Source organism: Arachis stenosperma, chromosome 6 (genome assembly GCF_014773155.1).
Source record: "Arachis stenosperma cultivar V10309 chromosome 6, arast.V10309.gnm1.PFL2, whole genome shotgun sequence".
Taxonomy (NCBI): Eukaryota; Viridiplantae; Streptophyta; class Magnoliopsida; order Fabales; family Fabaceae; genus Arachis; species Arachis stenosperma.
Window position 1 is genome coordinate 106,449,333 of NC_080382.1, and position 144,179 is coordinate 106,593,511.

Consider the following 144,179-nt stretch of genomic DNA (forward strand, 5'->3'; position numbering starts at 1 on the left):
GATGGAAATGACAAGGAGAAGTAGACGAGGGGAGGACGCTGACAGAGTAGTGGTTGCAGCGGCTATTGCGGTAGCAGTAGTTCGGTGATGAGGAACAAAGATGAAGGTACGCGGCTCTTTAGCTGAGAAGAGAAAATGGGTGAGGAAGATGTGGCGGCGCTGGGTAAAGGCTGGAGGTGATGGTGGTGGCGATGGAGATGCTGGAAGCTGCGATAGGGCTAGGGTTCGGTGCGTGGAAGAGGGTGATGAAGATGGCAGATTGGCGGCGATAGTAAGCTCGAGCCCGGCAGAAGTGGTTCACCAGAAAAAAAGCTCGACGACTCTGGACCTGATGGTTCAGCCTTAGGCCAATGGAAAGAGCTATAATGCTTGAGGAAGGGAAAAAGGGAAAGGAAAATTGGAAGAAGAGAGAAGGGTAATGGCTCCAATTGGAGGAACAATGGTGATGGTGGAAGGTGATGAAGCCCACGTGGAGGTGGTGGAACTGCCAGCTCAGCGCTCCGGCTGCTGAGTTACGCCGGAATTGGGTGGAGGGACCGGGATTTCGCACGGAGCTCAATCTGAAGGGTGCAATTAGAGCATTTCGAAACTCAGGGGTAACATTAGTGCACGGGCTCAATCTGAGGGACCATTATGGGGTTTTACTCTGAAACTGACATCATTTAATTTTAATGGTCATATATTTTTTGTGTGGCATAAAATATTTTGTAGTTCATTGACTTAAATGACGTAGTTTTATCAAACATTAGCGTCAAAACTAAAGCAACACTGTTTCATTTATGCTTGATTTGGTAAAGTTTTTATTTTTTAAAGTAGTTTATAAAAATTAGTTTTTAAAAAATAATTTTTAAAAGTTGTAACATCTATATTTGGTAAATTAAATTAAAAATAGTTTCGATAAACATAAACAACAATAAGTACTTTTGGTAAAATAGTTTTTAAAATTTTAAAATACTATAATTAATATTAATGTAAGAATTAAATTTAGATATTAATTAATATACGAGATTATATTAAACTTTTTAATTTTGATAAGCACAAATTATTTTTGAAAAACTTCATCTTAGATACTTTCAAAAGGACCCCTATTTTTAAAAGCTATAGTCAGTAGTCACAAGTACATGGTCTTTTTTATTTATAAAATGCAAAATGAAAAATACTTTTAAAAAGTTCAAGTATCTTTTTAAAAAAATTTACCAAACTAAGTATTAATTTAGCATAAAAAAATATGTATCAAGTCACTCCTAACATCACAAACAATTTGTAGAAAAGAGAGTAAAAATTAATATGGTGCAATTTTTTTAATTTTAAAAACTTTTATGATGTAATTAAAGTTTTAAAGATCTTTTTAATACAAACAGTTAATTTTAAATATTATTTTGGGACTTAACTCCTATGCGAGCCGGAGCCACAATAATCAAACAAATATTTATATCATCATATCAAATATTCTCAAAAAAATAAAAATAAAACAAAAAACCCAACAAAAAACCCTTGCTACAGCATATAATTGCAACTATAAAGCGAAAGAGCTAGAAAAATAATATAGTAACTTATTAAAATAGTATTTAAAATTCTATATTATTAATAAAAATAATTCTAAAAAATATTAATAATAAATAAATTTTTGAAAATTTTAAAAATACAAAAAAATTAAATATTAAATATATCTTTAAAAAATAACTTAAAGATTAGATTTTTATACAACTTTTTATAAATATTATTTTAAAAAAAAGATTTTTTATTTTTAAATTTTGGTATTTCTATGTTAAGTAATTTTTTTTTAAAAAAAATTATTGTGAATGACCACATTGTTTTGAAAAGTGAAGAGAAAAATCTAGAGAATATTTTTTTTTTCTAAATTTTTTTGTCCACCTTCAAAATATTTATTCAAATATTGCTAAAAATTTAGATCAAATAGATAAGTTGTTTGCTAAATATAAAAAAAATTTATTAGTTATTTTTGTCGTAATTTTAAATAATTTAGAGTTTGTTTTGTCGATAATGTCTTTTAAGAATATTTTTGTTAGCAATTGAATTTTTTGGATACCGAATTAATAGTTAACTCTAAAATAATAAAATGGACAGTTAATCATTCTTAAATTAAAATAATAAAATTCACATATAATGAAAGTTATCAATTCAATTATAATTAACCTCTTATTTTATTATTTTACCAATGTTATCACTTTAAAAGATCTAAATTCAACTTAAAAAAGTCTTAAATTTAGACTTAATTTAGTACAAAAGTAGCTTATAAAAATTAATTTTTAAAAGATGACTTTTTAAAAGTTATAATATTTATGTATCAAGTCACTCCTAACATGACGAACAACTTGAAAAAAAGAGGATAAAAATTAATATAGTGTAATTTTTTTAATCTCAAAAACTTTTATGATGTAATTAAAATTTTAAAGATCTTTTTAATACAAACAGTTAATTTTAAATATTATTTTGGGACTTAACTCCTATGCGAGCCGGAGCCACAAAAATCAAACAAATATTTATATCATCATATTAAATATTCTCAAAAAAAAAAAACCCAACTAAAAAACATTGCTACAACATATAATTGCAACTATAGTCCTAAGTTTTATTATCAATAGGGCTTAGAGGTTTCTTAACTTACATAACTCTGTTATGATAGCATCAATTTAAATAGATCAAATTCTTATAAAGTGAAAGAGTTAGACAAATAATAGAGTAACTTATTAAAATAGTATTTAAAATTTTATATTATTGACAAAAATAAATCTAAAAAATATGAATAACAAATAAATTTTTAAAAATTTTAAAAATACGAAAAAATTATTAAATATATATTCTAAAAAATAACTTAAAGATTAGATATTTATACAATTTTTTATAAATATTATTAAAAAAATAAGATTTTTTTATTTTTAAATTTTGGTATTTTTATATTAAGTAAATTTTAAAAAAAAATTATTGTAAATGACTACATTGTTTTGAAAAGTAAAGAGAAAAATCTAGAAAATATTTTTTTTTCAAATTTTTTTGTCCATCTTTTAAATATTTATTTAAATATTGCTAAAAATTTAGATAAGTTGTTTGCTAAATATAAAAGTTTTTGTCAATTACAAAAAAAAATATTTATTAGTTATTTTGTCACAATTTTAAATCATTTAGAGTTTGTTTTATCGATAATATTTTTCAAGAATACTTTTGTTAGCAATTGAATTTTTTGGATACCGAATTAATAGTTAACTCTAAAATAATAAAATGGACAGTTAATCATTCTTAAATTAAAATAATAAAATTCACATATAATAAAAGTTATAAATTCAATTATAATTAACCTCTTATTTTATTATTTTACTAATGTTATCATTTTAAAATATCTAAATTCAACTTAAAAAACGTCTTAAATTTAGGCTTAATTTATTAAAGTTTTTATTTTTCAAAAATCGCTTATAAAAACTAATTTTTAAAAGATGGCTTTTCAAAAGTTATAACATTTATGTTTGGTAAATTAAATTAAAAATAGCTTTCAATAAGCATAAGCAACAATAATTGTGTTTGATAAAATAATTTTTAAAATTTAAAAATATTATAATAGATATAAATGTAAACATTAAATTTAAAAATTAGTTAAGATATGAGGTTATATTAAATTTTTAAATTTTGAAAAGTACAATCAACTTTAAAAAACTCTATTTTAAATGCTTTCAAACGTACTCCAATTTTTTAAAAACTATAAGCACAAGTACGTGGTCTTTTTAATTTACCAAAAAAATTTAAATTTTAAAAAAGTACAAACACCTTTTCAAAAAGCTTTACTAAAATCAGCCTTAGTTAATTATAATCTTTAGTTTTTCTAAATAATTAAATCTTTATTTAAATTTTAGTGCCTTTACCGCAAATACTAATCTAAATACCTCTGGCGACAAACACAACTATTTTGAAATTAAACATTTTAACATTACTAATATATTTTATTTTTCTTAAAAAAATCTTATAACAAACTTACAAGTTACAACTCATTTTATTTAAAAAACTTTTTCTTCCAACATACATAAGTGAATTATAATTTATAGCATCATTTATCATTGTTCTCTTTTAAATCATTCAATTTATAAAACTTGTTGCATTAAATAAAAATAAGCTGAGTTATAATTTTATTAATAATAAAATTAAATAATTTAAATACAGACAATGTTAATGAATTATATATATATATATATATATATATATATATATATGAAAAAATTACAAAGTTAATAAATCATAAATACTAACCTATAAAACCTTAGTTAAAAATAAAATTCTTGATAAAAAAGTAATTTAGAATAAAATATTGATTTTACACAAAATCAGAAAAAAAGTCTAAAGTAACTATTATTTATAAATATCTAGTTTGCTATTTTTAAATTATTTCATTATTAAAAATACTGAAACCATTTTGTTATTTCAATTTAACCTCTTAAATTTTATTTGTTTAAATTTTAGATATTTGTTTCATTACGAGTTCAAGTTTTTCTTTAAATACAAATATAGCTAAACTATTAACAAAAATGCTAAAGCTAAATATCCAAAAAAGAAAGAAAAAGCAAAAATGGTAAAACATTTCAAAATTAGTAAATTAGTGTTAAAACCCCAAAATACCCTTACTACTACGTACCACGCCCCCACTCTCTATTCACTTACCTGCCAATACCCACCCACTCGCTCCTCCGAATCCCTAATCTTCTCCCAGTCTCTCCTCTGTCAAGTGTCAAACGCCATAACCGCAGTCCACTCCTTTCTCCAGCATCACTCCCATCTTTTCACTGCGGCTGCTGCTATGTCTTCTCTTTCCACCGTCGCTGTTGCTATGTAATGTCGTTGTGACCTGTGACCTCGTCGCCGATCTGTTCTCCTCTGTTGTTACCGCTGTTGTGCTCTCTGCTTCCCCATTATCGGTAACTTCCTCTGTACTCCCTCTTGCCGCCGGTCGGTCGGATCTCTTTACCGGTCCGCGCTCTTCTAGTTTTGTGTGCCTCTCTCAATGCCTTATCTTCTGATTAATTGATTGTTGAATATTGATGCTTTTATCTGTTAAGAATATGGATTAGTTCAATTTTTAAATTTCGGTTTTATTGGATTAGTTCTGGTTTGCCTCTTTATGAGGTGAAAATACAGTGTGTCATTGAATTCAGCGGGAGCTCTTTGATCTTTGTGATCAGTTCTCCCCACATAGAGACTTAATTTGCTTAATTTGCTTGTGTATGGCTAAAGCTTGTTACTTTGTGAAATAATGAACTAATTAACATTCTGGAGCCTTAATTTGCTTCAGTTTTGCTTATCATTTAAATTTAATTAAAGACAAATGGATGGAGATAGGCCTTAGTTTGCTTTTGTTTTACTTGCCATTTAAGTTCACTAATCCATCTTCATTAAACACAATTAATAAGTGCCTCACTGCCTTGCATGTAACTGTTTGCAGTTCATGATTTATCTTTTGTTCCTTTTTTGGCCGTGTTTGGTTAATGGGTGGAAGTAGATAAGACATATACACAGATACATAAAAATATAACCCTTCACTCCTCATCTCTTCAACAGCAGAACCACCACCACCACCACCACCTCTACCTTTTTCACACTCCCTTCAAAGTTAGCACAAACCACTGCCAACACCTTCAGCACCCCAAATAAGCAACAAAAACCCAAATCTAAATTCTTATAAAAAAAATTTAAAAAAGGAAAACAGAGGAAAAGAGGAAAGTTTTGTAAGCGGCGGTGTCTCTTCTGCGAGGAATGGCGGCGGCGACGTCTTCATCCCTGCGGCGGCAAACCATGGAGAACGATGGTGGAGGAGGCTGAGGCATGAGGAGGAGGAGGCAGCAATAGGAGGAATGAGAAGAGAAGCAAGTGGCAACTTATTGGTGTCGGTGAGGATAAAGGTGGACTTTTAAAAATTGTGGGGGATAAAATTGTAATAAACAACATTGTCTCATGTCTAATTTTGTGACTCAACTATTTGGAAAAACACTGAATTCTTGTAATTTATGTCAACTTGTGTACCAGTGTGCCTACTGAAAATGTGTCTCAATAACCAAACAATAAAATGTACCACTGTTGTATGTCTGAAGTAGACACACACTCAAACACAGCATTTTGGATCTTGGACATATGACATTTCAAATGCCTAACAACTTGTAATATATGCACTGTGTAAAAGGATTTGCTGCATCTATTATTTCCCTTGAAATTGCTTGCTTTCCTTTGATCAGCTGTTGTACTAAATTTGGACCTTAACTATAATTCAGAATTGTCAATATTTGAGAAAATTGTCTGGACAATACAATCAACATAAACATAATACGTAAGAGGAATATGGATCGATTTGTTTGGCCCTTGATTTGTTATTGTTATGTGCTCTGGTGATTTGATGAATTCCACGATCTGTCATTTTTGCTTTTAAACCTTGATTTGCAATTGTTGCATCTGATTCAATACCAAAATTCTTACTTGATTATCTAGCAATGATACAAAGGAAAAAACTACTTGGATTTCTTTCATACTCTTCCAACAAAGGTCACACCATATGCACTATTAAGAAAAAAGTTTCTCCTTTTTCAGCTTGAAGGACTCTCCTTTTATAGTGAAAAATTTGCATACTTGAACGAATGACATATCTTTGTTTTTGGTAATGCTAGTGATTAAGAAAGAAAGTTTCTCCTTTTTTGGCACCCTTCTTCCTTTCAAGTAGGAAACGTGTAATGAAAGAATTTGAAATAATTAGTATATTGAGAAGAAAGTGAGAATTGTTAGAGTTGCTCAATTCTACTTCCTTTATATAGGAACACTACTAATCCATGGTTCGCTATTGTTATGTGATCTGATGTTGCTGATTATTATTGCATTTGAACGTAATGGTATTCTGACTGTTAGCTGCTTCCTTCAACTTTAGTGCATCAAAATATAACTCAGTTTATAGTCAAATATAATTCACTAACAACTACTTGTTTGTGGTTCTCAAAGGACCTGTACAATGCTTTAGGTAGAACTGTAGAAGTATTAATGAGAAGTCTTTTTTCAATGTTAAATTGCAATGACTAACACTACCTACTGCTACTATGAATTCAAACCAAAAAATGAATTAGAGTAATTACAGGCCGTACATGAAATCATGGATTAGGGAACATGGAATTAATGTGAGTTGGATTTGATAATGAGAACGAATGAGGGTTTCCAACATAGAGAGGGAGAGCAAGAGGGAGAAAGGGGAGAGAGCGGAACGGTGGCTCCTTGAAGACTTGCCACCACCATGGTATGGTCACGTAGGTCTTTTGGCCTCACACCAACGACGGAAGATAGCAACCTCATGTCCAGCAGCGGCTCAGATGAAATAGACAAAGTCACAGATGTTGGTGGCAATGGAAGCCGTTAGTGAAGTTGTGCTCCCTTTTCTTCCCTTCTCTTTGTTCCTATTCTCTTTTTCCACTGTTTTGTCTCACAGAATCTGTTTTCAGTTCTCTCATATTGTATTTATTTTCTGTAATGTTTGTGAATTGAAACTTGTATCAGAGACAACTTTTGACGGATACCCAATATATGTTGTGACTGTGTGAATGACAATGAAGTGTTTGTGCGTGATTATGGTGATGCTTGGGTAAATGAAAGTGTTTGAATGGCACTGAAGTGTTTGAGTGTGATAATGATGATGCTTGGGTAAATGAAAAAATATTTGATGCAAAAAAGATAGGTGATACACAAGAAGGGGTGAATTGGATTCATTTCCTCAAAAAAATTTTGCCCTTATGTTGAGTGATCATTGCATTTTATAGATAAAGTTTAAGACAATGATGCATATTAGGGGAGAAAATTGTCAACAATAGATTGTCCAAATTGCAAACATACTTCTTTCATTCTTTGAATTTACATTTATTTCCTTTGAACTAACAGGTGCTTTAATTAGCTTCTGAAATTTCCATCTGTGACCAGTCCAGTGGTAAGACTTTGGGGACTTCCAGCTTTCATCACATTTGGTGACTTTTGAATGCCAATATTTATAGCACATGCTGACAAATGAGGCCAATTCCTATAGCTACTGGAAAGCAAACAAAAGCATCAGGAAGAAGGATATAGTGACACGTGTAGCTCCATTTCTGGATTTTAAGGAGATAATAAAAAAGAAAAAGATTTGTTGGATGAGGCACAAGTAGAACCAGGGGTTTGATCTGGTGGTTGTTCTGAAAATTAAAAATTAAGAAATATATATGTAGAAAGAGTGAGTGAGGCGAAGATTTGAAAGCTTAACTGTAACCAACTTATTACTCAAAAGAAAATGCAAGGTATGTTCAACACTATTTTTTTTTAATTAAATGTTCTTCATATGGTGAACCATAAAGTCTCTTTATTTTTACTCAATTTCACTTCTACTGTGCTTATATTTACTCTGCTTGTTTCACATTATTTTCTGCTGGTTACCTCTTTTTTTCATTAAAAAAATATTCTGCAAAGTTTATATTTTGTGAATTTCGGGTCTTCAGTTTCTGTAGATTTGTTAGAGTTTTCGTTGCGTTTGCATTATATGAATTCAATTCTGTGATAGTGGGCGCTGAATCTGCTTTTGAAAATTGTGGTGGGGAGTTCTGGTTTGAGAATTCAATGATGAGTTGAACCCTTGTGTGCTTCAACCGCAAGCAAAATGAAAGCTTAGGAGTTTGGGGTTTTATGAGCTCTTGTATGTGAGAGAGAGAGAGAAAACTTGTCTGTTTTTTCCCCTTGAGGATCGTGGTGGTTGAAATTGTGGGTATGGTTATCATTTCAGACCTTATTCGTGAATCTATGGGAAGCTTGTTGGTGTAAGTGGAGTTGGGTGCTTCTGTTCTTTTTACTTAATCAGCTAGTAGCATTAATGCGTAATTAGTCACTTTTTTTTAGATCATCTCAGTCTCACTGACTCACTGATTCCAACCGTCAAAACCCCTCACTCGGATCCATTCCATACGGCATGGCTTCTGGTAGTCACCTCCTCCTCCACCATCAGTGCCTCGCAATCATCTTCTTCTGTCACTTGATCTTTCGTTTATTCAAGGAGGGAATCCAATTCCTAATTTTTCTACTCTGTAATTATTGAATGTGTGTTTGTTTTTTTTTTTTTTTTTTTTTTTTGGGGGGGGGGGGGGGGGATGTTTAATTGATTACTGTGCTGGATTTTTTCAGTGTGTCTGTGAGAACAGTTTCTGTGAATGTCGAAATTCACAAAAAATTCATGAAGCTGAGTAATGCCTATCACATGTGGATTTTCACAATTACTGTTTATGTAATGCAATAGCATTGTTGCTTATGTGATATAGTTGTTCATTTAGACCTCATCTGTGTTCAGGGAATGCTTTTAAGCCTTTTAAAGTAGTCCCAAGCTAGGTGACATAAATTTTTTTTTTTTTGAATATTTGTGGTATGGGTTAATCCCAAATCTTATGGTTTGAAATTCCCAACTGTAGAAGTAATGGCAGTTCAAATGTTAGTTATTATTTTCTCCTTTCTCGTCTTGTAAAATTGACAGTTTGGGCAACTTTTTCTTCCCCCATTTATTTTAATAGACTAACTTCAAAATTTAAAAGTTCAACCAATATATAACTACACACTGACAGGACATTATCCATTTCTTGAATAACATACCAGAGAAGGAAAATCTTTTCATAGTTGATTTGTTAAAATGTTTTATTGTATATGTACTTGTACATGGCTAATTCTACCAAACATGTACATTTTATTTTGTTGAAATGGACATTGGAAAAGTATTGACGGATGATATGCATCAAGAATGCTCCATGTGTTTTGAAATGGACTCCGAAAGGTGTATCATTTGTCCATATCTTGCTATTTTAAGAATATGGTGCATTTCATATCCATTTTGTGTCAAGCATCAACTAATGTGCGATTGTATACCAATATATGGAGATAAGGATTATGTTGTGCTCTTAAATTACTCAACTGTCCTTCATAGTTCTTATCTTAACTGGATAAAATTACATTTGCGTAATGGGAGGCCCACATGAAGGGAAGTGAATCAGATATTCAATTTCATTTTTGGTAATAAAACACTTTATCACAGGGATAAATGAATTGCCATTTTTTTCCATTTCATAAACAAGGCCTGCCTGTTTAATTTATAATTCTCATATTGCTGTAGTGCAGTGGTGCTGGAACATCAATGTGTAAGGTTGTAATGTTTAAAAGTATTTTACTTTGTTTAACATAGAAATCTGTGTGCAACCGTTACGTATTCTGAATTAAATGTCACTTTTGAAGTATTTTTCTGACTGTAATAGGCTTTGACAACTTAAAACTCAATGAGCATAGAGGCCGAGTAGTTATTGAAACCTGAATTAGTCTTGCCTTTGATTTATTATTTATCTTTTAGTCAACATTGAAGGAATGAACTTTTTTGGATTAATATTTTTGTTGTCATTTTCTGTTGCATCAATCAGTGAAACTATTAGATTATATAAGAACTATTTCTATTTTGCAACTTAAAATATTTTTGCTATAATGAAGAACTGTTTTGGTGATCTTAAGACTTGGATAATTGTTTACAGGTAGATCCCCAGACCAGGAATCTGTAGGGTCTGGGACAAAGAGGTCTAGTGTGTCATCCGGAAGTAGGCCTCGGAGTCAAAAGGAGTTCTTCTACAAATTTGTTGAAAGTGATGGCTTGACTGCTAAACTTGTAGACTGGTTTGAATCGCTTACAGAAAAGTGTGCATTGAAAAGGGAAGCATTTGACGTTCCATTTGAATTGATTGACCTTCAAAAATTTGATTATGCGTTGGAAGGGATTTCATTTCAGCAGATGATTCGCATGCCTAATGCTGTTCATGCTTCCACATCTGATGCTGTTGAAGCTACAGCTTACCTTGCTATTGAAGATTTTCTACATGCAAGTGTAAAGGGCTTGTGGGAGGCATTTTGGAGTCAGGATGAGCCCATGCCTTTTTCTGTAGCATGCCTGTATAATTCTAACTTGAAGTTTTATCAGGCAGAAAAAGCTATTGCTAGTGGGAGGCTTGGAAGTCTCTCCGCCACTGGTATATTGCTCAATAATCCGAGACATCCTCATGGAAAATGGGATCATGTTCTTGAATTGGCACTTCTAAGGTCTGATATCAGAGGTCTCACTGTTGGCAGTGATCGACGGCCTTCGCCATCAGTTTTAGGAGATGCTTTGTTTTATGCTCTTCGAATGCTATTGGCAAGGAGTTTGAGTGGACTTTCTTTCTTTCCAGATCCTAGCATGGTCTTTGTTCTTCTGGTTGATTCTCAATATGGGGGAGTGGTTAAGGTTGAAGGAGATGTAAATAAGCTCAATTTTGATGTGAATAATGTTTATGAATGTGCTGCTGAATGGGTGAAAAATCATTCAAGAATTTCTGTTTCTCCAATTGATAGGATATGGAACAAACTTGGAAATGCTAACTGGGGGGATATAGGTGCTTTACAGGTACTGTTTGCAACCTTCCACTGCATTATGCAGTACGCTGGAATGCCCAAGCACTCGATTGAGGATTTGGCTGCTGATCATAGTTCACGCCTCCAAACCAGAAGGGTTGAGAGGCAATTAGGAGAAAATAATGTGAATGGAAATGGTCTATTCCGATACCAGCAACGTAGTGTTTCCCCTGAAATTGTTGAAGTTCAGGAGGATTCTGTCAAAGTCAATTCCAGAGAGCCAATGAAATTAGAAGCTGGATCCATGTTATGGCTGGAGGACTCAGATTGGCAGAAGGGTTACCAAATAAAAGAGGTAATAAGTACTGGTGAATTGACATACTACATTGCATCATATGTTGAAGACCCAGGAAAAAATCTGTTCCTATACGTGGGCTCTCATCCCTCCCAGCTGGAACCAGCATGGGAAGATATGAATTTATGGTATCAGGTTCAGAGGCAGACCAAAGTAATGACAATAATGAAGCAGAAAGGTCTTTCAAGTAAATATTTACCTGAGCTTAGTGCCTCTGGCAGGATCATACACCCAGGCCAGTGTCAAAGGCCCAGCTCGGGTGGAAATTGTGACCACCCTTGGTGTGGGACCCCTATTCTTGTGACAAGTCCAGTTGGCGAAACAGTAGCTGAGATGGTACACACAGGCCAGTTTGGTTCAGATGAGGCTATCAAATGTTGTCATGATTGCTTATCAGCACTTTCAGCTGCTGCCTCTGCTGGAATTCGGCATGGAGACATCCGGCCTGAGAATGTCATTTGTGTAAAATCTGGTGCTAGACATCCTTATTTTGTGCTGATTGGATGGGGCCATGCTATTCTTGAAGATAGGGATCGTCCTGCTATGAATCTTCATTTCTCATCTACTTATGCACTTCAGGAAGGAAAGCTATGCTCTGCTTCCGACGCAGAAAGCCTTGTTTATATGCTTTATTATTCTTGTGGTGGGGTTTTTCCCGAGTTAGATTCAGTTGAGGGAGCACTCCAATGGAGAGAGACATCTTGGTCAAGGAGATTAATTCAACAGAAACTTGGCGATATCTCTACTGTGCTAAAAGCTTTTGCCGATTATGTCGACAGCCTATGTGGTACACCATATCCCATGGACTATGACATATGGCTGAGAAGGTTGAGGCGAAATATTCACCAAGAAGATCATGGAAAGGAAATTGATGCAACAGGCTAGACCTCTAAAACTAAGTTCTATTCCAGAAAGAGAAAACTCTAGATCATCCATCTTAAAGGTGTTTCTTGTCTGGGGCAAATAAAGCATGGAATGGTACACTCTCTGGTGCTCACAATTTATATTGGTTCTGGGAAATGGTTAGTTTGTGGTCCATGAAAGGAGCATGCTAATGATTCTTCCTGTTGCTATCGGTTCCGCTGGTCTAGCTTATGTAAATCTGTAGACTACTTGATTGGTGGTGTCTTTGGGTATATGAAGAATAGTCATTCCTTCATTTTGAGGAGTCAAAACACCACTTTTAACAGTTTTCTTTTCCTGCCATTTTTGTTGTGGGGAGTTTAGTTTCTCATCAAAGTAAGTTGTATTGATAACATCAATCATTCGTTTGTAAAGATAATAGGTATTGTGGAGTTCGCTGCTCTTCTGATTACATTTTTATAAGGCATATAATGATATCTTGTAAATCAGTGTTCTAGTTGGGACATTCACTTTCATTTTTTGAAACTTTCCTGCTGTTGATGGCAAAAGGGTACATTTATATTCTAGCTTGATAGATACAGTTGATGTGCTACCAGTTTATCCATCTTTTTGCGTGCCATTACGTCAATGTAGAAATTCTTTGACTCCATTTAAAGTTGTCTTATAGAGGTTGCGTGGATTCTCTTATTATCCAATAACAAAAGGCAATCAAGAATTTTGTGACGGATTTATGTTAGCAAAAAAATATTAAGTGTTGTAATAAGATCAACGTGGATGTCTATTCTCAAGAGAAAAGAAACAATGGTAATCAATAATAATATTCTCTCTCTTTTATAATCTTCTCTCTTTTTTACATACCATACTACTTATATATATATATATATATATATATATATATATATATATATATATAAATTACTTTTATCAAGATAATTATATTGGTGAACATTAATATTAGAGTTTTATATATATATTTCTCTATCTTATATTTATATCTTCCTTATTTATTTCACAACACGTTATCAGCACGAGTCTCTGATCAAATTTTTAGGAAGACTCAGGTAACAAATTTTCATTATGTCGAAACTCTCTCATCTTGAATTCAATGTTCTTGATATATCTGGAAACAATTATTTATCATGGATACTAGATGCTGAAATTCATCTTGATTCAATGGATCTTGGAGATACCATTAAGGCTGAAAATAATGCATCCCAGAAGGATAAAGTCAAAACCATAATTTTTCTTCGTTGTCAGCTTGACGAAGGATTGAAAAATGAATATCTCACATTAAAAGATCCTGCAGATCTTTGGAAAGACCTTGAAGAAATGTACAATCATAAAAAAACGGTGATACTTCCTCAAGCTCGATATGAATGGACGCACTTGCGTCTACAAGATTTTAAATCTATAAATGAATATAATTCTGCAATGTTTCGAATCACCTCACGAATAAAATTATGTGGGGAAAAGATAACTGATCATGATATGTTGGAGAAAACTTTCTCAACCTTCCATGCCTCGAATGTGCTCCTGTAGCAGCAGTATCGAAAAAAAGAGTTTAAAAAATATTCTGAGTTAATTTCTTGCCTTCTTGTTGCTGAACGCAACAATGAGTTGTTCTTGAAAAATCATGAAGCGCGCCCAACTGGCGCCGTCCCATTTCCTGAAATAAATGTGGCAAATTACCCCAGAAGAGGTAAATGGCAAGGTTTTAATAACAAGAAAAACTATGGAAGGAAAAGAAATTATATTCAAAAGAGAGGATCTTACTAGAAGTGGAATAAAGAAAGAAATATTGGGCAAAATAAATCAACAGATGATAAGTGTTTCGGTTGTGGTGGAAAAGGCCATTGGTCACGTACCTGCCGTACCCCAAGACACCTAGTCGATCTTTACCTGGCATCTTTGAAAAAGGACGACAAGGAAAAAGAATCGAATTTCGTTTCAAATGATGCTGAAAATTCTACCACTCATTATGATGTATCTGATTTCTTTGAGGATCCTGAAGGAATATTGGTCATTTGATCAATGATTGAATAGTTTAATGTGTGAGATTGTTTAAGTATTCATGTAAATAAATAATGTAAAGAACTTATTGTTAAGTTTTATTTTCTATGTATTTAAGTTTCAAATATGATGAAGTATTAATGTTTATGAATTTTGAAATCATTAAATATGTTATGTTTTAAAATAAAATTTTAGTATATGACATTATTTTTATGTGCAGTATTTCTTAGAAAAATAATTCCGATCAAGTATTCAATTTAACTGTGCATACTACTCATTTTATTATTATTTGTCTTTGAAGAGAATGACAAGGATATGTAATGAAGATGTATGCGTTGCAGATAGTGCAAGTTCACACACCATTCTCAAAAGTGATATATATTTTACCCATCTTGTGCCAAAAGAAGAATGTGTTAATACTATTATTGGCTCAAGTAATGTGATTGAAGGCTCCGGAAGAGCTATAATTTTGTTTCTTGGAGGAACAAAATTCATAATAAATAATGCACTGTTGTCTACCAAGTCTCAAAGAAACTTGTTGAGCTTTAAAGATATTCGCCGAAATGGATATCATATTGAGACTATGAATGAGAAAAATCATGAGTATTTATGTATCACAACTCATGATTCAAATAAGAAAGTTATATTAGAAAAATTACCCTCACTTTCATCTGGGTTATATTATACCAAGATTAGTGCAATTGAATCACATACCACTGTAAACCAGAAGTTTACTAGTCCAAATGAATTCATAACTTGGCACGACCGATTGGGTCATCCGGGAACAACCATGATAAGGAGAATTATTGAAAACTCTCATGGACATTCACTAAAGAACTAGAAGATTCTTAAAACTAGTGAATTTTGTTGTGCTGCATGTTCTCAAGAAAAGTTAATTTTAAGGCCATCACCAGTAAAGATTGGATTTGAGTCCCCTGAATTCCTAGAAAGGATTCAAGGTGATATATGTGGACCTATTCATCCACCATGTGGATCTTTCAGATATTTTATGGTCCTAATAGACACATCTTCGAGATGGTCACATGTGTGCTTATTATCTTCTCGCAATCTGGCGTTTGCGAGATTACTGGCTCAAATTATTCGATTAAAAGCACAATTTTCAGAAAATTCAATCAAAGCAATTCGTCTTGATAATGCTGGTAAATTTACTTCCCAAGCTTTTGATGCATATTGTATGGCTAATGGAATAAGTGTTGAACATCCAGTAGCTTATGTTCACACACAAAATGGGTTAGCAGAATCACTTATTAAACGCCTCCAATTAATTGCTAGACCCTTGCTTATGAGAACAAATCTCCCAACCTCGGTTTGGGGTCATGATATTTTACATGCCGCAGCACTTATTCGTTTGAGGCCAATGAGTTACCATCAGTTCTCTCCTATGCAATTAGCATTTGGCCAGCAGCCAAATGTTTCCCATTTAAGAATATTCGAGTGTGCGATATATGTTCCCATTGCACCACCTAATCGCACCAAAATGGGACCCTAAAGAAAATTGGGAACATATGTTGGATATGATTCTCCCTCTATAGTGAGGTATCTTGAAATACAAACTGGAGATGTATTTTAAAGCCCGGTTTGCGGATTGTCATTTTGATGAATCAAAATTTCCAACATTAGGGGGAGAGAATAAGCTTCCTGAATAGGAACTTAATTGGAATGCATCATCGTTAATGCATTTAGATCCTCGATCAGGGTAATGTGAACTAGAAGTTCAAAAGATTATACATTTGCAAAGAATAGCAAATGAATTGCCTGATGCATTTTTTGATACAAAGAGGATAACGAAGTCGTATATACCAGTGGAAAATGCCCTAATTCGAATTGATGTCCCAGTAGGACAAGTAGCCACGGAAGCAAATTCACGCTAGAAGCGTGACAGGCCTGTCGGTTCCAAAGACAAAAATCCTCGAAAGTGAAAAGAGGTGAATACTATTCCTGTTGAAAAAGACATAGTAAAGACACCTGTAGTTATCCAAAATTCTGATATAACGCCAGAAGATGTTCAGGTACCTGAAAATTGTGAAAATGACGAGATCTTGATAAATTATGTCTTTACAGGAGGAAAATGGGATTGAAATAAGACAATTGTCAATGAAATATTTGCATATAACGTGGCATTAAATATCATGCATGAAAGTAAGGATCTTGAGCCAAGATCAGTCGAAGAATATCGACAAAGGGATGATTGGCCAAAATGGAAAGAAGCTATGAAGGCTGAGTTAGACTCACTTGCAAAATGTGAAGTCTTTGGAACTGTAGTCCGTACACCAGAAGATGTAAAACCTGTTGGATACCGATGGGTATTTGTGAGAAAATGAAATGAGAAAAATGAAGTTGTGCGCTACAAAGTCCGACTTGTGGCATAAGGTTTTTCACAAAGGCCTAGTATAGATTATGAAGAAACGTATTCTCCTGTAGTGGATGCGATAACATTGCGTTATTTGGTTAGTTTATCTGCATATCATAAACTGCATATGCATTTAATGGATGTGGTAACAACCTATTTATATAGCTCATTAGATCGGGATATCTATATGATAGTCCCTGAAGAACTAAAGATATCTAAACCATCCAATGAATAATCACAAGGGTTATACTTAGTCAAATTGCAAAGATCTTTATATGGTCTGAAACAATATAGACGAATGTGGTATAATCGTCTTACTGAGTAAGTGAGTATCTGGCCAAAAATGGATTCAAGAATGATGATATTTGCCCATGTGTTTTCATAAAGAAATCCACATATGGATTCATTATAATTGTTGTGTACGTTGATGATTTAAATATCATTGGGACTCCTGAAGAGATTCCAACAATTATAAAAATTCTAAAAGAAGAGTTTGAGATGAAAGATCTTGGAAAGACTAAATTTTGTCTCGGCCTGCAGATCGAGCATACAAAAAATGGGATCTTTATTCATCAAACAACATACACAGAAAAGATCTTGAAAAGATTTTATATGGTCATATGGATAAGTCATATCCCTTGAGTAACCCAATGATCGTAAGATCTTTGGATGTGGGAAAAGATTGATTCCGCCCTAAAGAAGAGAATGGAGATATTCTTAGTCATGAAGTACTATATCTTAGTGCCATTGGAGCACTAATGTATCTTGCTAATAATACATGACCCGATATATCATTTGCTGTAAATTTACTAGCAAGATATAGTTCCTCTCCAATCAGAAGACATTGGAGTGGAGTCAAACAAATCTTTCGATATCTTCATGGAACGGTTGATATGGGATTGTTTTATCGCTATGGATCCAAGTCACAATTAGTTGGCTATGCAGATGCTGGCTACTTGTCTGATCCACATAAAGGGAGATCTCAAATAGGATACCTGTTTACATATGGTGGAACAGCTATATCATGGAGGTCCACGAAACAGACGATTACTGCAACATCCTCTAATCATGCCGAAATATTAGCTATTCATGAAGCAAGTCGAGAGTGTTTTTGGCTCCGGAATTTGATCCAATATATTCTGTCATCATGTGGGCTGATTGATCATAATATAGCTCCAACTATCCTGTTTGAAGATAATACATCATGCATTGCTTAACTTAAAGGCTTCCACATTAAAGGTGATAGAACAAAGAATATTTCTCCCAAATTCTTCTTCACTCATGATCTTCAAAATCAAGGGACAATTGATGTCCAACAGATCCGCTCAAGTGACAATCTGGCAGATTTATTCACAAATTCACTCCCAAAATCCTGCTTTGAAAGATTGGTACATGAGATTGGGATGCACCGATTTCAAGACATTAAATGATGTCGACAAGAGGGGGAGACTGTACTCTTTTTTCCTTGGTCAGGTTTTTCCCATTTGATTTTTCTTGATAAAGTTTTTAATGAGGTAGTCCCCATTACAAAGGATATTGTACTCTTTTTCCTTCACTGAAGTTTTTTTTTTCCCATTGGCTTTTTCTTTAGTAAGGTTTTAACGAGGCAATAATCCTAAATGGACATCCAAGGAAGAGTGTTGTGATAAGGATCAATGTGGATGTCCATTCTCAAGAGAAAATGGACTTAAATGCATGTTGAAAATAAAGACCCCATGCATGTATAAATAGGGGTACATACCTGAGCCTTTATACACACAGCAATAGTAATCAATAACAATATTCTCTCTCTCTCTCTCTCTTATAATCTTCTCTCTCTTTTACATACGATACTACTTATATATATATTCAAATTACTTTTATCAAGATAATTATATTGGTGAACATTAATACTAAGAGTTTCATATTTATATTTCTCTATCTTATATTTATATCTTCTTTATTTATTTCACAACATTAAGAAAGTTTTTAGGAAATTTTACATTGGATTTGCACGTATGAGAGAAAGGACTAACAGGTTCTTAAAAAATTTTAACCATATTTATTCACAAACGTATTTATTCGATTACTCCTTGTTATAGGTGGTATGCTATTGAAATTAGATAAGCTCAAAAACTTTTGATCTCATACAATTCTACTCTAAAATGATCAACTTAATAAATTTAAAATTTGGGCAATTTAGTCAACTAAATTGTTTTTCCAAAAACGTTATCAAATTACAACTTTTCAAAGCATTAGACGTAAATGCAACTTTCCCTTACATCCTGTAGTGGTTTATGAGTGAATTGATTCCTGAGGAAACTGCGGCACCCTTTAGCGATTTCTTCGAAGTTGGAATGACTATAAAATTCCCTTACATCCTGTAGTGGTTTATGAGTGAATTGGTTCTTGAGAAAACTGCGGCACCCTTTAGCGGTTTCTTCGAAGTTGGAATGACTATAAATTCCGCTTGAGGTTGTAGCGGATTATTCATTTGAAGATTTTGAAAGTGAGATAGAGAAAGAAAGTAGAGAGAAGAAGTTTGGTTTAGTTTGAGTTTCTTAGAGCACTCTTCAATTGGGAACCATGACGGATGAAGGGCGCTTGTACTGACTCAACGGCGTTGCTCACATTGCTGGCGGATTCTATAGTCACACAAATCAACATAATCCGCTACAGATTTACGTGTAACTCTAAATTGTGGTATCCTATCACGGTTTACATATAATTTAAGAAGTTGTATTTGCGTCAGGTGATTTTAAAAGTTGTAATCTGATAACGTTTTTGGAAAAACAATTTAAATGAGTAAATTACCCTTAAAATTTAGTTAATTATAATTTCTAACTCCCCCAAATAATTAAATATTTTTATTTAAAACTTAATTTCTATACCCTAAACACTAATCTAAATATCACAAATATTAATGAATTGTGTATATTCTCTAATAATTAAAAAAAGTGAACCATTTTTATTTATATTTTAAGTTAATAAATATAAAACGTTAGTAAAAAAGCAATGGTCTTGAAAAAGAAAAGTAATTTGATTAAAATATTCATTTTACGAAGGGTCAGGAAAAAGGTTTATAGTGAGTTAGTGACTGAACTTACTAGGGCTGCACACGGATCGGATCGGATCGGATATGGCCTAAAATTCTATCCGATCCGCATTGCATTCATCGGATCGGATCGGATACGATATCCGCAATTTTTTAGGCCGGATCCGATCCGATCCGATCCGCATAATTGCGGATCGGATCGGATCGGATATCGGGTATATCCGCATAATTAAAAAAATTTATTTTAAGATTTTGTTTGGTCTTTTTACAAAAAAAATCCAGAAAATTCATTTTTTATCTGTTTAAGCCTATTTGCTCCTAGAATATTATCAATAATAGTTCTTTTAAATAACAAAAACAAAATAATAACACAAGATTTAAGTTTAATTATTCTAAGTTGAAGTACAACATAAAAAATTAAAAACAAAATATCATAAAATTCATAAAATAACATACTAAAATTCATATCACATTAGGATTTACTGTCTTAAACTATGCTATTTATATGTGATGTGCGGATATGCGGATTTGCGGATCGGATCCGCGGATATCACTGCCGAATCCGCAATCCGATCCGACCATAGTGCGGATCGGATCCAATCCGATCTGATGACTCTGCGGATCGGATAATATCCGCAAAATTCGGATCGGATGCGGATAATTACCGCGGATATGCGGATATTATCCGATCCATGTGCAGCCCTAGAACTTACGATTTATCTTTAAATTATTTCAATTTAATTTCTTAAATTTTGTCAATTTTATTTTTAAATATTAATATCACTAAATTATTAACAAAAATATTAAATATTCAAAATTAGTAAATTAGTGATAAAAATCCCAAAATACCCCTACCAATACGTACAACACCCCACACTCTATTCACTCACTACTCCTAAATCCCTAATCTTCTCCGGCGGAACCCCGTCAGTCGCTCACTCTGTCAAACACCACAACGGCAGCCCATTCCTTTGTCCAGCATCACTCCCATCTCTTCACTGCGGCTGCTGCTACGTCTTCTCTCTCCACCGTCGCTGTTGCTATGTAATGTCTCTCCACCGAGGCTGCAACCTGTGACCTTGTCGCCGATCTACTCTTCTCTGGTGTTATGTGCCTCTCTCCGTCGCTGTTGTGCTCTTTGCTCACCCTATCTCGGTAATTTCCTCTGTACTCTCTCTCGCCGCCGATCAGATCTCTCCACCGGTCTGGTCTCTTCTACTTTTGTGTGCCTCTCTCGATATCTCGTTTTCTGATTAATTGATTGTTGAATATTGATGAGTTTATCTGTTAAGAATATGGATTAGTTCAATTTTTAAATTTCTATTTTATTAGATTACTGCTGGTTTTCCATCTTTATAAGGTGAAAATCCAGTGTGTGATTAAGCTTGATTAAATTCAGCTGGAGCTCATTAATCTTTGTGATCAGTTCTGTCCAAATAGATTGTTAATTTGCTTGTGTATGATTAAACCTTGTTACTTTGTGAAAGAATGAACTAATTAACAGCCTTAATTTGCTTCTGTTTTGCTTGCCATTTAGGTTCACTAATCCATCTTCATTAAACACCATGTAATAAGTGCCTCACTGCCTTGCATGTAATTGTTTGCAGTTCTTGATTTATCTCAGAGTTCCACTGACTCACCGATTCCAACGATCAAAACCCTAACTCGGATCCGTACCCTACAGCATGGCTTCCGGTAATCACCTCCTCCTACTTATTTTTCTAATCTGTTTTTTCAATTTTAATAAGCTTGGATTTTTATTTTTTTATTTGTGCATTGAAAACTCTATCTGAACTAAGCAATGAAGCACTTTCTTGTAATTGTTGAATGTGTATGTGTGTTTTTTCAGCGTGTCTGTGACGATGCTATTGTTTTGACCAGTTTCAGCAAATGTCAAAATTCATGAAAAAATCGTGAATCTGAGTAATGCCTATCAAATGTGGATTTTCACAATCATTGTTTATGTACTATAATAATACTGTTGCTTATGTGATATAATTGTTTATTTAGAACTTCATCTGCATCCAGTGAATGCTTTTAATCCTGTTAAGCTAGTCCCAAGCTAGCTGACTTAAGAAAAAAGAATCCTTTTTGAATCTTTGTGGCATGGTTTAATCACAAATCTCATGGTTTGAAATCCCAAATGTAGAAGGAATGGCAATTCAACAGGGTTGTTAAATACTTAATTTCATGTTATTTGCACTACAAATTTGCCACTTATGCTTCTTTGAAGTATTCATATTTTACAACATTGAATGTCCTACGCTTTTAATGTTGATATAATTATACTAGTTGATTAACTTTTTCTGATTTAGTTACACGCACTAAGTGTTTGCATTATGTTTTTATAATGTAGATGCTGATATGGAGGACTATGGATTTGAGTACTCTGATGAGGAGCAAGAGGAGCAAGATGTTGATATTGAGAATCAATATTATAATTCGAAAGGTATTTATAGCACCTATGCTTACATTCACTTCTTTTCAATGTAATGAGTTTGGATAGGTTAGTTTTATTTTTCGGCTACATACTAGTTTGCTCAAATTTAACTTGGTGTTCAAAAGTATTTTTGCACTTTCTTATGATCATTCATCAATGGCATCATTGTTGGAACTAGAAGTTTGATTCATTAGCTTGTTTTGAATTCAATTATCCTTTTGGAAGAAAGGTATATATTGATTAACTCATACTCCCTCTCGTTCAAACTATCTTTCACGCCAGAAAACTTATTCTTTTTAATTTCTTAATCTTAATTATCTTTTTTTGTACAAGTTGATAGAAGTTAATCATGATTATTTTTTCCTAGTTTCTTATTCTATAAACCTCAGTAACATGGGTAGATTGGATGAATGGTACACAGTACCTATTGGTAAAACCATTAAAAAATAAAAAATATTGAGAGAAATTATAGGTGAAACCATTAAAGAAAGAAAATCATTTAGATTTTTATTGATTGTTTGGTTTGCGTTTCAGACTTTGATAGCACGATAAGTTAGTGTAAAGATTATCTTTTTCATTCTCTTGTGCACTAAATGCAATGAGAGAGATCATTAGTGGAATTATATATAATATTTTAAACTTTTGAGTATTTTAGGGAAGGGTAATATAATTACAATACGTCTTGTGAATAGAAGGCTTGTAGAAGCCTTGATAAGAAAACTAAATTAGATGGAAGCTAGCTCGATAAGTGTAGGTAAAAAAAACCTAGAAAAATTGTAGATAAAGTCATTAAGAAATGCTTATATTCAATTGGCTTCCCTGTAGATATGGTTTATGATACAATATAATAATAGTGTGATTCGTGAAATCAACCATAACTAGTAGGAGAAAAGCTTTGCTGTTGAGTTCTTAGTCATTGTGCAAATGCCTTTAAGGACAGATATTTTGAAAGGGAGGAATCTTCATTTACAACACCATGAGATCTAGGTTCTCATAATTTGTGGTTCTAAATTGATGATTCCATCCTCCACACTAATTTCCTAAGATGCTGCTGTTTGTATGTAGGTTTGGTTGAAACTGATCCAGAAGGTGCACTTTCTGGTTTTGCTGAGGTAGTGCGCATGGAACAAGAAAAGGCTGAATGGTAAAAACCCTATTATCTGAGTGCTGCATAATAATAATAAACATATGGACACTGGACTTAACATACTTTTGTATCTTCTGTTGCAATTTTTTGTATCATTAATAATTCAGTGATCTGATCCTGCTTGTGCTTTTTTTTTTTTAATGTCATTTTATTTTCTTTCTTTTCTTTAATGTTTTGTTTCTAGTTGGCCATTCAGTAAATACAGCTAATATATTTGTTGACTGATTTTTCCCTTCTTTTTGGTATTGATCATGCCTTCTTTTTTGTATTCTTTGATGAATTGGATCATGCATTGTGATATTTGTGTTTATCTTTTGATGGTACTAAGAAACTATTATGTATTTCATGTGATCTTTATTTTACATTTTACCAGGGGATTTAAAGCTCTAAAACAAACTGTCAAGCTCTACTATCGACTTGGGAGGTATAAAGAGATGATGGAAGCCTACAGGGAGATGTTGACTTATATTAAGTCTGCAGTGACTCGTAACTACAGTGAAAAATGCATAAACAGCATTATGGACTATGTCTCAGGTTCAGCTAGCCAGAACTTTGGTCTTCTGCAAGAATTCTACCAGACAACTTTGAAAGCCCTTGAAGAAGCAAAGAATGAGGTTAATCCTGTAGACTTTATCTTGGTTGCAACTCAATGTCATTGCATTTCCCATTAATGCAATCTTATGTTTAATTTTGTATTATTCAATTGGCAGAGATTGTGGTTTAAGACAAATCTGAAGCTTTGTAAGATTTTCTTTGATATTGGTGAATATGGACGAATGAGCAAGGTAAAGGTCTAATTTGCTGTCCGACATAATTTGAATGTGTCTGTATGATTCTATTGGTGTCTAGTGTTTTTCATAGTAAAAATTTAAGGATTTGTTGAATCCTTTCAGATCTTGAAGGAACTTCACAAATCTTGTCAAAGAGAAGATGGCACAGATGACCATAAGAAAGGAACCCAACTGTTGGAGGTTTATGCAATAGAAATCCAGATGTACACAGAGACCAAGAACAACAAAAAACTCAAGGTCAGCATTTGTTTCAGAAAATTACTGTTGTGTACGTAACATCTAACTATCTACCTCACCAATTTATTATTGCTTATTCTGGAATTTGCTTTCAATTGTCTATCAGACTTCACGTACTGTTTGTTGGTTTAGAACGAATTGTCGAATTCTCAAACAATTAATATTTATGTAAGTTTTATTCAATAAGAACTAACTGTATATCTCTGGATGAAAGATGGAGTTGCTTAAACACATTGGCATCTCAGTACCTCGCTTGTTTTGGAATTTTTATAGTCATTTTCGTTATTCTTCACAATTTCCTGTTTTCTTTTTAGTTAACTGTTTTTAGTAATTTAGATCTTGTAATCTGTGGGGAAAAAAAATATTTGATGTATGGGCAGTGACCTGTGGCTGAATACTGATGCTTAAGCAAAGTGGGTATTTGTGGGGGTGTCATCATGGTTGATCATGGATAACTGAGCTATCATAACCTAATGGACTATCTCTAGTAGTAAATTTTGATAGGCTTAAATATCTTTCAATTGTTGTGAATGTTGTGAACTGTGGTTTTGGTCCCTGTATAAAAAAAGTTGTTTCAATTCCAAACACCATCTCAATACCTGGCTTGTAGTTAACCTAATGCTGTTGAGAATCTCTTGAATCTGGCAGCCTCAGAATTATTTTATATTCATTGATTAGTCATTAGGTTTTAGGAAAGTTTGTTTAACAGTGTCTCCTGGTCTTAAATGCAGCAACTTTACCAGAAAGCACTTACTATTAAGTCAGCTATTCCCCATCCAAGAATAATGGGGATAATCCATGAATGTGGGGGTAAAATGCATATGGCAGAGCGCCAGTGGGCAGAAGCAGCTACTGACTTCTTTGAAGCTTTTAAGAATTATGATGAAGCTGGGAATCATAGGCGGATCCAATGCTTGAAGTAAGCAGCATGAAATTCATTTTACTTTTAGTTATTAGTTCGAAACATTTGATTAATGATAGATTGCAGTGTTTATGAAATGAAATTCATCACGAGTCATCAATTTTAGGATGAGATTGATACTTTTAAAATTCATAATCTTTCCCTCAGATACATTTCAGCTTGACTGCTGAGTAAAGAATTTTAGCTTTGTTTTTAATATGTATTGTTATTGTTATTATATGCACCAGGTACCTTGTTCTTGCCAACATGTTGATGGAGTCTGAAGTGAATCCTTTTGATGGACAGGAGGCTAAGCCGTAAGTGATGTGCATTTTATTTGTCTTCTCCACCCATTTTTCATTCCTATTGAGTCCTGGTTGTTTTCCCATTCTGATTTTACATCTCATAAATTATGTATTGCAGATACAAGAATGACCCGGAAATTTTGGCAATGACAAATTTGATAGCAGCCTATCAACGGAATGAAATATTGGAATTTGAGAAAATACTGAAGGTACTTTTAGTTAGTCTCATTTCTCTTCACCTATTATTGGTTCTAAATGGATTCTGGGTATTTTGCTATCCAGAGTAACAGAAGAACCATCATGGATGATCCATTTATCAGAAATTACATTGAGGATCTGCTGAAGAATATCAGAACACAAGTCTTGCTTAAGCTCATCAAACCATATACAAGGATAAGGATACCATTTATATCTCAGGTAATTGTACTCCTAAATTCTGTGGAACTAAAGAAGGAACTAAAGAAGGAACTAAAGAAATTAGTGGAACTAAAGAAGGAAAGTAAATACCAAAATTTATCTCGGCAGCTTATAGATATTATTATTATTATTATTATTATTATTATTATTATTACCTCATAGTTGGTTAACTGGTTTAAGTGAAGGGTTCTGCTGTAATTTTTTTTATTGCTTCCTCTTAATGCAAGTAATACATATTTATTAACTTGAATTATGAGAGGTTAAGGTATGGTTTGGCCAACTTAATTGTAACTCTTTTTTATTTGATAAAACCCACTAATTTATTACAGGAACTGAACGTTCCCGAACATGATGTTGAGCAGCTGCTTGTGTCACTGATTCTGGATAATAGAATTCAAGGACACATTGATCAAGTGAACAGGCTCTTGGAACGTTCTGATAGGTCTGTTTATATATATTATAATTATTTCAATTTTTTTCAACTGTATTCTGTTTATAATCTGCTATTTTATGGTATTAATTGAATATACACGGTTCAGGTCGAAAGGAATGAAAAAGTACACTGCCATAGACAAATGGAACACACAGCTAAAATCTCTCTATCAAACAATCAGCAATAGAGGTTAGACCTTGGTGTGTGGTGGAAAGGGATATCTATATTGTTGCTTCAGCATGCAGTTTAGTCATGTGAATTAACTTAGCTTCTATGCAGAGTTAGGAAAGTGTTACAAATAGTGGGAACCAACGTGAAAATGCAACTTGTGATTCATGTTTTAGTTTATTTGGAAACAATTTTAAAGGTGTTCAATGTTGTGTAGAAGGGTTTGATGCTCCGTGAGCGCTGTTCCAATTTATTCGTCGTTTAGTAAAATATAATGCTGCAACCGGCGTCGATATATAATTATATATTATATGAAAATAAAATGTGGATGGTTTTAGATTTGTTATAGCTTTCTTTTGGCAATCAGCGATAGAGACAAGGAGTTACTATTCTTGTCGTATCGTTTGTTACTTGTGAGGTGAATCTTTAAGAGATTGGTGCCGCTTAAAATATTGTTGAAGGTAAACTCCCATCAATGTTGTACTGGCCATAAACGTAATACACTCCTGATGAGTGATGGCCTTTTTAGGACATTTAAATATTAACTCAGCATTGATTGTTCAGCCATGTATAAATTGACACGAAAGCAAAAGCATGTCAGACATACTATCGTTGATTGGCAAAGAAATTATTAGAAACAAGAGAGCAATCTAAAGAAGGTATTTTTGTATATTATTCGATCTGAGGAAAAGTACAATGTACAAGGAGTATATATAGTTGCTAGTAGAATCAAAATAATAAAATAGAATCTTACAATATACAGATACGCTATATAAATACTAATGATACTAATTGATTTAATTCGATTCTAATTATTCTCTTAACATTCTCCTTCAAACTCAAGTGGGAGCTAAAGATATCATCTTGAGTTTGGGTAACAGTCCGGAAACGAGTCGGATGATGAGCCTTCGTGAAGATATCATCATTCTGTTTCAAAGTTCCAACACCGATGAGACGAATAGCACCAATGAGGATACGTTGCCGAACAAAGTGACAATCATTCTCAATGTGTTTGGTGCGTTCATGAAACACATCATTATGGACAATCTAAATAGCACTGCGGTTGTCACAAAAAACATCAGTTGGGGATGACTGAGGAGCACCCAAGTCTTCGAGAAGCCAACGAATCGAGATAATTTCAGCAGTGGTGTCAGCGAGAGCATGGTATTCAGCTTCTGTGCTTGATCGAGTAGTGAATGTTTGCTTCTTAGCTCGCCAAGAAATAAGAGAGTCGCCAAGAAACAAACAATAACCAGTAGTGGAACGACGATCAATGGGATCACCAGCCCAATTATCATATGAGTACGCCTGAAGGGATAAAAATGAATGGGCAGAAAAATAAAGGCCATGGAATATGGTGCCTTTGATGTAGCGGAAAATGTGTAGAACTGCCGCATAGTGAGTAGTACGAGGAGCTGACAAGAACTGACTAAGAACATGAACCAGATAGGCGATGTCTGGTCAGGTGACAGTTAAGTAGACGAGTCCTCCAACTAGTTGTCGATAAAGAGTAGGATTATCCAAAACAGTGTCATCCATAGGAGTAAATCGAACATTAGACTCAAGAGGAGTAGACTCAGTGCGATTATCTGTAATTCCAGCTCGAGCAAGAAGATCTGAAGCATATTTAGCTTGAGAGAGATAGATGCCATCATCGGTAGATATAACTTCTAGACCAAGAAAATAGCTGAGAGAACCAAGATCTTTCATCTCAAAAGTACGCTGAAGGGATGTCTTGAGATCAGAGGTACCATCAACATCATCTCCAGTAATGATCATGTCATCAACATACAGAAGTAGAAGAACAACTCCACGTTCACTTTTACGAATGAAGAGAGCATTCTCATGAGGGCTGCAAGTGAAACCAAGACTGCATATGGTAGTGCTGAACTTGTCAAACCATTCACGAAGAGCTTGCTTAAGTCTATAGAGTGCCTTGCGAAGAAGACAAACTTTGCTAGAAGGACAAGGAGAACCCGGAGGGGGTTTCATATAGATCTGCTTTTTCAAATCTCCATTAAGAAATGCATTCTTCACATCCATCTGATTGAGAGACCATTTTTTGACTGCAGCAATGGCAAGAAGAGCTCGAACAGATGTGAGACGAGCAACAGGAGCAAAAGTCTCTTCATAGTCAATACCATACTCTTGCGTACAATCCTGAGCACCCAATCATGCCTTATAACGGTCAATAAAACCATCAGAGCGAGTATTGATCTTGTATACCCATCTGCTTCCCACAACTTCCTGATTAGAAGGAGGATCAACCAAATCCCAAGTGTGTGCTTTTTCAAGTGCCTGTATTTCTTTCTGCATTGCTTGTTGCCAATTTGGATTTGAGGAGGCTTTTCTAAATGACTTAGGTTCATGTTGATGAAGAATAGTAGAAAAACAATAATAATGAAGAAGATGAGGATGTGGATTTCTTACCCTAGAAGAACGAGTGGAAGGAAGAGGCATGACGGTAGGAGCAGGAGCGTCGTCCATTCCGAATCATCGGGAGATGGAGAAGGCAGAAGAACGGGAGGCTGTGGAGGGTGACTCGAGATAGAGCCTGTAGAATCATCACTAGGAAAAAGATCAACATTGGGGTTAGTGAAAAAAGGTGACAGAGTAGGAAGAATGGACTCAAAGGAGAAGAACCGAGAAATCATGTGATGCTCCCAGAAGACAACATGACGAGATATACGATTGCGGTTAGAGAGAGGATCTTAACAATGATAACCCTTGTGTTCAGTGTCATAACCAAGAAAACAACACATACGAGCTCGAGGTTCAAGTTTACTATGTTCATGAGGCTGAAGAAGAACAAAACAGACACAATCAAAAACTCGAAGAGAACTATAATCTGGGGAGGTATGATAAAGACGCTCAAAGGGAGTAACATTACCAAGAATAGAAGAAGAGAATCTATTGATAACATGAAAAGCAGCAAGAACAACTTCACCCCAAGTATGCTCAGGACACGAAGAAGAAATAAGTATTGCACGAACAGAGTCAAGACTGTGGCGGTGTTTGCGTTCAGTGCGGCCATTTTGTTGAGATGTACCAGGGCAAAAAAACTCAGACAAGGTACCCTGTTCTGCAAGAAAGGTTAAGAGTTTGGAATCACGGTATTCCATAGCATTATCGCGGCAAAAAACCTTAATGACCTTGAAAAATTGAGTTTTAATCATAGTGGTAAAGTTAATATAAATGTTAGGTAACTCATGGCGATTGATCATCAAATAAACCCAAGTAAAGCGTGAATAATCATCAATGAAAATGATAAAGTATCGAGCTCCTCCCATAAAAGCAATGGGAGCGGAACCCCAAACATTAGATTGGATAAGATCAAAAGGAGAGCAAGCAAAAGAATTATTGTGAAAAGATAAAGCGGGTTGTTTAGTAGTTTGACAAGAAATGCAATCAAAAGACTCATGATTAACTTGACCCAAAACACCTTGAGACACAAGAGGACACATCTTTCCCAAGGAGGTGTGGACAAGATTTTGATGCCATAAGTGAAGGGTAGAAGGGGAAGAAGCAGCACAGAGATTAGGCAGAGGAGAAATATGAAGATTCTCGAGTTCAAACAATCTTCAAACCTTACGTCCAGTCCCGATGATTTGTCCCGTCCGATGATCTTGTACACGACAACCAGAAATAGAAAAAGTGACATCAAAACTGAGATCAACAAATTGACCAACAGAAACAAGATTAAAGTTCAATTTGGGAATATAATAAGTATCAGGAAAATTAAGAGTTGGCTGGAAAATAGAACTAGTGTGTGTCGCGTGCAAAAGGAAACTATTAGCAGTATTGACAAAATGTGCATTTGTAGTGGTAGCCAAAGACGAAAAAAGATGACGCAAATGAGGCATGTGATTAAAGCAACCAAAATCAAAATACCATTTAGATTACTTGGAGGAGTCGAAAAAGCAGCAGGAGTATTACCAGAAAGGGAAAGAAGATGCTTAAGAGACGCAATATTGGATAGAGAGACAGAAGGCAGAGTGAGAGGAGCAGAGGTGGGAGATTCAGTAGTAGTAACAGCAGAAGCAGACCCATGCTTGGGATGAAAAGGATACTTGTGGTGATCAGGACGTGGAGGGCGAGTGGGACAGGTAGTAATCAAATATCCTGAGAGCTTGCAGTAACGACAGAATAGTTGTGGACAATGGTAGCTAATGTGACCTCTCTGTTGGCATGTGCGACATTCAACAAAAGGACAATCTGAGAAGAGGTTCCCAGAACATTGACAGTTGCGACAAAATTTATCTTTTCTGTCTATGGAAGCATAAACATCTATTTTTGCCATAATAGCAGATACAAAGATCAATGAGAGGAGAGAAAAACTGCAAACTTGGAGTCGAAAATGAGAAAACGAAGGACAAAATTGAAAATAGCTCACCAAAAAACCTTAGGGTAGATCCCACCGGCTGCCACTTCATCCAAGGAGAACACGTGGTAGCGTCTGATAGGAGGAAGAAAAACACGTCAGCAACACGTGGCAGCGTCTGGATGGAGGAAGGAAGCACGTGGGTCAGCCAGTCGAAGCGGGTCGGGTCCAGGCGCAGGTCGTTGGGTCAGAACGGAGCAGTGGCTGAGCGACACGTGGATGGCGTTAGGCCTTTGATTGAAGGCCCAATCGGATGGCTCAGGATGAATCTGGAAAGGAGAGAAACCTGATGGCGGCAGCTTATTTCGGCGGCGCGTGGAGGCGCTTCCGGCGGCGGATGGAGGTGATTTCGGTGGCGTTGGAATCACAGCGACAAGGCGAACACGGTGGTAACGAGGGTGATGAACCAAAACATCGAAAAGTGATATAAAAATGAGGCCAAAGAACACTGTCAAAAAAGAGAAACAACGAGCTATGAATTAATTTTCTTGGGAAAAAAACTATACTCTTGATACCATGTTAGAAACAAGAGAGCAATCTAAAGAAGGTGTTTTTGTATATTATTCCGTCTAAGGAAAAGTACAATGTATAAGGGGTATATATAGCTGCTAGTAGAATCAAAGTAATAAAAGCATAGAATCCTATAATTAATATACAGATACGCTATATAAATACCAATGATACTAATTGATCTAATTTGATTCTAATGATTCTCTAAACAGAAATGAAATCAGAATTGAAGAAAGTAAAAAAGAAGCGTTGTAGGCAAATATAGAAGAACTTAAAGGTCAAAATAACAATAATGGGTTAGAAATCACAATACAATTAGAGACACCATTACTATAGGAACTACAAATGGAAGAAAGCTATTGCAATGATAAATCCAGCGTTAATTGGCTCAAGAGTGGTGATCAGAATACACGTTTTCTTTTTCGTACCAAGTTTCAAACGAAAATAGAAAAAATAAAATGAAAATTCCTTTAATAAAGAGTGAATTTTTACTTAATTTGGATAGAATATGTGCATACATATGGTAATTTTTTAACAGGCCCTTTTTTATTTTTTTATTTTTTTTTAAAGTAAAAAGCTCAACACAATAAAAGTGGAGCAAATAGACATAGAAAATCGGACTTAAAAGAAGACACAACAACATGAACAATTTTCCTTGTCATCTCCAGCATAGCCATCAACAACAAAAGGGATTCACACCTTTTCACTCGTTAGCACTGGCCGAGGTCATGTTGATAATTTCTCTAACATCTTTGCTTGTGTTTTGGAAAATTCTCTTGTTCCTTTTCAGCCAAATGTTCCAAACGATCGCACAGAAGCATCTCAACCGTTGTTTACGATCCTCCTTGCTCCTCGGTTCCTCTATCCAACTTAGAAAATGCTCCTTTATCGTACTCGGACAAGTCCATTGTCGGCCAAATACTGAAACCCAAGCAAAAGCACAACCCAGAAACAAGTGATGTACATGTTCCACATTTTTATTACAAAAAACACATATAATATCTCTCTGGCTGATAATTCCAAACTGGCTTAGCCTTTCCTTTGTATACACTCTGTCTATCAGGACAAACCAGGCAAACAGCTCCACTCTTGGTGGAACTAAATCTTTCTAAACAGTCCAAGTGAAGCTTTAGCTGGTTACTTTCTCTGGAAGCATTTCCTCTTGCATCACCTGCACAAATGAGTTAGTTGAAAAAACACCTTGCCTATCATATTTCCACACCACTCTATCCTTCCTATTATTCACTAATCTCACAGGTCTCAAAGTCTCATGTAATTGAGTAAGAAGTTCCAATTTTCATTGAAAGTTCCGAATCCACTCAAACCCATCCCAAAACCCGCAATCTCCTATAACAGATCCACATTGATTTGAAACAGAAAAAAACCTCGGGAACCGATCCTTCAGAGAACCACAGTATAGCCAAAGATCCTCCCAAAACTGAGTCCGTCGTCCATCACCAACCTCCAAGGACAAGCCTGTAATCATCTTATCACTTATATGTTGATTCGGAATCTGTAACTGGCATATATCCTTCTTTCCATGGGCCTCCTCTAGTAGGTAACACTTGAGTTGATAGTAGGTTATTGGGACTTAGATTATTACAAAAACATGCCACCTTCTTCCATAACAGGCACTCTTCCTTTGCAAACCGTCACCACCACTTAAACAATAGGATTGTGTTGTGAACCATATCATCTCCAACTCCCAACCCGCCTAGTTTCTTTGGAGCCTGCACCACTTTCCACCTTACAAATGTCATACCATTGCTACCATCTTCCTTACTGCACAAGAATCTTCTCTGCAAGGAGATCAATCTTTTCGCAACAGCTTTCGGCATATTGAATAAACTCAAATAATACACTGGCAAACTATTTAACACTGATTTAATAAGCACCAACTTTTTCGCTTTTTTTAGCACTTTAGCTTTTCACATACTGATTTTCTCCTCCATCTTGTCTATAATAGGCTTCCAGGTCTTCACTAGCCTCAGATTAGCTCCTAAAGAGATTCCAAGGTATTTAACTGGAAGTGTGTCCCCCTTACAACCTAACAGGTTACACATACTCCGGACCCACTGCTCATCACAATTAATTGGAATCAAGCTGGACTTATCAAAGTTGATACTCAACCCTGACATCAACTCAAAGCATCGCAGAAGCCGCTTGTAATTCTGAATAGTCTCCTTTTCTGGTGGACAAAATAGAATGGTATCATCCGTAAACTGAAGGTAGGACAATTCTATGCTATCTTTCCAAACAAACAAAGATGATATACGTCTATTTCTCACTGCCTCACCAATCATTTGATGTAGCACATCCACAACCAGTACAAACAAGAAAGTCGAGAGCAGATCACCTTGTCTCAGGCCTCTTTCCATTTTGAATGGTTTAGATGGTGAACCGTTTATCAACATCGACATAGATGCAGTTGTGACACACTCCATAACCCACGCTCTCCATTTATTTCCAAATCCCATCTTCTGTAGCACTATGTCCACAAAAATTTACTTAACTCTATCGTATGTTTTTTGGAAATCTAGCTTGATTATTGCAGCCTCCTTTTTCCTCGGTTTAAGCCAGTTAACTATTTTTGCACGCGATAAGTTTCCCATCATGTATTTTTTTCCTTCACAAATGCACTTTGAGTCTCCCCTACTAACGCTGGCATCACTGATCGCATCCTCTTGACTAGCATCTTCGAGATAACCTTATATACAAAGCCCACCATACTAATAGGTCGCAAGTCTTTAATCTTCTTCGCCCCTGTGAACTTAGGTGCTAGCGCCTCCCAAGTGATATTGGAGTCCACCAGTAACTTGGTCGTCTGGAAAAATCTCATCACTGCTACTGTGAAATTAGACCCAATCTCATCCCAACATTTCTTAATGAAATTCATGTTGTACCCGTCACAACCTGGTACCTTAGATGACTCACAGTCCCACACAGCCTCTTTGATCTCCTTAGCCGAAGGCAGCACTTCAAGAGCCACAACATCCTCCTCTTCTATCTTGACCACCAGACCATCTCTGAACCCCACAACAGGAAAGTCTTCCTGACCACTCTTTATTCTAGCTGGATTCCTGACTAGTCTGCCATTGATTACCAGTGTAGCAATCCTATTGTTCCGCCTTCTTGCTGAAGCTATATTGTAGAAGTATCTTGTATTTTTGTCCATATCCTTCGCGTGCCGAGATTGAGACATTTGTTTCCAATGTATCTCTTTTCTCACATACCATCTCTCGCAACAAGTAACCATCACCTTTCTTCTAGCCTCCATCGTTCTATCGTACACCCATCACTGACCATATCATCAATCCTCTTTATTTTTTCCTCAAATTTTGTAATTTTCTTGTCCATCTCACTATAATTGGCCTTATGCCATCTCCCCAGCGGACCTGTCAGAGCCTTCAATTTCTTTGTGAACTGTAACTCCCCCAAGCTTCTCCATTCCTCATTGACCATTTTGAGAAATCCATCATGCATATAAGGCTTCGAAATGGCCTCGGGCCTCACCTCAGCTTTCTATCCTCCACTATTATAGGGCAATGATCTGACAAACCCCTTGACCCACTGATGAGCGGATAATTTATACGCTTTTTGGCATTGTTTTTATATAGTTTTTAGTAAGTTCAAGCTACTTTTAGGGATGTTTTCCTTAGTTTTTATGTTAAATTCACATTTCTGGACTTTACTATGAGTTTGTGTGTTTTTCTGTGATTTTAGGTAAATTCTGACTGAAATTGAGGGATTTGAGCAAAACTCTGAAAAAGGCTGACAAAAGGACTGCTGATGCTGTTGGATTCTGACCTCCCTGCACTCGAAATGGATTTTCTGGAGCTACAGAACTCCAATTGGCGCGCTCCACGGCGTTGGAAAAGTAGACATCCAGGGCTTTCCAGCAATATATAATAGTCCTACTTTATTCGAAGAATGATGACGTAACTTGGCGTTGAACGCCAAGTACACGCTGCTGTCTGGAGTTAAACGCCAGAAAAACGTTATTATCCGGAGTTGAACGCCCAAAACACGTCATAACTCAGAGTTCAACTCCAAGAGAAGCCTCTGCTCGTGTATTGATCAAGCTCAGCCCAAGCACACACCAAGTGGCCCCGGAAGTGGATTATGCATCAATTACTTACTCATGTAACCCTAGGAGCTAGTTTATTATAAATAGGATGAATTATTGATGTATTTGACATCTTTGGTCTCAGTTTTGTTTTATTCTTCATCCTAAGAGACTATGATCACGTTTTAGGGGGCTGGCCATTCGGCCATGCCTGGACCTCTTTCACTTATGTATTTTCAACGGTGGAGTTTCTGCACACCATAGATTAAGGGTGTGGAGCTCTGCTGTACCAAAGATTAATGAAGTTCTATTTTCTTTTATTCAAATCTATCTTATTCTTATTCCAAGATATTCATTCGTACCCAAGAACATGATGAATGTGATGAGTTAGAAACCCTCATCACTATTCTCACTGATGAACGCGCGTGATTGACAACCACTTCCGTTCTACATGCAACAAGGCTTGAATGTGTATCTCTTAGATTCCCAACAGAATCTTCGTGGTATAAGCTAGATAGATGGCGGCATTTTGAGGATCCGTAAAGTCTCACCTTGTCTGTGGTATTCCGAGTAGGATCCTAGGAATCCGGAAAGTCCAACCTTGTCTGTGGTGTTCCGAGTAGGATTTCGGTAATGAATGACTGTGACGTGCTTCAAACCTGTAACCTGCTGGGCGTTGGTGACAGACGCAAAAAAGGGATTCTATTCCAGTAGGGGAGGGAACCAACCGGTGATTGGCCGTACTGTGACAGAGTGCGTGAGCATTAGCTTTCACTGCGAGGATGGGATGTAGCTATCAACCATGGGTGATGCCTCCAGACTGGTTAGCTGTGCGAGTGACAGCGCATAGGATATTTCCCCGTGAGGATGAAAGTAGCCACAGTTGATGGTGAACCCCTATACAAAGCTTGCCATGGAAAGGAGTAAGAAGGATTGAGTAGAAGCAGTAGGAGAGCAGGCGTCCAAGAGCTCTACAGCATCTCCATTCCGCTTATCTGAAATTCCTACCAATGAATCTGCATAAGTATTTCTATCCTTTTTATTATGTATTTTCTTTTTATTTTATTAATCAGATTTAAACCCATAATCCAATTTTAATCTCCCTAACTGAGATCTGCAAGGTGACCATAGCTTGCTTCATACCAACAATCTCTGTGGATTCGACCCTTACTCACGTAAGGTTATTACTTGGACGACCCAGTACACTTGCTGGTTAGATGAACGGAGTTGTGAATTTCAATAAAGAAAATAAACAGTGCCCTAAGGGTATATTCATACTAAAGCTCAACAGATAGAAGAACATAGTGATCACAATTTCGTCCATCAAGTTTTTGGCGCCGTTGCCGGGGATTGTTCGAGTATGGACAACTGACGGTTCATCTTGTTGCTCAGATTAGGTAATTTTCTTTTCAAAAATCTTTTTCAAAATTTTTCTTTTATTTTTCGTTTTTCCTAACATTATTTTCGAAAATAATCCAAAAAAATTAGAAAATAATAAAAATAAAAAATATTTTGTGTTTCTTGTTTGAGTCTTGTGTTAATTTTTAAGTTTGGTGTCAATTGCATGCTTTTAAAATTTTTCTTGCATTTTTTCGAAAATTCATGCATTCTAGTGTTCTTCATGATCTTCAAGTGTTCTTGATAAGTCCTCTTGTTTGATCTTGATGATTTCTTGTTTTGTGTTGTTTCTTGTTTTTCATGTGCATTTTTGCATTCAATTTTCCATGCATTAAAGATTTCTAAGTTTGGTGTCTTGCATATTTTCCTTGCATAAAAAATTTTTCAAATTTATGTTCTTGATGTTCATCATGATCTTCAAAGTGTTCTTGGTGTTCATCTTGACATTCATAGCATTCTTGCATGCATTCATGATTTGATCTAAAAATTTCATGCATTGAGTATTTTTGTTGTTTTTCTCTCTCATAATTAAAAATTTAAAAATAAAAAAAAAAAATCTTTTCCTTATTTCCCTCCAAAATTTTGAAATTTTGGGTTGACTTGGTCAAAAATTTTTAAAATTAGTTGTTTCTTACAAGTCAAATCAAAATTTCAATTTTAAAAATCTTATCTTTTCAAAATCTTTTTCAAAAATCATATCTTTTTCATTTTTTTTCTATTTTTCGAAAATTTCAAAAATATTTTTCAAATTATTTTCAAAATCTTTTTCTTATCTTTATATATAATTTTCGAAAATTAGCTAACAATTAATGTGATTGGTTCAAAAATTTGAAGTTTGTTACTTTGTGAAGAAAGGTTCAATCTTTAAGTTCTAGAATCTTATCTTGTAGGTTAGTTAAGTTATTTTAAAAACTAAATCTTTTTCAAAATATTTTTTTCTTAAAACTTTTATCTTATCTCTTATCTTATTCTTTTAAAATTTTATCTTTTTCAAAATTGATTTTAAAATATCTTATCTAACTTACTATCTTCTTATCTTTTCAAATTTGATTTCAAATCTTTTTCACAATCAACTAACTAACTTTTTGTTTGCCTCTTATCTTTTTCAAAACCACCTAACTAATTCTCCCTCTATTTTCGAAAATATCTCTCTCTTTTCAAAAATTCTTTTAATTATTAATTGTTTCATGTTTTAATTTTAATTACAATTTATCTCTAAATTTTCGAAAATCACTAACTCCTTTTTAAAATTATTTTCGAATTTTCTCTTCTCTTTTCTTCTTCTATTTAATTATTTAATTACTAACACTTCTCTTCACCTCTCTTCATCCATAAATCCGAATCCATCCTTCTTCTTTCTTCTACCCCCTTCTTTTTCTACTAACATAAAGGAATCTCTATACTGTGACATAGAGGATTCCTCTTTCTTTTCTTGTTCTCTTCTCCTTCATATGAGCAGGAACAGGGATAAAGGCACTCTTGTTGAAATTGATCCAGAACCTGAAAGGACTCTGAAGAGAAGATTAAGAGAAGCTAAATTACAACAATCCAAAAACATCTTTAAGAGAAACAACCTTTCAGAAATTTTCGAACAGGAAAAGGACATGGCAGCCGAAAATAATAATAATAAGGCAAGGAGAATGCTTGGTGACTTCACTAAGCCAACGTCCAAGTTTGATGGAAGAAGCATCTCCATTCCTGCCATTGGAGCCAATAACTTTGAGCTTAAGCCTCAACTAGTTGCTTTAATGCAACAAAAACTGCAAGTTTTATGGACTTCCATCTGAAGATCCTTATCAGTTTTTAACTGAGTTCTTGCAGATCTGTGAGACTGTAAAGACAAGAAGCATCTCCATTCCTGCCATTGGAGCCAATAACTTTGAGCTTAAGCCTCAACTAGTTGCTTTAATGCAACAAACTGCAAGTTTTATGGACTTCCATCTGAAGATCCTTATCAGTTTTTAACTGAGTTCTTGCAGATCTGTGAGACTGTAAAGACAAATGGAGTTGATCCTGAAGTCTACAGACTCATGCTTTTCCCTTTTGCTGTAAGAGACAGAGCTAGAGTGTGGTTGGATTCTCAACCCAAGGATAGCCTGGACTCATGGGATAAGCTTGTCACTGCATTCTTAGATAAGTTCTTTCCTCCTCAAAAGCTGAGCAAGCTGAGAGTGGATGTTCAAACCTTCAAACAAAAAGATGGTGAATCCCTCTATGAAGCTTGGGAAAGATACAAGAAGCTGACCAAAAGATGTCCATCTGACATGTTTTCAGAATGGACCATATTAGATATATTCTATTATGGTCTCTCTGAATTTTCGAAAATGTCATTGGATCATTCTGCAGGTGGATCTATTCACCTGAAGAAAATGCCTGGAGAGGCTCAAGAACTCATTGACATGGTTGCAAACAACCAGTTCATGTATACTTCTGAGAGGAATTTCGTGAACAATGGGGTACCTCAGAAGAAGGAGTTCTTGAAATTGATGCTCTGAATGCCATATTGGCTCAGAACAAAGTGTGACTCACAGGTCAACATGATCTCTCAAAATCTGAATGGATTGCAACATGCATCCAACAGTACTAGAGAGGCAGCTTCTGAGAAGCTTATGATCCTGAAAACCTGCCATGGCAGAGGTTAATTACTTAGGTGAACCTTATGGAAACACCTATAACTCATCATGGAGAATCATCCAAATTTCTCCTGGAAGGATCAACAAAAACCTCAACAAGGTTTTAACAATGGTGGACGCAATAGGCTGAACAATAGTAAGCCATATCCATCATCTTCTCAGCAACAGAGAACTCTGAACAAAATAATTCTAATTTAGCCAATATAGTCTCTGATCTGTCAAAGGCCACTTTCAGTTTCATGAATGAAACCAGATCTTCCATTAGAAATCTGGAAGCACAAGTGGGCCAGCTGAGTAAGAAAGTCATTGAGACTCCTCCCAGTACTCTCCCAAGCAATACAGAAGAAAATCCAAAAGGAGAGTGCAAGGCCATTGACATAGTCAAAATGGCCGAATGCACTAGGGAGGAGAAGGACGAAAATCCTAGTGAGGAAGACCTCCTGGGACGTTCCTCAAGCAAGAAGGAGTTTCCTATTAAGGATCCTGAGGAATCTGAGGCTCATCTAGAGACCATAGAGATTCCATTAAATCTCCTTCTGCCATTCATGAGCTCTGAAGAATATTCATCCTCTGAAGAGGATGAAGATGTGATTGGAGAGCAAGCTGCTCTATATTTAGGAGCTATCATGAAGCTGAATGCCAAGCTGTTTGGTAATGAGACTTAGGGAAGTGAACCTCCCTTGCTCATTAGTGAACTAGATACTTGGATTCAGAGAACTCTACCTCAAAAGAGACAAGATCCTGGCAAGTTCTTAATACTTTGCACCATTGGCACCATGAGCTTTGAAAAAGCTCTATGTGATCTGGGGTCAGGGATAAATCTGATGCCACTCTCTGTAATGGAGAAGCTGGGGATCATTGAGGTACAACCAGCCTTGTTCTCATTACAATTGGCAGACAAGTCCATGAGACAAGCTTATGGAATCGTAGAGGACGTGCTAGTAAAGGTTGAAGGCCTCTACATCCCTACTGATTTCATAATCCTAGACACTAGGAGGGAAGATGATGAATGCATCATCCTAGGAAGACCTTTCCTAGCCACAGCAGGAGCTGTGATAGATGTCAACAGAGGTGAGTTAGTCCTTCAATTGAATGGGGACTACCTTGTGTTTAAGGCACATGGCTATCCCTCTGTGACAAAAGAGTAAGCATGAAGAGCTTCTCAGTTCAAGGTCAAGAAGAGCCCACACAGTCAGACTCTAAGTTTGGTGTTGTGAGGCCACAACTAAAACTCTAAGTTTGGTGTTCAAACCCCATATCCAAACTCTAAGTTTGGTGTTGGGAATACCACCTTAAGTTGACCTGATCATCTTGTGGCTCCAAGAGAGCCACTGTCAAGCTATTGACATTAAAGAAGCGCTTGTTGGGAGGCAGCGCTTGTTGGGAGGCAACCCAATTTTATTATCTAATTTTATTTATTTTGTTTCTTGTTATTTTTGTGTTTTATTAGGTACATGATCATGAGGAGTCACGAAAAAAATCAAAAAAATTAAAAACAAAGTCAAAAACAGAAGAAAAAATTTTTCACCCTGGAGGCAGCACAGGCTGGCGTTCAACGCCAGTAAGGTGCATCTATCTGGCGTTCAACGCCAGAACAGAGCACCATTCTGGCGCTGAACGCCCAAAACAAGCAACAACCTGGCGTTAAACGCCAGGATGCGCACACAGAGGACAAACTGGTGCTGAACGCCAGAAACAAGCATGAAACTGGCGTTCAACGCCAGAAACATGCATTACATGGGCGTTTAACGCCCAGAACATGCACCAATGGGCGTTTGAACGCCAGGATGATGCATGAAGGCATGTTACATGCCTATATGGTGAAGGAATGGTATTTCTTTTCACCTCAGGATCTGTGGACCCCACAGGATCCCCACCTCAGGGTCTGTGGACCCCACAGGATCCCCACCTACCTTTTTCTTTTAATCCTAATCACACTCTCCTAATCCAAATCTCAACCTCAATTCCTCTTCCCAATTACCCCATTCACCATTCACATCAACCCCTCTTCCCCATAAACCCCATGGTCGGCGAAATTGTGAACTATACTTTTTCACAACTCTCATAATCCCTGGTAATGGCTCCAAAAACTTGGTGCGCTCAATACCATGGCATTACACAACTTCGCACAACTAACCAGCAAGTGCACTGGGTCGTCCAAGTAATAAACCTTACGTGAGTAAGGGTCGATCCCACGGAGATTGTTAGTATTGAAGCAAGCTATGGTCATCTTGTAAATCTTAGTCAGGCAAACTCAAATGTGTATGATGATGATGAACGAAAATAACATAAAAGATAAAGATAGTGATACTTATGTATATCATTGGTGTAAGAGCTTCAGACAAGTGTATGAAGATGCCTTCCCTTCCGTCTCTCTGCTTTCCTACAGCCTTCATCCAATCCTTTCTTACTCCTTTCCATGGCAAGCTCGTATAGGGTCTCACTGTTGTCAGCAGCTACCTCCCGTCCGCGCAGTGAAAGCTAATGCAAAGCACTCTGTCACAGTGCCGCCAATCACCGGTTTGGTTCCCTCCCACAGGAATAACTCTTTTGCATTGTCACCAACGCCCAGTAGGTTACAGGTTTGAAGCACGTCACAGTCATTCAATCATTGAATCCTACTCAGAATACCACAGACAAGGTTAGACCTTCCGGATTCTCTTGAATGCTGCCATCAGTTCTTGCCTATACCACGAAGACTCTGATCTCACGGAATGGCTGGCTCGTTTGTCAGGCGAGCACTCGGTTGTCAGGCGATCAACCATGCATCGTGCAATCAGGAATCCAAGAGATATTCACTAAAGCCTCGAATGCTTGTAGAACAAGAATGGTTGTCAGTCACCTTGTTCATAGGTTGAAGAACGAGTGATATCTTAGATAAAGAACAAGCGGAATTGAATAGAAGAACAATAGTAATTGCATTAATACTCGAGGTACAGCAGAGCTCCACACCTTAATCTATGGTGTGTAGAAACTCCACCGTTGAAAATACATAAGAACAGGGTCTAGGCATGGCCGAATGGCCAGCCTCCCAGAGGTCTAAGATAGCATAAAACAAAGATAGCTACCAAAGTCTGTGTCCACATCTAATAGTAAAAGGTCCTACTTATAGAAAACTAGTACATAGATGAGTAAAAGACATAAAAATCCACTTCCGGGCCCACTTGGTGTGTGCTTGGGCTGAGCAATCAAGGAAATTCGTGTAGAGACCTTTTCTGGAGTTAAACGCCAGCTCCCATGCCAGTTTGGGCGTTTAACTCCAACTTTTATTCCTGTTCCGGCGTTTAACGCTGGAATTCCTGAGGCCGGATTGCTTCGCGGGTTTGGGCCATCAAATCTTGGACAAAGTATGGACTATTATATATTGCTGGAAAGCCCTGGATGTCTACTTTCCAACGCCGTTGAGAGCGCGCCAATTGGGCTTCTGTAGCTCCAGAAAATCCACTTCGAGTGCAGGGAGGTCAGAATCCAACAGCATCTGCAGTCCTTTTTGGTCTCTGAATCAGATTTTTGCTCAGGTCCCTCAATTTCAGCCAGAAAATACCTGAAATCACAGAAAACACACAAATCATAGTAAAGTCCAGAAAAGTGAATTTTAAATAAAACTACTAAAAATGTACTAAAATCTAACTAAAAGATATCAAAAACATACTAAAAACAATGCCAAAAAGTATACAAATTATCCGCTCATCACAACACCAAACTTAAATTGTTGCTTGTCCTCAAGCAACTGAAAATCAAATAAGATCAAAAAGAGAGAATATGCAATGAATTCCAAAAACATCTGTGAAGATCAGTATTAATAGATGAGCGGGGCTTTTAACCTTCTGTCTCTGAACAGTTTTGGCATCTCAATCTATCCCTGAAATTCAGAATGGTTGGCTTCTTTAGGAACTCAGAGTCCAGATAGTGTTAATGATTCTCCTAGTAAAGTATGATGATTCTTGAACATAGCTATTATTGAGTCTTGGCTGTGGCCCAAAGCACTGTCTTCCAGTATTACCACCGGATACATACATGCCACAGACACATAATTGGGTGAACCTTTCAGATGTGACTCAGCTTTGCTAAAGTCCCCAATTAGAGGTGTCCAGGGTTCTTAAGCACACTCTTATTGCCTTGGATCACAACTTTATTTCTTTTCTTTTTCTTTCTTTCTTTCTTTTTTTTTTTTTTCGATTTTTTTTTTTTTTTCGGTTTTTTTTTTTTTTTTTTTTTTTTTGAATAGCTTTTTCTTGCTTCAAGAATCATTTTATTGATTTTCAGATCCTCAGTAACATGTCTCCTTTTTCATCATTCTTTCAAGAGCCAACATTCATGAACCACAAATTCAAGATACATATGCACTGTTTACACATACATTCAGAGAACAAAAATATTGCCACCATCAAAATAATTAAACTATTATAAAATTCAAAATTCATGCAATTCTTCCTTTTTCAATTAAGCACATTTTTATTCAAGAAAGGTGATGGATTCATAGGACATTCATAACTTTAAGGCATAGACACTAAGACACTAATGATCATAAGACACAAACATGGATAACATAAAGCATAAAATTCGAAAAACAGAAGAATAAATAACAAGGAAATCAAGGAATGGGTCCACCTCAGTGATGGCGGCTCTTCCTTGCTTTGAAGGTCCTATGGAGTGCTTGAGCTCCTCAATGTCTCTTCCTTGCCTTGTTGCTCCTCCTCATGATTCTTTGATCTTCTCTAATCTCATGAAGGATGATGGAGTGTTCTTGGTGCTCCACCCTTAGTTGTCCCATGTTGGAACTTAATTCTCCTAGGGAGGTGTTTAGTGCTCCCAATAGTTTTGTGGAGGAAAGTTCATCCTTGAGGAATCTCAGGGATTTCTTGATGAGAGGGGTCTCTTGTGTATTCCATCCTTTTCTTGGTGATGGGCTTGTCCTCATCAATGGGGATATCTCCTTCTATGTCAACTCACACTGAATAACAGAGGTGACAAATGAGGTGAGGAAAGGCTAATCTTGCCAAAGTGGAGGTCTTGTCTGCCACTTTATAGAGTTCTTGAGCTATAACCTCATGAACCTCTATTTCTCTCCAATCATGATACTATGGATCATGATGGCCCGTCTATGGTAACTTCGGACGGTTGCTAGTGGGAATGATTGAGCGTTGTATGAACTCTAACCATCCTCTAGCCACGGGTTTGAGGTCATGCCTTTCAATGGACCGGCTTTCCTCTTGAGTCTTGCCTCCATTGTGCGCCCTCTTCACATATGACTGTGAGGACTTGGTCCAACCTTTGATCAAAGTTGACCCTTCTAGTGTAAGGATGCTCATCTCCTTGCATCATAGGCAAGTTGAACGCCACCCTCACACTCTCCGGACTAAAATCCAAGTATTTCCCCCGAACCATAGTAAGATAATTCTTGGATTCGGGTTCACACTTTGGTCATGGTTCTTTGTGATCCATGCATGGCATAGAACTCTTGAACCATCAAGATTCCAACTTGTTGAATGGGGTTGGTGAGAACTTCCCAACCTCTTCTTTGGATCTCATGGCGGATCTCCGGATATCACCTTTTTGAGTAAAAAGGGGACTTCGGGGATCACCTTCTTCAAGGCCACAACTTCATAGAAGTGGTCTTGATGCACCTTTGAGAGGAATCTATCCATCTCCCATGACTCGGAGGTGGAAGCTTTTGCTTTCCCTTTCCTCTTTTTAGAGGTTTCTCCGGCCTTTGGTGCCATAATGGTATGGAAAAACGAAAAAAGCACGCTTTTACCACACCAAACTTAAAATGTTGCTCGTCCTCGAGCAAAAGAGGAAAGAAGAGAGTAGAGAAGAAGAAATGAGGAAGAAGGGAGATGGTAGTGTATTCGGTCAAGGAGGGGGAGAAATGGTGTTTAGGTTATGTGAAAATGAAGGGGTAAAGAGGGGTATATATAGGAAAGAGGGGGATGAGGGTTCGGCCATTTGAGGGTGGGTTTGGGAGGGAAAGTGGTGAAGAGAAAGATGGGATTTGATAGGTGAGGGGTTTTTGGGGAAGAGGTGTTGAGGTGATTGGTGAATGGGGGAAGAAGAGAGAGAGTGATGGTAGGTCCTGTGGGTCCACAGATCCTGTGTCAAGGAAAAGTCCATCTTGCACCAAATATTGCTCAAAATCACGTTTTGAGGCATTTCTGGCGTTAAACGCCGGGCTGGTGCCCATTCCTGGCGTTTAACGCCAGGTTCTTGCCCTTTACTGGCGTTTAACGCCAGTCTGGTGCCCCTTTCTGGCGTTAAACGCCCAGAAGGGTGCCAGACTGGGCGTTAAACGCCCAACAGCAAGGCTTACTGGCGTTTAAACGCCAGCAGCTTCTTCCTCCAGGGTGTGCTGTTTTTTTCTTTTTTTATTCTGTTTTGCTTTTTTCATTATTTTTGTGACTTCTATGATCATCAAACCTACAAAAAAGATAAAATAACAAAAGAAAATAATTAATTATAAAACATTGGGTTTGCCTCCCAACAAGCGCTTCTTTAATGTCATTAGCTTGACAGAGGACTCCCATGGAGCTCAGAAACACTCAGAACCTTGTTGAAACCTCCCAACACCAAACTTAGAGTTTGAATGTGGGGTTTCAACACCAAACTTAGAGTTTGGTTGTGGCCTCCCACCCAAACTTAGAGTTTGACTGTGGGGGCTCTGCTTGGCTCTGTTTTGAGAGAGCTCATGCTTCTCTCCATGATGATAGAGGGATATCCTTGGGGCCTTAAACACCATGGATTCTTCATTCACTTGAATGATCAACTCTCCTCTATCAACATCAATCACAGCCTTGCTGTGGCTAGGAATGGTCTGCCAAGGATGATGGATTCATCCATGCAAAGTCCATGGGCTTGTTTTCTTGGAGTTGTCTGCCATTTCTAGTGAGATTCTTGCAGCTTGCACCTCAAGGATCCCTAATTTCTCCATTACAGAGAGGGGCATGAGGTTTACACTTGACCCTAAGTCACACAAGGCCTTCTTGAAGGTCATGGTGCCTATGGTGCAAGGTATAGAAAACTTCCCAGGATCCTGCCTCTTTGAGGCAGTTTATGCCTAGACAAGTCATCCAGTTCTTTGGTGAGCAAGGGAGTTCATCTTCCCAGTCTCATTTCCAAATAACTTGTCATTTAGCTTCATGATTGCTCCAAGGTATTTAGCAACTTGCTCTTCAGTGACATACTCATCCTCTTCAGAGGAAGAATACTCATCAGAGCTCATGAAAGGCAGTAGCAAGTCCAAGGGAATCTCTATGGTCTCAGTCTGAGCCTCAGATTCCCCAGTTCCTCATTGGGGAACTCATTAGAGGCCAGTGGACGTCCAGTGAGGCCTTCCTCAGTGGCGTTCACTGCCTCTTCTTCCTCCCAGAATTCGGCCATGTTTATGGCTTTGCACTCTCCTTTGGATTTTCTTCAGTGTTACTTGGGAGAGTGCTTGGAGGAAGTTCAGTATTTTCTTGCTCAGCTGACCCACTTGTCCTTCCAAATTCCTAATGGAAGATCTAGTTTCAGTCATGAAACTTGAGTGGTTTTGATCAGATCAGAGACCATGGTTGCTAAGTCAGAATTATTCTGCTTAGAGCTCTCTGTCTGTTGCTGAGAAGATGATGGAAAAGGCTTGCCATTGTTAAACCTGTTTCTTCCACCATTGTTATTGAAACCTTGTTGAGGTCTCTCGTGATTCTTCCATGAAGATTTGGGTGATTCTCCATGAAGAATTATAGGTGTTACCATAGGGTTCTCCTAGGTAATTTACCTCTTCCATGGAAGGGTTTCAGGATCATAAGCTCTTCCTCAGATGAAGCTTTCTTAGTACTGTTTGGTGCATTTTGCATTCCAGACAGACTTTGAGAAATCAAATTGACTTGTTGAGTCAATATTTTATTCTGGGCCAAAATGGCATTCAGAGTGTCAATATCAAGAACTCCTTTCTTCTGACTAGTCCCATTGTTCACAGGATTCTTTCAGAAGTGTACATGAATTGGTTATTTGCAACCATTTCAATCAGTTCTTGAGCTTCAGTAGGCGTCTTCTTCAGATGAAGAGATCCTCCTGCAGAGCTATCCAAGGACATCTTAGATAGTTCGAGAGACCATCATAGAAAATACCTATGATGCTCCATTCAGAAAGCATGTCAGAAGGACATTTTCTGATTAATTGTTTGTATCTTTCCCAAGCTTCATAGAGGGATTCTCCATCCTTTTGTCTAAAGGTTTGGACTTCCACTCTAAGCTTACTCCATCTTTGTGGTGGAAAGAATTTTGCCAAGAAGGCATTGACTAGCTTTTCCCATGAGTCCAGGCTTCTTTAGGTTGAGAGTCCAACCATATTTCTAGCTCTGTCTCTTACAGCAAAAGGAATAGCATCAGTCTATAGACTTCAGGGTCGACCCATTAGTCTTGACTGTGTCACAGATTTGCAAGAATTCAGCTAAAAACTGATGAGGATCTTCCATTGGAAGTCCATGGAACTTGCAATTCTGTTGCATTAGAGAAACTAATTGAGGCTTAAGCTCAAAGTTGTTTGCTCCAATGGCAGGGATATAGATGCTTCTCCCATAAAAATCAGGAGTAGGTGCAGTAAAGTCACCCAGCACCTTCCTTGCATTGTTTGCATTGTTGTTGTTTTCTGCTGCCATGTTTTCTTCCTTGAAGAATTCGGTCAGGTCCTCTAAAGAGAGTTGTGTTTTGGCTTCTCTTAGCTTTCTCTTCAAAGTCCTTTCAGGTTCAGGATCAGCTTCAACAGAATGCCTTTGTCCTTGCTCCTGCTCATATGAAAGAGAAGGGAACAAGAAATGTGGAATCCTCTATGTCACAGTATAGAGATTCCTTTAAGTGTCAGAGGAAAAGAGAAATAGAAAGAAGAAGGAGAAGATAAATTCGAACTTTAGTTAGATAAGGTTCAAATTGTGCATTGAGAAGGAGTGGTACTCCATAAATAGAAGGATGTGAGAAGGAGGGAAGAAGATTTTCGAAAATTAATTAAAATACTTTGAAAACATTTTTGAAAAACATCAATTGATTTTCGAAAATCAAAGTGGAAAAGAAACCAAGTGATTTTTGAAAAAGATTTTGAAATTAGAAATTAAAAAGATTTGATTGAAAACTGTTTTGAAAAAGATGTGGTTAAAAAGATATGTCAAAAAAATGTGATTGAGAAGATATGATTTGAAAACTATTTGAAAAGATATGATTTTAAAAACAATTTGAAAAGATATGATTTTAAAAATGAATGACTGCCTAACAAGAAAAGATATGATTTGAAAACATTCAAAACCTTTCTCAACAGAAAAGGTAACAATCTTGTGATGTTCAATCAATCATTAATTGTTAGTAGTATCTTTTAAAAAGGAAAGAAATTGATTTTGAAAACATTTGATGAAAAGATTGATTTGAAAAAGATTTGATTTGAAAAATTTGAAAAAAATTGATTTGAAAACAAAATCTTCCCCCTAGCACCATCTGGCGTTAAACGCCCAGAATGGTATACATTCTGGCGTTTAACGCCCAAAATGCTACTCTTTGGGCGTTAAACGCCCAACCAGGTACCCTGGCTGGCGTTTAAACGCAGTCTGCCTTCTTCACTGGGCATTTTTGAATGCTCAGCTTTTTCTGTATAATTCCTCTGCAGTATGTTGAATCTTCAATTCTTTGTATCATTGACTTGAAAGACCAAATAAAATATTTTTGGATTTTTAATATCAAAATGCAACAAGAATCAAATACAATGCAGCAAGACACCAAACTTAGCAGTTGTGTACTACTGACACTAACCAATATGAGAATGCATATGAGACACACAAAAAAAACTTCAAGTCAATAGAATTCAAAGATTAGAACACAAAATATGCATGGATTCGAAAAATATAACAAAGACATGCATTTGACACCAAACTTAAGATGAGACTCTAGACTCAAACAAATATTTTTGGATTTTTATGGTTTTGTAATTTTTTTTTGTGATTTTCGAAATTAAGTAGGATCAAAATTCTAATGAGAATTCCACCTGCATGCTAGTCTAAGACTCGGTCCAGGAATTTAGACATGCTTCACAGCCAGCCAAGCTTTCAAAGAAAGCTTCGGTCCAAAACACTAGACATGACCAAAGGTCAGCCAAATCTTAGCAGATCACTGCTCCAAGAGTAAAATGATGAGGTCAGCCAAATCTTAGCAGATCACTGCTCCAAGAGTAAAATTGATGAGAAATCAACAAGCTCTTGTGGTGATAAGTTGAAACCTCGTCCAATCAGATTAGACATGGCTTCTCAGCCAGCCAGATTTCAACAAATCATCATGAAACTCTAGAATTCATCTTCAAGAATTTTGAAAAAAATTAATACCTAATCTAAGCAACAGATGAACCGTCAGTTGTCCAGCCTAGAACAATCCCGGGCAATAACACCAAGAACTTGATTGTTGCCGGATCTTGGCACTGATGTTACCAAAAGCTTGCTCAAAACTTGAACAATCCCCGCAACGGCGCCAAAAACTTGGTCGGCGAAATTGTGAACTATACTTTTTCACAACTCTCATATCCCTGTAATGGCTCCAAAAACTTGGTGCGCTCAATACCATGGCATTACACAACTTCGCACAACTAACCAGCAAGTGCACTGGGTCGTCCAAGTAATAAACCTTACGTGAGTAAGGGTCGATCCCACGGAGATTGTTAGTATTGAAGCAAGCTATGGTCATCTTGTAAATCTTAGTCAGGCAAACTCAAATGTGTATGATGATGATGAACGAAAAACATAAAAGATAAAGATAGTGATACTTATGTATATCATTGGTGTAAGAGCTTCAGACAAGTGTATGAAGATGCCTTCCCTTCCGTCTCTCTGCTTTCCTACAGCCTTCATCCAATCCTTTCTTACTCCTTTCCATGGCAAGCTCGTATAGGGTCTCACTGTTGTCAGCAGCTACCTCCCGTCCGCGCAGTGAAAGCTAATGCAAAGCACTCTGTCACAGTGCCGCCAATCACCGGTTTGGTTCCCTCCCCTACCGGAATAACTCTTTTGCATTGTCACCAACGCCCAGTAGGTTACAGGTTTGAAGCACGTCACAGTCATTCAATCATTGAATCCTACTCAGAATACCACAGACAAGGTTAGACCTTCCGGATTCTCTTGAATGCTGCCATCAGTTCTTGCCTATACCACGAAGACTCTGATCTCACGGAATGGCTGGCTCGTTTGTCAGGCGAGCACTCGGTTGTCAGGCGATCAACCATGCATCGTGCAATCAGGAATCCAAGAGATATTCACTAAAGCCTCGAATGCTTGTAGAACAAGAATGGTTGTCAGTCACCTTGTTCATAGGTTGAAGAACGAGTGATATCTTAGATAAAGAACAAGCGGAATTGAATAGAAGAACAATAGTAATTGCATTAATACTCGAGGTACAGCAGAGCTCCACACCTTAATCTATGGTGTGTAGAAACTCCACCGTTGAAAATACATAAGAACAGGGTCTAGGCATGGCCGAATGGCCAGCCTCCCAGAGGTCTAAGATAGCATAAAACAAAGATAGCTACCAAAGTCTGTGTCCACATCTAATAGTAAAAGGTCCTACTTATAGAAAACTAGTACATAGATGAGTAAAAGACATAAAAATCCACTTCCGGGCCCACTTGGTGTGTGCTTGGGCTGAGCAATCAAGGAAATTCGTGTAGAGACCTTTTCTGGAGTTAAACGCCAGCTCCCATGCCAGTTTGGGCGTTTAACTCCAACTTTTATTCCTGTTCCGGCGTTTAACGCTGGAATTCCTGAGGCCGGATTGCTTCGCGGGTTTGGGCCATCAAATCTTGGACAAAGTATGGACTATTATATATTGCTGGAAAGCCCTGGATGTCTACTTTCCAACGCCGTTGAGAGCGCGCCAATTGGGCTTCTGTAGCTCCAGAAAATCCACTTCGAGTGCAGGGAGGTCAGAATCCAACAGCATCTGCAGTCCTTTTTGGTCTCTGAATCAGATTTTTGCTCAGGTCCCTCAATTTCAGCCAGAAAATACCTGAAATCACAGAAAAACACACAAACTCATAGTAAAGTCCAGAAAAGTGAATTTTAAATAAAAACTACTAAAAATGTACTAAAATCTAACTAAAAGATATCAAAAACATACTAAAAACAATGCCAAAAAGTATACAAATTATCCGCTCATCACCCCACCTACCTCCATTACATTCAAATTCAATTGCCCACCCTTTCCCACCCAAAATGGCCGAAACCCAACCCCCCCTCTCCCTATAAATACCTTTCCTTTCTTCTTCATTTTCACACAACACAAACCCCTTTTTCTCTCATATAGCCGAACCCACTCTTCTCCCTCTCTTTCAATATTCTCTTCTTCTTCTTCTACTCTTCTTTTCTTTTTTGCTCGAGGACGAGCAAATTTTAAGTTTGGTGTGGTAAAAAGCCTAAGCTTTTTATTTTTCATTCACCATCAATGGCACCCAAGACCGGAGTTTCCTCAAGAAAAGGAAAAGGGAAGGCAAAAGCTTCCACTTCCGAGTCATGGGAGAAGGAGAGATTCATCTCCAAGAGCCACCAAGACCACTTCTATGATGTTGTGGCAAAGAAGAAGTGATCCATGAGGTCCCTTTCAAACTCAAGAAGAATGAGTATCCGGAAATCCGACATGAATTCAAAGAAGAGGTTGGGAAGTCATAGCCAACCCCATACAACAAGTTGGAATTTTAATGGTTCAAGAGTTCTATGCCAATGCATGGATCACTAGAAACCATGATCAAAGTATGAACCCAAGTCCAAAGAATTATCTCACAATGGTTAGGGGGAAATACTTGGATTTTAGTCCGGAGAATGTGAGGTTGGCGTTTCATTTACCTATGATGCAAGGTGATGAACACCCCTACACTAGAAGGGTCAACTTTGATCAAAGGTTGGACCAAGTCCTAATGGACATTTGTGTGGAAGGTGCCCAATGGAGAGTAGACTCCAAAGGCAAACCAGTCCAACTAAGAAGACTGGACCTCAAGCCTGTAGCTAGAGGATGGTTGGAGTTCATCCAAAGATCCATCATCCCTACAAGCAACCGATCTGAAGTTACTGTGGATCGGGCCATCATGATCCATAGCATCATGATTGGAGAGGAAGTAGAGGTTCATGAAGTCATATCCAATGAACTCTACAAAATAGCTGACAAGCCTTCATACATGGCACGGCTAGCCTTCCCCCACCTCATATGCCATCTATGTTATTCAGCCGGAGTTATCATAGATGGAGATGTCTCCATTGAAGAAGACAAGCCCATCACCAAGAAAAGGATGGAGCAAACAAGGGAAGTTCCTCACGGCCCCCAAGGAGAACATGAGGAAGTTCATCATCAACAAATGCCTCATGGAATGCACTTTCCTCCCAACAACTATTGGGAGCAACTCAGTACCTCTTTAGAGGATTTGAGCCATAACGTGGAACAACTAAGGGTGGAACACCATGAACACACCCTCACTCTCCAAGAAATAAGAGAAGATCAAAGAGCAATGAGGGAGGAGCAACAAAGGCAAGGAAGGGACATAGAAGAGTTGAAGAACATTATTGGTCCTTCAAGAAGAAGATGCCACTAGAGGTGGATTCATTCCTTGTTCTTTATTTTCTGTCTGTTTTCGGTTTTTAATTATTGTGTTTATCTATGTTTTGTGTCTTCATGATCATTAGTATGTAACCATGCCTTAAAGCTATGAATAAAATCCATTAGTCCTTCACCTCTCTTAAAAGAAAAATGTTTTAATTCAAAAGAACAAGAAGTACATAATTTTCGAAATTATTATTGAATTTAGTTTAATTATATTGATGTGGTGACAATGCTTTTGTTTTCTGAATGAATGAATGAACAGTGCATATGTCTTTGGATCTTGTTGTTTATGAGTGTTTAAAATTGTTGGTTCTTGAAAGAATGATGAACAAAGAGAAATGTTATTGATGATCTGAAAAACATCATGAAATTGATTCTTGAAGCAAGAAAAAGCAGGAAAAAAAAAGGGGCGAAAATTTTAAAGCAAGGATCCAAGGCTTTGAGCATCACTGGATAGGAGGGCCCAAGGAAAATAAATCCAGGCCTAAGCGGCTAAATCAAGCTGTCCCTAACCATGTGCTTGTGTCATGAAGGTCCAAGTGAAAAGCTTGAGACTGAATGGTTAAAGTCGTGATCTAAAGCTAAAGAGTGTGCTTAAGAGCTCTGGACACCACTAACTGGGGACTTTAGCAAAGCTAAGTCACAATCTGAAAAGGTTCACCCAGTTATGTGTCTGTGGCATTTGTGTATCCGGTGGTAATACTGGAAGACAAAGTGCTTAGGGCCACAGCCAAGACTCATAAGTAGCTGTGTTCAAGAATCAACATGCTTAACTAAGAAAGTCAATAACACTATCCCAAATTCTAAGTTCCCCCAGAGACGCCAATACCTCTAAACTACAAAGGAAAAAGTGAGATGCCAAAACTGTTCAGAAGCAAAAAGCTACAAGTCCCGCTCATGTAATTAAATTAATATTCATTGATATTTTGGACCTTATAGTATATTCTCTTCTTTTTATCCTATTTGATTTTCAGTTGCTTGGGGACAAGCAACAATTTAAGTTTGGTGTTGTGATGAGCGGATAATTTATACGCTTTTTGGCATTGTTTTTATATAGTTTTTAGTAAGTTCAAGCTACTTTTAGGGATGTTTTCCTTAGTTTTTATGTTAAATTCACATTTCTAGACTTTACTATGAGTTTGTGTGTTTTTCTGTGATTTCAGGTAAATTCTGACTGAAATTGAGGGATTTGAGCAAAACTCTGAAAAAGGCTGACAAAAGGACTGCTGATGCTGTTGGATTCTGACCTCCCTGCACTCGAAATGGATTTTCTGGAGCTACAGAACTCCAATTGGCGCGCTCTCAACGGCGTTGGAAAGTAGACATCCAGGGCTTTCCAGAAATATATAATAGTTCATACTTTATTCGAAGAATGACGACGTAACTTGGCGTTGAACGCCAAGTACACGCTGCTGTCTGGAGTTAAACGCCAGAAAAACGTCATTATCCGGAGTTGAACGCCCAAAACACGTCATAACTCAGAGTTCAACTCCAAGAAAAGCCTCTGCTCGTGTATTGATCAAGCTCAGCCCAAGCACACACCAAGTGGGCCCCGGAAGTGGATTTATGCATCAATTACTTACTCATGTAAACCCTAGGAGCTAGTTTATTATAATAGGATGAATTATTGATGTATTTGACATCTTTGGTCTCAGTTTTGTTTTATTCTTCATCCTAAGAGACTATTGATCACGTTTTAGGGGGCTGGCCATTCGGCCATGCCTGGACCTCTTTCACTTATGTATTTTCAACGGTGGAGTTTCTGCACACCATAGATTAAGGGTGTGGAGCTCTGCTGTACCTCAAAGATTAATGAAGTTCTATTTTCTTTTATTCAAATCTCTATCTTATTCTTATTCCAAGATATTCATTCGTACCCAAGAACATGATGAATGTGATGAGTTAGATAACCCTCATCACTATTCTCACTGATGAACGCGCGTGATTGACAACCACTTCCGTTCTACATGCAACAAGGCTTGAATGTGTATCTCTTAGATTCCCCAACAGAATCTTCGTGGTATAAGCTAGATAGATGGCGGCATTTATGAGGATCCGGAAAGTCTCACCTTGTCTGTGGTATTCCGAGTAGGATCCTGGGAATCCGGAAAGTCCAACCTTGTCTGTGGTGTTCCGAGTAGGATTCCAGTAATGAATGACTGTGACGTGCTTCAAACCTGTAACCTGCTGGGCGTTGGTGACAGACGCAAAAGAGGGATTCTATTCCAGTAGGGGAGGGAACCAACCGGTGATTGGCCGTACTGTGACAGAGTGCGTGAGCATTAGCTTTCACTGCGAGGATGGGATGTAGCTATCAACCATGGGTGATGCCTCCAGACTGGTTAGCTGTGCGAGTGATAGCCGCATAGGATATTTCCCCGTGAGGATGAAAGTAGCCACAGTTGATGGTGAACCCCTATACAAAGCTTGCCATGGAAAGGAGTAAGAAGGATTGAGTAGAAGCAGTAGGAGAGCAGGCGTCCAAGAGCTCTACAGCATCTCCATTCCGCTTATCTGAAATTCCTACCAATGAATCTGCATAAGTATTTCTATCCTTTTTATTATGTATTTTCTTTTTATTTTATTAATCAGATTTAAACCCATAATCCAATTTTAATCTCCCTAACTGAGATCTGCAAGGTGACCATAGCTTGCTTCATACCAACAATCTCTGTGGATTCGACCCTTACTCACGTAAGGTTATTACTTGGACGACCCAGTACACTTGCTGGTTAGATGAACGGAGTTGTGAATTTCAATAAAGAAAATAAACAGTGCCCTAAGGGTATATTCATACTAAAGCTCAAAAGATAGAAGAACATAGTGATCACAATTTCGTCCACCACCCACCTCGTAGGCACGCCTCTAGAAACTCTTCTAGCCATTCCAAGCTAACCAGAGCTCTATCTATGCAAATGTAAGACCGTCCTCTAAACCATGTAAACTTACGGTCAGTAAACGGCAAATCCACTAAGTTCATGTCCTGTATCCAAATCTTGAAAGCTTGCGCTGACCTAGACAACCCAGCAGATCCTTTTCGTTCCTCCACATGTACTATTTCATTCACGTTTCCCATAAAGCAGCAAGGAACCTGGCATAATCCAGCTATATAGCTCAACTCCTCCAAAACATGAATCTTTTCATCTCTATTATGTGCACCATAAACCAAGATAAACGCGCAATTAAAGTTACTCTTCAATATTACTCCTTCAACACACAACCATCTCTCTCCCTTATAGCAGTTATACATTTTAAATATCAATTCATCCCATATTACTAACAGACCACCCGATGCACCATCAGAACCTACATATTCCCAGCCTGGACCAGCTTGCCCCCACATTCTTGCAACTTCAAAGTTCGTCACTACCTGCCTTTTAGTCTTAATCAACCCTATCATATTTAACCTATGTTTATTCTTTAGGTCCTTCACCATTCTCAACTTCCCATCACCACGTAACCCCCTAACATTCCAAGAACTAAAAATTATTTAAAATTGTTTTACACACTTGTTTTGTATGTTTGGGCCTGCATCGTCACATTTTTGCCTTCTGCTTTGCAAGTCTCCTTTTGTGAGCTATCTCTTCGTTCTGAGCTTGGAGAATTGCCATAATGTCATCTTCTTCGTTGTATAATATCGCTCCTGACTCTTTTGTCAACTCCCAGGTCCTTCTATTTTCTATCAACTACTCCTCCACTTTTAAGTTCTAACTGTCACTGTCTTCCGCGACATTTCCAAATTCCTCATGCCCAAGATTATCCCACCCAATGCCATCCTCATCAATTCCGCAGACCATCCTGGTACTGATGAGCGGATAATTTATACGCTTTTTGGCATTGTTTTTAGTATATTTCTAGTAGGATTTAGTTAGTTTTTAGTATATTTTTATTAGTTTTTAGTTAAAATTCACTTTTCTGGACTTTACTATGAGTTTGTGTATTTTTCTGTGATTTCAGGTATTTTCTGGCTGAAATTGAGGGACCTGAGCAAAAATCTGATCCAGAGACTGAAAAGGACTGCAGATGCTGTTGGATTCTGACCTCCCTGCACTCGAAGTGGATTTTCTAGAGCTACAGAAGCCCAATTGGCGCGCTCTCAAAGGCGTTGGAAAGTAGACATCCTGGGCTTTCCAGCAATATATGATAGTCCATACTTTGCCCAAGATTTGATGGCCCAAACCGGCGTGACAAATCAGCCTCAGAAATTCCAGCGTTTAACGCTGGAACTGGCATGAAACTTGGAGTTAAACGCCCAAACTGGCATAAAAGCTGGCGTTTAACTCCAGAAAATGTCTCTACACGAAAATGCTTCATTGCTCAGCCCAAGCACACACCAAGTGGGCCCGGAAGTGGATTTTTATGTCATTTACTCATTTCTGTAAACCTTAGGATACTAGTTTACTATTAATAGGACCTTTTGACATTGTATCGGTACCTCATGACACTTTACACGTTTCTTTGTGTACCTTTCACGGCATGAGTCTCTAAACCCCATGGTTGGGGGTGAGGAGCTCTGCTGTGTCTTGATGGATTAATGCAATTACTACTGTTTCTTATTCAATCATGCTTGCTTCTATTCTAAGATATCACTTGCTCTTAACCCGGATGAATGTGATGATCCGTGACACTCATCACCATTCTCAACTATGAACATGTGCCTGACAACCACCTCTGTTCTACTTTAGATTGAGTAGATATCTCTTGGATTCCTTAACCAGAATCTTCGTGGTATAAGCTAGAACTGATGGCGGCATTCAAGAGAATCCGGAAGGTCTAAACCTTGTCTGTGGTATTCTGAGTAGGATTCAATGACTGAATGACTGTGACGTGCTTCAAACTCCTAGCAGGCGGGGCGTTAGTGACAGACGCAAAAGGATCGATGGATTCTATTCCGGCCTGACCGAGAACCGACAGCTGATTAGCCATGCTGTGACAGAGCATAGGAACATTTTCACTGAGAGGATGGGAGGTAGCCACTGACAACGGTGAAACCCTACATACAGCTTGCCATGGAAGGAGCCTTGCGTGTTTGATGAAGAAGACAGTAGGAAAGCAGAGATTCAGAAGATGGAGCATCTCCAAAGCCTCAACCTATTCTCCATTACTGCAAAACAAGTACCTATTTCATGTTCTTTTGCTTTTCACAATCAATCCTGATAATTTCTGATATCCTGACTAAGATTTACAAGATAACCATAGCTTGCTTCAAGCCGACAATCTCCGTGGGATCGACCCTTGCTCACGCAAGGTATTACTTGGACGACCCAGTGCACTTGCTGGTTAGTTGTGCGGGATTGCAAAAGTGTTATTGCAATTTCGTGCACCAAGTTTTTGGCGCCGTTGCCGGGGATTGTTCGAGTTTGGACAACTGACGGTTTATCTTGTTGCTTAGATTAGGACTGTTTTATTTTTGTTGGTTTAGAGTCTTTTATTTGAGTTTAGTTCTATATTTTAAGTTTGGTGTCTTCTGTGTGTTTTCCTTTAAGTTTTCGAAAATTTGTGTTGGATTTTCTAAAAATTTTAAGTTTGGTGTCTTTTGTGCTTTTATTCACTTAAAAATTTTTCAAAATTTGTTCTTGGTGTTCATCTTGATCTTCAAAGTGTTCTTGGTGTTCATCTTGACATTCAAAGTTTTCTTGTTTGTTATCTTTGCTTTGATCTAAAATTCCTAAGTTTAGTGTCATTCTGTTGTTTTTCTCTTTCCTCATTAAAATTTAAAAATAAAAAAATATATCCTTTCCTTGTTTCACTCATAATTTTCGAAATTTTGCATTAAATTAGTCAAAGATTTTCAAAATCATATCTTTTCAATCATTTTTATTTGCAATCATATCTTCTCAATCATATCTTTTTTTCAAAATAATTATCAATCATATCTTTTTAATTAACTAATTGATTCAGTTTTCAATTTGCCTTGATCTTATTTTCTGTTAATTTTCGAAAATTTATTTTAATCTCTATTTATTTTATTTTATATTTTTTTTTCGGTCACTTAAAAAAAATAAATAAAAAAATAAAAAAATAAAAAAATTTAATAAGTAAATAATCTACTTGCAATTCATATCATTTCCCTTTCTCCATCATGGACCTAAGTGGAATTGAGCAGTCCAGAAGGACTCTGGGGTCATATGCTAACCCCATTACAACTGCATATGGGAGTAGCATCTGTATACCTCCCATTAAAGCAAGCAGATTTGAGCTAAATCCTCAACTCATTATCATAGTGCAGCAAAATTGCCAGTATTCCGGTCTTCCACAGGAAGAACCTACTGAGTTTCTGGCACAATTCTTACAAATTGCTGACACAGTACGTGATAAAGAGGTAGATCAGGATGTCTACAGACTATTACTGTTTCCATTTGCTGTAAAAGATCAAGCTAAGAGGTGGTTGAATAACCAACCTACAGCAAGCATAAAGACATGGAAACAGTTATCAGACAAATTCCTGAATCACTTTTACCCTCCAAAAAGGATGACACAGCTAAGGCTGGACATCCAAGGCTTTAAAAAAGAGGATAATGAATCCCTTTATAATGCCTGGGAGAGGTATAGAGGTATGCTAAGAAAATGCCCCTCTGAAATGTTTTCAGAGTGGGTACAGTTGGACATCTTCTACTATGGGCTTACAGAAAAAGCTCAGATGTCTTTGGACCACTCAGCTGGTGGGTCTATACATATGAGGAAGACGATTGAAGAGGCTCAAGAGCTTATAGATACTGTTGCTAGAAATCAATATTTGTACTCTAGCAATGAGTTCTCTACAAAAGAAGAAGTTATGGCAGTAGCCACTGATCCTAACCTTCAAGAACAGATGGTTGAGCTTAATCAGCAATTACAACTGATGACAAAATAGTTAGCTGAATTTAAAGAAATGCTCCAAGAAACTAAAATTGCTAACAAGAATATGGAAGCACAATTGAATCAGACAAGGCAGTAACTATCTAAACAGATAACAGAAGAATGCCAAGCAGTTCAACTGAGGAGTGGGAAGACATTGAATAACATTGTTCAAAGTGGCAAAAAGCCAAATAAGGAACAATTGACAGAGGATAGCCAAACCACTATCCAAAATCCCTCTGAGGACAGTAAGAGCCCAGAGAGGACTGCTATTGGCGTTCAAACGCCAGAAAGGGAGGGAAAGCTGGCGTTAAACGCCCATTCCCTGCCCAGTTCTGGCGTTCAAATGCCAGAAAAGGGGGAAAAGTTGGCGTTAAACGCCCAATTTCCACCCAATCCTGGCGTTCAAACGCAAAAGGGGATTCAGACACCTGAGAGTGCTGATAGTAACCCCTCTAAAAAGGCTTCTCCAACCACTTCTGTAAGGAATAAACCTGCAGCAACTAAGGTTGAAGAATATAAAGCCAAGATGCCTTATCCTCAGAAACTCCGCCAAGCGGAGCAGGATAAGCAATTTGCCCGCTTTGCAGACTACCTAAGGACTCTTGAAATAAAGATTCCGTTTGCAGAGGCACTTGAGCAAATACCTCCTTATGCTAAGTTCATGAAAGAGATCTTAAGTCATAAGAAGGATTGGAGAGAAACTGAAAAAGTATTTCTCACTGAAGAATGCAGTGCAGTCATCCTGAAAAGCTTACCAGAAAAGCTTCAAGATCCAGGAAGCTTTATGATACCATGCACATTAGAAGGTGCTTGCACCAAGGTAGCCCTGTGTGACCTCGGAGCAAGCATCAATCTAATACCTGCATCCACTATCAGAAAGCTTGGGTTGACTGAAGAAGTCAAACCAACCCGGATATGCCTCCAACTCGCTGATGGCTCCATTAAATATCCATCAGGCATAATTGAGGACATGATTGTCAAGGTTGGGCCATTTGCCTTTCCAACTGACTTTATAGTGCTGGAAATGGAGGAGCACAAGAATACAACTCTCATTCTAGGAAGACCTTTCCTAGCAACTGGACGGACCTAGGGCTGCACATGGATCGGATAATATCCGCATATCCGCGGTAATTATCCGCATCCGATCCGAATTTTGCGGATATTATCCGATCCGCAGAGTTATCGGATCGGATTGGATCCGATCCGCATTATGGTCGGATCGGATTGCGGATTCGGCAGTGATATCCGCGGATCTGATCCGCAAATCCGCATATCCGCACATCACATATAAATAGCATAGTTTAAGACAGTAAACCCTAATGTGATATGAATTTTAGTATGTTATTTTATGAATTTTATGATATTTTGTTTTTAATTTTTTATGTTGTACTTCAACTTAGAATAATTAAACTTAAATCTTGTGTTATTATTTTGTTTTTGTTATTCAAAAGAACTATTATTGATAATATTCTAGGAGTAAATAGGCTTAAACAGATCAAAAATGAATTTTCTGAAAAAAAATTTTTTATAAAAAGGCCAAACAAAATCTTAAAATAATTTTTTTAATTATGCGGATATACCCGATATCCGATCCGATCTGATCTGCAAGTATGCGGATCGGATCGGATCGGATCCGGCCTAAAAAATTGCGGATATCGTATCCGATCCGATCCGATGAATACAGTGCGGATCGGATAGAATTTTAGGCCATATCCGATCCGATCCGATCCGTGTGCAGCCCTAGACGGACCCTCATTGACGTCCAAAAAGGGGAATTAACCCTTAGAGTCAATGAGGATGAGTTCAAGTTGAATGTTGTCAAAACTATGCAGCATCCAGACACATCACATGACTGCATGAGCATTGATATTATTGACTCTTTGGTGGAGGAGGTCAATATGACTGAAAGTCTTGAATCAGAGCTAGATGACATCTTTAAAGATATTCAGCCTGATCTGGAGGAACTAAAGGAAATAAAAGAAATTCTGAAAATTCCTCAAGAAGAAGATAAACCTTCTAGACCAGTAGCAGGAGCATCCCTCCTGATGAGCGGATAATTTATACGCTTTTTGGCATTGTTTTTAGTATGTTTTTAGTAGTTTGAGTTGAGTTTTTAGTATATTTTTATTAGTTTTTAGTTAAAATTCACTTTTCTGGACTTTACTATGAGTTTGTGTGTTTTTCTGTGATTTCAGGTATTTTCTGGCTGAAATTGAGGGATCTGAGCAAAAATCTGATTCAGAGACTGAAAAGGACTGCAGATGCTGTTGGACTCTGACCTCCCTGCATTCGAAGTAGATTTTCTGGAGCTACAGAAGCCCAATTGGCGCGCTTTCAACGGCGTTGGAAAGTAGACATCCTGGGCTTTCCAGCAATATATGATAGTCCATACTTTGCCCAAGATTTGATGGCCCAAATCGGCGTTCAAAGTCACCTCAAGAAATTCCAGCGTTAAACGCCGGAACTGGCACCTAATTGGGAGTTAAACGCCCAAACTGGCATGAAAGCTGGCGTTTAACTCTAGAAAACGTCTCTACACGAAAATGCTTCATTGCTCAGCCCAAGCACACACCAAGTGGGCCCGGAAGTGGATTTTTATGTCATTTACTCATCTCTGTACACCCTAGGCTACTAGTTCTCTATATATAGGACCTTTTACTATTGTATTTTTCATCTTTGGACATCTAGTTCTTAGATCATTGGGAGGCTGGCCTCACGGCCATGCCTAGACCTTGTTCTTATGTATTTTCAACGGTGGAGTTTCTACACACCATAGATTAAGGTGTGGAGCTCTGCTGTACCTCGAGTATTAATGCAATTACTATTGTTCTTCTATTCAATTCCGCTTGTTCTTTGTCCAAGATATCACTTGTTCTTCAACTTGATGAAGGTGATGATTGACACTCATCATCATTCTCACTCATGAACAAGGTGACTGACAACCATTCTTGTTCTACAAGCATATGAGGCTTAGTGAATATCTCTTGGATTCTTTAACCGGAATCTTCGTGGTATAGGCAAGAACTGATGGCGGCATTCAAGAGAATCCGGAAGGTCTAACCTTGTCTGTGGTATTCTGAGTAGGATTCAATGATTGAATGACTGTGACGTGCTTCAAACTTGTAACCTGCTGGGCGTTAGTGACAGACGCAAAAGAGGGATTCTATTCCAGTAGGAGCGGGAACCAACCGGTGATTGGCCGTACTGTGACAGAGTGCGTGAGCATTAGCTTTCACTGCGAGGATGGGAGGTAGCCACTGACAACGGTGAAACCCTACACGAGCTTGCCATGGAAAGGAGTAAGAAGGATTGGATGAAGGCAGTAGGAAAGCAGAGAGACGGAAGGGAAGGCACCTTCATTCGCTTGTCTGAAGCTCTCACCAATGATATACATAAGTATCTCTATCTTTATCTTTTATGTTATTTTCGTTCATCACCATATCCATTTGAGTCTGCCTGACTAAGATTTACAAGATGACCATAGCTTGCTTCATACCACCAATCTCCGTGGGATCGACCCTTACTCGCGTAAGGTTTATTACTTGGACGACCCAGTGCACTTGCTGGTTAGTTGTGCGAAGTTGTGTTTATGCCATGGTATTGAGCACCAAGTCTTTGGAGCCATTACCGGGGATTGTTTATGTTTTGAAAAGTATTGATCACAATTTCGTGCACCACCTCCCTCCTACTGAGATCTCTGAAATCTTTCCGGATGAGCAATTGTTTGCTATTCAGGAAACTCCATGGCTTGCAGACAGTGCAAACTATAAGACTCAAGGTTCTCCTTCTGTAACCATGGAGAGGAAGCATGAAGAGCTTCTCTCAAAATAGAGTCAAACAGAGCCCCCACAGTCAAACTCTAAGTTTGGTGTTGGGAGGTCACAACCAAACTCTAAGTTTGGTGTTGGGAGGTTCCAACATTGCTATGAGCCTCCGTGAGGCTCCATGAGGGCCCACTGTCAAGCTACTGACATTAAAGAAGCGCTTGTTGGGAGGCAACCCAATGTTATATTTTATCCAATTTCCTTTGTTATTTTATGTTTTCTATAGGTTGATGATCATGAGAAGTCACAAAATCAATTGAAAAAGCAAAAACAGAATGAAAAACAGGAAGAAAAACAGCACACCCTGGAGGAAGAACCTACTGGCGTTTAAACGCCAGTAAGGCTAGCAGGTGGGCGTTTAACGCCCAGTCTGGCACTATTCTGGGCGTTTAACGCCAGAAAGGGGCACCAGACTGGCGTTAAACGCCAGGAAAGGGCAAGAACCTGGCGTTAAACGCCAGAAATGGGCACCAGCCCGGCGTTTAACGCCAGAATTGGCCCAAAACGTGATTTTGCATGCCATTTGGTGCAGGGATGACTTTTCCTTGACACCTCAGGATCTGTGGACCCCACAGGATCCCCACCTACCCCACCACTCTCTCTCTCTTCTTCCCCATTCACCAATCACCTCAACACCTCTTCCCAAAAAAAAAAAACCCTTCACCTATCAAATCCCTTCTTTCTCTTCACCACTTCTTCCCCTTCTTGGCCGAAAACAAAAGCCATTCCCATCTCATCCATTTCTTCTTCTTCTACTCTCTTCTTTCTTCTTTTGCTCGAGGACGAGCAAACCTTTTAAGTTTGGTGTGGTAAAAGCATTGCTTTTTGTTTTTCCATAACCATTTATGGCATCCAAGGCCGGAGAAACCTCTAGAAAGAGGAAAGGGAAGGCAAAAGCCTCCTCCTCCGAGTCATGGGAGATGGAGAGATTCATCTCAAGGGTGCATCAAGACCACTTCTATGAAGTTGTGGCCATGAAGAAGGGTCAACTTTGATCAAAGGTTGGACCAAGTCCTCATAGACATTTATGAAGAGGGCGTTCAATGAAAGAGAGATTCAAGAAGAAAGCCGGTTCAACTGAGAAGGCATGACCTCAAGCCCATCACTAAGAAAAGGATGGAGCAAACAAGAGACCCCTCTCATCATGAGATCCCTGAGAGGCATCAAGGGATGCACTTTCCTCCACAAGACTATTGGGAGCAACTGAACACCTCCCTAGGAGAATTGAGTTCCAACATGGGACAACTAAGGGTGGAGCACCAAGAACACTCCAGTCTCCTCCATGAAATCAGAGAAGATCAAAGAATCATGAGAGAGGAGCAACAAAGACAAGGAAGAAACATTGAGGAGCTCAAGCACTCCATAAGACCTTCAAGAGGAAGAACAAGCCGCCATCACTAAGGTGGACCCGTTCTTTAATCTCCTTGTTCATTATTCTTCTGTTTTTTGAATTTTTTTTATGCTTATGTTTGTCCATGTTTGTGTCCTATGATCATTAGTGTCTTAGTGTCTATGCCTTAAAGTTATGAATGTCCTATGAATCCATCACCTTTCTTAAATGAAAAATGTTTTAATCACAAAAGAACAAGAAGTACAGGATTTCGAATTCATCTTTAAAACTAGCTTAATTAGTTTGATGTGGTGGAAATACTTTTTGTTTTCTGAATGTATGCTTGAACAGTGCATATGTCTTTTGAATTTGTTGTTCATGAATGTTAAAATTGTTGGCTCTTGAAAGAATGATGGAAAAGGAGACATGTTATTGAGGATCTGAAAAATCATAAAAATGATTCTTGAAGCAAGAAAAAGCAGAATACAAAAAGAAAAAAAAAAAGAGAGAAAGAAGGAGAAAAACGAAAAAAAAGGGAGAAAGAAAAAGAAAAGAAAAAGAAAGAAATAAAGTTGTGATCCAAGGCAAAAAGAGTGTGCTTTAGAACCCTGGACACCTCTAATTGGGGACTTTAGCAAAGCTGAGTCATAATCTGAAAAGGTTCACCTAATTATGTGTCTGTGGCATGTATGTATCCGGTGGTAATACTGGAAAACAGAGTGCTTTGGGCCACGGCCAAGACTCAATAAGTAGCTGTGTTCAAGAATCATCATACTTAACTAGGAGAATCAATAACACTATCTAGATTCTGAGTTCCTAAAGAAGCCAATCATTCTGAATTTCAAAGGATAAAGTGAGATGCCAAAACTGTTCGGAGGCAAAAAGCTACTAGTCCCGCTCATCTAATTTGGAGCTAAGTTTCATTGATAATTTGGAGTCTATAGTATATTCTCTTCTTTTTATCTTATTTGATTTTCAGTTGCTTGAGGACAAGCAACAATTTAAGTTTGGTGTTGTGATGAGCGGATAATTTATACGCTTTTTGGCATTGTTTTTAGTATATTTCTAGTAGGATTTAGTTAGTTTTTAGTATATTTTTATTAGTTTTTAGTTAAAATTCACTTTTCTGGACTTTACTATGAGTTTGTGTGTTTTTTTGTGATTTCAGGTATTTTCTGGCTGAAATTGAGGGACATGAGCAAAAATCTGATCCAGAGACTGAAAAGGACTGCAGATGCTGTTGGATTCTGACCTCCCTGCACTCGAAGTGGATTTTCTGGAGCTACAGAAGCCCAATTGGCGCGCTCTCAACGGCGTTGGAAAGTAGACATCCTGGGCTTTTCAGCAATATATGATAGTCCATACTTTGCTCAAGATTTGATGGCCCAAACCGGCGTGGCAAATCAGCCTCAGAAATTCCAGCGTTTAACGCTGGAACTGGCATGAAACTTGGAGTTAAACGCCCAAACTGGCATAAAAGCTGGCGTTTAACTCCAGAAAATGTCTCTACACGAAAATGCTTCATTGCTCAGCCCAAGCACACACCAAGTGGGCCCGGAAGTGGATTTTTATGTCATTTACTCATTTCTGTAAACCTTAGGATACTAGTTTACTATTAATAGGACCTTTTGACATTGTATCGGTACCTCATGACACTTTACACGTTTCTTTGTGTACCTTTCACGGCATGAGTCTCTAAACCCCATGGTTGGGGGTGAGGAGCTCTGCTGTGTCTTGATGGATTAATGCAATTACTACTGTTTCTTATTCAATCATGCTTGCTTCTATTCTAAGATATCACTTGCTCTTAACCCGGATGAATGTGATGATCCGTGACACTCATCACCATTCTCAACTATGAACATGTGCCTGACAACCACCTCTGTTCTACTTTAGATTGAGTAGATATCTCTTGGATTCCTTAACCAGAATCTTCGTGGTATAAGCTAGAACTGATGGCGGCATTCAAGAGAATCCGGAAGGTCTAAACCTTGTCTGTGGTATTCTGAGTAGGATTCAATGACTGAATGACTGTGACGTGCTTCAAACTCCTAGCAGGCGGGGCATTAGTGACAGACGCAAAAGGATCGATGGATTCTATTCCGGCCTGACCGAGAACCGACAGCTGATTAGCCATGCTGTGATAGAGCATAGGAACATTTTCACTGAGAGGATGGGAGGTAGCCACTGACAACGGTGAAACCCTACATACAGCTTGCCATGGAAGGAGCCTTGCGTGTTTGATGAAGAAGACAGTAGGAAAGCAGAGATTCAGAAGATGGAGCATCTCCAAAGCCTCAACCTATTCTCCATTACTGCAAAACAAGTACCTATTTCATGTTCTTTTGCTTTTCACAATCAATCCTGATAATTTCTGATATCCTGACTAAGATTTACAAGATAACCATAGCTTGCTTCAAGCCGACAATCTCCGTGGGATCGACCCTTGCTCACGCAAGGTATTACTTGGACGACCCAGTGCACTTGCTGGTTAGTTGTGCGGGATTGCAAAAGTGTTATTGCAATTTCGTGCACCAGGTACCTCTTAGCAAAAGACATTAATCCCCAACAGACCCTCGTTCTAGCGGGACAACCGATCTATCTCTGGACCTTGTATGCCCAAGCCCCCCTCATTGCAACCACCAGTCAGTTTCACTCCTCCATCATTGACAACCTCACAAGCTTTGCCACTTCGACCAACTGTCCCATCCTGTTGTCCCGTGCCGCCACCATTCTCAAGATCGACCACTGCAACTGGGAGCTCTGCCCCTCCATCCACACACTTTCCACGTCGTCAACATCACCGCTCTCACCAAGTTGGATGTGGTCTTGCCCATCGGGGATTAACCAGCTCTCTAGATTCAAGCCGAGCCTAACCCCTCCGTGGCTAACCCCATCAATCACGCCACCTTCACCCTCGTAGGATTCCACTGTTTGAGCACCACGTCTTTTCCTTGTGCTTGCGCCCATCCCCCACACTAAGAACCTGACCTGAGTCCTCCACTACAAGTCCGTGGACCCCATCTGCAAGAGCTTAAGATGTTGGGCCTAGAGGGTTCGGTCTTCCCTCCTCATTCTTTTTATTATCGCTGACCCAAGTCTTGTATAAGCAAGCCTTTTTTTATTTTTCTTATTGGACCTCCTTCGTAGCCCAAGAAGTTCACAAGATACTGTTCTCTTAGAGCCTTCCTCCAAACTCACAACGTCTCTTCCCCCAAAATCAGGTATTCTGTGATTATCTCCGGTAACTGCTTGATCTGTTTCGAAATTCCCGCACTGAAGATATGCACTGGCATTAATCTATTCATTCAAAATTGTGCCTGAAATTTCTAATCTACCCTTATCATTTTCCTCTCCCGTGTTACCATCATCAACGGCTCTTCGTCCTGGATTCCTTCGTGCGATGAATCCGCTACATGCCTCTGCCATATATCTATATCTGAGTTGTTGCTTACGTTACCAAGGTTCCATTGTACTCCTGGTCCTTCATCCCCAATTTTCTCAGTGCACTGCAAGTTACACACCTCATGTCCAGCCTCTTTCACCAGAACATCAAAGCCTCCCATATCGATTGTGATATATATCCACTCTTGAATCACATCCATCACATAAGTATCAATATATACATGACCTACCGTGAAAGAGCTACACAATTCTGTTTCTCTATCACATCCAACCATTTCCTCCCATTGGGCTCCTATCATTTTGAATGTCTAAACTGACCAAGCGTGTAGCGGAATCCTAAAGCATTCCAACCACACCCTGAGAGTTTCACTATGTTTTGATTCCACCCACTTCCACATGCTATGGAACAATTGTAGAAAGCTATTCATATTAAAGGTGTATGCTCCTTCCGCATGCAAAATACTTTCAAAAGTCAGAAGAGCTTTGTAAGTTCCCATTCTTCGCACCTGAACGACATTAAGCAAGTTCTTCACGACCATTTCCTTAAAAGAGCTAAAGTTAATAGCCTTAGTCGTGCCCCCTACAAGACTTCTCTGCAACCATTCCAAATTTTTTGTTGCCACTACTACTTCTACCTTCATTGTCCATGCATTTTCATGTGGTTCTTTGTCAATTTCCTTCTTCTGTAGTTCATGTACAGGTGGAACAGAATCATTATGTGCTACTTCTCTATGTGACTGCCAAGTAGAGAGGTTTCACAGGTCATCTCCTGTATGACTATTGTTTATGTTCGCTGTTTCTGACATTCTTCTATACTTAGCCTCTTCCACAAAGATAACCTTACCTCACAACCTTAGTCGATTCATTTCCGCTATGGCTTTCAATTCCTCTCCTTTTGTTGTGTACCGAATGATGAGCGGATAATTTATACGCTTTTTGGCATTGTTTTTAGGAAGTTTTTAGTATGATTTAGTTAGTTTTTAGTATATTTTTATTAGTTTTTATTCAAAATTTACATTTCTGGACTTTACTACGAGTTTGTGTGTTTTTCTGTGATTTCAGGTATTTTTTGACTGAAATTGAGGGACCTGAGCAAAAATCTTATTCAGAGGTTGAAAAAGGACTGCAGATGTTGTTGGATTCTGACCTCCCGACACTTGAAATGGATTTTCTAGAGCTACAGAAACCCAATTAGTGCGCTCTCAATTGCATTGGAAAGTAGACATCCTGGGCTTTTCAGAAATATATAATACTCCATACTTTGCCCCATTTTTGATGACACAAACTGGCATTTAAACGCCAACTTCCTGCCTTATTCTGCGTTAAACGCTAGAACTAAGTTACAAGCTAGAGTTAAACGCCCAAACTGGCACCAAAGCTGGCGTTTAACTCCAAGAAAAGTCTCTACACATGAAAACTTTAATGCTCAGCCCAAACACACACCAAGTAGGCCCGGAAGTGGATTTCTGCATCATTTACTTATTTCTGTAATCCTAGTAACTGGTTTTAATATAAATAGGACTTTTTACTATTGTACTCATATCATCTTTGGACGTTTAGTCCTTAGACCTAGGGCTTGGTTATTCTGGTTCCCTCTCTGGGGGCCGAAACCAATGAACACCATTTTCACTTATGTATTTCCAATGATGGAGTTTCTACACCTCATAGATTAAGGTGTGGAGCTCTGCTGTTCCTTGAGTATTAATGCAAAGTATTATTGTTCTTCTATTCAATTCAAGCTTATTCCTATTCTAAGATATTCATTCGCACACAAGAACATGATGAATGTGATGATCAAGTAACACTCATCACCATTCTCACCTATGAACGCGTGACTGACAAACACTTCCGTTCTACATGAAAACAAGCTTGAATGCATATCTCTTGGATCTCTCTTCAATGATTCACATTGTCTCTCTTGACAACAGAGCATCTGAATCTGAGATTAGAATCTTCGTGGTATAGGCTAGAATCAATTGGCAGCATTCCTGAGATCCGAAAAGTCTAAACCTTGTCTGTGGTATTCCGAGTAGGATCTGGGAAGGGATGACTGTGACGAGCTTCAAACTCATGACTGTTGGGCATAGTGACAAACGCAAAAGGATCACTGGATCTTATTCCAACACAAGTGAGAACCAACAGCTGATTAGCCATACGGTAGTTGTGCCTGGTATTTTTCTTCCGAGACGAGAAATCTGACAGTTGATTAGTCGTACAGAAACCGTAGAGGGCCATTTTCATTGAGAGGACGGGAGGTAGCCATTGACAATGGTGATCCCCAACATACAGCTTGCCATAGAAGGAGTATGAATGATTGAATGAAGGCAGTAGGAAAGCAGAGATTCAGAAGGAATAACGCATCTCCATACGCTTATCTGAAATTCCCACCAATGAATTACATAAGTATCGCTATCTTTATTTTATGTTTATCTACCTTTTAATTATCAAAACTCCATAACCATTTGAATCCGTCTGACTGAGATTTACAAGATGACCATAGCTTGCTTCAAGCTGATAATCTCCGTTGGATCGACCTTTACTCACGTAAAGTATTATTTGGACGACCCAATGCACTTGCTGGTCAGCTGTGCGAAGTTGTGAAGAGACGTGTGAATCATGGTATTGTGCATCAAGTTTTTGGAGCCATGCCTAGTGATAACAATTTCGTGCACCAAGTTTTTGGCGCCGTTGCCGGAAATTGTTTGAGTTTGGACAACTGACGGTTCATTTTGTTGCTTAGATTATGTATTTTTCTTGTTATTTTCTTCTTCAGAATTTTTAAGAATGAATTCTAGAGTTTCAGATGATGCTTTTATGATCACAGGAGCTAGTTGATCCCCATCAATTTGGCTGTTGTATGTAATGTCTTGCTGAAGCTTGGCTAACCATGTCTAATCTTTTTAGACTGAAGATTTAGACTAACATTGCATGATTCCTGGGATTCATATTAAAAATTTTGAGTTTCTTATTTTCTTTTTCAAAAATAATTTTTGAAAAAAATTTTAAATCATGAAATCAAAAATATTTTTGTGTTTCTTGTTTGAGTCTAGAGTCAAATTTTAAGTTTGGTGTCAATTGTATATTTTTAATTTTCCTTAAAAAAATTTCGAAAACTCATGCATGGTGTTCTTCTTGATCTTCAAGTTGTTCTTGATGATTGTCTTTGTTTGATCTTCTGATTTTCTTGTTTTTCATATGCATTTTTAATTTGTTAGTGTCTAAGCATTAAAAATTTCTAAGTTTGGTCTCTTGCATGCGTTTCTTTTCTTAAAAATGTTTCAAAAATAAGTTCTTGATGTTCATCATGATCTTCAAAGTGTTCTTGGCGTTCATCTTGATATTCAAAGTGTTCTTGCATGCATCATTAGTTTTGATCTTAAATTTTCATGTCTTGAGTCATTTTGTTATTTTTCTCTTTCTTCTTTAAAATTCAAAAATAAAAAAATAAATATATCTTTCCCTTTTTATCTCATAAATTTCAAAATCTTTGGGTTGACTTAGTCAAAAATTTTTTAAAATTAGTTGTTTCTTGTTAGTCAAGTCAAGATTTCAATTTCAAAAAAAATATCTTTTCAAATCTTTTTCAAAAATCAAATCTTTTTCTTTTTTTATTATTTTTGAAAATTTTAAAAAAATTATTTTCAAAATCTTTTTCTTTCTTATTTTTATTTCATAATTTTTGAATTATTACTAACAATTAATGTTTTGATTCAAAAATTTCAAGTTTGATACTTTCTTGTTAAGAAAGGTTCAATCTTTAAATTCTAGAATCATATCTTTTAGTTTCTTGTTAGTCAAGTCATCAACTTCAATTTTCAAAATCAACTCTTTTTAAAATTTCTTTTTCAAATCTTTTTCAAAATAGATTTCAATCATATCTTTTTCAAAACTTAATTTCAAAATCTTTTTCTAACTTCTTATCTTTTCAAAATTTATTTTCAAATCTTTTTCAATTAACTACTTGACTTTTTGTGTGTGATTTTAAAACTACCTAACTACTTTTCTCTCTCTCCAATTTTCGAAAATTACTAACCACTTTTTCAAAAATCTAATTAATTAACTAATTGTTTTAAATTCTAATTTTATTTTATTTCTTTTTTATTTTATTTTCGAATTTCTCTTCTCTCTCATCTCTTTCTATTTATTTATTTATTTATTTACTAACACTTCTCTCCTTCTTAAAATTCGAACCCTCTCTCCCTCTCTGTGTTCGAATTCTCTTTATTTTCTCTCTACCACATTCTTCTCTTCTTCTCTTTTTCTACTCACATAAGGGAATCTCTATACTGTGACATAGAGGATTCCTCTTCCTTTTTATTTTCCTCTTTTTATATGAGCAGGAGCAAGGACAAGAACATTCTTATTGAAGCTGACCCTGAACCTAAAAGGACTCTGAAGAAGAAGCTAAGAGAAGCTAAAGTACAACAATACAGAGAAAACCTTACAGAGAATCTCGAAAAAGAAGTAATGGCCGAACCCAACAACAATAACAATGCAAGGAAGGTGCTTGGTGATTTTACTACACCCACTTCCAACTTCCATGGAAGAAGCATATCAATCCCTGCCATTGGAGCAAACAATTTTGAGCTTAAACCTCAATTAGTTTCTCTGATGCAACAGAATTGCAAGTTTTATGGACTTCCATCAGAAGATCCTTTTCAGTTCTTAACTGAATTCTTGCAGATCTGTGATACTGTTAAGACCAATGGAATTGATCCCGAGGTCTACAAGCTTATGCTTTTCCCTTTTGCTGTAAGAGACAGAGCTAGAATATGGTTGGACTCTCAACCTAGAGATAGCCTGAACTCTTGGGATAAGCTGGTCACGGCTTTCTTAGCCAAATTCTTTCCTCCTCAAAAGCTGAGCAAGTTTAGAGTGGATGTTCAAACCTTCAGGCAGAAAGAAGGTGAATCCCTCTATGAAGCTTGGAAAAGATACAAGCAACTGACCAAAAAGTGTCCTTCTAACATGCTCTCAGAATGGACCATCCTAGATATATTTTATGATGGTCTGTCTGAATTGTCTAAGATGTCATTGGACCATTCTACAGGTGGATCTATTCACCTAAAGAAAATACCTACAGAAGCTCAGGAACTCATTAAAATGGTTGCAAATAACCACTTCATGTACACCTCTGAAAGGAATCCTGTGAATAATGGGACGCCTCAGAAGAAGGGTGTTCTTGAAATTGATGCTCTGAATGCCATATTGGCTCAGAAAAAAATGTTGACTCAGCAAGTCAATATGATTTCTCAGAGTCTGAATGGATTGCAAGCTGCATCCAACAGTACTAAAGAAGCATCTTCTGAAGAAGAAGCTTATGATCCTGAGAACCCTGCAATGGTAGAGGTGAATTACATGGGTGAAGCCTATGGAAACACCTATAATCTGTCATGGAGAAATCATCCAAATTTCTCATGGAAGGATCGACAAAAGCCTCAACAAGGCTTTAACAATAATGATGGTGGAAGAAACAGGTTTAGCAATGGCAAGCCTTTTCTATCATCCTCTCAGCAATAGACAGAGAATTCTGAGCAGAACTCATCTAGCTTAGCAAATATAGTCTCTGATCTATCTAAGGCCACTCTCAGTTTCATGAATGAAACAAGGTCCTCAATCAGAAACTTGGAGGCACAAGTGGGTCAGCTGAGTAAAAGGGTTACTGAAACTCCTCCTAGCACTCTCCCAAACAATATAGAAGAGAATCCAAAAAGGGAGTGCAAGGCCATAACCGTGACCAACATGGCCGAACCTAGAGAGAGTGAAAAGGCAGTGATTCCCAGTGAGGAAGACCTCAGGGAGCGTTCAGTGGCCATTAAGGAGTACCCCAATGAGGAACCAAAGGAATCTGAGGCTCATACAGAGACCATAGAGATTCCATTGAACTTCTTTTTACCATTCATGAGCTCTGATGACTATTCATCTTCTGAAGAAGATGAAGACATTGCTAAAGGGCAAGTTGCCCAGTATTTAGGAGCAATCATGAAGCTGAATGCCAAGCTATTTAGTAATGAGACTTGGGAGGATGAACCTCCATTGCTCATTAATGAACTAAATACCTGGGTTCAGTAAACTTTACCTCAGAAGAAACAGGATCCTGGTAAATTTTTAATACCCTGTACCATAGGCACCATGACCTTTGAGAAGGCTCTGTGTGACCTAGGATCAGGTATTAACCTCATGCCACTCTCTGTAATGGAGAAACTAGGAATCTTTGAGGTACAAGCTGCAAGAATCTCACTAGAGATGGTAGACAAATCAATGAAACAGGCTTATGGACTAGTAGAGGACATGCTAGTGAAGGTTGAAGGCCTTTACATCCATGCTAATTTCATAATCCTAGACACTGGAAAGGATGAGGATGAATCCATCATCCTTGGCAGACCTTTCCTAACCACAACAAAAACTGTGATTGATGTTGACAAATGAGAGTTGGTCCTTCAATTGAATGGGGACTACCTTGTATTCAAGACTCAAGGTTCTCCTTCTGTACACATGGAAAAGAAGCATGAAAAGCTTCTCTCAATACAGAGTCAAACAAATCCCCCACATTCAAACTCTAAGTTTGGTGTTAGGAGGCTGATAGCAAGGATTTATACCGGTTCGGAATTCCACAAAATATTTCCGTTGTTAGTATAGTCCAAACCAATAGTCAATCCTCACATCAAATTAAATTTGGTTGTCACAAATAACAAACCCCAAATAAGAATTAACCAGAGTATTTAGACTCCGGGTCGTCTCACAAGGAATTGCAATGAAGTGATCAATTATTGGCTATAAAGTATGTTTTGGGTTTTTTTTTTATAAGAGACATAAAAGATAAATGATAAGAAAGTAAACTAATAGCTAAAAGGTCTTGGCAAAGGTTGGTGGTCAAGGATCTCTATCCTTATCACTAACCATAACATGAGAATTGGCAAGGATCAACCCCATTAAGTCATCCTCTAACTAATAAAGAAAAGTCAAATGAGCTATGTCAATCCAAGTCCATAAGTCCTAGGTCTCCACCAATTCAATTAGTGAGATCTAGGGTTAATGGCTCCCAATCATCAATCACTTGGACATTAGCAACTCAAGAGTTCCTAAGTTACCTTCCCAAGCCAAGAGCATAAAATTCTACTCTAAAATCCAACCAAGCATTTTGTCAAACACTTGGTGGGTACAAAAGAAAAGCATGGTAAAGTGCAAGAATAGTAAATCTATCAACTACCAATTGCAAGAAAAGTAAATTCACAACTCAAATCAACAATTAAAAGAACATCAAACATTAAATTCATTAAATGTAAATCAAATTCAACATAAGCATTCAAAAACATAAAAGAGACATAAAAGTAAATTGACAAGAAAACTAAGAGGAATAGAGTAGTAGTAACAAAAAATTGTAAAGGAAACAAGATGAAATCAAGAAATCATGCCTAGATCTAAGATGGATTAACCTAACCTAACCTAACCTAATTCTAGAGAGAAGAGGGAGCTTCTCTCTCTAAAAACTAACCCACATGATGCCCAAGACACAAAACAATTGCTCCCCACTTGTCCAAGCTTGAATTCTGCATGAAATAGCATTAGAAATCAGTTGGGTTGAGCCCAAAGTGCTTCAGAAATCGCTGGGGGCGATTTCACTTTAGTGGGCCACAAGCAGCATCGGCGCGCACGCGTACATGGCGCGTGCGCGCCCCTAAACACAAAGTAACATATGGCAAATTTTATATCATTTCGAAGCCCCGGATGTTAGCTTTTCAACGCAACTAAAACCGTCTCATTTGGACCTCTGTAGCTCAAGTTATGGTCGTTTGAGTGCGAAGAGGTCAGGCTTGATAGGTTTACGGTTCCTTCATTTCTTCATGAGTTCTCCCACTTGCATGCTTTTCTCCTCACTTCTTCCATCCAATACTTGTCTTATGAACCTGAAATTACTCAACAAACATATCAAGGCATCGAATGGAATTAAAGTGAATTGAATTGAGCTATTTTAGGGCCTAAAAGGCATGTTTTCACATTTAAGCACAAATCAAGGGAGAGTTGCAAAACTATGCTATTTCATTGAATAAATGTGAGAAAAGTTGATAAAATCCCCCAAAATAAGCACAAGATAAACCACAAAATCGGGGTTTATCAGAGGCCACAACCAAACTCTAAGTTTGGTGTTGAGAGGCCACAACCAAATTTTAAGTTTGGTGTTGAGAGGTCACAACCATGCTCTGATTATCTGTGAGGCTCCATGCGAGCCCACTGTTAAGCTATTGACATTAAAGAAGCGCTTATTGGGAGGCAACCTAATTTTTATTTATCTATGTTAAATTTCTATTTTCCATCATTATTTTATATTTTCTTTAGGTTGATGATCATGTGGAGTCACAAAAACAACTGCAAAAAATTAAAGCTAAATAAAAAACAGCATTAAAAATAGCACACCCTAGAGGATGAGCTTACTCGTGTTTAAATGCCAGTAAGAGTAGCAGAATGGGCGTTAAACGCCCAGTCTGGCACCATTCTGGGCGTTTAACACCAGAAATGGGCACCAGACTGGCGTTTAACGCTAGAACAGGGCAACAGGCTGGCGTTAAACACCAGAAACAGGCAGCAACCTGGCGTTAAACACCAGAAAGGGAAGAAAAGCTGGCGTTAAACGCCAGAAACAGGCAGCAACTTGGCGTTTAACGCCAGAATTGCACTCTAAGGGCGTTTTGTATGCCTAAATGGAGCAGGGATGAAAAGTCCTTGACCCCTCAAGATCTGTGGACCCCACAGGATCTCCACCAACCTCAACTCATTCTCTCTCTCTCTCACACCTTTTCATGACACTCTTCCCCAAATACCCTTCACCAATCACCTCCATCTCTCTACCCCAAATACCCTTCACCAATTACCTCCATATCTCTTTCCCAAAAACTCCCACCTACTTCCAAAATTCAAAACCTTTCCCTCCCACACCCAACCCCAATTACACGAACCTAACCCTCCCCCACTCCTATATAAACCACTCATCCCTCCTTCACTTTCACATATCACAAACACCTTATACCCCCTTGGCCGAATTCACTCTCTCCCTCAATCTCCTCTATTTTCTTCTTCTTCTCCTTCTTTCCTTCTTCTTTTGCTCGAGAACGAGCAAACCTTTTATGTTTGGTGTGGTAAAAGCGTTACTTTTTGTTTTTTCATAACCATTTATGGCACCTAAGACCGAAGAAACCTCTAGAAAGAGGAAAGAGAAGGCAAAAGCTTCCACCTCCGAGTCCTAGGAGATGGAGAGATTCATCTCAAAGGTCCATCAAGACCACTTCTATGAAGTTGTGACCAAGAAAAAGGTGATTCCTGAGGTCCCTTTCATGCCCAAAAGGAATGAGTATCCGGAGATCCGACATGAGATTCGAAGAAGAGGTTGGGAAGTTCTCACCAACCCTATTCAACAAGTCAGAATCTTAATGGTTCAAGAGTTCTATGCCAATGCATGGATCGCTAGGAAACATGATCAAAGTATGAACCTAAATCCAAAGAATTGGCTTACAACGGTTTGGGGGAAATACTTAGATTTCAGTCCGGAAAATGTAAGGTTGGCGTTCAACTTGCCAATGATGCAAGAAAATGCACGCCCCTATATTTGAAGGGTCAACTTTGATCAAAGGTTGGACCAAGTCCTCATGGACATATGTGTGGAAGAAGCTCAATGGAAAAGAGACTCAAGAGGCAAGCCAGTTCAATTGAGAAGACCGAACCTTAAACCTGTGGCTAGAGGATGGTTGGAGTTCATCCAACGCTCTATCATTTCCACTAGCAACCGATCCGAAGTAACTGTGGATCGGGCCATCATGATCCATAGTATCATGATTAGAGAGGAAGTGAAAGTTCATGAGATCATACCTCTATAACTCTACAAGGTGGCTGACAAGTCCTCCACTTTGGCAAGGTTAGCCTTCCCTTATCTCATCTGTCACCTATGCAATTTAGCTGGAATTGTCATAGAGGAAGACATCCTCATTGAAGAGGACAAGCCCATCACTAAAAAGAGGATGGAGCAAACAAGAGAGCCCACTCATGGACCTCAACAAGAGCATGAGGAAATCCCTTATTAAGAAATCCTTGAGATGCCTCAAGAGATGCATTTTCCTCCACACAACTATTGGGAGCAACTCAACACCTCTTTGGAAGGCTTGAGTTACAACATGGACCAACTAAGGGTGGAGCACCAAGAGCACTCCATCATTCTCCATGAGATTAGAGAAGATCAAAGAGCTATGAGGGAGGAGCAACAAAGACAAGGAAGAGACATAGAGGAGTTCAAGAGTTCCATTGGATCTTCAAGAGGAAGAACTAGCTGCTATCACTAAGGTGGACCCGTTCTTTGATTTTCTTGTTCTTATCTTTCTGTTTTTTATTTTTATGCTTTATGTGTTATCCATGTTTGTGTCTTTATTACATGATCATTAGTGTCTAGTGTCTATGCCTTAAAGCTATGAATAATTCCATGAGTAATTCACCTTTCTTAAATGAAAAATGTGCCTAACTACAAAAGAACAAGAAGTACTGGATTTCAAATTTTATCTTGAAATTAGTTTAATTATTTTGATGTGGTGGCAATACTTTTTGTTTTCTTAATGAATGCTTGAACAGTGCATATTTTTTATAGTGAAGTTTATGAATGTTAAAATTGTTGGCTCTTGAAAGAATGATGAACAAAGAGAAATGGTATTGATCATTCATCTGAAAAATCATGAAATTGATTATTGAAGCAAGAAAAAGCAGTGAAAAAGAAAAAAAGTAGCGAAAAAAATTGGCGGAAAAAAAAGAAAAAGAAAGAAAAACAAAAAGCAAGCAGAAAAAGCCAATAGCCCTTTAAACCAAAAGGCAAGGGTAAAAGGGATCCAAGGCTTTGAGCATCAGTGAAAAGGAGGGCCCAAAGGAATAAAATCCTGGCCTAAGCGGCTAAACCAAGCTGTCCCCAACCATGTGCTTGTGGCATGAAGGTCCAAGTGAAGAACTTGAGACTGAGTGGTTAAAGTCGTGATCCAAAGCAAAAAGAGTGTGCTTAAGAACTCTGGACACCTCTAACTGAGGACTTTAGCAAAGCTGAGTCACAATCTGAAAAGGTTCACCCAATTATGTGTCTGTGGCATTTATGTATCCGGTGGTAATACTGGAAAACAAAGTGCTTAGGGTCACGGCCAAGACTCATAAAGTAGCTGTGTTCAAGAATCAACGTACTGAACTAGGAGAATCAATAACACTATCTAAAATTCTGAGTTCCTATAGATGCCAATCATTCTGAATTTCAAAGGATAAAGTGAGATACCAAAACTGTTCAGAAGCAAAAAGCTACTAGCCCCGCTCATCTAATTGGGATTAAGTTTCATTGATATTGTGAGATTCATTGTATATTCTCTTCTTTTTATTCTATTTTGTTTTCAGTTGCTTGGGGACAAGCAACAATTTAAGTTTGGTATTGTGATTAGCATATAAGTTTGTTTTTAGGAAGTTTTTAGTATGATTTAGTTAGTTTTTAGTATATTTTTATTAGTTTTTATTCAAAAATCACATTTTTAGACTTTACTATGAGTTTGTGTGTTTTTCTATGATTTCAGGTATTTTCTGGTTGAAATTGAGGGACTTGAGCAAAAATCTTATTCAGAGGCTAAAAAAGGACTGCAGATGCTGTTGGATTCTGACCTCCCTACACTCTAAATGGATTTTCTGGAGCTACAGAAAACCAATTGGCGCGCTATCAATTGTTTTGGAAAGTAGACATCATGAGCTTTCCAGCAATATATAATAGTTCATATTTTCCCGAGTTTTGATGACGCAAACTGGCGTTTAAACGCCAACTTCCTGCCCTATTCTGGCGTTAAACGCCAGAACTGAGTTACAAGCTAGAGTTAAACGCCCAAACTGGCACTAAAACTGGCGTTTAACTCCAAAAAAAGTCTCTACACATGAAAGCTTTAATGCTCAGTAGGGGTGTGCATGGGCCGGGTGAAATCGGGTTTGGTGTGACCTAGACCCGGCCCGAAATATGTACTGGGTCCATTTATGAGACCCGAACCCGACCCTAGACCTGATGAAACCCATACCATTTCGGGCCACGACTATACCGGGTAAAAACCGGGTGAAAAACGGGCCATTCACATCACCTTACCTTTTCTAAAATTAAAACATAACCATTAACTACAATCAATACTAATATTGTCTAATAACACTAAATATTTAAGTCAATACAAACAATCTTAAAGTCTTGTGCATTCTAAATATAAAACATTAACTTAGTCTTATAATAACTAAACAAATGAAAATATTAAAGTTTACAAAACAATAATTCCACATGAATAACCATCATCCATCAATAGCCATTAATGTTGTCAACTTGTTCCTTATGATGTGGATGCATTAGTGAAACCTACAAAACATATAAAGTTACTCATTTTTCATATAAAAGATTATTACTTGAAATAAATAAGTTACAAATAATAAAAATATCATAAATGCACCTTCAACAATCTTCTGACTGCTATCAAATAAATCAAATTCTTGATCTCCATCTCTTTGTTTAGAAGGGCACAACCAACTTTGAGTGCATATCAAAGCTTCAGCCATTAATGGTGACAAAGAGCTACGTAAGACATCAACCACACGTCCACCAGTGCTAAAGCATGATTCAGAAGCAACAGTTGAAACTGGAATACCTAAGATGTCATGGGCTATGAGAGAAAGAATTCTGTATTTTGAAGCATTCACTTTCCACCAAGCCAATATATCAAAATTCTCATCTTCCACAGTATCCTCGGCCAAATATCTCTCCACATCTGACTTGCTATCTGCATTAGCCTTCTCTCTTTTTTATTTTTTTCCCACATATTCACTCTATTTTCAGAAACGCCCTTAGCACCAGCTGAGACTTTAATATTGTCATAAAAAATATCTCTAGATGAATCTCCACCATCATCCTTCCCTTTATCATCAGCAACCTCATTTTCATAAAACTTATGCAACGTGTCTAATGTGAGTTTAACAAAACCAGTCATGTTAGTAGACACTTCCTTGTCATAAACATCCTCCAAACACCAACAGAGATAATCTAGTTTGTACCGAGGATCCAATACAACAACAACAAGTAACAGTGGATTAAATTTGTCAACCGGTCCCCAATATTTATCATATTTATGTTTCATAGAACATGCCATGCTTCCTAACAATTCAGAATGATTTTGGCTCCAAGATGTTAATTGAAAAGCAACAGATGCAATTTCATGAAAACATTTGTTCGATGTAACATGCAAAGAAGATGAGAAACTCAAAGTTATCTCATAGAATATTCTCAAAAAGTCAATAAATAATCTAGCATGTTGCCAATCAAGTGGTGTTGGTGGACCAACTTTCTTTTTTCCCCATTGTCCTCTCCAAACCATCTAAGATAATCAGGTTCTTGATCATAAAGTCTATCAAAAGCTTTTTCAAATTTCTCGGCATGTTCCAACATTAGATAGGTAGAGTTCCACCTAGTTGGAACATCCAAGCACACAAGACTTTTATATTCAATTAATTCGGCCTCAATGCAATCTTTAAATTTTTTAATCCTTTGAGGAGAGGACCTAACATACCTGACAGCATTTCTAATGCTTTCAATTGAAGTTTGTTGCTCTTTAATTCCTTCGTTCACTATCAAATTAAGAACATGAGCGCATCATCTCACTTGCATATACTTTTCTCCACACACCAACCAACCTCTTGCACCTAATTTCCTTTGAAGATAAGTAATAGCTCCATCATTCAAACTTGCATTATCTACTGTGATTGTGAAAACTTTTTCAATTCCCCACTCTCTCAAGCATTTTTCGATTTCTCTGCCTACCGTATCACCCTTGTGGTTCTCAATGTGACAGAAATTTATAATCCTCTTTTATAACTTCCATTCGTCATCAACAAAATGTGCAGTCAAGCTCATATAATTATAATTTTGATTTGATGTCTAGCAATCAGTTGTCAAACAAACCCGAGCACATGACTTTGCCAACCATTCTTTTAGCTTTTTCTTCTCATCTAAATACAGTTGAAAGCAATCTCTTGAGACTGTCCACTTAGATGGTACCGTAAATCTTGGTTCAAAACGATTTAACATCTTACGAAATCCAATCCCCTCAATAACTTTAAATGGCATCTCATCTAGTACAACAAACTCAGCTATAGACTTCTTACAATCTTCCAAGTTATAACCCTTAAAGGCTTTGCATAGATCCTCTTCCTCAATTTTGGGCATATAGCCATGAAGTGTCCCCTTCTTCCCCTCTTTAGTAAATATCCACTTATGAGCACTCTTTAAGTGCTTATTTAGAGAATTTGTTCCATGCTTAGTAGGATGACAATTGTATTTTTTCTGACAATGATTACATTTGGCCTGGTGCTTAAAGATTAGATTTTTGACGGTTTAGAATTTCACTAATAAAATCTCGTTGTAAAGTATAGTCTCTAAACCAACAATAACCCTTTCATACAAAAGATTGTTTGTCACAAGTAACAATCCCCTAATTTTATAAACCGAAGTATTCAAACCTCGAGTCGTTCTCCCTAGGAATTACAATAAAGTATCTTGTTATTGGTTATGAGTTATTTTGGGGTTTTGGATAAGAAGCATGAAAAGTAAATGGCAATGAAAATAAACTAACAACTATAAAAGGCTCTTGGCAAGATATGAGAACTAGAATTCCTATCCTAGTTATCCTCCTCAATTGTGATGAGAATTGTTCATTGCTCCCACTTAGTTAACCTCTAACCATGGAGGTAAGTCAAGTGGATGAATTAAGTTGATTCCTCTAGTCCTAATTAACTCCTAGAGGAATAACTAGCTTTAGAGGCATTCAAATCAATTAGCAACTTCTAATTACCAATCAACAAAGGAATTAGATAACTCAAGTGTCACTAATTACTCTACCTAAGCCAAGAGGAGCAAAACCTACACTAAAATCCAACCAAGCATTTCATCAAACACTTGGAAGGCATAAAAGGAAAACATAGTAAATCAACAACAAGAATGAAATCTAGCAACAATTATTGCAAAGAATTAACAACAACAAACCAAAGAGATCACAATTATCATGAATTACCTCAAATTGCGCTATTGAAAGAAAACAAATGAACAACAATCTATTCAAAACAAAATGAAGAATTACAATTATTAAAGTGTATAACTAGGAAGGGGAAGAGGAGAAGATTAAGACTTGATGAAAGAGAAGTAAATTGAGGCAAAAGTTAAACCTAGATCTAAGAAGAGAGAGTAATCTAACCCTAATCCTAATCCTAGAGAGAAGTGAGAGCTTCTCTCTCTAAAACTCTAAACTAATCCTAAGTACACTATATGCTAGACTTAGATTGATGCCTTTCCCTTAATCCTTCATCCTTTTATTCCTTTCTCTTTGCAATTGGCGCCAAAAATGGGTTCAGAAACCCTCTCAAATCGCCAGGCATGTCTTGCATTAATGAAGTCATGTGCTGTCATCGACGCATGCGCGCACGGTACGCGTGCGCGTCCCTGGCCGATTCTGCAATGTGCGTGCGAGCGCCTTGTGCGCGTGCGCGTGCTTGGTCGAGATCAATTTCTTTGGCTTTTGTGCTTCTCTCCACTTGCATGCTTTCTTCCTTGCTCCCTTGATCCATGGCTAGCCTATTTTACCTGAGATTACTAGCAAACACATCAAGGCATCTTATAGAATCAAAGAGGAATTAGAATTCATCAAAATAAGGCTTAAAAAGCATGTTTTTACACTTAAGCACAAATACGGGAGAGATTACAAAACCATGCCAATTCATAGGTTAAATGTGAGAAAAAGGTTATCAAAATACTCTAAATTCAACACAAGATAAACCCTAAAAATGGGGTTTATCAGTGCTGTCCCTTTGTCTCAGTCAACGAAAGTTCAGTAAAATGCTGCCAAACATACGATTTCTTTCCCCTACGAGAAGCCTCTGGAGTCTCAATATTTGTATCCTTATCTTCTTCATTAACTTGTGGTTCAGCAGGAGTTGTGGCAGCATCTATAGCAGAAGGAGCAGGATTTTCAGCAGAAACAGCAGGATTTTCAGCAGAAGGAACATGATTTTGGGCGTCAATTTCCATTCTTGTATTCTCCTCAATCATAAAGATAGAGAAACCTTATAATAATTCATGAAGAAGAAAACAATAATCAACAAAATAAATTAGCAAAAAAAATCAGCAAACACCAATTTTATAATCAACTAAATTCACAATCATCAACTAAATTCACAATAATAATCATCTAAATTCACAATACACTGAACAAAACAATAATCAACTAAATAAATTAGCAAAAAAAATCAGCATACACCAATTTTATAATCAACTAAATTCACAATCATCAACTAAATTCACAATAATAATCAACTAAATTCACAATACACTAAACAAAACATTAATCAACGAAACAAATTAGCAAAAAAAATCAGCAAACACCAATTTTATAATCAACTAAATTCACAATCGTCAACTAAATTCACAATACATTGAACAAAACAATAATCAACTAAACAAATTATCAATAAAAATCAGCATATCCCAATTTTATAATCAACTAAATTTACAATAATAATAAACTAAATTCACAATACACTGAACAAAACAATAATCAACTAAACAAATTAGCAAAAAAAATCAGCATACCCCAATTTTGCAATTCAAAGTATGATTTCTAATCACAACCACAAACTAAAAAGAAAGATATGCAAAAATATATAAAGAAAAATTCAACTAAAAGTATGAAATCTATCATCTAAAACATCTAAAGATATCCATAAGCATCAAAATATCAAAAATCCAAAATAAGCAGTAAAGGTATCCAAAGTAAACTCAAAATGCATCAAATACGTACAAAAGGTATGCGAAATAAGATAACTACGAGAGTAGCCAAAAAGTTCACCGGTCCCCAAGTAATGCTACCGGTGACCTCCCCACACTTAAGAACAAGCGTCGTCCTCGATGCTAAATCGGGGGATCAGTGGAAGGTACAACGGTAGGCTCTGGCTCTGGCTGTGGCTGTGGGACCGGCTCCGCATGAGCCTGAGGTGTCTCTGTGGTGTCTGGGGCATCTGGAGAGGCATCCTGCTGAGTCGGTGCCTCCGCATCCTCCTCCTGATGATCCTGTTCATCGGAGGCCGGAGAGTCGGGAAGCGGAGGTAACTCAGCACCCAGAGAAATAAGCGCCTGGTCCATCCGATCCAATCGGCGTCAGACATGAAGTCTCTCGCGCTCTAAAAACCGAAATAGACGCTGGACTAGTAAGTAAGTAGGCTCAGGTGCTGCAGGAGGAGCTGTCGATGAAGAGGGAGCTGTGGCTGTAGAGGAGGATGGTGCTGCTGTAGGGGCTGACTGTCCAGCTGTCCCCACTACCGCTCTAGCCTTGGAACGGCGTCTACCAGGCGGCTTCTCATGTACCCAACCACCCCAAGGAATAGTAACTTCCTTGTCATCTGCATCAGGGGGTGGTGGTATCACATCGTCATCTAACCAGGGGACCTCGGCTAGGGCAGCCATACTCGTGACCAAAGTAGGAAATGGAAGTAGGCCACGAATATGCGCCCGCCACATGCACTGTCGGATAAGTCGAGGAAAATAGACATCCTTCCCCTCCAAGACACACCCAATCAGCAGAAGCATCTCCATAGGGATCTCAGAGAAGTGAGTGGTAGGCAAGACGTAGTGGGCAAAGATCATCTGCCAAGTCCTGGCCTCTCTAGTCAAGTAGGCAAATAGCATCCCCGTAAGCTTGGTATTGTTTGCATCCATAACCCATGTGGCATCTGGTAAGCCAATCACGCTCCTAAGTGCCTCATAATCAAAGGTCATGTTGTGTATGGCCAACTCAGCCTGCTGATGGGCGCAAGTGCCATCAGGAATATGTCGGCACTGCAAAGCCTCCTCAATGGCAGTCTCAGTAATCATGATCTCTCTACCCCTCAACTGAACCGAATCCAAAGTCGGACGGAAGAAGTTGCAATAAAATTCCTTCACCCAAGATATGTTGATATCCCCCAAATCTCAGTCAACAAAATCCATACCCAACTCAAGGATCCGACTAGTAATGGACCGTCGGACATCATTGGGGAGGACAAGCTTCTTCTCGGTATTCAGTTTTGTTGTCCGATACTTGGAAAGTCGAAGCTCACAGTAGAGATTGGGGAACTTAGTCGGGTCGGTAGAAGGTAACAGCTGATTTTCTTTTTCTTCGTCATTTAGAGGATTCTTAGCATAATTCTTATAAATAGAGGGAGTAGAGGTTGTAGAGTGTTTTCTTTTCTTGGAAGAGGTGGCTATAGCCTTTCCCTTATCTGACATCCTGAAAAAAGAAATATAATAGAATATAAGCAATAAAGCATGTAGCGCAAAGCAAAGAAAGCATATTCAAGATGTAAGAAGAAGTAGTGAAAACTTGGTGTTCAAATAAGCATAGATGGAAACATAAACCAAGAAATCAACACAACCACAAAGTATACAATTTTAAGGAATAGGCATGTTCATCATCACAACTCAAAGAAACAGTTAATGCATTGAGTAGGGAGAAATGAAGTGAGTAAACTAAACAAGTGAGTGAGTGAGATGTTAGTGTTATGATGAAAGAAAGCTTGCCAACAAAAATACACAAAATGTATACAATGTAATGGTCACTCAAGTCAACAACTCATATTCATTAAGCAATGAAATCATCGTACCTCTGAAAGAATGGTTAGAGAAGGTTAAATGGGAGTAGAAGTTAAATGTGGATTAGAGGCATGATGACATTTAGGTTCAACGAAAATAGGAGTTGTTGCTCATGTTCACAATTTCCAAGGCCAATCTCGGAAGTCAAAAGTAACGAGAATTAGCCCAAAAGTACAATAGAGACCAAAATGAAATGAATTTTTTTGAAATTTGGGCAGCATCCCGGCTTAAAATCGGACGTTCTCGGATGGCAACATAGCACACATTAGTATGATTACAATATCAACTAATCACAGCAGCAAAAAGATAGTAAACAGGCAACACAAATTGCATACAGAGCAGCTCAAAATTGGCACTTATCAGACAAATCAACAAACAGAAAATAAATACAAATGGAGCACTTATCAGGCCTAGAATCCTCTATCCAGTCCTAGCTACCTAACCGCAATTATTTCTAACTAATCCTAACATGCAAACTGAATTCAAATTAACTAACAGAAAATTACAAAAGCTAACAAAATTGAACAGTTAAAAACAAGAACCTGGGAGCGGGGAAAGAACTGTGAATGGAAAGGAAAATTGGGCTTGACCGAAAATGGACGGGGGAAGAACTGTGAACGCAGAGGCAGAAGCTGCGCCGCCGTGGGCGGTGGCAGAGAGGATGGCCGGCTGCGGTGGTTGAGGTTTGACCGAGGAGGAGAGAGTGAGTGGATGAGAGAGAGAGAGAGAGAGCGAAGAGGGGTTGGGTGGTGATGAGAGAGGGAGAGAAAAGAGTGCTGGCCGTGTGGTGGTGGTCACCGGCGGAGCAGAGGTGGTTATGGGGGAGATGAAGAAGAAAGGAAACTGTGGGAGAGAAGGAGTGCGCTGCGGCGCAACGCTCTTCGCGTCTTAGGGTATCCCTTTTTTCGAATCGGCGCGAGCGCGCACCTTGCGCGTCCGCGTACATTGAGAAAAATAGAGACCTACGCGTGAGTGTGCAGTGCGCTCTAGCGTGGATTGGCAGACTATGCAAGGGCGCGTGCGAGTACAGCGCACGCACGCGCACATGGGGTTGGGCCTGAGGCTTAGAGTGGACTTGACGCATGCCCAACTCTCGGGGCAAAAGCCTAGAGTGGCAGCAGCATGTAAGGGACGCGCATGCGGCAAGAGCGCGTCCGCGTACGTTGGTAATTTGTGATAAGGCGCGCTAGCGCGATGCGTGCGCTCGCGTCTGTTCCTCCTTAGGCATATGGGCGCGCACGCGGCAAGTGCGCGTCCGCGCAGATCGAGTTGGGCTAGGGGCTTAAAATTGGCTCAGATCCGGCTCAACTCTCTGGGGTTTGGCTCAAAAAATTGCAGTAGCAGATCGACGCGGACGCGGCAAGTGCGCGTCCGCGTAAACTTTCATGTTCTCATAATCTGCGCGCACGCACGTAGTGCGCGTCAGCGTGGGTCATGTTGGACTCAGGGCATAGTGTTTGCCCAAGAGAGGCCCAACTCTCTGGAATGTGGTTGATGATGCATCCGCACAGGGACGCGTGCGTCCACCCCCCCCCCCCTTTTTTTTGAGAGAAATATGCTGAAGTGCTCCCCATACTGCTCACAACTTCTTATGCATCTACTACCAAACACAAAAATGCAATATGATATTATTCATCTACTACTAAACACAACATACATGTGACTAAGCTAACAATTAATTTGTACAAACAAATTTATATGAAACATCTACCTATAATGGTAACTCAAATCACTTATTAAGCAAATTTAAAAGGAAGTGGAAAGAGTTTACCATGGTGGGGTGTCTCTCACCTAGCACTTTTAGTTTAAGTCCTTAAGTTGGACATTTTGAGGTGCTTATTGTCATGGTGGCTTATGTTTGTACTCATCCTTGAATCTCCAAGGATCCATGCTTCTTAATTGGTTGACAGAATTTCCAACCATCTTCATCAAGCTTGGGCAAAGTTCTACCCAAGATATGAGTTCCCATAGTTGGTCTTCACATAGCGAACCGGGATCCCATATCTTATCTTCACACCCATCCGTTAGTTGAGTTTCATGATTTTTTGTACGGGTGGTCGACATAAGGGTGATTGACACATAGAATTCTCTTTATTCCACCAATGCTTCCTTCTAAGCCCATATACGGTGATTTTCGTACCATCCTCATTCATACACCTTAGAGTCTTGGCCTTTATGATTTTTATACCGAAATTCCAACCACTACACAACTCTTTCCTATTCTTAATTCCACAAAGAGCTCTAAGTTGACCATCATTTTCAATTAAACCATATTCAAGTGAAAAAGTGAAGTTTAGGGGTGAGCGTTTTACCCACTTGAATGTTGTATTGGATGGTGACTTGGGAAGGTCCCCACACTTAGACAATGCAAGGTCTACTTCTTTAGGCTCTTCTTTGGTTGTTTCTACCTTTTCACAAACTTCTTCAGTTTTAACCTTATCCCCTTTTTCACTTGGCTTGGTGTTGTCTTCAAGAACTTCATCTTGGCCAATGGGAGGTGATTCAATTTGGGATAGGAATTCATGGATGAATGAATTCATCTCTTGATCAACCTCTTCATATTCTTCAATTTCAATATACACCATGCCATTTCCGTCTTCCTTGGGAGGTTGTGCACACTCTTTTATAATTTTAACTTCATGTCCAAGGGGAGAGGATTCCATTGTAGAGAGAAATTCATCCATGATTGAATCCATCTCTTGATACGCTTCTTCCAAATCTCCAACGATGGTATGCCTTGGAGGTTGCGCACCCTCCTTAACATCAATATCAAGCTTCTCGGAAGAGTGCTCCATGATGCTACATTCCCATGGACTTTCAACATCTCCCAAATCTTCAACCACTTCTTCCTTTTCTTCAATGATCATTGGCTCCTCCAATTGTTCCAACGTAAAACTTGGCTTCTCCTTCTCTACCGGGTTGCCCGATCTCTCCTTCATACTTTGCTCTTCTTTTGACTTTTCACATGTCGTCATGGAAGTACCTTGAACATTCAAACATTGGCGGGCTAAAGTGTGCACCACCTTGGTCAAATTGGTCACAAACTCAAGTGTATCCCGCTTCATGGCTTCTTGTCCCTGGAGTAACAAAGTGAGAGGATCGTCTATTGGGGCTTGAGGTGGGTAGGAGGGTTCATTATTTTGGAAAGATGGTTAATGGTAGGAAAGTGGTTCTTCTTGGTGAAATTGTGGAGGTGGTTCAAAAGTTGGATGGTGTGGTAAGTATGGATTGGGTTCATATGGAGGTGTTTGGTGAAAATAGGCCTGTGAGTATGGTTGAGAGTTATGTTGAGGATATGGTTCATAGACATATGGTGGTGGTTCTTAAAAGTCACAAGGTGATTCACCATAGCCATTGAATTGATATGCATCATAGAATGGCTTTTCTTCATAGTGCATTGGTGGAGGTTGTTGCCATGAAGATTGATCATATGCATATGGTTCCTCCCACCTTTGATTGTCCCATTCTTGATGCACATCTTCATTATAGTCCTCATTTCCTACAACATGTTGATAACCAAACTCATAGCCAAGGTGAGAATTCATGATAGCAAGAGGAAAATGAAAACAAAATCAAATAAGAAGCAAGAAAATTAAATCCTAAAACTAGTAAGAGCTAACAAAAGCAAACATATTCACACTATTCACATATATACAATAACCAATAACATAACACCATTGCAATTCCCCGGCAACGGCGCCATTTTGATGATTAGATTTTTGACGGTTCAGAATTTCACTAATAAAATCTCGTTGTAAAGTATAGTTTCTAAACCAACAATAACCCTTTCATACAAAAGATTGTTTGTCACAAGTAACAAACCCCTAATTTTATAAACCGAAGTATTCAAACCTCGGGTCGTTCTCCCTAGGAATTACAATAAAGTGTCTTGTTATTGGTTATGAGTTATTTTGGGGTTTTGGATAAGAAGCATGAAAAGTAAATGGCAATGAAAATAAACTAACAACTATAAAAGGCTCTTGGCAAGATATGAGAACTAGAATTCCTATCCTAGTTATCCTCCTCAATTGTGATGAGAATTGTTCATTGCTCCCACTTAGTTAACCTCTAACCATGGAGGTAAGTCAAGTGGATGAATTAAGTTGATTTCTCTAGTCCTAATTAACTCATAGAGGAATAACTAGCTTTAGAGGCATTCAAATCAATTAGCAACTTCTAATTATCAATCAACAAAGGAATTAGATAACTCAAGTGTCACTAATTACTCTACCTAAGCCAAGAGGAGCAAAACCTACACTAAAATCCAACCAAGCATTTTATCAAACACTTGGAAGGCATAAAAGGAAAACATAGTAAATCAACAACAAGAATGAAATCTAGCAACAATTTTTGCAAAGAATTAACAACAACAAACCAAAGAGATCACAATTATCATGAATTACCTCAAATTGCGTTATTGAAAGAAAACAAATGAACAACAATCTATTCAAAACAAAATGAAGAATTACAATTATTAAAGTGTATAACTAGGAAGGGGAAGATGAGAAGATTAAGACTTGATGAAAGAGAAGTAAATTGAGGCAAAAGTTAAACCTAGATCTAAGAAGAGAGAGTAATCTAACCCTAATCCTAATCCTAGAGAGAAGTGAGAGCTTCTCTCTCTAAAACTCTAAACTAATCCTAAGTACACTATATACTAGACTTAGATTGATGCCTTTCCCTTAATCCTTCATCCTTTTATTCCTTTCTCTTTGCAATTGGCGCCAAAAATGGGTTCAGAAACCCTCTCAAATCGCCAGGCACGTGTTGCATTAATGAGGTCATGTGCTGTCATCGACGCGTGCGCGCACGGTACGCGTGCGCGCACGGTACGCGTGCGCGTCCCTGGCCGATTCTGCAATGTGCGCGCGAGCGCCTTGTGCGCGTGCGCGTGCTTGGTCGAGATCAATTTCTTTGGCTTTTGTGCTTCTCTCCACTTGCATGCTTTCTTCCTTGCTCCCTTGATCCATGGCTAGCCTATTTTACCTGAGATTACTAGCAAACACATCAAGGCATCTTATGGAATCAAAGAGGAATTAGAATTCATCAAAATAAGGCTTAGAAAGCATGTTTTTACACTTAAGCACAAATACGGGAGAGATTACAAAACCATGCCAATTCATAGGTTAAATGCGAGAAAAGGTTATCAAAATACTCTAAATTCAACACAAGATAAACCCTAAAAATGGGGTTTATCAGTGCTGTCCCTTTGTCTCAGTCAACGAAAGTTCAGTAAAATGCTGCCAAACATACGATTTCTTTCCCCTACGAGAAGCCTCTGGAGTCTCAATATTTGTATCCTTATCTTCTTCATTAACTTGTGGTTCAGCAGGAGTTGTGGCGGCATCTATAGCAGAAGGAGCAGGATTTTCAGCAGAAACAGCAGGATTTTCAGCAGAAGGAACAGGATTTTGGGCGTCAATTTCCATTCTTGTATTCTCCTCAATCATAAAGATAGAGAAACCTTACAATAATTCATGAAGAAGAAAACAATAATCAACTAAACAAATTAGCAAAAAAAATCAGCAAACACCAATTTTATAATCAACTAAATTCATAATCATCAACTAAATTCACAATAATAATCAACTAAATTCACAATACACTGAACAAAACAATAATCAACTAAATAAATTAGCAAAAAAAATCAGCATACACCAATTTTATAATCAACTAAATTCACAATCATCAACTAAATTCACAATAATAATCAACTAAATTCACAATACACTGAACAAAACAATAATCAACGAAACAAATTAGCAAAAAAAATCAGCAAACACCAATTTTATAATCAACTAAATTCACAATCATCAACTAAATTCACAATACATTGAACAAAACAATAATCAACTAAACAAATTAGCAAAAAAAATCAGCATATCCCAATTTTATAATCAACTAAATTTACAATAATAATAAACTAAATTCACAATACACTGAACAAAACAATAATCAACTAAACAAATTAGCAAAAAAAATCAGCATACCCCAATTTTATAATCAACTAAATTCACAATCATAATCAACAAAATTCACAATACACTGAACAAAACAATAATCAACTAAACAAATTAGCAAAAAAAATCAGCAAACACCAATTTTATCATCAACTAAATTCATAATAATAATCAACTAAATTTACAATACACTGAACAAAACAATAATCAACTAAACAAATTAGCAAAAGAAAATCAGCATACACCAATTTTATAATCAACTAAATTCACAATAATCAACTAAATTCACAATACACTGAACAAAACAATAATCAACTAAATAAATTAGCAAAAAAAATCAGCAAACACCAATTTTATAATCAAATAAATTCACAATAATAATCAACTAAATTCACAATACACTGAACCAAACAATAATCAACTAAACAAATTAGCAAAAAAAATCAGCATATCCAAATTTTATAATCAACTAAATTCACAATCATCAACTAAATTCACAATAATAATAAACTAAATTCACAATACACTGACCAAAATAATAATCAACTAAACAAATTAGTAAAAAAAAATCAGCATACCCCAATTTTATAATCAACTAAATTCACAATCATAATCAACTAAATTCACAATATACTGAACAAAACAATAATCAACTAAAGAAATTAGCAAAAAAAATAAGCAAACACCAATTTTATAATAAACTAAATTCACAATCATCAACTAAATTCACAATAATAATCAACTAAATTCACAATACACTGAACAAAACAATAATCAACTAAACAAATTAGCAAAAAAATTAGCATACACCAATTTTATAATCAACTAAATTCACAATTATCAACTAAACTCACAATAATAATCAACTAAATTCACAATACACTGAACAAAACAATAATCAACTAAACCAATTAGCAAAAAAAAAAAAAGCAAACACCAATTTTATAATCAACTAAATTCACAATCATCAACTAAATTCACAATAATAATCAACTAAATTCACAATACACTGAACAAAGCAATAATCAACTAAACAAATTAGCAAAAAAATAAGCAAACACCAATTTTATAATCAACTAAATTCACAATAATAATCAACTAAATTCACAATACACTGAACAAAATAATAATCAACTAAACAAATTCGCTAAAAAAATCAGCATATCCCAATTTTATAATCAACTAAATTCACAATCATCAACTAAATTCACAATAATAATCAACTAAATTCACAATACACTGAACAAAACAATAATCAACTAAACAAATTAGCAAAAAAAAAACCAGCATACCCCAATTTTATAATCAACTAAATTCACAATCATAATCAACTAAATTCATAATACACTGAACAAAACAATAATCAACTAAACAAATTAGCAAAAAAAATTAGCAAACACCAATTTTATAATCAACTAAATTCACAATCATCAACTAAATTCACAATAATAATTAAATAAATTCACAATACACTGAACAAAATAATAATCAACAAAACAAATTAGCAAAAAAATCAGCAAACACCAATTTTATAATCAACTAAATTCACAATCATCAACTAAATTCACAATAATAATCAACTAAATTCACAATACACTGAACAAAACAATAATTAACTAAATAAATTAGCAAAAAAAATCAGTATATCCCAATTTTATAATCAGCTAAACAGTACACTGAGCAAAACAATAGTCAACTAAATTCACAATAATCAAAGTTCACAATAATAAAGAATCAATACCCACAACCTTAATCAGAATTCTAATAATCAAAATCAACAACCACATCCCTAAATTCACAAATTTTTATAATCAAATTATCAAAATCCCTAATCCCTAATCAGAATATTAATTAAATAACAAAATTAATTGTTTACCTGAGAAGAAGACCGGAGAAGAGAGCGGAGCAGAAGGAGAAGGACTAGCAGAGAAGCAGGGAAGAAGACGACCGGGCCCAGCCTAGCACAGATGCGACACGTCATGAGAAGCAGGGAAGCACCGTCATCAGTAGAAGGAACGGCTTTGCCAGAGACTCAAGACTGGGGTAGTGGGGTGAGACTTCCTTTTGCGTGCTTCCTGGGAAGACGAGGACGGAGTAGCGGGCGACTGCGTGATGCGTGCTTGCTGCTACTGGGATTGCGTCATCCGTGGCTGCTTGCTGGAAAACTGAGAGTGGGTCGTGGGGAGAGAAGATGAGGTCAGGGGTCACTAGGTCAGCGTTGGCCATGGGAAGTGGCGGAGTGGAGACTGCCGAACTGGAGAGTGGGGAATGGGGACTGAGGACTGGGCTGAGGTTGAATGAATGAGGGAGTGAGGTTGAATTTCTCAGATCTGAAGTGAACGCGTTAATGCCCTAGCCCCCTTTTTCCCTGATTCAAATTGACAAATTGTATAGCACAGCACTAAGCCACTAATGCACTATAGCGCATATTGAGTTACCGGGCCGCCAGGCTCGGTCCGTGTGACCCGAGCCCTGGCCCGGTCCCAGTTTCATTTAGTTCTAAGGTTTCATTTTTTTTCCCGGGTCTCTTCGGGTCCGGGTCTTAATGGCCCAAATTTCATCGGGCCCGGGACGGGTCTCGGATCGGACCGGGCCGTGCTCACCCCTAATGCTCAGCCCAAGCACACACCAAATGGGCCCGGAAGTGGATTTCTGCATCATTTATTTATTTATGTAATCCTGGTAACTGGTTTTAATGTAAATAGGACTTTTTACTATTGTACTCATATCATCTTTGGACGTTTAGTCCTTAGATCTAGGGCTTGGTTATTCTGGTTCCCTCTCTGGGGGCCGAAACCAATGAACACCATTATCACTTATGTATTTCCAACGGTGGAGTTTCTACACCTCATATATTAAGGTGTGGAGCTCTGCTGTTCCTCGAGTATTAATGCAAAGTACTATTGTTCTTCTATTTAATTCAAGCTTATTCCTATTCTAAGATATTCATTCGCACACAAGAACATGATGAATGTGATGATCAAGTGACACTCATCACCATTCTCACCTATGAACGCGTGCCTGATAAATACTTCCGTTCTACATGAAAACAAGCTTGAATGCATATCTCTTGGATCTCTCTTCAACGATTCACATCATCTCTCCTAACAACAGAGCATCTGAATCCGAGATTAGAATCTTCGTGGTATAGGCTAGAATCAATTGGCAGCATTTCTGAGATCCGGAAAGTCTAAACCTTGTCTGTGGTATTCTGAGTAGGATCTGTGAAGGGATGACTGTGACGAGCTTCAAACTCATGACTGTTGGGCGTAGTGATAGACGCAAAAGGATCACTGGATCCTATTCCAACACAAGTGAGAACCAACAGCTGATTAGCCATGCGGTAGCTGTGCCTGGTATTTTTCATCCGAGACGAGAAATCCGACAGTTGATTAGCCATACAGAAACTGTAGAGGACCATTTTCACTGAGAGGACGGGAGATAGCCATTGACAACAGTGATCCCCAACATACAGCTTGCCATGGAAAAGAGTATGAATGATTGAATGAAGGCAGTAGGAAAGCAGAGATTCAGAAGGAATATCGCATCTCCATACGCTTATCTGAAATTCTCACCAATGAATTATATAAGTATCTCTATCTTTATTTTATGTTTATCTACCTTTTAATTATCAAAACTCCATAACCATTTGAATCCGCTTGACTGAGATTTACAAGATGACCATAGCTTGCTTCAAGCCAACAATATCCGTGGGATCGACCCTTACTTACGTAAGGTATTACTCGGACGACCCAGTGCACTTGCTGGTCAGCTGTGCGAAGTTGTGAAGAGACGTGTGAATCATGGTATTGTGCACCAAGTTTTTGGAGCCATGCCTGGTGATGACAATTTCGTGCACCACCGAACAAATGCGAACATGTATATATTTCCTTTTTTTTGTTTCCGAGATAGGTATATATCATTAATGCATTCCGTCCAGTTGAACAATTAGAATAACTCTCTCTCTTTGATATGTCTTCAGGGAGATTACTCACAAAAATGGAGAAGAACTCATTCTCAAGCTGCCGATACTCTTCTCGATTCCAAATCCTAGGATCCTTGTCATGTGCCTTAGGTCTACCCCTCCCTGTGTTTCTCAACCCACTCTCATTCTCTCTATGCCTTAGGTCTGGTATTTTTTTCTTATTCTAAAAAAATTTTATTATTTACCAAATTTTTTTTCACAATAGCAATACTCAAATAAAATATGGGTTATAATCAACGAAAAAGGTATTTGAGTTTCCTCCTCACAAAATATCAGTAATTAAAAAAAAGATATTTGTAACGAATTATTCACTTATTCCAATCCTCCAAATGAATTAGATGGTATAGAGACGACAATAGATACTTGCAGGACAAGTATCCCTCTCTCATCCCATTCTCATTTATGAAATGCTCGTCGTTCCCATTTTCTTTTTGTTATAGATTTTCAGTTAATTGTCTATGACAGATACTCGCAAGTATCTCTTGATATTTCCTTTTAAAAGGTTCCAAAAAAAATAAAACAAAATTCATAACACAGTCATTTAAAAGTTCAACAAAAATTAATATAAGATTTGGTTTGAATGTTTGTTACTTCTATGGTGGGCTTGGACACACGGCGAAGAACTGTCTAAAGAAGATTGCTCAAAATTTAGTTAGACTGTAACAACTAGAAAGAGTATTTACAATAATTGTTGAAGATGCTCGTACTCAGATTCTCTAACCTAAGGTCAGTATTGTGTCAAGACTCACTTCCTAACTGCACTTTATACATTTAACTTGATCTTTTTATAAAATTAAATTTTTCATTCTAAAAAAATTAAAAGGTCTTGACTGTTCTCCTTATCCTAAAAAAATGAAATCCTTCCTTTATTTCTCATAAAAATTTTACTTGATATATAATTTCATTTTCAAGTTTTTCGATTACCGATTTTTCTCAACTTTTACTTTAATCTTTTACCTACCAAATCTTATCAATTTTTTTAAAATATCACATCACAACAGTCCCAAAACTTTTAAAAAAATCACAACTAGACTGTTTCTTATAGCCAAACCAACAAATCACAAGCAATAACAATAATTCAACATAAACTCATTCAAACTCAAACAATAATCAATCAAATTAACATTCACTTATCAAATTCACATTTAATTATTATAAAGTTATCAAACTCTACTTTCGTACAAATTCAAAATCAACGAAACTCCGAAAAAGGTTTTTGATCGAGCTGTTGAAGAGAAAAATGTCATAAATCATCTGTATCTCATGAAACTCTAATTGGACGAATTTGAGGGGAAAAAAAGTTATGTCACCATCTTCTACCGGATAAAAGTAATGTCAATGTGTAGAGGAGGAAGAGGATACGAACGCTTTTATCAGATTAAATTTTTTATTATTGAAATTATAGATAACAAAAAATTAGAGTCGAAAATTTTAGTGGGGTTACCATTTTCTTCCTTGCAAGCTTCGACCTTTCCTTTCTTTATTTTCTTTCTTCTGAGCTCCGTGATGAAGAGAACAAATATGAAATAAAGATGTTTTGGTGATTTAATAAAATAGGTTATGTGTCATGTTTATATATTTATATTTGCATGCATAAGTCACGTTTGGCTTTTATCCCCCTTAGTTTCCTTATGCTTTTGGCCAAGAGAATGGATAAGATAAATGTTGTTAAGTAATAATGTTAATTAAAGGACATATGATGAGTTAAATAAATAATATATACGGTTGAATAATATATAATAATAATAATAATATAGATAAGGTTGAATAATAATAATAATAATAATAATAATAATAATAATAATAATAATAATAATAATAAATATATATGAATTATTAATATAAATAACATTAATAACTTAAGAATTAAAAGATATTTGATGAAGTATTAGTAATTTTAAGTTTATAAAAAAAATATTGATAATTACTTATATAGATAAAAATTAGACTTGATATATAGTAATAATAATATTATTATTTAGACTCAACTATAATTAGAGAAAATAAAATAAATAATATGATATAATAATAAAATTATATTACCATTTATTTTATTTTGGGGTTCGAAGTCGACTCATCAAAATAAAACTAATCGCATTAAAATATTATTTTAAGAAAAATTCAGGTTAGTGAAAAATTAGAGTTGTTACAGCGCTCACTTGCAGCTGTTGGCAGTCTGATGTCTTGTTAAAATATAATTAGGATCGATTAACATTATTTAGCATATCTGAATATTTATTATACAATATTGCGTCTTTATTATTTCGATTCTCTTAACACCTATAAATACCATTTTATATTGTATCATTCTAGACAACTTGAAATCTCACAAACCTTTTTCTTGTTGCTCCTTCTTCCTTTTCTAACATGGCATCAGAGCTATGGTATCCTCCTTGAATAGGATAAGTTGATTTTTCTTCTGGTGAAATCACCGTAATTTTCATACTTTTTCTGTGCCATTTTTTTTCCTTCTCTTTTCTCAATACTTTGATTTTTTTTTTACCTTACCGATTATTTCATCCACTACTTATTCTCATGAAGAAACCATATGTTTTTCGTCACTTTTCGATAGTTTGTCACCTCTTCGCACTTTATCACTTTTCAGCAGTTTTTCGGTAGTTCGCCATCTTTTGGCTACTCTTATGGCAGTTCCATCTACGTTCTCTTCCGATAGTTTTGTCAGTGTTCCCTTCCAAGAGTTCCGTCTGCACTTTCTTGTGACAATTCCGTCTGCGTTTTCTTGTGGCAGTTCCGTCTGCGCTTCCTTCCGACAATTTCAACTGCGTTTCATTTTGACAATTCTGTCTGCGCTTTCTATTAGTTTCGTCTGCACCCGTTGTATTAGTTTATACATTCTTTTTTATTTAGTTGTTTCAAATAAGTTTCAAACTCAAGTTGTTACTTGAGTTTGAGGGGGGATGTTAGAATATAATTAGGATCAATTAATATTATTTAGCATATCTGAATATTTATTATAAGATATTATGTCTTTATTATTTCGATTCTCTTAGCACCTATAAATAGTATACCCTTTTATATTGTATCATTCTAAACAACTTGAATACACTAAATAATACACAAATCATTTCTCTAGTTTAGTCTCTTATTTTTAACTTGTCTAATTAGTTGTGTATCGATTAGTGTTCTGTGGGTGGACTCTTTAGTGATTGGTTTATCAACAGGCTAGAGTTGTGTAGGGGTGAGCACGGTTAGTTTGGTTTGGGTTTATAGTAAAATTAAAACCGAATCGATCAAAATATAATTGGTTTGGTTTAGTTTGGATTTGTGTTTTTTTACATGTACCCAAATCAAACCAAACCGATTAAGAACGGATTGGTTCGGTTCGGGTAATTGGGTATCCGATGACTTTGAAATTCATAAAAAAAAAACTAAATTTTTATCTTAAAAATTCAACAAGTACAATAAACATGTATCATCAATAGAAATAGTTAAACACCAAATACATTAAACACTAAACTCATTAAAATCCTAACATATTAATAGTGAATAATATTTGTCTAATGAAAAAGTCATATATATTTTTTATTTAATTAATATATGATCGGTCTCGCGGGTTGGTTTGGGTTCCGCACCCCAGAATCGATATTCGAACCAATCACTAACAAAGATTATCGGTTTAGTTCGGGTTGAACCCGATTACCCATTGATTTCAGAACCAATTTAATTTGTTCGGTTCAAGTTCGAACAAGTAATCGGGTACCCGTTATCCGTGCTCACCCCTATCGTTGTGTCTATCTATGGGACTTTTGTCCTTACTTTTTTTGTAATTTTTTTTTTGTATTAATATATAAAGAGCGCATTAGCTTTTTTTATTTGATACGATAATTTAAATAGGAAGAGAGATAGAGATGGAAAAAGAGCACACTTTAATTTTAAAGGAAAAAAAATTGTTTTAATTATAATTAGAGAGTGTTATATAATATATTTTAGTTATAATTAATAAGATAAATATTAAATATATAATGGACTAGGTGACAAGTTTACAGGAAAAGCAAACAATACATGATAACCACATCTAAGATACAAACAGCCCCCTTCTATAACACGAAGGCTCCACACCCCTGTTAATGTTCATTGCATCTCCATTTTACTGCATGATTGTTAACTTGTTAAGCTTTTTATTGCCAAAGTTGTCTCCAATTAAAATCCGTGATCCACTTATGCTCAAACATGATTTAAACCATTGTTTTTTATTGAGGACCATCAACAATAACAGAATTACACGAATAATTGTTGAGTATTCTCCCATTAAACATTCAAAAGTTAAAATACAAGTGAACAATAAACTAGTGAACAAAAGAGAAAGAAAACAGAATCACAAATAGCCTACCTAGCAGCACTTAAGGTCGCGGTTAAAGATGGTTGGCAAGGGAAGCACAAAGCACTCGTCATTCTTATTTGGCTCTGCTAACCACTAGTTGAATACAGAACTAGCAGGACCAAAACACTCAAAGACTAACCATTTCCCTGTATTTGTCACAATTTCGTTGATATAAAGATAACACATATAAGGCATTAAATAGTGGATGAATTTCAATACATAGTAATAATATAATCTGTATTAAATTCAGGTGCTTCTGCTTCCTCTTATAAGCTCTAATATCTAGGCTTGAGCCACCCCGTTACATGCCTCAAGCACCTTTGCATCTGACTTATTTACTTCACTTTCTAATTTCTTGTCATATTCCGAGATACCAACTTTTCTGTGGCTTAGTACTTCTGCAACCCAATTTTGTAGCTGGCTGGTAGCCACTTCATCTGTTTGTGATAGTTAAAGGAAAGTTCAATTACAATAGTAAAACATTATATTAATTGGTACTAATTCATCCTTCTTATTTACTAATTGTATTTATTAACAAAAAATATAAAATTAGTCAAGATAATAAGTACTTTATACTATAACTCTATTCCAAAAGTTCTGGATCTAAGTTCTAGAGATAACAAAAGATGTTTTTGTAAATATATATGAGAAAGATATTTAAAAAAAAAAAAGTACATACAATAAGGGTTATTGAACAAAAACATTTGGTGAGAGCGTACCTAACCGTGGGACGGTATGACCTTGAGGGTGCCTTATTATGAGGGGATTTTGAAAAGCAGAGGCGAGCTCCTCAGAAGGCAATTTAAGCCAATCTTTGTCACCAATGAAATGAACAGATTTTGCTTTTATGGGTTCCTTGTAGGCTACATCACATATGCTAGGATCTCTAAATTTGCATCCAGATATTGATACAAACAACTTTATCGGCGGATGTTCCTTCAACAACTTCCCCTGTGGATTTCATGTTCATTAATCAAATATTCTACCTCTATATTCTTCGTTTAAAAAACTAAAAAAAAGAGATTGTTTTAGTTTTAGTTTTTATTTATAAATCAAATTACTACTTGTAGCTTACCTGTGCTTGGTAACCTATTAGAAGTGCTGAAAGCGTTGCGCCCTAATAATAACAGAAAAGGAATCAATCCGAGTCAGACAGTAGGACACATCTTAAGGTTATTATTAATAGTAGATTTTATATTTATTATAAAAAATTTAATTTTGATGTGCCATCACGTGCATTTAATTACGTAACGGTCATATTATAAAAAATAACTACTATTTTTATTGACTGCGTGAGTGGTCATCCTTAAACACGGATAAAATTAAACATTTTATACTGTTAGTACATCAAAATTAAACTCTTATATAAATACACAATAAATATATAAAAATTAAATATTACATATATTTTTATAAAATTTTGTTAATTGATAATTTTATCAAATTTTTTTAGAATATATGTTAGCTAAATTTTATGTTATGCATATATAAAAAATTAACTACTAAATCAATTATTAGTACAAAATATACATTAAAAATAAATTAAATAACATATTTATTTATACACAAATACATGATTGTTAATTTGATAACTGATTTTTGATATGTACATAATATTTTATTTATAAAAAAAATATAGGTAAACAATATAAATATTGAATAACTTGAACAATGGTTTATAAAGTGAGAAAAGGCATGTTATTTCTTGACCCGAACTCAGAACCTCCCTAATCCCTATTGAGGTCCTTTGTTCACCTCTTTGGCATGCATTCAGATTATTTAATCACATATAGAGTCCACAAGTTGTGAATATGAATGTAATTGTACCTGTGAGAAGCCAAGGAAGCCATCAAAGGGGCCATTGGCTGTGATGTATTCACATAAGTATGATATACACTCTTCCAAATTAGTATACTCCGTGAATTCCTGAACAAGAATTGTGTTGTGCATAATAATCATTTTCTTTTCAGCTACATATTATCTCAAATGAAACAATTAAAAGGATACAGAGACAGTATCCTTACATTACCTTGTTGAATTGAAACCATTCAAAGTAGGGTGGAGGGAAGATTCCTTCTATATCTGACTTCCCTCCAGCAGGATATTTACCATCTAGGAAATCCTGTCACAAAATACATATCATTTTTTTTAATTAAAGAATTATATAAAAAAAATTAAATTACAAAATTACTCTTTTGATGAGAGCCTAAATCTCTTGCTACTTGAACAGCATGAAAGAAGTATGTTTACCAATTTACCATGTCAAATTTTGAAAATAGAGAAGGGTCCCATTTGCTTATTTGTTTTTTCAAGAAACTCCCACTAGTTCTGAACCCATGGAGGCACAGGATCTTCATCTTCTTTCCATTCTCTCCTTCCATGGCTATTTCACTCTCACCACCACCACAAGATGCTAAAGTAAAATCGACTTATTTGTAAGGACTGAGAAGTGAGCACGTTGGTACTTGGTACCTACCTACTTCACATTCAATGAAGTCAACTTCCAACAGCCCATTGCATCACTTGGCGGGAGGTTGGTTGGTTATGCAACATATATTATCATTTTGTTTTTCTAACAAAATATAAATAAGTGGATTCAATTTTAATATATTAAATTATCATCTAATTGTACTCTTATATAAATCGTGGCTATAATAATAATTATATGATAAAAGTTAGGAAAAGTATGAGGAGCCAATGAGATATTTATACAATGTGTACAATGGAGGTTTATAGAGTATTAGAGATATAATTATTAGTGTTACATTTTTCCATCAGCTGAAGCTTTTGGGATGAGTAGTATCATGACATGGTATTAAAGCGCTAGATCCGAAAGGTCAAGAGTTTGATCCTTGGTGAACCCAAAAATTAAACTAATTTTTCGAGAAGATGTTTATTATCTCTTGTACTCGGATGGTTATTCTAAATAATATAGGAGATGTTCATTTCATAACTCAATAGCCATTGTACACATTATGTACCTAATACTTAAACGGACAAGATTGTTAAACCGAAGCTTCGTCCTTTTTGGAATTTTGGCTAGTGTTCAACGCTCAAACTTACTTGAATTTCTCTACCTACCTTTAATTTTGTTTTTGTTTATGATTTCTCCATCTACTTAACGGTGGCAGGTTGGTGTTGCACGTGCAAACTTACAAGCTTTGCGCTTATGGGCTGCTCCAAGAATCTTGATTTTCATGGGGCCTTTGTTTTGCATTCTTATGGTCCATCAAAATGCTTATAAAAAAGCAAGTCCAAAAAAATGCTTATAAAAAAGAACATAGTCCATCAATTGTTAACCAAAAACATTTAAATTTGGTCCCTTGCCAGTTTTGGAGTTTTAGTCCATGCTTGATCATTGTGATATTTGAAATTTAGATGGGTCGAGTTGTCCTGTCCAATAATAATAATAATAATAATAATAATAAAAAAAGTTACCAACTTATTCCTCTATTTAAACCAGTGCCGAAGAGTTTAAATATTATTTTGTGAACGAAAAATATAGTGAAAAAAAACACCTAACCGTATAAGTATATATATTTTAAGTTATTAACTGAAAATATGATAACCAATTGATGGTGGTGGGCGGATGATGCTACCACTGTTGCCGTAGGCCATAGCTCTGTACCGTAGTGTCCATCATGTTGGAAGGTTGGTCAGTTCCAACCCTGAAAGGAATCAAGGATCCATGGAAGCATAGAACAATATTCAACTATTCAAGTCTATATTCCATTTCCACAAACATGCAAAGTATACGGTAGCATCAGCCTAAATTTAATTTACATGTAATCTATATTTTATATGTATGTATTTTTTTTCAAAGATAAGGAAATTCGAACCTGCAATCTCTAAACGAGTATAAAAAAATTATATTATTTGAGTTATAGCTCGTTGCTATATTTTATATGTATCTCCCTTACACTAAAATAATACAATGTATTAAAATAAAATTTAGATTAAAATTTCGAATGAGTACTAACTCTTTTTAGTGGTCATTTTAAACTCATCTTTTTATTTATTATTTATTAGTCTCTTATAAAATAAACCAGTTCTACATTTGTTAAAAAAAAAAACCTAGTATCCAATTCTCGCAAATTAATTTGGATATTGGAGTGTGGGTGTAATCCAAATACAAGTCCTCAGATTTGTGATAAACATCAGTATGGACAAATCGATTGTTTTGTCATTGTAAAAAAAAAAAATATTTATTCACAAATCGACATTGCCAATTTGCGTTATTAATAAAAATTAATTTTTATACAATATGGCACTCACGAATTATATTTAGTCAAATAAAAATTTATTTTTTAAATACAGCATTACCATTTTGTATTTTTTAAAAATTAAAAAATTTGATAAATCACAACTTAGTATTAGAATTGTATGTGTTAGATCCCTCTACATCTCTGTAAAATACGAAAATCATCAAACATTTTTGAAAAATACTAAATTTATGATAATATTTTAAAAAATTAGTCTCCAATTCTAAACTATAAAATCTTTAATTAAAAAAAATGAGAAACTAACAACTAATAAAAAAATCTAAAAATTTAGAGACTGAGAACCAAATATCAGAGAATAAAATTAATAATTCAAAAAATAAAAGTTTGTGGAGTAATTTTAGAGTTTTACTGATAAATTTAATCATTCAACATTATATATAAAAAAATCCCACATGCAAAGGACGCTCCCTTACACGCATAGGCAAACAAGAAGCAACGGCTAGTTAGGGAAGGGAATGCAACATCCCAACGGTCATCACCAGTCACCACCACCTGCAGGCGAATTATTCCAATGCAAAACCCCTCTCATTTCTCTTTTAAAAGTTAAACAATAATATCACAGGACAATAATGACCTCTTAAGTAATCTTATTTATAATTATATGTGTACAGATATATCTGTATCTAGTATTCACGTGTATCTTTATAATTTATTTGTTACTCATTGGCATCATCTTTTAATTTTGTTGGTATTTATATAAGATTTCAAAATTAGTGAACAGTTGAGTTAAGGAAATTTTTTCTAATATTTCAATTAAAAATAAGAGAAATAATAAAAATACTTCATTAATAAAAAAATTAATTACTAAATTATCTACTATATATTTATTTGTACATGTTATTTTATATACTTTTTCAACAAAGCAATCAATTATTAAAATAACTTAAATAGTAAAATAATCAATTTTTTATAATAACATATTCAAAATTTGTATGAAAAAATATATAATTTTATATGATGGTTAATTGATGATTGGTTTGTTGTGTTTATATAATATTAATGACTCAACAAGTATTATCGTACTTCAACTGTTTTTTTATTTCTTAAAAAATTATTTTTATATTTTTTATTTTTAAAATTATAAATTTAATATCAATAATTAAAAAAAGTCCAGTAGATGTAGGCTTCTCATGAGTGATCGCTTTCCGCAACTGTAACGGATTCACCCTATTTGAAGGAAATTATAAAAAATAAAATATCTTAAATTATTTAACATGTAGAACGTATAAAATAAATAACTTTGAATTAAAAAAAGTCGTAAGATTAAAAAAAATACATTGTTATTATATGTAACAAAGTTAAGATAAAAATTTATTAACATTATTTACAGATTAGTAATTTATAAATATTATTAAATTTATTTATTTTTTATCTTATTTAATTTAAAATAAATTTAAAAATTTATACTCAAATTTTTTAATCTCCATGTATAATTTTAATAGATAAACATATTATTTTTTCAATCTTATATTGAACATCTTTTATTATCTTTAATTTCATTAGTCTTTCAAAATTATTAATTTTCATTTTAATTATATCATTTTACAATATCATATACTATCTTTTTCTCTTACCGTCACTATTATGTTGTTTTGTTTTATTCTTTTTCCTTATTTTCTTCAATTTTCTATTCACCCCACCATAATTAATTATTACTATACCATGATAACAACTCTCATTTTTGTTTTTCACTTTGATTTATAACTATCTATTGTATTAACTTTTGAGTTATTAAAAATTTGCTAAAAAAAACTTTTGTTTTTGTTTGATTTAAATATCTAGATATATAATTATTATATAGTTATTTAGTTTTCATATACTTAATTGTTAATTCATATTTTATCATTTTAAAAAGAAATTTAAAATATCAAGCATTCAAAATTTTTGTTCAAATGATTAAAATTTGTCAATAATTATAAAAACAATAATTATAAAAAATATATTTGTCAAAGATATTATATCTTCATAAAAGAGTAATATTATGTAGACACTACTATTTTAGCTTCTATTAATATATATAATTGACCTATAAAAAAGTTGACATTATTGAGTAACTCTTCTACTCTCAACACTATTTATAATCATTTTTAATCTTTCTTTAGATCTAATATCTCAATTTCTATTTCCCCAAATAATAAAATTTTTAAGATTTTTTTTTAAATTTTGTTTAATTTAACAATGGAATAGCAACTACCTGTTAGTGTTTTTTTCTAATATGTTTAGGAAATTAATTTTTATATTTTAAATTATAAATTTGAGAAAAAAATTTAAAAAAAATAAATAATAAATTATTGATAAATAAAAAATAAAATAAAACTTTTATAAGTTATGTTTTTTAATGTATAGAATAATTAAATTTAAATTAATTTAGGTATAATACTAAATCATTATGTTATTATTATTATGTGTAATAATTAAAATAAAAATTTATTTATTTATTTTTTCAATCTTATTTAATTTGAAGTAAATATAAAAATTTATATTTAAAATATTCTTTTTCTCATATAATTTTAATAGCTAAAATTTTTTTAATTTTATTTTCAAAATCATAAATTATCTTTAGTTTTATTATTTTTTTATAAATTTTTAATTTTTATTTTCATTATTTATTTTTTTCTACTATTCTCTATATACATATCTATTAATGTCTCACCACCATATTATATTGGTTTTTTCTCTATTTCTTCCTCTTTTTCTTATTTTTCTTCCACGTTTTTTTATAACAATCAATTACTATTATGTATTAGCTCATAATTATTACAATAAAAAATAAACACTACTTTAAAAATAAATTAAAAATGTCTCATAATAACTCTTATGTTAATTATCTACACTCCTATAAATATAATGAAAAAGTAAATTTAACTTATTTTATTATAAGTATTTTTTTATTATCAAGTCGCGTCTTTTCATTTAGGGAAAATATGAGGAGCCAATGAGATATTTATACAATGTGTACAATGGAGGTTTATAGAGTATTAGAGATATAATTATTAGTATTACATTTTTCCATCAGCTGAAGCTTTTGGAATGAGTGGTATCATGACATGGTATTAAAGCGCTAGATCCGAAAAGTCAAAAGTTCGATCTTTGGTGAACCCAAAAATTAAACTAATTTTTCGAGAAGATGTTTATTATCCCTTGTACTCGGATGGTTATTCTAAATAGTATAGGGATGTTCATTTCATAACTCAATAGTCCATTGGTACTTTTTAGTTTAATAAAATTAAAAATTTAAAATAAAACACAAAATAAGCATAAAAACCAATAAAAACAGAAGACCATAGAAAAATGATAATATTGAATTTTATGTCAATATGTATAAAAGTAGTATAATTTATTATATTATATTTTTTTTCACTATATAACAAAAACGTTAAATTTTATATCTACTTTTTATTACTTATTTTACTTATTTACGGTTATTTAAATTAGACTTTATAGGTATTGAGTCATGTTTTTTTCCTGACAAAAAAAAAGCTATCGAGTTATTTTTATTTTCTTTTATAGAAATACATCTATCGCATCATAATTTTAATAATTAATATAAAATTAAATAAATTTATATTTATTTTGGTTACATTTAAAAGTGAATCATATGTATTCCTATAGTCAAGAAGTAAATTTAACTTCTTTTATAATAAGTATTTTTTAATCATCTATTTTATAAAAAAATTATATCTTTTTATTTATCCTAAAAATTAAAAATTAAAACTAGTATTAGTACTTATTGATTAATAGAACTAAAATAAAATAAAAATACATTTAGAATAAAGATAAAAATACAAATTTTGGATCACAAATATAATACGATTGAAAACTTATATATAATATGATGGAAAAAATCATGGTCTCATTTTAAAAAAAAAAAATTAATATTGATGGCTTAACCCTATAAATAATTTAAATATACTAACAAATTATATGTTATTATGTCAAGAAAATTACAATTGGTAAACCTCAGTATTTGAGTTATCCAAAAGTTAAAAGAAAATAACTAATTAGTTAATTGTATAAAATGTTTGACACTACTAATTTGATCTTAAAATCAAAACCTAAACTAATCCTAAAAATAATAACATTTGACATTATTGATTTACTTTTACCTCAACATAACTTGCTTAAATTAAAGAGATTTTTTTCTAAAGAATGTAAACTAAAAAAGTTACTAAATATACTCTAAGAACCAAAATTTTCTATTTCACTTTCATAATTAATTAATTAATACATTTAAGATACTTCATACTAAATCCTAAAATTAATTACTAAACCATCCTGAGTAAAAGCTACAACGGACTGCTATATTGTTTCATTTCAAATTACTGCACCGTTAAATCAAATAATCAAACCCATAGGGGTATATAACTAATAACTACAATAATTCTAAACGAAAGGTTAGGTTCACGCACACGTATAGCGCGTGGGAACTCTTCTGCTAGGAGGTAGACATTTGGAATCCAACGTCTACAAATCTAAAAGATTTGTGCAACGAACACGTCATTTCATGTCCATAACTTTCGAACCTAATTTTCTGATTAATCAATTAATCGAATATTAATTAATTTAACTAACGAATCCATTTTTTAAGGGTTTAGCCGTTGGGGCATAGGTTAAGATTATTATTATTAATGAATTTTTTAATTTTTTAAATAAATATATAATAAATACATTAAAAATTTAAATATTTTACATTTTTAATAAAATATTTTTTATTTATAACTTTAAGATAGTTAACTAAACCTTTTAATTAATGGCGTCTTCATTTTAATTCTTACCTTACGAAATAAATATTTTAAATTTTCTTTGGTGTCCTCAGAGTTCCACCAATCAATCATTCATTCATTCCAAGGAGGGATCTCTATTTCTTTTTTCTCTCTTCTCTCACTCCTCTCTCTCTCTCTCTCTCTCTCTCTCTCTCTCTCCGTGCACCCTAAAGCCTAAAGCTTCTGCTTTGTGATTGTGAAGGTGAATTCCTCATCTGTGTCTTGCACTTCATGGTCTTGCTTTTGTGCGTTTCGCATTTTGTGTGGAACTGCTTCACCAAATTTGTTCCTTTTCGTCAAATTTTGCGTTGATGATACCCTAGATTCCAATACCGTGCACTGTGAATGATGCTTTTCCTATATCACAAGGTCTTCTATTTTTCAACAATAAAACATAAAAGTTGTGTTATTTCTTTAATGTTAGATTAGGGAAATTGAGATTCTGGGGTTTTTATTTCCCCCATTAGGGTTTTGCCCCGCTGATCGGGTCCCTTTTTGTTTCAAAAATAGTTTTTTTTTTGTTTTTATTGTTCGGGGGAAAAGTGATTGTCTATTGTTCAGTGTATATTTAGGGTTTTTAGTTTTGGCAGATGCGATTAATTTTGGAATGATATGCTCTATGTGAGTTGCTTGCTTTCTTAGTTCTATCATTCTGTGTATATTAATAGATGAGCGTTTTTCTTTCTTGGGTTGCTTTTTATGTTTAGCTTCTTGTTCTTAATCATGTTGGGTGCTCAAATTTTATATCTTTTATGTTCTTGATGTGTGGTAGTGTCTGCAAAGGGGAACTAACAGTAAAGGGTGTGGGGGGCTTAGAGAAACGAGTCAAATAAAGTTTGGTCTTTTGTGGTGCAAAATGTGTTTGGGTGGCATATGCCATTCCAGTTTTGAGTTAAGTTGGTTTTTCTCTTAAGAAATTGGTTTTGGTTATTTATTTGAGATTGTTGATTCACTTGAATCTTGAAGTGAGTGGTGTGTTTACATCCACAGATCTTTCTACTGCAGATTCAAGCATAGTTTCTCGATTGAGTTTGTGCAATCATAAGTTGTGAAAATGATCCAAGGCTCTGTGCTTACAACTTATAGTTACAGAACTTGTCTCATTAATATATGATTCTTTGCTGTACTTTATTTGGTTCTTGCTTAATATGATGTGCCAAGACTTTGTTATCTGTCCGTTGGGAACTTAAAATTAACTCATCTCAACTATCCCATTCTTAGCTTGGAAAAAGACAACTATGTTGGAGTTGATCAAAATCTTTATACTAATGGGTTCATCCTCTATTCTATTGGACAGTTATAGAAAAGAAGACATTTATTGTTATGACATCTTTTAGTGGTTTCTTTTATTTAAAGAATTTTGTTATCGGCTTTATGGTGGATTGGAAGTGAAAGAAAAGAAACTCTTAGGTTGGTGTAGCTAAGTAGCGCATTCAGATGTTAAATTGTTGTTTTATGCTGTATGCACAATGCAAAAAAATTGTAACTTTTACCTAACCAGAGTTTTTTTTTTCTCGTTTTTTTCCCTCTCATTTCCAGGAGCTTATGCTTTGTTTTGATAGCATCCTCTACTGTGTGAGCAACAAATTTGAGAATTAATTGTTTGAGAAGGGTCATTACTACTCAGTGATAATAATAAAATACAGTCAGTTGTTCTGCACTGATGGTAAGTGTTTCTTTTACTTATGTGTCTACTTCCATGTCGATATTGCAAATGTATCATTTGCCAATGTATGCGAACAGATTTAGCATTGTTGTTTAACTATTTTTTTGGTGTTTAATATTCTTACATTGTTGCATGGTACTTTTTGTTGTAGGCAACTAACGAGAATCTTCCCCCAAATGTAATAAAGCAACTTGCCAAAGAGCTCAAAAATCTTGATGAATCCCCGCCAGAAGGGATTAAGGTTGTGGTAAATGATGATGATTTTTCAATCATTTATGCCGATATTGATGGTCCAGGCAAGTAACATTATGTACCTAGTGTCTAATTTTTGGTTGATGTGCAAAGAGCTCAAGCTAAATCAGACTCTTGCATTCTTGCAGCTGGAACTCCCTATGAGAATGGAGTTTTCCGCATGAAGTTGTTACTGTCCCATGATTTTCCGCATTCTCCACCTAAAGGTGTGTTTAGACCTTCTAGTTACATTGCAATGAGACTTGTGTTCTTATAACTGAACTTTGTTTCCATTTATTTAAGAAAAGTAATTTTTTCCTTGAACATCTTTAAGGAGTTAATTTGTGTTTAGAGTTATTATTAACAAAATATTTCACTGATTTACAAGTATGCATTAATACGTCAACAATTTTTTTTTTGGTTTAACTATCCATTATCTCAAAAGTCGTGCAACTGCAAACATTTTATTGAATGACATGTTTACATTGTAATTACTCTAGAGTCTTGCTATAATTTGTTGCTTTACTTGCCATGAAATAATCACATACACTCTGGTGTCTATTTGTGTAACTCTGTTAAACTTGACTTGAATTTGATGTCATAGGTTACTTCATGACCAAGATTTTTCATCCAAATATTGCAACCAATGGAGAGATTTGTGTGAACACGCTTAAAAAAGATTGGAACCCGAGCCTTGGGTTACGCCATGTTCTTATTGTAAGTGTTAATGTGTTATGCAGATCGTGATAAAAATCCATTTAACTATTTTGACATATCTGTTTATAGGTTGTTAAATCAGGATGGCTATTAAGATATTCTTATTTGTTAATGCTGATTCCTATAATGAATGATAGGTTGTTAGATGTCTATTGATTGAACCCTTTCCAGAATCAGCTCTAAATGAGCAGGCTGGCAAGCTGCTGCTTGAAAATTATGAGGAATATGCTAGACTTGCTAGGTAAGTTAAGCCTAGCCATTTGTGCTATTTACACTGGTTTATTTTGTTTTCTGGGCCTTTCAAAATTTAATGCGAAAGGCTTTACATTCTTCTGGAATACCAGACCCTTATCTTTTGTAATTTGAGGGTAACTTGTGTCCGCAACCCATGTGAATTTGCCTTGGCTTTAAAATTGTTTGAAAAATATCAACCTGGAAAAAAATTCAAACATGTGGCACAACTTTCCCTAAAAGAAAACGGAGGTTTGGTGGCAGAAACACCAATCCAAACATTCTATGAGCTTTCATGACTCTGTTTAAAGCCATGCTTATTTATGTCTATTGACTCTTATAGTTATTTCATATAAGATTTGTTTGACATAACATGTTAAAATGTCCTCTTATGCATATTCCACTTGTGGTTTTATATTTAGGCTTTACACTGGAATTCATGCAAAAGCAAAACCCAAATTTAAAAGTGGAGCTATTTCTGAATCGACAACCGCCCTAAATGTTGATCAAACAAACACCTCAGTGCCTAACGCTGAAATAAAAACAGCTCCATCAAGTGCAGCCCTGCCATTGCAGTCTTTATCCTCCTCAACCACCACGGCAAGAGGAAACAGTCAAGAACAGGCAGCAGTTGTGGTGACTGAGACTACTGTTAATGGTTCTGCCGCCACCAGTAAGGCAGTTTCTTCTGCTTCAGCACCACTAAAGAGGGAAGGTGGAGTCGCAAAAGCTCAGGCAGACAAGAAGAAGATAGATGCCAGAAAGAAGAGTTTGAAAAGATTGTAATGTTGTTCAATAATTGAACTTTTCTTTGTGGCTTAGTTATTCTATTTGATAGTGAAAAGAAAAGGGTAAAATGGATTTGAGTTAATTTACATTGAAATTTTTAATGGATGGAAGTTGAACTGTTGTCTGTCTTGGATTATCCTGAACGGCACACACTTTCTCTATTTTCTTGTATTTACGCCATTTTTTAAAACCTCTTTTTCTTAATTCTCCACCATTTTTTCCAACTATTATGTCTATAATAAAGCCTATTGAATATGAACATATAAGCTGAATCTGAATTTTAAAATGAGTACTATATGCATTCCTTTTAGATTTGCCCATGTAAGAGATATTTAACTTAGTGGTATAGATTTAATAGAAATTGTTGATTTGTTGGGTGTTAAGTTAATATATCAATGGACTATTTTGGTGCTTTGTGCAGAGTTTTCTTCGGTGTTTGATAGAATTTATTGTCTTGCAAGATTAGCGTGGTCTCCACGCTTGTCACCGTTTATTTAGCTCTCCAACGTGCAAATACGAGGAATGAATTTTCTCATTTTTTTTAATCAAGGGTATAAAGTATAATATTTAACTATTTAATAATTTTTTCTCATATTTTTTTAACTTTATTATGAAGTGTACGGTGAAGGATCGTATTTTATCCCTTTAAATGAGAAAAAGAGGTTGATAGATCCAATTCTGCAAACGGAACATGAACCAACATCAAGTTAGATGATTGAATTAAATTGATACCTTTGAAGCTTTATTATAGTATCAGGCTATTAGCTCCCCTTTTGGGAGGATATTATTCTGAGAGTTTGTTTTTTCCTTTTGTCGGTTAGACTAAAGTTTTCATTGCACCGCCACAATAAAATGTTTTTATATAATTATTGACTCACTCGAGTAAAGCAAGCATCTATCTTCCTTAATGGTTAACATGCAGGACGACAATAAAAATTCTTGCTGTTTAACAGGAACCGGCGAGATAATCAACTTTGGTCGATTATGTTTAAACGAAACATAAAACCAAAAGAAGAATTTCTAAGACCCAAATTTGGATGATCCATTCTCCATCAACTAGCCATGATTCATGCAATGCTACTGAATCATGGCTATGGGATACCTGATTCTCTGTATTTGGTGACAACAATATCTTCAATCGCAAACATAAATGGAACATATTCATAGTCATGTGAGATTTGACCTAGATCAGCATTAAAGATTGCATTCACAAAGGAGCATAGTTCCATAGAGACACCAAAACTGAGGAGTGGTCTAAAGCGACTTGAAAATAAACATTAAAACGTGGGATACAGTCACAAAACAAACTACAAATACATCAATTCCATCACAACCATTAGCAGCACATTTACCACAAAAATGTCATAAATTGCTGAACTCAGAACCAACCAAATAAAAATGAAGAAACAAGACATTGAGCTAGGAGCCTAGGATTTGGTGTACTGTTATACAAGTCAACCTTGTCCTAAATCTTTCTTTTTGCCTTTTCTTTTTTTCTTTTTAAATAACCATATTTCATTCAGTTTGTGGTGGAAGAGTTTGTGATTACTTAGCCATCATCACCTTAACAAACTCTTCATAGTTTATTTGGCCATCACCATCAACATCAGCCTCGCGGATCATCTCATCGACTTCTTCATCAGTGAGCTTCTCACCAAGGTTGGTCATCACGTGGCGGAGCTCAGCAGCAGAAATGAACCCGTTTTGATCCTTGTCAAAGACGCGGAATGCCTCCTTCAGCTCCTCCTCAGAATCAGTGTCCTTCATCTTCCTGGCCATAAGGTTTAGAAACTCAGGGAAGTCAATGGTGCCGTTGCCATCGGCATCTACTTCATTGATCATGTCTTGGAGCTCTGCCTCGGTTGGGTTCTGTCCTAGTGACCGCATGACAGTTCCAAGCTCCTTGGTCGTGATGCAACCTGTAACACCATGTTCAAATCAAACAAGAATGTCCCAGTCATGCTAACAATCTACAGTTGAAAACACAACTTATAGCATATTTGGTTGTCTGTTTAAAATTCTAGGAACCATGATTTGAATAAAAGCATCAATTCCAGATGAAAATCCGAACATGGGCCAACTTGTCCATCCAATGAACATGATTTGGATCAGCAATTTTTTCATTCTACATATTGCCATATTACCATATGGTTCAAGATTTCGTACACTTTCTTTCATATTGTAGCACTCCAAATCAAAATTCAGCACATGATCACTAAGTAATTCACCATTAGAGGTAGGGCTTTTACCCAATAACTTATGTTTGAGAAAGAAAGTTCATATTACTTTATAACATGATACCAGGAGCTATTATGACAAAGAGATCTTGAATTTGATCCTTGCTGCTTCCATTCTTTCAAAAAATAATTAAATCTTATCACAAGGAACAATATAAATAACCTGTGTATTGTCATGATTTCGTTCAAACTACCCGAAAAATTGCTCATCCCTAACTCGCTCACGGTGGCTTATATTATCAAATTATTTAGTACTAAGAATAGCTTTTCATACTCGAATTTCCCAAACAGATGCCCTAGAAAGTAATTTCCAGGTGGGTTGGGCTGAGACATTAACAAATCGCATACTCCAAACATGAATCATAACTTGAAATTCTCTTTCAATTGCTATCATACTATGTTTTAATTATAAATAAATCTTTATAAATTGATCAATACACTAACAAACGTAAAATTAGCAAAGGCACATCCACAGAAAAGAAAATCAAAATTGAAGAAGAGATCTAAGGAATAAATTAACGATAGATCTAAGAATAAGAGAGAAGGGGAAGAGAGAAGGAACCATCGCCGTCCTTATCGAACAAGCTGAAGGCTTCCTTGAATTCAGAGATCTGTTCATCGGTGAGTTGATCTGCCATTGTGAGTTTCTCTCCTTTCTTTTTTCTTTCTTTTCTTTGGAGTTGATGATTTTTTTTCTCTGTTTGTTTTCTTTCTTTGTTGTTTGTCCGAAGAAAGAGTGTGTGGGGCGCGTGAGAAAGAAAAGCGAAGGGAAGAAAACGTACGAAGGGCTTTCAAACTGGGTCCGACAAATCCTCCCTTCTTAATATGTCGATGCCATTAATCAACACTGATTCCACTCTTAATCTTTACCATAAATAAATAAATTTGACTTGTTTGTTTATTTGACCATTCAAACGTCGTCTGGATTTCTCACAAAATAATACTTGTAATATAAATCAAATCTTTAACTTATGAATTCACCATTTGTTCCCTTCTTAAGTTAAATATTTCAGCCTCAAACAATTTTTAATTGTCTAGTGTAACTCTATTTACCTACACCCTTGAGAAGAAAAAAAGAAGAAGAAATAATTCTTAAAATTTGGCAAGTATTTTATCATTATTAAAAAATAAAATTTTATTATTAACAAAATATCTTTAAATTATTAAAAACATAACAAAAATACACACCCGTAAATCAGGATGTTCTACGTCTAAAAAATTGTTGTGATAAACAGAATTTTTTATATGATAAGTGAGATTTTTACATTATCAAATGAGTTATACTATACTTTTAAGTTAATAAAATAGATTTTTTTTTTACAAATGAATATTTTTAATATATTCTTAAATTATTTGAATATATTTTTATCAATAACAAAATTTTAAAACATTTTTATCCGTGCTAAAAAAATTTGAATACATTTTTTATAGTTTACCCTTAAAATTATCACTGACTTTAGAACAAATTAAAGAATGTGAAATAATATATAGTTTCAAAGGAGTGCGAATTGCACCAGAAAAAAATATGTAACCATTTTTCTTTTAAAAAAGGAAAAATTGAATAGACCTCTAATTGTTCTTGAAGAAGTAAATTTAATCAAATATTTTTCACATAATCGTACATATTTATAAACTATATTAAAACTAAACCAATTTCCTAATAATTTATTTAGATAGATTGTAAATATTTATAAAATATATTAAAACTAAACCAATTTCCTAATAATTTATTTAGATAGATTGTAAATACTAAATAATAAAGGATATTTTGGTAAGAAGCTAGGTTACACACTAACCACCAAATTATACCATAATTAATGTAGTTATAGTGTAATTCAAGTAGTTTATTTAAAAAAAAACATAAGAAATCAACTTTTTAATTAGCCAACTTGAAACTTAATTAATTATAATAATTTTAATTTATTTTAACAAATTATAATTTAAATAATTGACATTAATTATAGATTTTGAAAAATTAGGATTTGTGTAATAACACCACACATGAATAACGTCTATCACGATCTTTATTACACAACCATCTTCTTCCTAGCATTGAGCACTTGTTGGCACTAATCTACTGTGCCAACGATCTCAACACCATAACCACCGCGTCATTGCCTCCTCGGTGCTCAGCTGTTCATGCTGCCATTAGCGTTGTCGTTCGTGAGCGTGGTGCGAGTGTTGTTTACTGTCCGATCACGTCGTCGTTCCGCAGCAAAGACCATCATGCCAAGCTGTTGTATACAAAGAAGCTGCCGTTACAATGCAAGATTTCCGGTAGAGAGTATTGTCCATGGAGCATTCAATTTCGATTAGAGGATTGAATAACATATTGTTTGATGTGGGTGATAATAATTCAATGGAAGGTAATGAATATTTGAGTGCGAGTGATGTTGCTATTTAACAGGGCCCAAGGTACGTTAGGGGAGAGGATGATTGTTTCGTTTTTTTTTTTTTTGTATTCAAGTGGATTGTATGACAATGTGTTATATGAATGTTTCTTATGTATGCTAACTGGATTTTTTTTTCAATTATTTGGATATTTCTGGTACGATATTGTTGTTAATTGAGAGATTAATGAAGAGGTTTTTCTTTTCTTGAACATATTGCCTATTTTATTCATTACGCAGTTGGATTTTTTCTTTGTCCTTGTTGATTAATAACTTTTTTCTATTAAAGTGAGTTAAACTCTTTCTAACCAATGCGTTTTTTTGTTTTAATTTAGTTAACGTGTGTTCATATTTTGGTATGAGTGGATATCTCTTGGTACAAATCTTTGAATAACTGTTTGCTCAACTTTCATATGTGTTTGTACTGTTTTTATTTTTTATTTTTATGAAGTAGTTCGTTATATATTAATAATCGTAAGTTGATAAAGGTTTTTTTGGGTGTGCTTCATTGAAGGTCAACAAAGTTACGGACGTGATTGTGCTGGAAAATGATGAGTTGAAATTGAGTCATGAGGCTTGAATTCTACTTTGTTGTTGTTAGTACTAAATAATGAGTGATTTTAGGTTAGTTTTAATTAGTAGTGCCATTAAATCTTTGGTTTTGTCAATTAGTTTATAGTTGCCGAATCATAGTAGGATCAGTAAAGACGAAATCCTAAGCATAGAAATGTGTTTTGATTCGTTGCCTCTGACACATAAGTTTTATGCAAATTATGCAAAGAAAGTTGGGTTCGTAACTAAAGTTAGGAACACAAATTTTGAGAAGACGAGGAAGGATTTCAAGATACCCATTAATCAATCGCTTCATTGCAACCGAGAAGGTTATTAGGAGTCTCGGGTGAAAGCAGCATCTTGGGCAAATAGAATAACAGCCACGAGATGCAGAGAAAGGATATATCTCATGGTGGATAGGGAGAAGGAAAGTTGGATGGCATCGAGATTAGAATTGAGGCATTCCCACCCCTGTTCTGCTTAGAAATTGGTCCACTATTATGAGTACAGGGAGTTGACCATGTATGCTAAGTGTGTGATTTCAGATAACGACGTGACTGGCATAAGACCCAAAAAGACATACCTTGCACTGGTTAATGAGGCTGGTGGGTCTTCAAACTTGAGTATTTTAGAATAGAATGCCAGGAATTACATCACAAGCAAACTGCGCTGTGCTGACGAGAATGAAGATTTTAGGAGATGCTGAATTATTTCGTGCGAATAAAAGAGATCAACTTGAACTTCTTTTATGCGATAGACGTTGATGATGCTATAACAAGTTCAAGAGCGCACTCTGGGTAGATCCAAGGTGCAGAGCTTCATATGAATATTATGGAGATGTGGTGTCATTTGGAAGGTATGTGTACTTATGGGTCAATTGTAAAAGATATTATGTTTTGAATTTGTTTTGCATTCGTAATTGTAGTTGGTGTTTTTGCAGGCATGAACTACCGTTTGCATCCTTTGTTGGTGTCAACCACCCTGGAAAGTCTACTCTTCTTGGTTGTGCTTTATTGTGGAATGAGGAGATCCCTAGTTTTGAGTCGGTGTTCACACAATGCGTGAAATGAATGGAAACTGCACCACGAGGGATCATCACGGACCAGTGTAAGGTCATATCTGGTGCTATTAGGAAGGTCCTACCAAATACTCGCTATCGATGGTACATCAGGCACATCCTGAAGAAGACACCTGTAGAGCTCGGTGGTTACGCTCGATACAGAGAATTGAATTCTAAGATGAGCGACATTGTGTGGAATTCTCCTTTTGTTGACTCATTTGATGTTGATCGGGATGAATTCATCAAAAATTTTGACCTAGGTCACAATAGATGGTTATCAGGTTCATCATCGTTAACTTACTTCATGTTTATTTGTTGCTTATAGTTTATTGATTTCTTGCATGTTTCTTTATTTAGTTATGGGATATTTTCTGTCATATCTTGGTTGTTGTTTTATGTTAGGAGTATAGTTGATGCTTTCTTTTTATCTTATTAATAAATGTTTCTTTTAAGAAGAAATGACTGTTTTTCTCATTCGTAAACTGGATATTTTTTCTATTTTTGTTTCTCGTATCTTTTTTTATTTTAGGATATACGAATGTGGTTATCCGATTGTGTCTAAGTGTAACTCTTTGTTGGGTTATTTTAGTGTAGACCTTTATGACAATTGACGAATGTGGGTTCCAATATTTTTTCAAGGGTGAATTTTAGGCCGGTATGAGGAGTATGCAAAGGATTAAAAATATGCACACATTTTGGGGGGGGGGGGGTTTACATTGCAAGAGTGGTTTGGTTCATTTCGTCCATGAATACGACAATGTGCTTGGGATCAAGGAGCGGAAGAAGTTGGAAGATGATGATGCGGATTCGAAAGAAGTCATCACATATGTAACGAGCACTACCATCGAGAGAAAATTTCAGCAGAAATACACTAGTAATATGTTCAAGGATATTCAACTGGAGTTAAGGAAAAAATCTAATTGCGTTATTTGGTCAAATGAATACCAAGGTGATTCTATTTCTGTGAAAGTGGATGAGTAGAAAATAGTTTACGAGAAGACCATGTACGTACATACAGAGTTGATTGTGACCCTTTAACTCATGAGGTTCGGGCCGAGTGCAACATGTTTGAATCCACTGGTATATTTTGTTGCCATACCCTTGCTATGTTGTCATACTACATAGTTGATAGAGTACCAAGCTGATATGTTATTTCTCGATGGAGTAATAATGTACTATACAAGCACACCTACATTAAGAGTAGTCATGATGTGGATCGTTCCAATGAAAGCCACAACTTGTTTAGGGGTCTGAGTTCAGAGTTCTATAATGTTGCTCAAGAATTCGTTACTTGTGATGAGAAAGCAGCCATATTCTGATCGGCTCTTCGGGATGCAAAGTCCAAGATCGCGTTATCATGCATTCTAAAACTGTTGCTACGACTCAGAATAACATGCCCACACAGAGCACAGGAGGTGTTGATGTACATGACATGTAGGGTCCTTCAAGAGTTGCAACTAAAGGTCGGCTGAAGAATAAGAGGCTTGGAGCAGAGTTGGACAAGTCAATTAAGAAATCTATGAGAAAGAAAGAGAAATTTGTATCTAGTATGTTTTAGACCGAAGTATATTTGATCATTTGTTGAGATAGTGTTGTTGATTTCATATGTATTGTTTTTTGTTTTTGTGCATTTTTTCTAGGATGTTGTTGACCTTCGGAGAGATAATGATTACGATGCAACTGGAAAGAAAGGATTCGATGATGCTACTAGTTAGAATGTATCGAATAGTGGCAGATTCGTGTCCCTGTTAAACCCTTTTGGGCATAGCTAGTGCTTCTATGGTTGGATTGTACATATTTTTTGTGTGGGTGATTTCCCTTCTTTAGTTGGATAACATGGTTTTTTGACTAACACGCGTGCGATGTTACTTGTGTTGTTGGTTTTGTTGTTCACTTATATGGAATAGCTAATTGCTTTGTCACTTACATGGGTTTTTGTTAATGAAACATCCATTTAGTAAGATACATAAAGAACCTTTCATTTAGTAAGAAAACGAAACATGCTGCTGCTTAACAGAACGTAAATTCACTTATATTTTGGCAAAAATAATATGATACATACAATAAGAAACCTACTAAGGAATATGTAAGAAAAGAAAAACCATTCACTTCTTAAAGAAATAAAGACATCCGCAACTGTTTAACACAGAAAAACTCAAATATAAAGAAACATCCATTCAGTATACAAAAGAAACATGTTGATGCCTAATAGAAGCAACATTCAGCAGATATTTACAAAAATAATAAGTTACCTGTACAAAAACATGTTGTGTATGACTTAAAAAAGAAAAGACATTAAAGCCTTAAAGAATTATGAACGTCCACAACTCTAACACAAGAAAACTCTCAAAACAGTATCAAAAGTGTCTCAAACGGTGATAGCATCACATGTATACATTATCATGAATTTTTTAGGCATCTTTCTTCTTCTGTTGTCTTTCCCCTTACTTGGATTTTTTGTAGGTAACTCCGCCCAATACAGTATGGTCTTCGTGCTCGGCGCTGCGAAGGGGGTTGTCATCTCCTTACATTTGTTTCTCGGCTGGTTGCGGCATACAGGATGATTGTCCACCACCTTCAGAGCTTGCTCAATGAGTGAATTCTTAGGACCCAGAACTATTTCAAACATTATTTTCTTTCAGAATTCCTTCAGGATGTCCTGAATGGCAGAATCGGTTGTTAGCGAGAGTTTTATAAGTGAAAAAGCGATTAGTTTGAAAGACGTGAACATTAATTATAATAGGATTTTTAAATTGACTTGGTCCCAATACAGTAGATCTTTGGCTTTACTCCAGCACTCCATCAATTTTATGATGTAGAACTTACAATCACAACTACATGTATGGAAAGATTAGGTTTTATCACTAGACTAAGTAGGGATATCAAGTGAATTACAAATAATTTTATTGATAAGTTTTGATGCAACTCACCGGTTTGGTTATTTGGGGATGCTGGCATACGCATAAGGCATGCCATTCTCCGTTGACTTGTACAAATAAACTTATTGACACTTTACCGACATCTTCAATAAGTTTCGCCTAAAAAGCAGGTATAGTTGGATCGCTATTGTATGTTACAAGTTTAATGATTGATGATGTCTTCATGGTATGTGGGTCATATATTCTTATCGCATATGCATCTATTTTCAATCGTTCAGCCTCATGCACTTCATAATGTAGACTATCTAGTACCAACAACCTCTTTCGTGTGACCTTAAAGGCATACAGCCACCAATGACCATAACGATATACGTGAAAAAACAACTGTGATGAAAAACACACGTATCAAAATATACAAAATATGATAGCTCGCACAACAAAATAAAGACATCACCTCACATGATCGCGAGAAATTGAACAGATCAGATATAACTAGTAACTTGCAAGGGTAAGTTTAATTCATGTAATCAAACATCTAAAATAAGAGAAAAGAAACAAACATTTTGTAGTCAACTAGCAGATTGACTTCCCATTGTCTCTTCGAAGTCTCTACCTTGTCAAAATATCTGGTATCGGCATTGAAATGAGGATCTAAATCCACGTAACTAAGAGTTGGTCCCTCCCAAAATGAATCCAAATTCCTCTTGTGTATAATTATTTCCTGTTAAAACAACACTGTTGAGTATGCTCGCACGAATTTTAAACACTAAAAGTCCACTATAATATGCATACCAAAATTCCTGAAGAAACGCAGTAGAAGTCACGCTTAAATCGTGCTGATGCCGAGTCGTTAAATGTGTAACACATCCATTGAATGATCAGCATGGTCAATGTTCATTTTATCATTATGCCACCTTTTTAAGAAACAATATATATATATATATATATATATATATATATATATATATATTCACATATTCTGGATCATTAGTAGTCTGTTTTACTTACTTTGTTATTCACCCAACAACGGGCTTGTAGCATGCATAAGTCCTCCCTGAGCAGTACTAGATGTGGCCTACCTACATACAACACTACGGTCTTCTTTTTGCCTAATGATGCATTAACATCCCATTGTTGGAGTCGTTGCTCATCGTCCTTGTCGAGCTTTTAACCCTTTAGCAACGGATACACCGATATAAGAGTGTACTAAGTAGGGATCTTTACCATCTGAGTCATTCCGGAGAAGATGCGGGGCCAGGTGTGTGGCAAGACAGACTCCTCAGTATCATGGTTTGTAAGGGCTTTGTGTACTAAAGTTGTTTAAGATATGCTTATATTTTTTCGCTCTCCGGGTCTCACATCAACAAGAAATCAGGGTTACTACGTCGAAATCAACCGATGCTAGACTAGGGAACAATTTGTATTTTTAAGTTAAATAATTTCTTATTATAGGAAAAACAGCCACAGGAAACAGAGTTTTGTGTCAAGAACTTGCCTGTCAAATTCTCATTCTGGTTGTTGTACTAGTGCTTTTGACGGTGTGCTTAGATCAGGAACTTTGGAGTCAGTTATTTTCTGAGGTATTTTTTCTTGATTGAAGTTCCCATCGGCGGTCTCCATTCTTGTATGTTCTGGGTCCATTACGTGTTAAGCCTTTTGTCTTTGTCAACCTCTGGGCTCAGTGAGGCATCTTTCTCTACAGATGGTAATATAACTGCTTTACGTACTAGATCTCTATTAACTCTCCCTTTCTCTTGGTAGCGTACAGGCTTTCCTGTTTTGGAAACATCGAAAGTTTCATTTAAAGAAAATCCAATTGCTTTGAAAAAGAACATCCAAAAAGGACTTAACTTTAAAGAATTGAATCTATATCCAATCAGAAACATATACTCACTTCCGGGGACATTTTCAATCACTTTGCGTACAGGGACCATTCTTTTATTAGAGGTGGTTTTGTTGTAGATTTACGGGGTTGGATTTTCATTGATTCCTGCTTGCTCTCCCTAGCGGTAGAGATTTCCTGTTTGTAAACATCATATAAATCAGAAAAATAATAATGCAATTAGTTACAAAGGAGGACCAACATTGTAACCAAATGAAACACGCATTTCGTACTATGAAAAAAGAAATATTGGTACAATTAGACAACCACGGGCCATGTACCGAATAAATCACCCATAGCAACATGGCATCATACTCTTAACACATTTAGACTTAAATATGTGCATACCCTTGGAGCGACTAAAGCTTTCACTCCGCGCTTCGGCGATGTTTTTTTGGAAGTTGTTTTTCTTGCAGCTTGACGTGATCAGCCTTTAAGGTCTTCACTTTTTTCCTCTTTTGCTATGAGACATCCCTGATTTAAGACATCCAATGAATTAGGTAATTAAAATCTAACTTATAAGTAAGAAATAACATCCAGTTTATTGCTAAAAGAAACAACCAGTACCCATCCTGCATAAAAATAAATTATTCGCAACAAACTTTTTTGAATGTCAGTTATATTAACATCCATGCATAAGATACATATGGCAAAATATATTAAATACCAGTATTATGTTATTGATGTCGGTGGAGAGTTTCACAGTTTAACATAAAGAAACACTCACATAAGTGAGTATCTTGGAAAGGATATATGTCACCTTTTCTAGTTTTTCGGTAGTCCATGCAGCGATCCATGGTCTGCCTCATGATAGTCCAGTGGATCGTGCTCAAGTCACTGATAGGGGTGGCAGGAGTACCCGAACCCGCGGGTACCCGACCTGTCCCTACCCGGTTGGGGCGGGTTATTACCCGCCCCGGGTGCTGGGCGGGTTTTATCGGGGCGAGTGCACTAGCGGGGCGGGGCGGGGTCGGGGTTAGGGTGAACCCGCCCCTACCTGCCCCGGAGTATATATTATATATTATAATATAATATAAATATATAAAAAATATTAAATATAAACAATATATAAATGACTTTTAGTTGTGGCTAGGGTTTCATTTGCACAGTTTCACTTTTCATTCTCCAGATTCAAAATTAAATCCTATTCTTCTTCTCTAAACTCCAATCGAGCTTCTTCTTCTCCAAACCTGCCGACTGCCGTCATTCAAAGTCTGAGAGAAGGGCTTCATCTCCGTCCTCCGTCCGAGAGCAGAGCTTCGCCGCCGTCTTCCATCTGAGAGAAGAGCTTCGCAGCCATCCTCCCCCGTCCTTCGCCGTAAGCCCATCGCCGTCGCCTGAGTCGATCGCCGGTGTTGTCATTGTGAGTCCGTCGTCATCTCTGCGTCCTGCGAGTCACTGGATCTGTAAGCTTCTCTTTCTCTTTCTCTCCTATTGTGAATCTGTAACTAAACCCTAGAACTAGAACACTGGATCTATAACTAGAACTCTGTAACTGAGTTAATTTTCTACTATTTGATATTGATGGGTGAAGAGAGAACTTTTGCGTGGTCTAGAATTTAGAATAAATTTCCGTTGCAAGTATAGCTTCTAAACCAACAAAAGTTCTTTCTTACAAACGTTTTAGTTGTTACAAGTAACAAATCCCTGATAAAATTGATAACCGAAGTATTTAAACCTCGGGTCGTCTTCTCAAGGAATTGCAGGGAGGTATGTTCTTATTATTGGTTATGAGTCTTGTAAATTGGGGGTTTTGAAAGTAAGGAACAAGTATGTTAAATGATAAGAAAAATAAAATAGTAATGATAAAATAAACTCTTGGCAAGGTATTAGAATCGGAATTCCTATCCTAGTTATCCTTATCAGGTGTGATGAGAATTGAATTTTAATCCCACTTAGTTATCCTTTATTAAACAAGGAAAGGTCAAGTGGACTAATTAGCTTGATCCTCAAGTCCTAGTCAATCCCTGTGGGAAGACTAGCTTTAGAGCGATCTAGATCAATTAGAATCTGCCAATTTCAACAACTGCTGAGTTTGACAACTCAAGTGTTACCAATTACCTAACCAAAGCCAAAAGGGGGGGGGATCTAAATTATTTATATAAATAAAAGAAAACAATCATGAGTCTGAAATACCTCAAATTATATTGAATGGAGATATCAATTCTAACTTGAAAAAGTTCAGAAGCCAATTGGACAACATAAATCAAATACAAATAAAAGCTTTAGAGTAAACAAAATTAGGAGAGAAACATAAATTATTGAACTTGGTACGAAGAAGCGATCCTAATGACTAAAAGAAATCCTAATCCTAAAACCTAAGAGAGAGGAGAGAACCTCTCTCTCTAAAAACTACATCTAAATTTATGAAAAGTGAATTCTGAGTCTCTCCTTTTCATTCCTCCACTTTTCAGCCTTTAATCTGTATTTTCTGGGCTTGAAACTGGGCCAAAAATAGCCCAGAATTCGCTGGTTATGAAATCTGTCACGCTGATTTTCGCAGATGCGACGCGTCCGCATGGAGTGCGCGTTCGCGTCGCTTATCTATACGGCCACTATATCAAATTATATATCAAATCGAAGCCCCGGACGTTAGCTTTCCAACGCAAAGGAAACCGCGTCATTTGGATCTCTGTAGCTCATGTTATGGTCGATTTAGTGCGAGAGAGTCAGGCTGACAGCTTTGCAGTTCCTTCAATTTCTTGTATTCCTTCCACTTTTGCATGCTTCATTTCCATCCTCTAAGCCATTCTGCCCTGTAATCCCTAAAATCACTTAACACACATATCAAGACATCTAATGGTAATAAGAGAAGATTAAATAAAAGAAAATAAAAGCCAAAGAAGCATGTTTTCAATCATAGCACAAATTCTGGGAAGGAATTGTAAAACATGCAAATCATATGAATAAATGTATGAAAGATTGATAAAATCCACTCAATTAAGTACAAGATAAACCATAAAATAGTGGTTTATCAACCTCCCTACACTTAAACATTAGCATGTCCTCATGCTAAGCTCAAGAGAAGCTATAAAGGAGTGAAGAGGAATGATAGAGAGTATGCAATGCAACCTATCTATGTGAATGCAACTACATGCAAAATATTTCTACCTACTTGGTTAAAAGTAAATAAGTCCTCCAAGACAAATATGAATCAAATTCCACTAATTCAAATTACATAATAAAAGACAAGTAAACTTGTAAGAAGATAGCTCATAAAAGCAGGGAACATAGAATCAAGCATTGAACCCTTATTGGTAGTGTATATCACTTTAGTCTCTCAAGTGTATAGGGTAATTCACTCTACTCTTTTCTAATCATGTTTTCTAAACTTTATTCTTCATCCAACCAATCAACAAATATTTAGTATACCAATGCAAACATCATGAGGTCTTTTCAAGGTTGTAATGGGGCTAAGGTAAAGGTAAGGAGGTATATATAAGGCTAAGTGAGCTAACAAAGTGAATCCTTGATTAGTCTAAGATCTCACCTAACATACACACTTTATATAATTTAAAATGCTTTACCTAGCTACCCAATTCACTTTTGTATTACATACTCATGTATCAAACTTATTTTTGAATTTTGTCCCATGTGCATTGATTTTTTTTTTTTTTTTGCATTTGGAGTAATATTTTTTTTGTATCCCCTTATTTAATTACTTTATTTTATTTTATTTTTTTATTTTTTTTCAATCTAATTGCACATGGTAATTTTAATTGTTTTGATTTCACATGAGCATGCTTTCCAAATTTTTAAATAACTTATTCAATTTAATTCCCTACTTTTTCTATCATCCCATGTTCCCATAAAATTTCCCACACTTAAATTATACACAATATATATCTTAAGCTAACCAAGAATTCAACTTGGGATTTTTATTTTGTTTTTTCTGTTTAAGATTAGTAATGTGGTTATAAAATGAAGGAGGATTAAAAAGGCTCAAGGGGGCTAACAAGGGTGATGTAAAAGGTAGGCTTATTTGGGATAAGTGAGCAAAAATTCAAATAATGGCCTCAATCATATGCAAGCATGTAAATATACCAAACAATGGACATATAGATTGGAACAAAATCTAGATTGCAGTTATAGAGAAGGAAACACACAAGAATAAAATTCATGGTTTAAATAATGTAACCATGTAAATAAGCTCAAAATCTCACAGGTTGTGTATTCTTTGGCTCAAAAACCATGTTCCAAATACAACTTCAAACAAATTTAACACATAAAAAATTTTAATTTTTTTATTTAAATTTGTGAGATTTTTCAAAAATAGAGTCTTAAAAAGAAACTTATTATTTTTCAACCAAGTAGTAACTAAATGCATAAAATCAAACAAACATGCAATCTATTATGCAATGCAATAATGAACAAACAAAGAAAATAGAATATTGGTGTTGAGAAGAGAATAACTAACCCGTGGAGATCGGTATCAACCTCCCCAAACTTAAAGATTGCACCGTCCTCGGTGCATGCTAAGATGTACAAGTGGACGGGCTGCTCCAACTGATGTCTTTCTCTATAGATTGTGCATATTGACTTGCCTGTCTCCCCAGTTAGAAGCTTTCCCTTTCCTTTCCTTGGTGGCCATCCTGAAAGAAGAGAAAAAGAAGAAAAGTGACCCAGAAATAAAGATGAGAAAATAAATAAAATATGGGTTGGTTAATGCCAAATAATAAAGGTCTCAATTACATGGTAGCTACAACATGCAAGTAAGAAAATAGTGGAAGCAAATGGCATATCAATAGTGCAAAAGTTGCAACAATGAGGAAGAGAGTGTGGGTAATGCAAGATAGTGTAAGTGCATATCAATGCAAAAAAATATCAGTATTATAAAAATTAGCATTGACTTATGAAATAATACCCAATTAGAATAAAACAAGTCATGAAGCACCAGAATAATTCAAGAAAAGATGCAATAGTTGAAGAGGAGAATTTTAACACTAATGGAAAAAGAAAAAAGAAAGTAAGAAAGGAGGAAGAAAGAAATAAGAAGGAAAAGAAAAGATTTAGATTTGGGGAAGAAAAGATAAGATATCTTGGCTGATCTGGATAAGCTGTGTGGCGCAAGCGACGCGGACGCGTGAATGACGCGGTCGCGTGGATAGCGTTTTGATGAAGTGACGCGAACGCATAGGTCACGCGTTTGCATGAAGTGATTCGTGCCTTCAGCGCGAGTGCAGCCTCGCGGCTGTGCAACATTCTGGTGAAAAGCTCATTTTGCCAAAATTTTGGGTCACGCGGTCACGTGGTGGACGCGATTGCGTGGATAGCCTTGTGTTTAAAGAATGACGCGGATGCGTAGGGCACGCGTTCGCGTGTTAGGGCTTGTGCTGCTAGCACGAGTCCAGCCCAATTCCAGCTCAACTTTCGGCCATACACCCTTATACGTCGATTTACAGGGCACGCGTTCGCGTGGGTGATGCGGACACGTGGGAGCCATTTTCCCCACATGACACGGATGCATCAGCGATGCGGTCGCGTGGATCAATTTGTGCCAAAGGCACGCCTCCAGCCACACTTTCGCTTGACTCTCTGTTCATTTCTTCTCGTTTCTAAGGCACCTACGACGCAGACGCGTCATTGACGCTGTCGCGTCGCGTGCTTTCTTTTTTTTTAGTAATGCAGTATGCATAATGTAATGCTAACATGAATGCTATGCATGATTCCAGGTTCAAGCAAAACTCAAAAATAGACTAAAATTAAAACTGAAAAAGGAACGATCATACCATGGTGGGTTGTCTCCCACCTAGCACTTTTAGTTAAAGTCCTTAAGTTGGACATTCTGGTGAGCTCCTTGTTATGGTGGCTTGTGCTTGTATTCATCCAAGAATTTTCACCAGTGTTTGGAATTCCCACAGCCTCCGGGATCCCAAACTAGGCGCAGAAAGCCTTCAAGTAAGTTAAAGCAAGTAACAAGGCCCCAAGAGTGATGACTGTTGGAATGAATTCCGGGGTCCCAAACCTTGCTTTTACACCCGTCTTCAAGTGGATCCTGATGATTCCATACGAGTAGCAAGCAATTCGAATCCTCAGAGGAGCTGTCAAATAACTTTTTAGAATCCTCAGGGGAGCTGCCAAATAACTTCCTAGACCCATTCAACTGAGCTCTACACCAACCTTTACATTTAAACTCAAACCTTCTAACCATAATGAACCTTGCAGGATAATTCTTACCACTGACCATCTTCCTCTTACTCTTAATGCCACAAAGAGCTCTAAGTTGACCATCCATCTCCAGTACTCCATATTCAAGTGGAATTAGAAAGCTAAGGGATATGAATTTTACCCACTTGAATGTTGTGAAGGATGATGGCAACTTAGGGGGAGGGATTTCTAATGAAGTTGCAAGCTCCACTCCCTTGTGCTCTTCTTTAACATCTTCTACCTCTTTGCAAGCTTCTTCAATTTCAACCTTTTCCTCTTGGTAGCTTTCTTCTGATTCGATTTCTTCTTCATTGTTCACCAAGGGCATGGGGGTTGTGCTTCTTCTTCTTTAATCTCCATGTCAAGTCCAATGGGAGAGGATTCAAATGTAGATAAGAATTCATTAATGATTGAATCCATCTCTTGATCGTCCCCTTCAAAGTCTTCAACCATGATATGCCTTGGAGATTGTACACCCTCCTCAACATCAACATCAAACTCCTTGGAAGGGGGCTCTGTGACTTGAGTTTCCCATGGAGGTTCTGCATCTCCTAAGTCTTCAACCACTTCTTCCTCTTCAATGGCAGGCCTAGCTTCTTCCAATTATTCCAATACCAAATCGTGCTGCTCACTGTCCACCGGAGTTTCTAACTTCTCCTTCATGCCACGTTCTTCAGTAAATTCTCCACATGAAGCCATGGGGGTTCCTTGAATGTCCAAACGTCGGGAAGGTAATCGATTTATCGCTTGATCCAGTTGGCAAAGGGTTGCATGAAATTTTTCCACTATTTTCTTGAGACCATCCTTTGATTCTTGTTGCACTCGGCTATCATAAGTAGGATTATAGTGCTCTTGGATTGATGGATATGGAGATGGTGTATATTGAGGTGGTGGTTCTTGGGAGTAATTGGGGTGGAATTGGGGTGGTTTTATATATGGTTCATATGGTGCATAGGGTAGTTGGTGTGGTGGATTTGGATTGGGGTCATATGGAGGTGAATGGCGGAAAGGAACTTGTGAGTATGGTGGTCTAAAATCATGTTGAGGAGGGGGCTCATAGGCATATGGTGGTGGTTGTTGATAATCAAAAGAGTGCTCACCATAGCCATTGCCTTGATATACATCACAGAATGGTTGTTGATAGTCCATTGGAGGTGGTTGTTGCCACGAGGGTTGATCAAATCTTTGTGGCTCCTTCCATCTTTGATTGTTCCAACCATGGTGCATGTTGTCATTATAATCTCCTCTTCCTACAACATAATTGTAACTAGACTCATAGCCAAAGGGGTGAGAGTTCATAGTAGTAGGAAAAAAAATAAAAACAAAAACTAATAAAAATAAAATATTTTGAAAAAGATATGAAAAAATAAGATAAGATTTTAAAAAAGATATGATTTTTGAAAAAAGGATAAGATAAGATTTTTTTAAAAGATAAGATTTTTGAAAAAGATATGATTTTTGAAAAAGATTTGAATTTTGAAATTTAAAACTAAGATAAGATAAGATAAAAATTTTAAAATAAAAATCTGAATTTTTTTTGAAAAATATTTACAATAACCAATAATAAGGCACACGTTTGCAATACCCCGGCAATAGCGCCATTTTGAAGATAGAACTTTTGCGTGGTCTAGAATTCAGAATAAATTCTCGTTGCAAGTATAGCTTCTAAACTAACAAAAGTCCTTTCTTACAAACGTTTTTTAGTTGTCACAAGTAACAAACCCCTGATAAAATTGATAACCGAAGTATTTAAACATCGGGTCGTCTTCTCAAGGAATTGCAGGGAGATATGTTCTTATTATTGGTTATGAGTCTTGTAAATTGGGGGTTTTGAAAGTAAGGAACAAGTATGTTAAATGATAAGAAAATAAAATAGTAATGATAAAATAAACTTTTGGCAAGGTATTAGAATCGGAATTCCTATCCTAGTTATCCTTATCAGGTGTGATGAGAATTGGATTTTAATCCCACTTAGTTATCCTTTATTAAACAAGGGAAGGTCAAGTGGACTAATTAGCTTGATCCTCAAGTCCTAGTCAATCCCTGTGGGAAGACTAGCTTTAGAGCGATCTAGATCAATTAGAATCTGCCAATTTCAACCACTGCTGAGTTTGACAACTCAAGTGTTACCAATTACCTAACCAAAGCCAAAAGGGGAAAATGTAACACCCTCACTATCAGTAGTCACACTTCCGGCTGCGCCACTCTGATAGCAAGGAGTATTACGACTACTTTACATACTAAATACTAAAATAGGAGCCTGTGACTCGACACTGTATCGCTGATTTCCTTGAAAACCAGAAATAAACACTTTATCTTAATAAAAATACAAACAGGCATAGATTCATATACAAGACTCCTTACATAATAACTCATAATATAATATACATATAAAACATATAAATCCTATCCCTCTTACAAATTTGTAATAACAAAGATGAGGGAATAAAATAGTCTAATTAATACAACAACATATCAACCAAACGCAGTATAACTCTTCTTAACGCTTCTTCATCCGGTTCCTGAAAAGATAAAGCTGTAGGGGGGTGAGAACCTAACCACACGGTCTCACCACGGAGTTTCAAAGTTGTCATAAGAAGATATTCAATAAGAAAACTATTTTCAGATTCTGTGATTATCATTGTCTTATAAATACTTCTAAAATTCAATAGCTAATCATTTAAAACCTTTTCAAAGAGGCAGTGTTTAACATTTTCAGAAATTCAAAGTCTTTCCTTTCTCATAAGCAAATCTCAATCAGAAACCAACCACACAATCAAACAACACAGTCATTAATTCAGCACCAAGGTTCATTCTCAAATGTAGCACACCAGGACAAACACAGGCAAGGCAAACAAGGAAAGCACAAGTAGGTAGTAGTTACAGCAAGTAGTTCAAGTAGCAGTTAAGAACAGTTTAGCAATTAGGCAAACCAAAACAAATTCAAACCCAAGCAAAGCATACAAATGCATATGATGCATGCCTGTCCTATGGCTGATGAGGCTCATCTGTCGGTTATCCAGCCAACCCGACAAGTCTGAATTGTCCTTAGACTGTCCCCCGACGTGCATCCCCAAGAGTCTATGCATAGCTTTTTCTCAAATAATTAATATTGCTCAATGGGGGTAACATTCCCGGGAATTTATATAGTGCCCGGTCACACTTACGTCGTAGGGTCAACAGAGTATCGAGTTCTCAACTTGGTGCACGTGATGGCAGGCCACGGCACTTAATCCAGGGAACCTCGTATCTCAGATATTTCAAATTCATAAGCCAAATGAATAATTCAAGGTTCGTATCTTAACATTCTTAACATTCTCAACATCATAATCATTTTTCGGTCCAAATCTCATTTCCAAATTCATTCAAAACCCATATTTCAAAGAAAATCATCATCCTTTTTCTTTCCATTCCATTCATTATAAATCAATCTTAAAACATATAAAGTTTAAAAAAAACAAATCTTTTTAAATAACTACTTCAAATGAAACTTTCAATTTTATAAAATTTCGGCAGCATCTCCTCTAAAACTCGGACTCTGCCACCCTTCTCGGGTCCCAACCAAACCAAACCAAGAGCCTGTTAATCATTCAAATCATTTCTAATAACCATTTTCACAACCATCATACTCAATTCAAGGAAACTATAAAATCCAGAATCCAGTCAATGATTAAGAACTCTCGGTTTTCTCAAACAGTTTCAAACCAAACAATTCCTCAAACCCTGTTCGAACCATTTTTCAAAATAGTAAATTATTCTCAGTAAACAAACCGTTTTCAAATATCAAATCCTCTCCAAATTTGTTTCAAAATCAAACTCCGATAATCCAAGAAAACCCACTTTAACAACATCAGAATATTCAACTTTCTCAATCGATTGTTCAATCAAACTAACAATCTCATTCATCCAAAGCAACTAAATTCAATTCATAAGACTCACGAAATCACAAAAATGTATTTTATGCATTAATATCGATTTATAACAACTCTAGAAGGTAAAACAAGTCTAAGAAAAGCGCCCCTACCTCGAATAATCAAAAGTCATAAATCAAATACGTCCAAGAAACCTTTTTCCCTCGACTCGCACTCAACGGCAGCTGCATCCGCCGCTCCGTTCACTTCCACAACAACAGAAACGGCTTCTATTTTAACCATACAATTACTGGAACTCGACCCTAGAACGTTAACATCACAAAATTCTCAAAAATTTATAGCAGAATAACAGCGGTAAGGATATCAAGGTTAGAATAACTTACTGCAGCTATAGAAAACAGAACAATGGAGCAACAAAGGAGAAGCAGGGACCTGTGCATTCGTTCTAGTGGCAATAACACCATTCTGATCGGTAAGACAGCAGAGACACCAGCAAAATCAGAATAGCAGAGCAAAATAAAAATGAAACAAATTCAAGAAAGGAGGGAGTGGTTACAGATAAATCTGGCCTGATTCCGACAACGGCGTACAGCCGAGTAACTAGCAACGATCAAAACCCAAGAAGACAGAGGCTTCATCTGCGTTCTCCGGCGGCCAGTACAGAGGCGTGAATCTCCGATGACGCAGCAGCAACATGGGTACATCGACGGCGAGCCCAGTAGCTTCGGCGACGGCGGAGGAAAGGCGGCGACGACTCTGGGCGTGACCCTCCTCTCACCGCGTCTCTCTCTCTCCTCGGCTTCAATGGTGACGATGACGGCTCCAAGGCGGACCAGCAGCGACGGCGACGGCTTGGCTGGACGGACGGACAGCACCGGCGGCGTGCTTCCTGGCGAGGATGACGGCTGCGATAGGGACCTGCGAAGACGACGACGACGAACGCGAGGCAGTGGCGGTTTCTCCTCTGCATGCGTCTCTGCTCTCGACGACGGCCAAGGCGATTCGACGGCGTGGCCTAGCCACTCCGGCGCCCTTCTACCGGCGCGCTCTCACCCTCACCCTCGGATCTCCCTCTCTTCCTCCCCCTTTCCTTCTTTCTCAGATCTCCCTTCTTTCTTTTTTTTTTCCTATTTCTTTCTTTGTTTCTTTCTGAAGGGGATGGGGTTGGGTCAAGGGAATGGCAGCGTGGAGTGGCGGTGAGATGGGGTTAGGTTGGGTTAGAGGTAGGATAGTAAATTAGGGTTTCTGATTTGGAATTTTGGTATTTGATTTGGGGCAAATTGGAGTTTTGTTTAATTTTAATAAAATTAAGAGATATTATATTAAATTAAATTCTAAATTAATCCTTTAAAATTATTTTAAAAATATTATTTAATTATCAATTTGTTAATTAGCTTTTCACTAAATATTTTAATTTAAAATATAAGATAACATAATTAATTTTCTTTGTTTATAAGAATTAAAGTATTAAATTTTCAGGATTTAAATTATTTAAACCAAATCATATAAAATTCTTATTATTTTACATTTGCTAAATTTTATAATTTAAATATAGAAAATAATTTAATAATTATAAAGTCAGATAAAACCTTAAATTATTTTAAACTCAATTAATCAAAATTTGTTTTAATTACCTTTAATAAAATAATTTCCGAGATTAAAGTACCTAATGAATAAATAAATCAAAATTAGCTCTTAATAAGATTTTTCTGAAATTTCTGGGTCTTACAGAAAAAATCTAAATTATTTATATAAATAAAAGAAAACAATCATGAGTCTGAAATACCTCAAATTATATTGAATGGAGATGTCAATTCTAACATGGAAAAGTTCATAAGCCAATTGGGCAACATAAATTAAATACAAATAAAAGCTTTAGAGTAAACAAAATTAGGAGAGAAACATAAATTATTGAACCTGGTACGAAGAAGCAATCCTAATGACTAAAAGAAATCCTAATCCTAAAACTTGATAGAGAGGACTTATCTCTCTAAAAACTACATCTAAATTTATGAAAAGTGAATTCTGAGTCTCTCCTTTTCATTCCTCCACTTTGCAGCCTTTAATCTGTGTTTTCTGGGCTTGAAACTAGCCCAGAAATAGCCACGCTGATTTTCACAAATGCGACGTGTCCGCGTGGAGCGCGCGTTCACGTCGCTTGTCTGTATAGTCACTATGGTAAATTATATATCAAATCGAAGCCCCGGACGTTAGCTTTCCAACGCAACTGGAACCGCATCATTTGGATCTTGATAGCTCAAGTTATGATCGATTTAGTGCGAGAGGGTCGGGCTGACAGCTTTGCAGTTCCTTCAATTTCTTGTATTCCTTCCACTTTTGCATGCTTCCTTTCCATCCTCTAAGCCATTCTGCCCTGTAATCCCTGAAATCACTTAACACACATATCAAGTCATCTAATGGTAATAAGAGAAGATTAAATAAAAGAAAATAAAAGCCAAAGAAGCATATTTTCAATCATAGCACAAATTTTGGGAAGGAATTGTAAAACATGCAAATCATATGAATAAATGTATGAAAGATTGATAAAATCCACTCAATTAGGCACAAGATAAACCATAAAATAGTGGTTTATCAATGGGTCAGGTTGTTGTGTTTATTTGAGTCATGTTAGGAGGAGTTTGCAACATTCATAGTTATATTGTTTCTAACCTGTGGCTGGATATATAATGTTTATCTTGGATTTTTTGGTTTTACATTAAAATTTTCTAGTCATATATGTCATGGCTGCAAAACACAGAGGGAGAGGAATGTCTCTACCCACACCCACACCCACACCCACACCCACACGGACAAAGAACCTTTTCCTTTTTTTCTTTATTAATAACTCTTAACTGATCATTTTTATACATATTAATTATTAATTAATAATATAAATTATTCTAAATAAATAGCCGATAGATAGTGATGAAATAATATTATTGTTTTCTTTATATAATAAGCTCTGTTATTTTACTTTTAATTTTCTATTGTTCATCACTTTATTTTTTTCTTTTTCCCTTTTGGCTTCAATTTAATTTTTATTTATCAATTATTTAAAGCAAAGTTTGTGATGTACATTGAGACATCTAATTTGCACAAGGGTCTCTGTTTTGTTATCTTGTGCTTTTTATCTCTTGGCAGAAATTCATTACCTTTTTCCTTTTTTTTCTTCTTCTTCAATGACATTATAGTTTCTCCTTTTAATAACTGTCACTCCTACTTCAATAACAACATTAGTCTTGTATAAATGATAATAACAATCATATTTCTATTTGAGAATGATATGCATCACAGGAAGAAAAAGTCCTTCTTATTATTGACAAATCATGTGCTTATGAATTACTATTGTTCTGTTTATATGATTCATGTGCTTATGAATTATTATTGGTAACTGAGTCTTGGCAATTATTCATTCTAATAATTTAAAGTCTTATACTATAATAGCACCTAATTATTTTTTTCCCTCTGCATTACATTTACCCCTCATGTGCTTGAATGACCAAATGCTTATAATTTATAGTACTATATAATGGTGTCCTGTGTTATTATTTGTTTCAACTCATGATGGGGTGTTGTGTTATAATTTATATATAGTACTATATAGTGGTATGCTGTGTTATAATTTATACTAAGTATTTATTTAATCTTTATTTATGTTAATTTTTTATATAGTACCAATTAATTTGTTAATTGTTATCTCTTTTGATTTTCAGATTTAAATATTAATTTACAAACTTTTAATGATGATGAAGATGTGGAAAGTGATTAAGAATAAGGATTGAAGGCTATTTTATATCTAATATTGTAATTTCTTTTTTATGTTGTTAAATTTGTAGTGATCTAACATTAGCTTTTTTTTTTAAATTCAAGTTATTCGAGTTAATGACATTGTATGAATTTATGTTTGTATTTTAATTTATCTATGAATTTTAAGTTTTTGTCTTAATTTATATATGAATATGTAAAAATTAAAATAATATTTGATTTTTATAGGGGCGGGTTGTACCTGAGTAAAGGACGGCGGGGCGGGGTCGGGTAGGACCAAAACCCGCCCCTACCCGCCCCACTGCTACCCCTAGTCACTGAAAGTATAGTACCTAGACAGAAGATTGATACAAATTATGCTCTACAACGTAAATGATATGCAAAATTTACTAATACTAATTCAATGCAGCCTACTAGCATGACGAACATGCAGCATTTACATGTTTTGTTTCTTTTAAGCTTATATTTCTCAACTGCCATGTCCAACTACTTTAGAGTATGCAACGGCCAATTGAATATCCTTGGATCAGAAATATCCAGGACAGGATAAATGTGCCATGGCGAAATTACCTATTGTATTGTTGGGCACAAGAACATTTTTAGAACCACTAGTATGAAATATCTTCTAAACTCTATCCTATCTGATTCCGTTTCCATAGTGTTGCTGTATACAAAATTGCGGAGTTCAGTGCTTGTTCGTCTATGGTACTGTGTGTTGATGGCTACGTGTGCCAGATTTTTTTTTGTACAGGGATGGAAATTCATTGCCTACAACATATTCATTATCTAATGATAGAAACATCCAATCGCTAGTTACATGCAATCTCTGTTGATGCTGCAATTTTAAATGAACATATTCAGCACAGACACTTAAACCTATACATTTAATTTAGACAACAACATTTAACAATTCAACAAAATTAAATCACCTATAGAACACACCCTACAAGAACTTGTACAAAAATAATCAAATAAATTTTAACTATGTTGCCATAAAATGCAACATACACAAAATTAGATAAAGAATTATTCGTATACATAGTAAAACGAACCTCCTTTTGATGTGATTAGAAATATCTTAAAATCGGAGAGAAAAAACGAGTTCCGATTTACCATGTTTAGATAATTGAATCAATTGTAATTGTGTAGTTAGATTTCAAACTATAATAAACAACATACAACCTAGTTAATCATGTACCGGTAGAGTCAACTAAATTACAACTATTCACAATAAATTTGAAAATCATCCACATACATGTTAAAGTTGACATTCATGTTTTGAAAAATTAAAGTTACAAAGTAGTCGCTAATTTGGTAGGAAATAATATGTAGTCAATTAGTTGTAATACTATCACAAATATCATGCAAATTCCTTTTAAACTAGTAATAAATTGATAGGTATCTCACAAATATTTCAGTCGCAATGAAGTCTTTAATTTTTCACCATCATCAGTAGCAAATATGTCATTAATGTTTCCCAAAATATTAGTTAGAATACCAATTTTGTCGCTATTCGAAAATAAACCTCATTATTTTTTTATTTTTTTCATTTAACTAAAAAATTAAAACGCATATAAATAAAATCAGTTCATCAAAATTATACATATTTAAAAAAAATTCAAATCATGTTTAAAAAAATTAGGTATTAAAGCTTAACCCAGTAATAACCAAGCCTTTGGGTTTGATCAAATGCTATTTTATCTATTCAATAGCTCTAGAAAATATGACTTAATTAGTAAACTAACAAAGAAAAATGCTCAGTTACAATATCATGTAAAAATAAGTACTCACTCAATTCTTTAGAGATGTTTCAATCTGGCTGCACAAATGTGATCATGCTTCTATAAAATTCATTATACATTTCACATCTCAGTTTCTTATTGCACATTGAAAATAGAAAAATAAAAAATACAAACAACACCTTAGACTTGACATATCAATTGCATAAAGAACATGTCACTAGTTTCACCAATGTTGTCACTTATACTGTGATCAAACTACAAAAATATCAAAGAAAAATAACATCTTAGAGAAAGGCTAATTAAAGAAAGGCTCCAAATACATCTTAGAGCAATTACCTAACACCAACAATATCACGAAATTCATCATCCATACTTCGAAGCATATAGTTGTGGAAATCATATGTCAGGGGAAGCTCATGATTCTAAAGAACAACAGAAGAAAAATATATACATATAGCAATAAGAAAATGTAGAAATATTAGCTTTTTCATATGTTTTCAAGAACAAAAGAATAAATAACTAAATACAAAATAATCAAACAATGATATGATGGAAACTAGATGCCACGGCAACTCATTACACTTACAATGTAACATATACAAATGGACAAGTTCAAACTCATTAAATTGTTATTTGTTATTAGCACACGGGATATTAGGAGTAGATTTGCATGCTTACCGCACCATCTATGGACTCAATAGCACTGTTGACTTCTTCAGAGCTGTTGTGGGTCACAAATTCAACCCTAGAAGAAAATCTGAAATGGGAACCCTCATTCTTAGCACTGTCAAATTTTAACATAGATAATTTCACAAAAAAAGATGTAATAATCAGAAAGAAATATAAACAGTAAGATGTACTATCATCAAACAAAACACGACCAACTTACATAGCCATCAAATTGTTGTTTAGCAGCTTCAGCTTCCTCAATTGAAGACATGGTCACGAAACCAACACCCCTGCTTCTTCTACTCATCATATCATAAATCACCTGTCAAAAGCAAACAACTTCATCTCGTGCACCCAACCCAAGAAAAAAATTTTCTTTGCAATTCAATTCGCTAACCCTAGAATGACTAAATTGAAAATGCGGCATATAAGCTAAATTAAAATGCAAGCCTTGTGTCTTGTAGGAAGTTATCTTCTGGTTTTCAAAAATGGTTAGCAGAACAAAGCACAAGATAAATGATTCCACATGCATTTTATCATTCAGAGACATCAAATTCATATTTATTAAAGAAGTCTATCTATTCAAAATACATAGGAATTCTTGACAACCAAAAAGATTGATGGATGAAATAGATGAAGTGTATAGTGTATAACAATGCATCTACACAAGTGTAGCATGCAATTACTAACTTTTTGTTAACTAATTTAAAGGGATATTAAGTATAACAAATGGGAATAGAAGGCTACAAAAATGGGAAATAACAGGAAGGCAATAGGCCAATTGGAGTACAGTTCACCTTACTTATCAATTTTTAGTATGAATAACTATAATACCTAAAGAAGATGACAAAACAAATAGTGCAATATTGTTTGTGCTTGAGGATTGAGCTCAAAACATGGAAATTCTGAACCAGCTGGAAATGACATTCTCTGAGAAACACCAACTACTACAACAACATTTGGAAGAAGTTCTAGAGGGTATACTTCACGATCAAACTCTATCTCCGAAAACAACTAAAATATTGAGTCCCAAATCAGCAAATTTAACCGATTCCAGAATAAAGGAATGGTTGAATTTTTTCAATGGCTAGAAGTATTGTTTATCTTGATAGTAAATATATCTAAAAAATATACTTAAGTTGATGAGAGTATCTTTCAATAAACATAAGTAGAAAGAAACAAAATAGAACAACACAACTTTCTAACCAAGTGAATAGCAGCCATCAGAACAGTAGTGAAGATAATCAAAAATTAAAATTAAGAACAAAAATAAACAATTAACAAATTCAAAATAAAAATAACAGTAGCAGCAGCCAAAAGTAGTGTTGAATAATAAATTAAAAATCAACAACAAAATTTTGATTATAACAATAAACACCTAATGAGAACAATAATCAAATACTGAAAGAAAAGGACCATCAGCAGAGAAGAAGAGGACGACCGAGGGTAGCACCATTGTGACCATGATGGGAGAAGCAGTTGTTGTCGTTGAGGGTCGTCGTCACTGAGAGGCGAGAAGCAGTGAAGCAGTGCAGCACTGTCATGACTTTGAGGCTGATGAGTGGTGACGGGAGGGAGCCGTTACGGTGGCTAGTGAGAGACAGAGAGAGTGCTGAGAGGGAAAAGGTGACAACGGTTGATGAGAGAAAAAGAGATGAATGAGAAAGGAAGGATGGCGGAAAAAGAGAGTGCTGGAAATGGCGCTTATACACAAATTTTGATTTGAAATAATAGAAAGGACGCTTATATGTGCGTTTTCAATTTTTGAAATTAAATGCTTTTTAAATTAATATAAGCATATAAGCATATGTTTTTGTATGTTTTAGATTGAATTGGTTTAAAAATTATCTAATTTAAAACATTTAAATTATTAGTTTTAATTTTAGTTTCTAATTTTAATATCTTTTTCGCCATTTACATGTGTGTGTAAATATATATTTTTCGTAAAAAAATAAAATGTGCTAGTGATCTGTATTATTTTGACGTGTATGTGGCTGCACCCTAGCTATGATATCTAAGAGGCAAATGCTTAAATTTTGTTCATGCATTTTTGGTCTGTTCCATTACATGCAATGGGTATTGTGTGCAACGATTTACTATAATGCCTTACAATTTATGATGTAAAGTAAAAGATAACCAATATATGTTGTTTGAATTTGAATATTACAAAGTAAGTATTTACCTTTTTTAAAATCAATATATTTTCTCTACATGCTGCATGCTGAGAAATTGAATTCATGAAAAGAAAAAAATAAAAGATATTTGTTGAGGGTTTTTGTTGTTGTTAAGAATTAATTACAAAAACTAAATACATATATCTATAACTCAATTCACAATAACCAAATTTTAAATTTTTTTTTATACTTTTTTAATAGAATAATTAGAATCAATTTAGATAAATTAGTATTATTTATATTTAGGGGAGTTCTTTGGTGGCCAAAAAGTTAAGGTGGCTAAGGTAACCATATGATGTGTGCTGT

At 36.0% G+C, this 144,179-nt stretch overlaps 5 protein-coding genes and 2 non-coding genes across 10 annotated transcripts; 4 read left to right on the top strand and 3 right to left on the bottom strand.

The window, feature by feature from the left end:
* Positions 1–4,680: 4,680 nt before the first annotated feature.
* LOC130935231 (uncharacterized) lies at positions 4,681–13,211 on the top strand. 2 transcript variants are annotated; one of them, XM_057864871.1, is made up of 3 exons: positions 4,681–4,919; positions 7,906–8,294; positions 10,548–13,211. In XM_057864871.1, the coding sequence occupies exons 2-3, from the start codon at positions 8,288–8,290 to the stop codon at positions 12,635–12,637; spliced, it is 2,097 nt and encodes a 698-aa protein (XP_057720854.1). In that variant the 5' UTR covers positions 4,681–4,919; positions 7,906–8,287; the 3' UTR covers positions 12,638–13,211. The 2 variants fall into 2 exon arrangements, with proteins under 2 accessions (XP_057720854.1, XP_057720855.1); XM_057864872.1 differs by having other exon boundaries at positions 7,945–8,294.
* Positions 13,212–20,911: 7,700 nt separating this feature from the next.
* LOC130936735 (COP9 signalosome complex subunit 2) lies at positions 20,912–27,218 on the top strand. The gene is made up of 13 exons (XM_057866879.1): positions 20,912–21,186; positions 21,639–21,726; positions 22,388–22,480; positions 23,537–23,615; positions 23,992–24,232; positions 24,329–24,403; positions 24,512–24,646; positions 25,378–25,565; positions 25,796–25,864; positions 25,971–26,061; positions 26,135–26,269; positions 26,599–26,711; positions 26,809–27,218. The coding sequence occupies exons 2-13, from the start codon at positions 21,717–21,719 to the stop codon at positions 26,894–26,896; spliced, it is 1,317 nt and encodes a 438-aa protein (XP_057722862.1). The 5' UTR covers positions 20,912–21,186; positions 21,639–21,716; the 3' UTR covers positions 26,897–27,218.
* A 12,169-nt stretch (positions 27,219–39,387) lies between these two features.
* Positions 39,388–39,491, bottom strand: LOC130938308 (small nucleolar RNA R71). Its single transcript, XR_009069478.1, has one exon. It is a non-coding gene; the product is annotated as a small nucleolar RNA R71 (small nucleolar RNA).
* Positions 39,492–47,982: 8,491 nt separating this feature from the next.
* LOC130937218 (small nucleolar RNA R71) lies at positions 47,983–48,090 on the top strand. The gene has a single exon (XR_009068446.1). It is a non-coding gene; the product is annotated as a small nucleolar RNA R71 (small nucleolar RNA).
* Positions 48,091–101,713: 53,623 nt separating this feature from the next.
* Positions 101,714–104,366, bottom strand: LOC130936550 (uncharacterized). The gene is made up of 6 exons (XM_057866641.1): positions 104,083–104,366; positions 103,854–103,946; positions 103,652–103,750; positions 102,900–102,941; positions 102,544–102,775; positions 101,714–102,261 (listed from the first exon to the last, which is right to left on the bottom strand). Exons 1-6 carry the CDS (start codon positions 104,203–104,205, stop codon positions 102,107–102,109), a joined length of 744 nt encoding a protein of 247 aa, XP_057722624.1. The 5' UTR covers positions 104,206–104,366; the 3' UTR covers positions 101,714–102,106.
* Positions 104,367–110,893: 6,527 nt separating this feature from the next.
* LOC130932548 (ubiquitin-conjugating enzyme E2 22) lies at positions 110,894–114,665 on the top strand. Of its 3 annotated transcripts, none has more exons than XM_057861888.1 (7): positions 110,894–111,072; positions 112,410–112,536; positions 112,688–112,832; positions 112,917–112,994; positions 113,372–113,484; positions 113,622–113,725; positions 114,138–114,665. In XM_057861888.1, the coding sequence occupies exons 2-7, from the start codon at positions 112,534–112,536 to the stop codon at positions 114,499–114,501; spliced, it is 807 nt and encodes a 268-aa protein (XP_057717871.1). In that variant the 5' UTR covers positions 110,894–111,072; positions 112,410–112,533; the 3' UTR covers positions 114,502–114,665. The 3 variants fall into 3 exon arrangements, with proteins under 3 accessions (XP_057717871.1, XP_057717872.1, XP_057717873.1); XM_057861889.1 differs by having other exon boundaries at positions 110,937–111,239; XM_057861890.1 differs by lacking the exon at positions 110,894–111,072 and adding an exon at positions 112,195–112,280.
* Positions 114,666–115,747: 1,082 nt separating this feature from the next.
* Positions 115,748–117,569, bottom strand: LOC130932549 (calmodulin). Its single transcript, XM_057861891.1, has 2 exons — positions 117,304–117,569; positions 115,748–116,423 (listed from the first exon to the last, which is right to left on the bottom strand). Exons 1-2 carry the CDS (start codon positions 117,377–117,379, stop codon positions 116,050–116,052), a joined length of 450 nt encoding a protein of 149 aa, XP_057717874.1. The 5' UTR covers positions 117,380–117,569; the 3' UTR covers positions 115,748–116,049.
* Between the last annotated feature and the right edge of the window lie 26,610 nt (positions 117,570–144,179).

Bases quoted from the DNA above. Each gene is read 5' to 3' on its own strand.
- LOC130932548 (XM_057861888.1), top strand. The intron at 112,833-112,916 runs GCAAGTAACATT...GCATTCTTGCAG, and splicing joins TGCCGATATTGATGGTCCAG to CTGGAACTCCCTATGAGAAT. The intron at 113,485-113,621 runs GTAAGTGTTAAT...AATGAATGATAG, and splicing joins GGTTACGCCATGTTCTTATT to GTTGTTAGATGTCTATTGAT.
- LOC130936550 (XM_057866641.1), bottom strand. From the start codon at position 104,205: ATGGAAGGAGAGAATGGAAAGAAGATGAAGATCCTGTGCCTCCATGGG. The intron at 102,776-102,899 runs GTAAGCTACAAG...TGAAATCCACAG, and splicing joins TAATAGGTTACCAAGCACAG to GGGAAGTTGTTGAAGGAACA. The intron at 102,262-102,543 runs GTACGCTCTCAC...TATCACAAACAG, and splicing joins TCATACCGTCCCACGGTTAG to ATGAAGTGGCTACCAGCCAG.
- LOC130932549 (XM_057861891.1), bottom strand. From the start codon at position 117,379: ATGGCAGATCAACTCACCGATGAACAGATCTCTGAATTCAAGGAAGCC. The intron at 116,424-117,303 runs GTTCCTTCTCTC...ATGGTGTTACAG, and splicing joins GTTCGATAAGGACGGCGATG to GTTGCATCACGACCAAGGAG.
- LOC130936735 (XM_057866879.1), top strand. The intron at 24,647-25,377 runs GTCAGCATTTGT...TCTTAAATGCAG, and splicing joins AGAACAACAAAAAACTCAAG to CAACTTTACCAGAAAGCACT. The intron at 25,865-25,970 runs GTAAGTGATGTG...TATGTATTGCAG, and splicing joins GATGGACAGGAGGCTAAGCC to ATACAAGAATGACCCGGAAA.